Source organism: Rhamphochromis sp. 'chilingali' (assembly GCF_963969265.1).
Source record: "Rhamphochromis sp. 'chilingali' genome assembly, chromosome: 12".
In the NCBI taxonomy this organism is placed as follows: domain Eukaryota; kingdom Metazoa; phylum Chordata; class Actinopteri; order Cichliformes; family Cichlidae; genus Rhamphochromis; species Rhamphochromis sp. 'chilingali'.
In genome coordinates, this window is record NC_137939.1 from 37,719,479 (window position 1) to 37,863,657 (window position 144,179).

At 44.4% G+C, this 144,179-nt stretch overlaps 2 protein-coding genes across 10 annotated transcripts; one reads left to right on the top strand and one right to left on the bottom strand.

The window, feature by feature from the left end:
* The first annotated feature begins 47,557 nt into the window (after positions 1 to 47,557).
* On the top strand, positions 47,558 to 93,584 carry rgs19 (regulator of G protein signaling 19). 7 transcript variants are annotated; one of them, XM_080898080.1, is made up of 6 exons: positions 47,558 to 48,479; positions 67,805 to 67,915; positions 85,823 to 86,018; positions 86,117 to 86,212; positions 86,638 to 86,872; positions 91,462 to 93,584. In XM_080898080.1, the coding sequence occupies exons 2-6, from the start codon at positions 67,834 to 67,836 to the stop codon at positions 91,654 to 91,656; spliced, it is 804 nt and encodes a 267-aa protein (XP_080754206.1). In that variant the 5' UTR covers positions 47,558 to 48,479; positions 67,805 to 67,833; the 3' UTR covers positions 91,657 to 93,584. The 7 variants fall into 7 exon arrangements, with proteins under 7 accessions (XP_080754206.1, XP_080754207.1, XP_080754205.1 ...); XM_080898081.1 differs by having other exon boundaries at positions 67,808 to 67,915; XM_080898083.1 differs by having other exon boundaries at positions 47,596 to 48,479; positions 85,823 to 85,995; positions 91,462 to 93,578.
* tcea2 (transcription elongation factor A (SII), 2) lies at positions 86,909 to 107,652 on the bottom strand. Of its 3 annotated transcripts, none has more exons than XM_080898076.1 (10): positions 107,464 to 107,652; positions 105,893 to 105,955; positions 105,539 to 105,644; positions 105,292 to 105,373; positions 105,041 to 105,192; positions 104,780 to 104,837; positions 104,401 to 104,554; positions 99,029 to 99,175; positions 98,886 to 98,957; positions 86,909 to 87,443 (listed from the first exon to the last, which is right to left on the bottom strand). In XM_080898076.1, the coding sequence occupies exons 1-10, from the start codon at positions 107,530 to 107,532 to the stop codon at positions 87,303 to 87,305; spliced, it is 1,044 nt and encodes a 347-aa protein (XP_080754202.1). In that variant the 5' UTR covers positions 107,533 to 107,652; the 3' UTR covers positions 86,909 to 87,302. The 3 variants fall into 3 exon arrangements, with proteins under 3 accessions (XP_080754202.1, XP_080754203.1, XP_080754204.1); XM_080898077.1 differs by having other exon boundaries at positions 86,913 to 87,443; positions 105,041 to 105,189; positions 107,464 to 107,651; XM_080898078.1 differs by lacking the exon at positions 86,909 to 87,443 and adding an exon at positions 97,793 to 98,069 and having other exon boundaries at positions 107,464 to 107,651.
* Positions 107,653 to 144,179: the final 36,527 nt, after the last annotated feature.

Consider the following 144,179-nt stretch of genomic DNA (forward strand, 5'->3'; position numbering starts at 1 on the left):
ATTTATGAAGGTGTGGATTTGAATGTGATTTTGTACTTATCATCTTTAAACCCTTGCCCTATCTTTCACTCCTCAGTTTTACTCCTTGGTCCTCCACAAACTGAGTTTTGGATCTTTTTTTGCTATAAAACAAGCCTATTCAAATGGCGGCCCGCGGGCCAAATGTGGCCCAGAAGCAACCTGCGAGTGGCCCTGCCTGTGGTCCTGGCAGAAACACAGAGAAAACCCCAAAAATGAATTAATTAATTTTAAAAAAATCAAAAAATGAAAAATTCCTACAGCGTAGTGTAGACTGTGAACGCAACACTCCTAGTAGCCTAGCAATATTTAACCCACAATGCACCGTGATGTAAACAAATTAAACAATCATCGTAATATATGATACGACAACAGCATGTCTCTCTCACTCCAAAAGCGCAAAATTGACAATGAAAACTGTCGGTTTAACCCTGCCTGGACTGACAAATACTTATTCATTTTACCGAGTTTAATAATCTTACAACCGGAGTTGTACTACCATGGTGAGGGTCCTGTACAGCCCAAGAGAGAGCTGCAGCATCTTCCCTTCGTGTTTGCTTCTTGGCGAAGAAGAAAAGGCCTTTCACAGATTCTGAAACAATGAAATACTGCATGCTGGCCGTGGTGGATGCGGTGAAAAGTGATGAATAAATTAAAGTAAGTGTGACATCTGCTATTAAAAACGTACCCCTGTAGGACAGTTCAAATATTCGTAGAGTTGAAGTTCTGGCGTCAGACGAGTTTGAAATGCTGTTAGATGACCTGAAGAAAACTGATGTAATGTCTATAGCAGGAGATCACAGACAGAACTGATAATGCACAGTTGTGCGTATATGTCCGTTTTTTGGATGGGAAATTGCTCGGTTTACTACCGTTAGAGGGACACACAGCTGGCGAAATAATGTTTGAGAAGATTTCAGCTCTTTTTGAGGAAAATGGTCTGGATATGAAGCGTGTCTGTATACTTGTGACGGATGGTGCTCCATCCATGGCAGGAAAAATGAGTGGTCAGCGAAATATTTATTTTAATTTGAAAGGGAATTATCAAAATGTTTTTTTGTTATTATTATTATTATTTCAAATGTGCAAAAATAGTTTAGTTATAGCTCCCTTTTTTTTAAATGGACCTTTTGGTGTGCATTTGTGATTTACAGGGGAAAAGGAATAAAAAAAATTACTTGTTTTTCAATACAGTTGTGTGGGTTTGAAATTGATCATGATCTGCTGCTTACTGTCTTCAAAAAAAATATCTGGCCCAGATAAATTCCTCGGTTTGAAAATCTGGCCCAACTAATTTCGTAGTTGAATAGCCATGCTATAAAAGAAAACTGAACACACATAGTTTAGGAGGAATGAATATAACTTTATTAGTTACTTATTTTTAATAACTCACTGTGTTGAATTGATGACTAAAGAAAAAAGAGGCTTAAAATTTCTTTATTAGGGGCGTGGCCTCTCTGACAGGCAGGTGGATGGTGACACAGGTGGCTATAGCTGCCAGCTGTATGGGAGGCTCAGCTAAGTGGACCTCTGGTATTTCCTCACATAGATACCATATCACATGAGAACATTAACATCACATTAAGTGCAGACATGCGGGCCAGTGCAAAGATCGTTTCCTGTGTTTGATTCTGTGATTTCTGAGCAGGAGAACAGGAAGCTGCCACAAACTAGTTTAAGTGCCTTGTTTTTCCGCTGTGGAAATCAAATGAACAATGAAAATAGCTTTTAGGTCTGTGTGTGTTTGACCTTGTTATGATGCCAGAGGAGATGTGTTTTTATTACTGCAGCACAAAAACAAGCCAGTTGTTTCATTCTGTTTTTAGTTTGAATTCACAAAAACCAGAAGAGTTCATGTGTGTCGCTCACACAGATAGTTTTCCAGCGGTGTGGTTCGCCCTCTTGGTAAAAGTGGAAGTACACATGTTCAGTTTGTTTCAATTCAGGGTTCTTTAAACTCTGATATCTGCTGCGCTGTTGGTGCACTTTGATTAACATTCAGTTAAATGAAATTCAGTTTTATTAGCAACAGATCACAACAACAGCCACCTCAAACCGCTTTATATTGTAAGATAGACCCTACAACAGTCAGACAACCCCCTACTGTATGAACAAGCTCTTTGACGACAGTGGGAAGAAAAACCTCCCTTTTATCTCAAAGAAACATCTAGCATAATAACAGTAAACCCGTACATTACTGAATGATTCAATAACCTGGTAGTAACTGAAAAAACACCATGATTAGATCATTTAGGATCTGCTCGGTGGTTTGTGCCTGGCTGTTATAGGTGTCCTCTGGTGCCTGTAGGAAATATCATGATGGATTCTGGTAAACCTAAACAAACACTACCCTGGACTCCAGGGGGTGTAACTACAAAACAATGAAGGCTCATCGTAACCAGTTTTATAACAAGTACAACAGTAAAGCTGCTCATTATGGCTCTAAAACTTTAAGCATTGTCATCATGTCCAGTTTGTGCTGCCTCCAGCTCACCTCTCGGACCTTCACTCATGATGTCATTCTCGTAGTTCACTGAGTAAAACAATCACTCCAACAAGCCGTGAACACTCATTTTTATATCACTTTGTAAATTCTCATTAAATTAATTTATTTATCACTTTTATTCAACAGGAAGTCCCACTGAGATGTCATTTAAACACTTCAACATAAAGTTTCATAAAACCGGTAATTAAATTAATTTTTACCGGTAATTCTTTTTCTCACATCAAGGCATTAAACCTGAATGCCTGGGTTTCTACTGATGAGACCTTTCTCCCATCCGTCCGGCTGATCAGTATTACTGTGGAGTCTCCTATCGGCAGCAGCAGAGATGGAGATGACATGTGCAAAGGTCCTGGGAAACTGAAATTTTCTGGACGGAGAAACATAGCAATGGAGGCACAATGAGGCTGGCAGAGTGTAATACAGAACTGTGTGGAGAATATGGGGGTCTCTGAGCTGCTATCTGACGGATGGGACCTCCTGAAAATCTCTAAATTACTCCAGAAATAGGACTCCAGAAATAATACATAGCGAATTATTTTCTATCCAATCAGCACAGCAAGTTTGATTTGACACAGCGTTCAGCAGCTATATGTTTCTGATCGCTGACTGCATTAACAGCCGCATGCTGTTCGCAGATGCAGAGCATGCAGCGCTGACTCAAACAGGGAGTAGCCAACCAAACGTCTCAGGACAGCGGCATTAAAAATGTGGCCCCTCCCTGCTGCTCAAACACACACACACACACACACACACACACGCACACGCACACACACACACAACATAGTATATTTATGTATCCCCCCTCTGTTTGGTGTTTTAGGTGCTGAGTATCACAAGTGTGCTTTGTAACAGAAGCAGCCGTTGGAGGTCCGTTTACGTCACCCTCAACACCCCACCCACCCCCTCCCATTATCTCCTTTCTTCTTATGTTTCGTCAGCCTTTACCCCTAATCTAATATCCAATAGTCAGTAGTATGAATAAAAAAATTAAGTAACTAAAACACAAACATTAATCAGAGGAGGGCTACAAAGCATTCAGACCATAATTCAGGTCAGGACATCAGGACAGGATACAAAAACTAATGGAGCACAAAACCAGCTTGTCAGAGTATTTACCTGTCACCATGGTGAATCTTGGCTCTACTGATAAAGGAAAAAGTAAATAAAGATATGATGAAGGAAGTGATAGCAGAGCTGTACATTTAAATTTGTTCAGAAATCTCTCAGTCAGAACATGCTATATCATGTTTAGGTAACTAGCGAAACTAGCGAGCTAACTTCCGCTAACTTCCTGCTAGCTTCTAACTCCGTTAAGTGTAATAAATTCTGCTTCAATCAATCAATCAATCAATCAAGGCTTTATTCGCCATGTGCAGGTTGCCCTGCAGTGAAATAGGACACCCCCCGACCTTACACACACAACACAGACATCACATGGGGATACAGGTCGGAGATCGGTAGCGCTACAGAAAAAAACACTGAAATATACACTACAATGGGAAAGTACAAGAGGAAAAAAGAGACCTCTACTCTCGCTGAGCTCCTGCGAGGACAGCATGAGAACAGGAAACAAAAAAACTCCTCTGCACAAAAAAGCACATAAATGTCCACAGCACAACATTATGGAGCACGTGACAAGCCATAATCCGAGTAATCCGAAGCAAACACAGCAGCCATCCTGTGTTTCCCCATTTTCATGGATGCCTGGATGTTAAACTTAACTGTTACACCTGGTAAAGCAGCAACGCTGATCATTTTATTAAAGATGAAAGAATTTAGACAGTTTTTAACTCTCAGTGATGCCGCAGTGTTCATTTGACTTTAGGACCTGAAGCATACAGAGTTTAGGACCTAGATTACTCCCAGATTTACGAGCACCTTAGTCCGACAAATACGGCAATAACGACGGCCGCTTGCATGTTCTACAAAAATGTGCTTTGGTGGGTATCTGACGGACAAACACCAAACCAGTTCCACATCACTGAAGTTCCAAAAACCAGTTCTGGTTCATCTGTTTCATTCAATGATCCACTTTCCCCTTTCTTATTCTCCGTTGCCGCCATGCTTTTTCGGCCATGTGCATGCGCGTTTTACCCATATTCTATCGCGATATTTTATTTTCTTATCGTTGCCCAACATTATACCGGTATTACCATGAATGGTATAATATGGCCCAGCCTTACTTGTGTCTTTTATTTCTCAGTTTGTTTTTGCCACCAAATAAAAGCTGCTGCTTTAAGTTCGCCATCTCAGAGTCCAGCCCCTCCTGCCACAAACATTACATAAGCTTTCAGTTTATTTTAAATGATGCTCACATTTATACTCACACTAAAAGCATCTCAGTAACCACGGTGTCTCTAAATTCAGTTCACCAGCAGTGGTCTCTGAGAGTGTGGTGAGAAAACCTAAAGAAGTCCGGACACTTTACTTTCCATGCTCCGTAGACTACGGTGGCCTGGATGACTGAGAACCTTCACAGACATTAAGTTTGCATTATTTGATTGATGTGGAGATAATCTGATAAATAAGCAGAAGACTGACTATCTGAGCATCGAATGTCATTGAGCACAGAAATATTGCTGCTCCTCTGTGATGGAGGTGAACCTTGTTAGGTATCTCCTCCTCCTCGCAGCCAGCTGAAGGTGAGACCAGAGTCATTAATCAGCCTGTTAGTGCATCCAGGCCACGGTACAGCCTGCTGCTGTCTGCAAAAAGATAAATAACAGGGATGAGCTTCTTTGCCTCATTTTGCCTCAGGAAGACCAGCACAATATTTAACCTCTTTAGAAGCGCCACCTCCATCAGTGAACAACACTTCCTCTTATTTCTCGTTTGCTGCCACCTTGTTGATTGAAGTAATTGGCAAAATTGTGAGCACCCTCGCTGCAGCACTCTTTGCTGCTCTCACTTAGCAGGCAGCGCTTCCAATTTGGCTTCAGGAAACAATTAGAGAGCACTCCCTGTGGAGGGTTTGGCTCAAACTAAAGGAGAAGCTTATTTCATACAGCAGTGATATTCATCATATACCAGGGACAGGAACTTTAAATATGTCTCAATGCTGACGAACTGTCGAAACTGCAAACAAACGACCTCATGAGATGTGCCGTACGCCCCCATGGCCGAGGTTCGGTTCACTGTGAATGGCTTCCTGTTGTGGTTAGGGCGATTGTGCATTTTCCGGCCATCTGTTTCTGTAAACTACTGAAAACCAGTCATGTGCAATCCTCATCAGCTGAAATCATACACTTCTGTTCATTTCCTCAGCTGCGATTGGCTCTTTGACTCCAGTGACCACGTTCCCTGCTCAAGAGTTAGAACTTGAGCTGTTCTTTCTCTAATTTGGCAGGTTTGTGTGATTTTATGTGATGTGTTTGAACCGAGGTGGGATCTAATATAACCTCTAGCACTCATTGTATCACCAGCAACAAATCAAGAGTTAGCTCTGGTGCTTCTGTTCAAAGATTTTCCATTCACATTTCAAAGTATAAAAACTACAACAAATACTATAAAAATGGAACTTAAGAGGGTATTATTGTTATTATTATTATTATTGGGTCCTTATATTATGTTATATTATTAAGCCCTGTGAGAGTGTCCCCCAAGAGGGTCATGGACCTCCTATTGATCCTCTACCTAATCACACGAGCCAAGGTGTGAAAACAGGTGTAGGTCAAAATCAGCAGAAGTTTCAGTTGAACCTGCTGTGAAACCAAGCCCCGCCCTATCATGTGACTCACTGAGGACAGCTGGCCCAGGGTGTGAGTGGGCGTTAAGGCATCTGGGAAGGATCTCAAAACTGGATTATAGATGGCAGACAGTTGGTGTCGTAAGCCCCGTCGTTCACAGTGGACATAAATGGCTTCTTTCACTCCTCTTTCAAACCATCTGTCTTTGTCCAACATGTGAACATTGGCATCCTCAAAGAGTGACCTTTGACCTTTAGACGCAGATGTACAGCTGAGCCTGGTCCCGTGGAGGTGGCTCTCCTATGTTGTGGCTGTTTGCTGTCTCCAGGTCTGAGCTCTGCACAGCTACGTGGTTGAGTTTGTGTTTGTGATGAACCAGTTTGTGTCTGAGTGTGTTGCTGGGTTGAAGTACTGCTTGGAGAAGACTGAGCATCTCTGATAAACCTGCTACATGAGGGATGGCCCTGTGATTCTTCCTCGTTGGTGTCTGACCTTCTTCTCTGAGCATCTTTGATGGAAACCCATGTTTTAAGAGCTTCCTTTACATGTGTGTGTTCCTTTTCTTTCCCTTCTGGCTCAAAGGGAACATTTTATTGTTGTAAAAGGTGTTATTTTAATTCAAACCAAACAAGGGTTGAAGTGTTCCTGGAAAATCTCCTTTGACTAGGTCTTCACTGCTTCTTTGTCGTTTTACATATTAAATCTAATTTTCATTGTTCTTGTTTTACATTGTCTGTCATCGTCCAGTTGCCTGCACCTTCAGACCAGTTCTCTGTTTTTGTTGTTTCTGTTTTTTTCTATCAAAGTAAAATAACAATAATAATAGTGTGTGTAATAACTGCTGTGAGTGTGTTTGACTGACTGTGATATAAGATAAGATAAGATAAGATAAGATCAAACTTTATTAATCCCTCGGGTGGGTTCCTCTGGGAAATTCGGTTTCCAATAGCACAGCACCGACAGAAGTTACAGAACGTGAGCAGAATATTATATATATACACATATATAAACACAGAGACATATATGAATAAAATATACAAAAGGGATAAATAGAATAAATAGGAATAAGAATACAAGGGAATTGCACATTTCAAGTATTGAGCTCTATTGCACCATTGACTATTAACAAAAGTATTGCACAAAAGGTATTGCACAGTGAGGTGAAGAGGCACTACAGCTTAGTTGTTCCCCCCTCCTTTGTCCTCCTGTCTCCCCTCCCTCTCCCCTCCAGAGAGGAGTTAAACAGTCTGATGGCGTGTGGGACAAAGGAGTTTTTAAGTCTGTTAGTTCTTGTCTTTGGGAGAAGCAACCTGTCACTGAACAGACTCTTCTGGTTGTTAATGGCCGTGTGCAGAGGATGCCTGGCATTGTTCATAATGTCCAGCAGTTTCTTTAGTGTCCTTTTCTCTGCCACTGTCACCAGAGTGTCCAGCTTCATGCCGACCACAGAGCTAGCCTTCCTGATCAGTTTCTCCAGCCTGCATGAGTCCTTCTTTGCTGTGCTGCTCCCCCAGCACACCACAGCATAGTGTGTTGACTGAGTACTCCAGCAACCACCGACTGGTGGCAGGAGCTTCCTGCAGATGTTAAAAGACCTCATCCTCCTGAGGAAGTACAGTCGGCTTTGGGCTTTTTTATACAGGTGCTCTGTGTTGCATGACCAGTCCAGTTTATTGTCCACCCACAGCCCGAGGTACTTGTACTTGTTGACCACCTCCACCTCCTCCCCCTCTATCTGAACCGGCAGTGGACCTTCTCTGGACCTCCGGAAGTCCACAACCAGTTCCTTAGTCTTTGAGGTGTTGAGCTGCAGGTGGTTTGTGTGACTCCATGCGACAAAGTTCCTCACCAGACTTCTGTACTCCTCTTCCTGATCATCCCAGATACACCCCATGATGGCTGTGTCATCTGCAAACTTCTGAATGTGGCATAATTCAGAGTTATAGCAGAAGTCAGAGGTGTACAGGGTGAAGAGAAGAGGGGACAGCACAGTTCCCTGTGGTGCTCCTGTGCTGCTGACCACAGTGTCAGACGTGATGTCCTTCAGCCTGACGTACTGTGGTCTGTCGGTGAGGTAGTCGGAGATCCAAGCGACCAGGCAGGGGTCCACCTCCATCCTGTTCAGTTTTTCCTGAAGCATACAGGGCCGGCTGGACATACTCTCAAGATGGCTGCTAGGGTGCAGACACACAGCTTGGCAGGTCCTGTGCGTTTGCCAAAAAACCCACCTAAAAACCATCTAAAAACCCCTGGATCTTGACATCAACTTGTCTTTTTGTTTTTATACATTTTTATCTTCTGTGGAGTTTGACATGTCCAAGAAAGCTGAATAATTATACCACTTTCCCAGCCAAATGGAGTCAACATCTTTTGTTCACAAGATTCTTGGATTTTGGTCATGCTAGACCACCCCCAGGTAAACATGAACAATCAAATATACCACAACTATCGCTGGAGATTCTGAAACTTGTTCTGATGCTACTTTTGGCTGGTGATTTAGAACTAAATCCTGGACCTAATTCAAACATCAGTGATTTGGACTGGCTACAACTAATTAGCCTAGTTAGCCTAGGCCTGCCTGGGCCTCCACCTCAGCTGCCTGGGCCTCCATTTCAGCTGCCTGGGTTTCCACCTCAGCTGCCTGGGCATCCACTTCGGCTGCCTGGGCATCCACCTCAGCTGCCTGGGCATACACCTCGGCTGCCTGGGCATCCACCTCAGCTGCCTGGGCCTACATTTCAGCTAGCTGGGCTTTCACCTCAGCTGCTCGGGCCTCCACCTCGGCTGCCTGGGTTTCAATCTTGGCTGCCTGGGCATACACCTCAGCTGCCTGGGCCTCCACCTCAGCTGCCTGGGTCTCCACCTCAGCTGCGTGGGTCTCCACCTCAGCTGCCTGGAACTCCACCTCAGCTGCCTGGGTTTCAATCTTGGCTGCCTGGGCCTACACCTCAGCTGCCTGGGCCTACACCTCAGCTGCTCGGACCTCCACCTAGGCTGTCTGGGTCTCCACCTCGGCTGTCTGGGCCTCCACCTCGGCTGCCTTGGCCTCCAACGCGGCTGCCTGGGCCTCCATTTCGGCTGCCTGGGCCCCCACCTGCTGTACCCAAACTACAGTCTCCGGTAAAGGGTTTCTCATCATTAAATGCTCATAGCATTGTCAACAAAAGGACAAGAAATCCTGCTATTAAAATTTACAGAGGAACAAAGATCTGCAAGACATTTAATCAGGCTAAAGTAATCTGGGACACTAAAAATAAACCAAAGGGGCTTCTATGTGGACACATTAACATTCGCAGTATGTTACCAAAGCATGAGCAACTGGAACATATTCTAAGCAATTCCAATATTTCTATTTTTGGTATCTCTGAATCTTGGCTCACAAGTTCTTCTCCTGAGTCTGCGGTTGTCTTTCCAGAGTGCACAGTATTCAGAAGGGATAGAATTGGAACAAGAGGAGGAGGAATACAATACTTGTGTATGTAAAAAAACACCTAGATTGCTCTTTACTTAGTTCACCAATAGATGTTGAAATAGAACATATTTCTGTTAAAATCACTCTTTCCCCAGAAATAAGATAAGATAAGATAAGATAAGATAACCTTTATTAGTCCCACACGTGGGAAATTTGTTTTGTCACAGCAGGACGTGGACAGTGCAAAAGTTATGAGGCAAAAATTAGAATACAATAAGAATAAATACAGTACACAACTGTACAGAATAGAATAAAATAAAATACTATATACAGTAGAATAAAATAAAATAAATATACAATAAGATAAAAATAGAATACAAATACTATATACAACTGAGTAAAAATACAACGATGACAGAAAGGATTATTGCATTTTTGATTATTGATTATTGCATCAACGTAAATGTCATTTACGTTGATCTGTTTATATCGCCCTCCTTCCGCAAAGAATATTTTTTATGAACAACTACAGATATTACTTAAATATCATGCTATAAATAATAAGTCTAATGAAATAATTGTAATGGGAGATTTTAATGTCAACTGGGACTGTGAAAAGGACAGAAAAACACTCAAGGGCATAATGGAGACTTTGAACTTTACTCAACACATTGAACAACCCACAAGAATAACAAGACACTCTAAAACTAAAATAGATCTGGTTTTCAGTAATAAGCCCAAGCGAATTATTAAATCTTATAATTTTATCACTGGTATTTCAGACCACAATTTTATATTATTTTCTAGAAAACTTTTAAAATCACGGGTTAAGAATGACTTTCAAAGTTCATCTAATAGGAGATCCTTTTATGAATCCATACCAAGAAGTCAGCGACAAAATGTAGCAGAACCATTAGCATCAGTTAACTGGGAGCCTTTATTGTGTAGTGATGATCCACAATTCTGCAGCAGTCACTTCACTGACAGTGTTAAGGATGTTATATCAACATACTCAATTAGAAGTCGACAAAAAATAAAGACAACATCTAATTTGCCCTGGTTAAACAAAGAGTGCAAGAATTTAATGAAAACAAGAGATCAATTACTAAAGCAGTTCCTGAAAACAGGTCTAACTCTGGACAGACAGAGATTTACTTCAATGCGGAACAAAGTAACAAGAAGTTTGAGACAGGCCAAAGCAAAAATTTTTATAAATATAATTGAAAGAGCCAAAGGTAATGGTAAAGATCTGGCAACACTTAAATAAATTACTAGGCCGTCATTCAAACAAAAGTAAAAATACAATTGAACTTTATGTAAATAACTCTATTGTTAGAGAGCCTCTATCTATTGCCAGTAACTTAAACACTTTCTTTATTTCATCTGTTAAGGAGATCAGTCTGAGCTTTGACTCAGTCGTATGCTCTGATAATGTAAATGATGCTGGTCAAAATTTGTTCACCATCACTCATATTTCAGACACTGAAGTTGCTAAACTAATTACAGGTTTAAAACAATCAAAAGCACTTGATGTATATGGTATTAACACAAATTTCCTAAAGGAACATATGGATCTGCTCGTACGTCCAACAACTCGTGTTTTGAATATGTCTTTCAAACACTCCATTGTTCCAACAGATTGGAAAATTGCTGCAGTTACACCAATTTTCAAAGCAGGTGTGAAGACTGACATGGCTAATTATCGCCCCATAAGCATACTCCCGGTCGTATCTAAAATAGCTGAGAAGTCGGTGGTTAAACTCCTCACTGCTCACCTAGAAAACACCCAACCCTCATTACATCCATTGCAGTTTGGCTTTCGGGCACATCACTCCACAGATACTGCCCTGTGTATGTTAGTGGAGAACTTGAAGAGCTTGCTGGACAAGAGTCCCTGTGTTGGAGCTGTATTTTTAGATCTGAAGAAGGCTTTCAACTCTGTAAACCATCAGATATTGTTGTCCAGATTGACTCAGTTTAATATCTCCAGTCAGGCTCTTCAGTGGTTTGCCTCATATCTCTCACACAGGAAACAGTGTGTGGTGTTGGATGGAGTTAAATCTCCATATTTAGACTGTGATACAGGGGTTCCTCAAGGATCTGTTCTTGGGCCCTTATTGTTCTCTCTTTTTATCAATAACTTACCTGAAGTCTGTCCAAATATATTTGCTCAAATGTATGCGGATGATGCAGTTATATATACGCAAGCAAATAGTGTCCAGCAGGTGGCAAAAGATCTTACAGCTGCTTTAGCATTAATGCATAGCTGGCTGGAGGACTCATGCCTAATGTTGAACACCTCAAAAACTGTCTGCATGTATTTTTCAAAACGCCCCTGAAACTTGAAGCAGTCAAACATATTCCTGGATGGAGTAGAGCTTGAATTAGCTCCAGAATTTAAATATCTTGGGGTCATTCTAGACCCAACATTATCCTTTAAGAGTCACATAAATAAAGTGTCGCAGGTACTTAAATTTAATAATCGAAATTTTAATCATATACGTAATAATTTAAATATGAATGTTGCAAAAACTTATTTTTACTCAATGATCATCTCTCATACGGTCTATTGTTTGACGTCCTGGTCACTTGCTTGTCCAACAACACTTAAAACTATTGAAAACATTTATAAAAGAAGTTTAAAACTACTTGACAAAAAACCGACCTCCCACCACCACTGTCATGTGTTAAAAAAACATAAATTACTGAACTTCAATAACTTAGTGAAACTTAAAAGAGTGAGTTTAATATATAAAGTCTTACACTCCCTTGCTCCACCACCACTAAAGCAGTTCATTAGGCATAAAGAAAGCTCAGACAGGTCCACTCGAGCTTTAATCTGAGGAGACGTGTTTATACCCCACAGACGGACAGCATTTGGGCAGAACGTCCTCTCTGTCCAGGGTGGCCATCTGTGGAACAGTCTTCCTCAACCCATTAGAGAATGCTCTACACTCAGTTTGTTTAAGGCAAAGGTTAAAAACTGGTTATGGACAAATCAAGTGTGTGATCATGTATGAGTTGTATAGTTTTAATGTTTTATTTGGGAACAGAATGGTGTGTATGTGTAAGTTTGGTGATGGAGTTTTTATTATGAATGAATGATGAATTTTTATGAATTATTATGTCTATTTTTTAATGTTTAAGGACAACAGATGGAAATTAGCCTTTGGCTATAATCTGGCATGTTTACATTCATGTAATTTTTTTTTTTACATTTATGTTCATTAACATGCACTGTCCTAAATAAATTAATTAATTAATTAAAGGCACTGGAAAAGTCAAGAAACAGGATCCTGACCGTGCCTTTTCCCCCATCCAGGTGTGAGTGGGCTCTATGCAGGAGGTACAGGATGGCATCCTCCACTCCGACACCCGCCTTGTATGCAAACTGTAGTGGGTCCTGGGCATGTTGTACCTGTGGTCGGAGGAGGTTGAGGAAGAGCCGCTCTAGAGTCTTCAGAAGATGTGACGTCAGTGCCACCGGTCGGAAGTCATTCAGCTCATTGGGCCGGTTCCTTTTGGGGACCCGGACGATGCAGGATGTCTTCCATAGGGCGGGCACTCTCCCCAGTTGCAGACTGAGGTTGAAGACTCGTTGTAGCGGCTCCCCAAGTTCAGCAGCACACGCCTTAAGCATCCTAGGACACACCTTGTCTGGACCTGCTGCCTTTCTGGGGCGAAGCTTCCTCAGTTGTCTCCTGACCTGATCCACTGTAACACTGGGAGATGATTGGAAGGAGGGAGGGGAAAATGTTCTGCTGTTGACAGAGGGGTTGGAGGAGGGGGGTGTCATAGTGTCAGGAAGGGGGGGGAAGCGAGGGAGGTAGGAGAGTGGGGAGAGGGCTCTGTAGTAAAGGTGAGGGTGGGGGGGTTGTGGGCTGGTCAAACCTGTTGAAGAAGTTGTTGAGTTCGTTTGCCTTCTCCACAGTCCCCCCCACTGTGCTTTTCTTGGTGTTGTGGCCTGTGATGGTTTTCACACCATTCCACACCTCCCTCATATTGTTCCTCTCCAACTTCTGCTCCACCTTCCTCCTGTAGGTGTCCTTTGCTTCCCTCAGGCAGCGTTTCACCTCCTGCTGTGCTGCTTTCATCTCCTCCTTCACTTTGCTCCTGAAAGCCTTCTTCTTCATGTTGAGGACAGCTTTGACTTCCTGTGTTACCCACGGTTTGTTTTTAGGATAACACCGTACCGTCTTAGCAGGGGCGACTGTGTCCACACAAAAGTTGAGGTAGTCTGTAAGACAGTGTGTCGCCCCCTCTATGTCCTCACCATGTGGGCTCAGAAGCACATCCCAGTCTGTGGTGTCATAGCAGTCTCTCAGAGCAGCCTCCTTTTCTGGAGTCCATCTCCTGATGGAGCGTGTTGTGACAGGCTGCCTATGGACGAGGGGTGTAAAAATGGTAAATGGCCTGTATTTATATAGCGCTTTACTAGTCCCTAAGGACCCCAAAGCGCTTTACATATCCAGTCATCCACCCATTCACACACACATTCACACACTGGTGATGGCAGCTACATTGTAGCCACAGCCACCCTGGGGCGCACTGACAGAGGCGAGGCTGCCGGACACTGGCGCCACCGGTCCCTCTGACCACCACCAGTAGGTAACGGGTGAAGTGTCTCGCCCAAGGACACAACGACCGAGACTGTCCAAGCCGGGGCTCGAACCGGCGACCTTCCAATTACAAGGCGAACGCCCAACTCTTGAGCCACGATCGACCCCATTGTGGCTTGTGGCTGTATGTAAACCAGGTTGTGGTCTGACTTCCCTAGTGGGGGGAGGGGGTGACTCTGTATGCATCTCTCTCATTAGCATACAGTAGGTCAACTGTCCTGTTGCTCCTTGTGGGACAGTTCACAAACTGGTGAAAAGCAGCCAGAGTAGAATCCAGTGTGGCATGGTTAAAGTCTCCTGATATAATAATGAAAGCCTTGGGGTGTTGTGTCTGAAGTCTTGCTGTAACTGTGTGTATTTGCTCACAGGCAGCTGCTGCGTCGGCCCTCGTCTAGGGCCTCTATCGTTCTCTATAGTCTAGGATGTAGCTTTTAGCTGCCTCTCTCTCCTGGAATGAAGATGCTTCAGACACATGTGATGATCACATCCTGCTGAGGAAGTGTCACCACGGTAGCAATGATAGGAAGAGCAGCTCATCATGGCTCATTATACTTGCTGTACTGACCCTCACAAACAGGAGGCCTAAATTCATTTCCCCTAGGGTACGCTACACATTGGTGTTGCAACAATTTAAATAGTTTTGACTTTTTCTGCTCTTCTGTCAGTGCTGACATCGTAGTTTTGTCCGAGTGGCGACGCCTGTCATTCAGGAGAATACTGCGGCGAAGACTCACTCACTGAGCTGCGGTAACGTCCCTGTTTGGGGACACACACATTTCTCAGCACGTGGTTCAAACTTTTCTAGCTCCTGAAGTTTTTTCGTTTTATGCAGTTAAAATCATGATTACATACAAAAGGCGGTTTGTAAAACTCCCCCAAAACTATCCAGAGCTTAAACAGCATAAATATGAGTCCAGCCATCAATTAATATGTAAAAAATACAGAAATCAGTTACACCCTGCATCCTAATGATATAAATAATGATAAAATTACCCACTCCAGAAGACGATCAAAGCAGCCAAACGTGAGTACAGGGACAGGGTGGAGCAACAGTTTGACAACCCTCGGAGTATGTGGCAGGGACTAAACACGATCGCAGACTTTAGAGGGAAACCCAGCACACCGCAGACCACGGCCTCTCTGTGTGAGGATCTAAACGTATTCTACGCTAGATTCGACACAGCGAACACCATGAGACCGGACAGTGTGCGCACCGCGGATGACGTCAGTGCGCACACTGTGTCTGAGGAGGATGTGCGGAAGTGCTTCAGGAAGGTGAACGCACGCAAAGCTACTGGTCCGGACGGGATTCCCGGCCGCGTCCTCAAGTCATGCGCGGCTCAGCTGGCTGGAGTGTTCACGCACATCTTCAACCTTTCCCTCTCTCTGTCTGTAGTCCCAGCCTGCTTCAAAATGGCCACCATCGTCCCTGTACCCAAATCCTCCACCACCTCCTCATTGAACGACTGGCGACCTGTAGCCCTGACCCCCATCGTAAGCAAATGTTTCGAGAAGCTGGTCAGGGACTTCATCTGCTCTGCACTACCCGACTCACTGGACCCTCTACAGTTCGCATACCGCCACAACAGGTCCACTGATGATGCCATAGCCCTGACACTACACACTGCCCTGTCACACCTGGAGAAGAGAGACACGTATGTGAGGATGCTGTTTGTAGATTACAGCTCAGCATTCAATACCATCGTTCCCTCGAAGCTGGACAGGAAACTGCAGGATCTAGGACTGAGCAGCTCCCTCTGCAGCTGGATCCTTAGCTTCCTGTCTGACAGACGCCAAGTGGTCAGACTGGGCAGCATCACCTCATCCCCCATCACACTGAACACTGGTGCTCCACAGGGGTGTGTACTGAGCCCTCTCCTATACTCACTCTACACCTACGACTGCACAGCCACTAACAACTCCAACATCATTGTGAAGTTTGTGGACGACGAGTGGTGGGTCTTATCACCAACGGTGATGAGATGGCTTACAGGGAGGAGGTCAGGGCCCTGACCCACGGGTGTCAAGACAACCATCCCACCCTCAACGTCGCAAAGACAAAGGAGTTGATAGTGGACTTCCGGAGGTGCAGAGAAGTACACACCCCCATCACCATCAACGGCGCTGCTGTGGAGAGAGTGAGCAGCTTCCGGTTCCTTGGTGTACATCTGGCTGAGGATCTTACGTGGTCAGTACACACAAACAAAACAGTGAAGAAGGCGCAGCAGCGCCTCTTCTTTCTCAGGAGACTGAAAAGATTTGGCATGAACCCCCGCATCCTCAGGACCAGCGAGTAGTGCGGTGCTCTGAACGGATAATTGGAGGTGAGCTTCCCTCCCTCCAAGACATCTACAGGAAGCGGTGCCTGAGGAAAGCGGGGAGGATCATCAAGGACTCCAGTCACCCCAGCCATAAACTGTTCAGACTACTTCCATCAGGAAGGAGGTTCTGCAGCATCCGGTCCCGTACCAGCAGACTGAGAGACAGCTTCTTCCACCAGGCCATCAGACTGCTGAACACGTCATAGACACCTCACCTTCACTACTGGAACTTTAACATTATGCACTCCCTACTGTACAGTAACGCCACAACTCTGTATATTTTTAGATATTTTATTTATTGTTTATTTAATTTGTAAAATATGTGTACACACACACACACACACACACACACACGTAGAAAAACATTTAGTATACACATCCAAAAAAAAATTTTTTTTGCATATACTATTATATATTGTACATACAGTGTTGGGAAGGTTACTTTTAAAATGTATTCCATTACAGAATACAGAATACATGCCCCAAAATGTATTCTGTAACATATTCCGTTACGTTACTCAATGAGAGTAACGTATTCTGAATACTTTGGATTACTTAATATATTATCATGCTTTTTACAACTACATGAATGTACTATTGCTGTGATTTATTACTGTTACTGAAGGTCCGCGGCTCCGAACCCGTAGTAAAGGGACCTCTGACTAATACGTCGGTTCCGTGTCAGGCTCGTAGCCGAAAAATAGCTTTACTTTGTTGTGTGGGTCAACTCTGCTTGCGAGAGACAGAGAGAGGCGTTGAAAGGCTGCTCCAACAGAACTCATTGTTTCGGAGGAAAACACGAACACAGCGTACAGTCGAGTCTTAATAGCTTACTTACAACTGGGCTCGTCAGGCACTCTTCTTGGCTGCAGTGGTTATTATTATATTTACATGCTTCCAGCTCCCGTTTTTCCTCGATGACAACTCGTACCTTTCCACTCCCCTTTTTCTCCCTCCTCGCGCTCACAGACCCATAACGTGTATGGCAGTCCATTCTCCCTGCAACACGGACTACACTGCCCATGATGCTACATTCTTTAGAGCTATGCTTGTAGTATTCTGCCTGTTAGCTTAGCACAACAACAACAACAACAACGAAAAGGCGCTCTCTCACCCAGGAAACACACAGTCGCAGAGAGAGAGAGCGCGTCGCCCTGTAACTATGGCAACCGTAACGCTGCCGCCTGGAACAACAGAACGTAGCTGTCAAACAAAACCCAAACAGTCCTGACCCGCGACAAAATGAAACAGGAAAGTACCGCAGTGTAATCCATTTATTTCAACAAAGTAACTGTATTCTGAATACCACCTTTTTAAACTGTAACGGAATACAGTTACTCGTATTTTGTATTTTAAATACGTAACGGCGGTACATGTATTCCGTTACTCCCCAACACTGTGTACATATATTTATTAGTTTCAGATGTAGCCATTCTTATATTTTGCTTGTTTATATTATTGTATTTTGCACAACTCTGTTGCTTGTGAAGCTCGCACACAAGAATTTCACTCACATGTGCTGTACCAATGTACCTGCACATGTGATGTGACAATAAAAGTGATTTGATTTGATTTGATTTGATTTAAAAACCTCCTGATAACTCTGCTCTGCCTCTGAATCCAGCTGCTCATCCTTCAGGTGTCTTTTCCTCCTCATTGCTTGATGGCGTCCATCTGTGTTTTGGTTCTGCGTGAAAAACATGTCTGTGACTACCCAGAATGCACTGCGATTCCCAAGCTCTGCTAAGGAGCTAACATGAACGGGACACTGATAGGGCACATGATATGGAGCACGCGTGTCTGCTGTCAGCGTGCTCTACCTCACTGTGCTTTGACACAAGCTTGTGAATTTTCAGCCTCACAAACTTCTCAGGCCTTGAAGCCACGCTGTGTGGCGAGGGGTGAATGATCCGGTTAGATGTGAAGCGGCACTCCCTCCTGCATGGAAGAAATCAGCAAAATTAATTCAGTTTGTTTAATTAGAGACCTGAGAGCAACCTGCCATAAAAATAATTCAATCACTCGTAGCACTGGAACACAGTTGCGGTTTGTCATGTTGGAACGCAGTAACAGTCCGTACAGACTCGTTAAAGCATGACTGCAGGAGAAGAGTGTCCTCTGCTCTTTATCACATTTACATACTGATGCATGCCTGACTGAAAATGTAGCTCATGTTAATTTCATATTTGGTCTGAGATGGAGAATAAGATGATTAAAGTTTAATAAAGTGGAAATGTAAAACATCCATGGCATGTCCTCATGTAATTTGTTATTTAGTAACTGATTTGAAAGTATTTGAGGTGATTTCTTATTTTGAGTTTGCTGTTAACAAAAGTAAAGAAGATAAAAATCAGTTTGCCTAAAATAAAATATCTATTTTTTGTCACTTTTAGCTAATTTATTTTGACTGTCAGTAAATTCTGCCTGGACATCAAAATCAGTCTTTTTTTTTTACATTTGTTTCTTCAGCACTGAAGCCAGTCTTCATCTTCATCTCCCACCATCACTCTGCTCATCTCTCTCTGCTGCCTGGAGCATCCTTCTAACCCAACATTGTCCATTTTATGAAAAACCATCCATCACACTCGCATCGCCTCTTTGGACATCCATTTTTATTGTTTTTTTATTGTTGTCACCCTCAAGCTTCATCTCTGTGATATCTCACTGATCTCTGTGGTCTTCATTCCGTTCTCCTTCCTAAGAATTTGCATCTAATTTCAGCATCATCATGAGAAATAAAGCTCAGCGGCTGCAACACCAAGCTGCAAAGGAAAAACAGCTGACTCTGCTGGGCTTGACAATATCTGACAGTCATAGTTTAGAGTCTTCGTCACACTGTCAAGTGATGCAAAGCGTAGTGAACAACTTTCTGTTTGTATTTATCAGACAAACTCAGGGCGCTCAGCAGGCCCTAAATGGGGGCCTGTGATGCCAACAGCTGTAATCCCACTCATACAGCAGCTTATCATGGCTCCCATTTATCTGTACCTTAAACAGAGGACCTGGGCCTTTGCTCTGCTTGCACACTGCACAATCAACCTGTTATTTTAAATAATTTATTTGGAAAATTTCTAGATCCTCTTACTTCATAAGAATAATCCAAGAGTACTATTTGATACCATCAACTGTATTGTTTCTCCTCAAGCTGTTACTTCCTGATGAAGATTGTAATACTTTTCTCAATCACTTTGTGAATAAGGTGATGGACTTGAGATCCAAATTCTCTTCAAGTGCCTCCTCTTATGAAGATGGTCGTTAGTCTCCTGGGTCATTTACTACTACAGTTACACTTGACTTAACTGGGTGAAAAGAAATCCTCATCATGCTCTTTAGATATATTACCTCCTTCTGTCCTGTCAGAGACTCTTACCAGCATCTGTCCCACATTGCTATCCAACATCAACAGTTCACTGAGGTAAGGTCGTGTTTCATTGTGTCTGTGGCTACAATGTAGCTGCCATCACCAGTGTGTGAATGTGTGTGTGAATGGGTGGATGACTGGATGTGTAAAACGCTTTGGGGTCCTTAGGGACTAGTAAAGCGCTATACAAATACAGGCCATCTACCATTTTTTTCATCCTATTTTAAACTTGAATACTGAAGAAACAGAGTCTTGATGCCAACGATGGGCTCATTTCAAAGTTGCTATTTAAAACAAATTATTTGACATAATTGTATGTCTGTGAAGGTTCTCAGTCATCCAGGTCATAAGGAGCTTGGAAAGAAAAGCATCTGGACTTCTTTAGGTTTAAAGATCACTACTCTGCTCAGTAACAACAATACCTACCTACGAAGCCTTAAAGCGAGACCCCACAAGCAGCTACAAAAAGCTACATCAGCAAAACTAGAGAGATGATAGTGGACTCCCGAAACGACCAGTCAGAGAACACCAGCCCATCCACATCAACGGTGTCAAGGTCGAAAGGGTCAGCAGCTTCAAATTCCTTGGAGTCAACATCACTGAGGACTTCTCCTGGACCCTTCACACAGACACTGCTATCAGGAAAGCTCGCCAGCGGCTTTACTTCCTGAGGAGGCTGAGGAAGTTTGGCATGAACGCCAACATTGCCTCACATTTCTACAGGTGTGCAATTGAGAGCTTGCTGATGAGCTGCATCACAGTTTGGTACGGAAGCTTCTCTGCCAGCAGCCGTAAATCACTACAGAGGGTGGTGAAGGCAGCAGAGCACATCACTGGCACGAGGCTTCCTGCCATTCAGGACATTTATCTCCAGCGATGCCTCCGTAAAGCACACAGCATCATCAAGGACCACAGCCACCCAGCACATCAGCTGTTCTCCTTGTTACCATTTGGCAGATGTTACAGGAGCCTGTCTGCTCGGACTACAAGACTTAAAAACAGTTTTTACCACCAAGCCATACGACACCTCAACCACAACACTTAAACACACACAACACAGCACTCAGAAGCTACCCTGCAGCTTCACAAGTACTCTGTTTAATCTGCACTGGTCACTCCACTTTATTGTTATTGATATTTATGTGCAATACTGTAATTTTCTGCTGCTCATTCCTGTGCAATATCCAGTGTTGGGACTAACACGTTATTAAGTAACGCGTTACAGTAACTACGTTATTATTGTGGTAACGAGCACGGTAACTAGTTATTATGCCAAAACCAGGAACGCGTTACTCATTACTTGAATTTAGATAGGGTCGTTACTCGTTACTTCGTGTGGTGGCATCGCGGAGCTTCCACAGATTCAGTAACATTAGCAAGTGGTGGAGGCCAGCAGGTGGAGGAGGGAAAGGGGACGCAGAAGGAAAAGAGACCCGAGGCGGTCGCTGGTCCAAGTGTGAACTGAACTTCAGGTAAGAAGTTATGACCTGCAGTCTCTCTGGGTCAGATACCAAGCTTAGGTGGAGTTTATTTTCGTTGTGCTGACTTTTTCCGTACTGCGTGCTAGCTAGCATGACGGAGTTTCTATACAGCTGGGTGGTGCTGTGTTACTGATGTTGAACTTTATTTTGTTCATAAGTTATTAGAGTTGCCAACTGTCCCGTCTGGTATTCAGAGAAAATATTACGTGTTTCTTATTGAGGTGAAAAGAAACACAGTTTGTCCCGGACTTCAGCTGCAATGAAAAAGACACAAAGCTGGAGTTATTCTGTGTCTTTGCTGCACAGCTGCCTCTTCTTCTCTCATCCTCTCCCCTCCCTCTCCTGTTTCTACTTCAGTCATGAAACTGATCAATGATCAGCTGATCGGCTCTCTTGTTTGTTTATCGCTCACTTTGTGCCAGAAAGAGGAAACCAGCGGATGTTGCGCTAAACAACAGCAGCACGTTTAAGCTTGATCAGCTGTTGTTAGAATTTATTTAATATTAATTTCTACTATCAGCTGATGTTTGCTGGAGCCACAGCTGTAAAGCTGCTGGTCATGATGTCGGTTTGGATATGTGGTGAGAGGGAAACATGAAGATGAAACCAGGAGATGTCCTTACTGAATCATCAGAGCTGTGATGGAGAAACAGGTTTACCTTTTAGGTGACATGAAGGAGTTGAAGTTATGAACTGTTTCTGAGAGACAAATAACACCAGGATCCTTTTTTAGGTAGCTGACAGCTGGTAACTGTGCAGGGGCGGGTCTAGCAAAGTGTGGCCAGGGGGGCATGTAGGGCATTAACAGGGAGAGGGGGGCACAAAGAAAGACTTTTCTTTCTTATTCTCATTTAAAATGTCTAGCTTTTAAAAAATAATTATCTGAATCTTACAACAAACAATTGATAGATTGATACATATATACCATCAGAACAGTGCACATCACTGTCACAACAGTGTTTGTTTTCATTTAAAGGCTTTATGATTTTTCCTATAATGGTGGGCCGGTCTCTAGTAAAAATGCCCGGGCCGATTTTCTGTCCCAGTCCAGCCCTGTATGCAGCTCAGCTGCAGTCTGCTGTTACCTACATCTTCCTATTCAGAAGGCAGAATTTCCGAGTTCTGAGTACAATCAAAGCACCACGACTGCAGTTTTTGTGTTGGATGTAAAAAGCACACATGACGCTGTGACGCAGGCTAGAATCATGGCAGCAGTCCAGGCGTGGGATTTCTCTCGTGGAAATGTGCACATTATCTTTTCCTTTCTATTGGTAGGTGGCACAGTGCACTGTGGCAAGTAAGCAAGCTAGAAGACTGCAAAGTTATGGAAGCAACACATTAACAAGAGAAGTCTGAGTAAAGCCAAAGTTACTTTCCCTAGTAACTAGTTACTTTGAAAGTAACGAGTAACTTGAAGTACCTGAGTTATTTTTGAGAGAAGTAACTAGTAATGTAACTAAGTTACTATTTTAAAGTAACTTACCCAACACTGGCAATATCCCACCTGCCCTCCCATCATATTTCTTTTCAAGATTTTCTTATTTAATCACTAGTGTACATATATTTATATTTATAGATACATATATACACTCAACAAAAATATAAACGCAGCACCTTTGTTACTGCTCCCATTCCCCATGGGATGGACGTAGAGACCTAAAATTCATTCCAGATACACAATATAACCATCCCTCCCAAACAGTGGTCACAAATCAGTCCAAATGTGTGGTAGTGGGCACATCTGCCATATTGAGATAATCCATCCCACCTCACAGGTGTGCCACATCAGGATGCTGATCTGACATCATGAGTAGTGCACAGGTGTACCTCAGTCTGCCCACAACAAAAGGCCACCCTGGAATGTGCAGTTTTTTGCACTATTGGGGGTCTGGGGACCCAGAACCGGTCAGTATCTGGTGTGACCACCATTTGCCTCATGCAGTGCAACACATCGTCGCATGGAGTCTATCAGATTGTCAATTGTGGCCTGTGGAATGTTGGTCCACTCCACTTCAATGGCTGTGCGAGGTTGTTGGATATTCGTGGGAACTGGTACACGCTGTCGTATACGCCGGTCAAGCACATCCCGAACATGCTCAATGGGTGACATGTCCGGTGAGTATGCTGGCCATGCAAGAACTGGGACATTCTCAGCTGCCATCTGCCCTGAACAATGTGAACCATGATTCATCCGTGAAGCGCACACCTCTCCAACGTGCCAGACGCCATCGAATGTGAGCATTTGCCCACACAAGTCTGTTACGGCGACGAGCTGGAGTCAGGTCAAGACCCCGATGAGGACGACGGGCATGCAGTTGAGCGTCCCTGAGACGGTTTCTGACAGTTTGTGCAGAAATTGTTTGGTTGTGCAAACCAATTGTTCCAGCAGCTGTCTGGGTGGCTGGACTCAGACGATCTTGGAGGTGAACCTGTTGGATGTGGAGGTCCTGGGCTGGTGTGGTTACACGAGGTCTGCGGTTGTGAGGCCGGTTGGATGTGCTGCCATATTCTCTGAAACGCCTGTGGAGACGGCTTATGGTTGAGAAATGAACATTCAATGCACGGGCGACAGATCTGGTTGACATTCCTGCTGTCAGCATGCCAATTGCACGCTCCCTCATTGCTTGTGGCATCTGTGGCATTTTGCTGTGAGACAAAACTGCACATTCCAGGGTGGCCTTTTGTTGTGGGCAGTCTGAGGTACACCTGTGCACTACTCATGATGTCAGATCAGCATCCTGATGTGGCACACCTGTGAGGTGGGATGGATTATCTCAATATAGCAGATGTGCCCACTACCACACATTTGGACTGATTTGTGACCACTGTTTGGGAGGGATGGTTATATTGTGTATCTGGAATGAATTTTAGGTCTCTACGTCCATCCCATGGGGAATGGGAGCAGTAACAAAGGTGTTGCGTTTATATTTTTGTTGAGTGTATTTAGTAGGGGTGCAACGATATTCGTATCGATATTGAACCGTTCGATACAGTGCTTTCGGTTCGGTACGCATATGTATCGAACAATACAAAATTTTTAATTTATTTTATCAACTTTCCTTCTGACGATGCTGTCTGTGTTGAGCGCTCAGTGAATCTGCGTTCGACTACTCCGCCTAGGCTCGACAGTGCAGCCTAGGTGGAGTAGTCGAGTCATGCACTAAAGTAAAACAGTATGTTGGATGTGCCATGCAATGCTCAATTACATGGGTGGGAACTAGTGTGTTAGCGCAGTTAGCTCGTTAACGTGTTGGCCGTCTAGCCCCATGCACAGGGCGATCGGCGGTAGCTCGTTAACGGAGATTTGCTGTGTTGTGGCGTTAAGGTCATTTCAACGAGATTAACCTGAAAGCACTAGTGGGAACACAACGAATATGACTGCACATTTACGCCGACATCATCCTAGTGCAAAGACAAAAACAACAAGCATGCTACTAACTTTATTTTTTTTTTTTTTTTTTTTTTTTTTTAAATGACATCAGAAACAGCAGTATGCGACATTACGTGATGGCAGAGCTTCAGTTCATCCTTTGTCATTTTTTTTTTTTTTTTTTTTTTTTAATAAATAGGACAGGGGGAATGAATGAGAGAAAGAGGGGGAGAGAAAGAAAGAAAACCAAAGGGGAGAAGAGACGGTGAGAAGGGGGGGGAAGAGAGAGAAAAAAAAAAAAAAGAACTCCTGGGTCACCTATATGGAGAAAAAAAACAAACAAACAAAAAAAACAAACAGAGGAGACAGCAAACAACAAAGAGTAACATAATAATAGAGAAAACAAAGCACCATCACAATAAACTAGCTAGTCATAGATATCAATATTTACTAAATAATAAACGATATTGTGCAGCACGCAAGATAGACAGCGCACAGTGTGCTTTGAGGCAGCAGCCAAGAAAGCTTTAGTCTGCACATTTACGCCGACATCATCCTAGTGCAAAGACAAAAACAACAAGCATGCTACTAACTTTAGCCGAGTCATTTAGACAGCTGTTAGCACATGATTCTCCTTATGCTGCTGAGAATATAGCCCAGAAGAAGCGGATAGTATAGCTTTTATTTTGGAAAGAGCCATTTCTCTGTAATAAACTCTCTTTTCCAAAGATGAGTGATTCCTCAATCAGATACAGGGCTCGCAATATCGCTAGCCCGACGTCCTGGAGCTAGCGATTTTTTCAGTCGGGCTACCAAAATCTATCTCTGCCCTGCCCGTCGGGCTATCGTAGGAAGGAAAAATATATGTCAATGCTTTTGCATTCTTTCAGAAATGTAGCTGGGTAATTATGTCATTGGCATCGGTGAGCCACTGTCAATATGTGACATATTGAAATCGCGTTTGAATTTGCGCTTGTTTTTTTGCTTTCACTTTGCAATGACAGCACTGATCTGTGAGTGATGATAATTTGTGCACCAATTCCTCTGACATCGTCTTATTAATTGGTAGCTTACTATGCAAACATGACAAGTGAAATCTCCCGCAGCAAGCTTAAACATGTGAGAGGTTGATCGCGCAGAGAATCGCTGAGCTTATGTGAGTGCGTGTGTAAAAGCAGCAGGATATATATTTTAGTTCTGCTGAGCCAAATAAGACAGGTCAGGGTGAAGAAGTGACAGCCAAAGAAAAGCTTACCACAAAACGGAGAAGTTATGACAAATCAGACTATAAGGCAAAAAGAAAGTGCAGCTTTATGGTTTCATGGACAGAAGAATTTCTGTGGCTGCAATATGACGAGCTAAATAACCAGGGCTGCACATAAGTGGTCCGCAGGTGCGCATTCGCTGTCAAAATAAAAAACACGCACAAGGGTTAGGGTTAAATTTAAAAACTGTACTTTTGAGTTAAAATATATATTTATAATTTTAATAAATGACAAATTAAAAAGGCATGAACATTTTTTTTGTATCGAAAAAATATCGAACCGTGACACCAAAGTATCGAACCGAACCGAACCGTGAATTTTGTGTATCGTTGCACCCCTAATATTTAGTCATCTTTTCTCTTTTACCATGTCTCTGTAATATTTTGCTCCTTACAATGAGCTCACCCGAAACCCTGGCTGATTGTGACCCACACCCATTTTCACACCTTGGCTCATGTGATTAGGTAGAGGATCATCAGGGGGTCCTGTTGTACCTCTTTGTGGGGAAACTCCCACGGGATTTAAATCTGGGACTCTCCGCCATTTGACCCTAGAACTGAAGAAGCTTCTCGGATGAGAGGTGAAACGTCGTCAAGTAACTTAAAGAAGTCCAGACGCTTTTCTTTCCAAGCTCCTTAGAGATAATTGTAGAAAATCAGATTACATTTTTGACAAGGTGCCAAAATATTTTGTGTACAGTGCTTTGTGACCGCCTGTGTGAAATGTGCCTGTTCAACTCTACTCTAGGAGTTAAATGAGGCAATTCGCCTCTGTATTGATTTTGAAGAATTTGACTGAAACATTGTAAATCATTGAAGACATTCACACATTAACAGCAGGAGCTGACTGGGCTGAGGTCCTCATTAAACTGATTGCTGATTACCTGACAGGAAAACCACAATATGTGCGTCAACATTGTGTGTCTGACAAGGTAATCCGCAACACAAGGGCACCACAAGGGACCATACTCTCTCCCTTCCTCTTCACCCTCTACACCACAGACTTCTGCCACTGCACAGAGACCTGCCATCTCCAAAAGGTTTCTAATGACTCTGCGGTGGTTGGATGCATCAGCAGGGGTGATGAGTCAGAGTACCGGGCTGTGGTCGACTCCTTTGTCACGTGGCGCGAGCAGAATCACCTATAGCTCAGTGTGGCGAAGACCAAAGAACTGATTGTGGACTTTAGGAGGACCAGGAAACCTGTGACCCCTGTTTCAATCCAGGGGGTCGATGTGGACATTGTGGAGGACTATAAATACCTTGGAGTACACATAGACAATAAACTGGACTGGGTTAAAAACACTACTGCACTTTACAGGAAGGGCCAGAGTCGACTCTGAGGTCCGTCAACATCTGTCGGACAATGCTCAGGATTTTCTATGAGTCTGTTGTGGCCAGTACTATCCTCTACACTGTTGCATGCTGGGGCAGCAGGCTGAGGGTCACAGATGCCAACAGACTCAATAAACTGATCTGCAAGGCCAGTAATGTTGTGGGGATGGAGGTGGACTCCCTTAGGGTGGTGTCTGAGAGGTGGATGTTGTCCAAGATAAAGACAATGTTGGATAACACCTCCCACCCACTCCATGACGTGCTGGCTAGTCACAGGAGCATACTCAGTTAGAGACTGAGATTACCCATAATGCACCAGTGAATGAATCTCCCTGTACAACTCCTCCATCTAATGCACAGAACACACTGCAATAGTTACACATCCATGCCATCTGCACATCCTCTCAGAGGATGGTTGTTATGGTGCATATATATCTATAATCTCTGTGATATTCAATTTTCAGGATGAAAACCTCCTTGTTGTTTCACCTTAACAAAGGCGTGTCAACTAAGACAGTCCTACAACATTCAGAGTCTACAGGAGCTCAGGGTGGTTCTTGTCTACTATAGGGACCATAGGGACCATGACTACCTCAGGGACCTATCAGATGTCTCCGTTGTCCCACAGGCTAGGACCCAACAGGACTCCTTCTTCAGCTTAATGGTTCCCTTCGCCTCTGGTGTCCACCATCTGCTTTGGGAATTACCACCATGGCAGACACCAGCCACCTTGCAGCCACAACTCCTTGCAGTAGCCTCAGCTATTGAGGTGTGGAACATCCTCTACTCACACTCCCTCAGATTTTTGCCAAAGTTCTGCAGGAAGTGGGAGATGAAGATCTCCCAGACCAGGAACTCAGTGCCAGGGGATTCCCAGTTCCACTGTATCCCTTAAAACACGTTAGGTTTGCCCAGGATCCTCCCCCAGCAGCTGATCCAACCCACCACCAGGTGGTGATAGGTTGACAGCTCAGCTCCTCTCGTCATCCGAGTGTCCTTAACATATGGCTGCAGACCTGATGGCATTATTACAAAAGGTGCAGGGAAGAGTGACTTTTATTCATCAGTGAAACTCCAATGTACTGGCAGCAAGCAGATGGTACACAAGAATACCTAACCCTGCACGCTGCCTCTCACCGAGGACAATATCAGATTGGAGAAGAGTCCAGTACCTAAGGTGTCTCCTGTGGGTGGTCGGCCTACAGGAGTTCGGGACCATGTCTACTCTTCGGGCCCCCTGGTGACAGGTTGGGGCCATGGTAAGTTTATACCAGGTAAGGTAAACTGAACGCTTGATTGATGAACATTTCTGGTGAAAATAACTAAATATTTTTAAACAATGAAAACTGAATCTGAAAGTGAACTAACAATGGCAGCCCAATATTGTAAACAAAGCATGACGCTAGCATCGATTGTCCTGAAGTCAGGTTGTCTTTGCACACAAAACAGCAGACAGCTGAAATCAATAGGTGCTGGCTCGGTGTGCATGTTCTGTTCGGCGTGGCATGTTTTCTGTCTCTCTGCTGTTGTTTAAACCCAACAAGAAAAAACTGAACAGAGGGAGTACAGATGGAGCATGGTCATCAGTCTGATGCTGCTTTATGTTTACATACAGGTGTCGACGCTCACACTTCCATTATCATCCTGTTTGACCCTCCTCCTCTTTGTCCTTGTTGTCCTCATCAGTCACAACGCTCTGTTTAGTATTCCCGCCACAATGTTCAGCTCGCACTCCATCACACAATCAGATACAGGCTGGAGGAGATAGGACGGATGATTTATCTTTTCTAATAGGCAAAACAGACAAGTCTCTCTCTCTCTCTCACACACACTGCATCCACAACTGTAGTTTCATGTGCACACGTTGTGGTCATGCCATCCAATGTCAAGAGTAAGGGGAAGTCCCATTAGGATGAGTGTTTTCTTCATCGCCTTCCCGGTATGATAAACACTGGGGTGAGTGAGGGGTGGACCTGACTGACAAACTCCACCTCATTGTTACTCCATTTTAAAAATCTCTGCCATGTTTCAAAGAGCCCAAAAGTAAATAAGCGGCAGACAGAAATGAGGCAGGTCGAATTGTCTTGCGTTTCATGCATGCGCACGACTGGAACGTAAGCGTTTTCGGCCATTTCAGTGTGGACGCACAACTCTGTGAAAACAGATGAAAACGATAGTGTGGACGCGGAGAGTTTTCAGATGAAAACGCAGTTTTCAAATCTATCCGGGCCAGTGTGGAAGTAGCCTGAAGGAAACCATCACACCCATACAGCAGCAACTAGTCAGTGTGTGTGCTGACCCACCTTAAATCCTTCCTGCTTTCTCTAATGGTACCCTAATTGCAAAAATGAACATTCAGTTCAATTCAAATTTTATTTATGTAGCACCAAATCACAACACCAGTCATCTCAGGGCACGCTATATTTTAAGTTAAAGACGGGAGAATAAAACAGACACAAGACCAACAATCAGATGAATCGAGATGAGCAAGCACTTGGCAACAGTGGGAAGGAAAAACTCTGTTTTAACAGGAGGAAACCTCTGGTAGAACCAGACTGAGGGAGAGGCAGTCATATTTTACTCAACTTGAAAATAGAGACATATAACATAAAGTAAAGTATCAACTGAGCTCAGACATCAAGAAGCTCATTTTAACTCTGACAAACTTGGAAAAAAACACTGAAGCGGGTGCCGTAATCAGCACATTCCAGAGGAAGACTGATCCAACATACTGTGCATGTTCAATGGTAGTTAGATAGCACTCCAAAACCACAAAAATCAAATCCAACTGGGAGAAGAGACAACAGCCAATGACAAACACTAAGATTGGGGCTTAAATACTGGGAGAAAATAAAACTTAAAACAGGAAGTAACACATCGCAGAAATGCTGAACAAAAGCTCAACATAGAGAAACTTGGAAAAGGAACGCTAGGGAAGGCTGGGAAAGTAACCAAAGCAACCAAACACAGAAAAACAAATTCCATTAATACTCAGACTTGATGTTAATAAAAGGCTCAAAAGTCAAACTGCATAAGTCAAAACCGAAAACTCAGCGCGCAGACTAAACAGTATACAAAAGGACAAGACACCAAATCCTTCACCACCCAAAAACCAAGGACAATGGTGGTAGTAATAAGAATAAAATCAAAGGGTTGATGATGAGAAAAGTAGTTTTAAGTAGTGTTTGTGAATATGACATCAGTAGCTGTGAAGGTGCGAAGGCTGTTTGTCCACCCTTTGAATCCCCGGTGCTGAGTAGGGGTGGGTTTTTATAATCGATTTATCGATTAAAATTGATTCTGGCTTGGATAACGTGATATCGATTCATTAAAATCCTGAATCGATTTTTTAATATTAATTTATTTTGCCTGAAACGCCAGAATCTCAGGTTAAACCTCACAAAATTTCAACAACCACCAAACAGCTAAGACAGTAAATAAGAGCAGGAACACGGGTCCTGCCCAAAGACGTAAACACAAAGCGCCTTTCTCATCCGACTGCACGGACACGGTCGGGGCTGAAAGCCGACAGCTCGCTGATTCTGATGTTTCGGCGGGTCGAGCTTTGTGTTTACGCCCTTTTTGCGCCAATTCTGAAGCTGCAGGTTTAATTTCTCTCCAAACAATATTGACCGAACCAGCAGCAAAAGAAGATCCAAACTATGCTTCACATAAACATCGTCATGATTTCACTCTGAATTTTGCTGTTTTGCTTCCACCACACTTCATGCACAGCTCCCTCTCTCTCTCTGTACTTCAAGAACAGTTTCCCGTCTAAAAATCTGTTTTCTGCATTATTCGCTTGCTTGTTACGCACAAGTCTACTGTTGTTTACAGGCTGTCAGCCGCTGTTTTTTTTCCTTTTACTTACTTCCAAACAGAAAGCCTCATTTCTTACGTTCAACAGGTTTCTGAACAAATGTAAACTTTTGGAAATTATGCAAAACGCTCAGCCGTGTCTCTAATAAAACCGCTGTAACTTCAGAGGTGATGTTCATATGTTGATTAATGGTTTTCTTTCATTTTTGATGTACTGCAGAATATTTTTATAAAATCCAGGCCAGGAAAATCACCTTCATGTTTTTCTGTGTTTTATCTTCAGCTACTTTGACACAAAGGCATCTGCTGTGATGCTCACACCTTTGATAAAGTCTTGCGAGTGTCAGCTTCCTTTTTATAGATACAAAAATATGTAAATGTACAGATCTGAATTATAATATTTCTGACTGTCTGAAGCAAAATTTCCCAGATTTAAATCGAATTGAATCGAATCGATTCGGGACCTTGTGGATCGGAATCGAATCGATTCTAGAAATCAGTGACGATACCCAGCCCTAGTGCTGAAGAGAGACGAAAGCTTTAAGCTGTTTAGATGTTCCCTTTAGGCCAGGGTCTAACATAAATAACCATTCAATGAAATACATTAACTTGAGTTCTTAACACGACCGCAGCTGTTTCCAGCTGAGAAATAACTGTGGCTGTGAACCCGGAGAAACTACTAACCTACTAAGTTAACTGAGCAAAGGTGGAGAAATACGACTGATTTGTTCCTGTTGGTGTCACGGACCCGGTTCCGGGGACTCGGGGTTCGTGAACAGTGTGGACCGTAATTGTTATTGTTATTGTTGTTATTATTATTGTTATTAGTGTATTGGATGTATGTTTGCTGCACTGTGCTCTTGTGTTCCATGCTGGTGTGTGTGTGTGTGTGTGTGTGTGTGTGTGTGTGTGTGTGTGTGTGTGTGTGTGTGTGTGTGTCTGCGGGTGTGACTGAAGGATGAAGGACAGCCACCTGCAGGCCTGATGGGCGTGGCCCTGCCGGCTGCCGGTCACGCCTAGGTTCTCACACACCTGTTTCTGATCGGGCTCGTCGGGGGAGCTACTTTACAGAGCGATGGAGCTTCCTCCGGCGCAGGATCGTTGAGTTAGACTCCATGTCAGTGTAAAGTGCTGTTCAGTGTATGCCTGCTGGAGTTGGTGCCATAACGGCTGTGTCTGTTGTTTTTCCTCAGGAGGACAGCGGAACACAGGACTGCAAGACACACGGGGTGTGCGAAGGCACAGGGGCAGAGAGCACGAAATACCAGCACTTAGGAGAAGACACGTCACGGGAGTCGAAGGAGCACTTTTGGAGATTTAATGTGTGGTGTACATTTACCTCACTGTAAATAAACCCACTGCTCATTCCACTAAGTCCAGCGTTTGGGTCCTTTCTCCAACATCCCCCACGGTCTGCCACCCAGACCGTGACAGTTGGTCTCTTTTACATAAAGATGCATCCTTATTCTTGGATTCAGCATAGCACTGCAGGGGAAGAATAAAGGAGGTTAGAGATGAGGAATAGTGATGTGTCGGTTGTGAACGAAACGGCTCTTAGAGCCGGATCTTTGAAGTGAACGACGCAAGCCGGCTCCTTATTGGGAGCCCTGGTTTGTTTTCTTTCTCTCGCCCTTTTTTCCCGCTTCACTCTGCACGCGAGCCTTGTGCTTGACCTGAGCAGAGGGGGGAGGGGCGGTAGTTACACTCGCAGTAGCACAGGAACAGAGCGGGAGGGACAAACTCCGAAACACGTAGAAACTCCACAACACGTACAAAACACAACAGAAGTGCTCCAGGATGCTAGGGCGCAGTGTTGAGCTTTTGTTACCGAGTGGCTACACAAGCCAGCAAGTACCACTGACCGGATTTGGTGTGTGGCAGTAACAGGTAAATGAACATTTTTTTTTAACTATTTGAATATATATGAGAGCTTTTGTATAAATAAACAAACCATACACATATGCTTTCAATTGTGTAATTTAAGTGATGTAGTAGCTCTGTTTTGAAGTTCAGTTAATGCTAGAAATGTGTTTTGGAGTTTGTACGCGCTTTGTCTCTAGGGACCACCGCATATATTTATATATAAACATATATAAATAAAACCATGTTTTTTTTTACATTAGTAATTCTTTTTGTGCATAATTTTATATTGTTTGTTACGATCCAATGTTGTCAGTGTTTTGTGTTAGGCGTGACTGTTATGTGAGCATAGGGACCATTAGGGAGTTTTGTTTGTTATTTTTGGCACTGCTCACTGCTGAAGCAAATAAATGGCTGCTTAGCATTTTTAAAAGAGATTGTTGTTTGTGTTCTTGCTTGGGTGGAGTGTGGTGGGCCAATGTTTTGTTGCGTTCAGGACACGCCTAGACCTAGAACGTAACATAAATGGGGGCTCGTCCGTTGATAATACATTAATTAAAGCAACAAAACAACCTGAAGATCCAGTTGGGAGCCGAAAGAGCTGGCTCTCTAAAAAGAGCCGGAAATCCCATCAGTAATGAGGAAGAAGAGGAAGGTGTCGAGTTTAACATATGAGTATGAAGACACAGTAGAAACACATCGATGAGGAGAAGTCACACAGAAATGCAAATATTTAAATCTAATTGGAGAAAAACAGCCAAAGTGAGTCAGAAACAAAGGACAGACTGATAAGTGACTACAGCCAGCACTGCCATTTTAGGAGACTTACTCACTCGTCTTCTTTTCCTCTTTCCAATCATGATCTTTATAGCTCAGTCGCTGCCTTTGTCTTTAGATCTGCTGCCACATGATAACAACATGCAACACAGACACTTTAAATCGAACCACAAAAAGAGGATTTGGCATCAGGTCTCAGATCGGTGTGAATCACAGAGAAGCTCCCGCTAAATGTGAGATGATGGCAGGCAGATGAAGAACATGTTCTGACACAACCTTTTACCAACACTTGTGTTAACAAGAAGAGACCTCAAACAGAACCAGGATCAGACAGGGACAAATGTAGCTGCTAAAACTGGTGGATCTAAATCTTCACCACAAAGTCCATTCACATACAAGAAGAAGGGGACTGAGTGGGTCAGCGCTCAGGGCACAGAGACTAAATCAGCCTTAAACACACCATTTATTTCCATGGAAAAAGGCAAAACCAGAATTACAAATACAATTTCAAAATACCCTATACAATAAAAAGAACGTTCTCAATGCACTACAAACCCTGCCGGCAGAAATAAATATACACTATGCAAAAAAATGCTACAATGTTTCCCATACACTAAAATTTCCCCCACAGTCCCGTAATCCCACAGTCCAACCACACTCGGGTAAATCTGAAAAAAAAAGAAAAAAAACCCAGGAGAGGAATTCCTCTTCCGGGATGGAAATCACGCCAAAAAACCAAGGAGGAGGCTCCTGTCGCAGACCTGTCTCCTCCTGACAGCGCGTCACTGCACAGTCCAGCCACACACCTGAACACGGCCTCCCTCATAGCACCGCCAGATGCAGGCAGAGACACACCCCTGCCCTGCTGTGGATTTCACGTGTCACCTCCCACTGTCGCTATTCCTGCCGTCGGGACGCCGTGTTCCGCTGGCCGGTCCGTCGCCGAATGACTTGTGGCACCCCACAGTGCGAGAGCGAAGTGCTCTAATCCGGTTGTTCAGTGATGACGCGACGAATCCTACTTCCAAGCCTAAAGTAGTCTGTGTTTAATGTGCCTTTTGTGTTGTTAACATGTTTAATGTTTTGTATTTTCTTATATTTGATCTCAAAAAGCTCCTAAAACAGTCGGTGATCACTGTTGACCTCCCTCGGCTTTTATTACCGCTAATCATTTATTTAAGCTCAGTTTTTAAAACCTTAGGGTGTAGCCACAGCCCAGCCCATGCAGCAGTATATGAATGACTAACCTCGTATTGTGGATGGATTATCTCAGTTGTTCTCCTGGCTGAAGTTTGGTCCTTTTACAGCATCCTGCCATGCGATTACATTTGTTCCTGACCACCGAGAACACTCACGTTAACTTTTATCGAGTGGAAAAAAAGTTAGCTTGTTTATATTATGCTAACATAGCTGTGTCGCTAGCGGTCACGTAGCACATCATTATATACCAGCTAGCCCAACTTCAGTAACCCTACAAACGTCACTGCTGTTTAGTTTTCTGTCTTCATTTATGCTGGAAGTGATAACAGAGCTGTATGTTTTCATTTGTTTCCAATACCCCGCAGTCAGGACATGCTACATTGTATTTAGATAGAAGCTAGCGAGCTAACTTCCTGCTAACTTCTAACTCCGTTAAATGTCATAAATTCCGTTTTCATGGGTGCCTGGATGTTAAACTCAATTGTTACACCTGGTAGAGCAGAACGCTGATCATTTTATTAAAGATGAAAGACTTTAGACAGTTTTTCAACTCTCAGTAATGCCACAGTGATCGTTTGATATATGGACCTGCAGCAGAGTTTAGGTCCAGACACGGCTAGTGACGTCAGACTGAACAACCGGATAGGGTGATATGGTACTACAAGGTCATTAAGATAAGATGGGGCCTGATTATTTAAGACCTTGTATATGAGGAGCAGGATTTTGAATTCTGGATTTAACATGAAGCCAAAACAGGAGAAATCTGCTCTCTTTCTAGTCCCTGTCAGGACTCTTGCTGCAGCATTTTGGATTAACTGAAGGCTTTTCAGGGAGATTTTAGGACTTCCTGATAATAATGAATTTAGAGCAATAATGAGAATCATCAGTAAAAAGGAGCAGAGCTTCTCTGTTATGGTGCCATCCTGTGCTGTAATGCCCTTTTCTCTGCCTCTCTCATTTTCTCCATGAGTCTGTGTGTGTGTTTGTTCATGTGTGAAAGCATGACCCCTCCTTACTTTACAGTGGCCTCCGGGATCCCCGCCTTCCTGCCACACACACCTAGGATAATCACCCCCTGCTAATCATCTGGTAATCAACAGGCTCCTTTAAAATCTGGGGAAGCTCCTTCAGTCTTTGCCTGAGCGTTGAACCTGTTGTGGTAGTTAGTCACCCACATGCTCTAAGTCTGTTTACCTGTTGTCATGCTTGCCTTCTTTTTACTCCTCATCCCTTCTGCAGAGGTTTTTGTGTGAAAGCTGGAGTGGAAAATCAGTATGGTGGACTTTGGCATGTGGCGAACAGAGGACTTGATTACCTGACCAACCTCCTTCCTGCAGCTATGTGCTTGAGAGACGGTGGATTTGTCCCTTCTAAAAGAAATAAACTCAATGAACTTCATTTCTGAGACCCATTTTTGAGTGCCTTTAACTATGAGCTGTCTGGATACATCTTTAGCTGCTGAACCTGGCTGAATCTTTACAAAACTGGACCTACCAAACGCATACCATCCAGTGCGCATCAAAGATGGAGATCACACTGATCTCCATCAGTGGAAGACATCATTTAATGCTAAACTGGGACACTTTGAATACCTGCTCATGGGCTTTGGACTCACAAACTTAAAAGGCTTGTCTTTGTATATCTAGATGACATACCTATCTTTTCACGAGTCCCACATCCATCTGGTCCTGCAGCGCCTCCTGGAGAATACTTTTTTTGTAAGCGGAGAAAAGTGTGAGTTACACCCACTCTGTCTCTTTATTGGGCAGATCAGGGCAGTAAATGACTGGCCCACACCAACCAGAAGCAGCGCCGATGCGTCCTCACTCAAGGAACTGTTTGCAGAGGATTCTCTTCTCTTTACATTGAAGATCATTTCACTTTGAGTCATTACACGTTAGGTCTATGCCACGTGTGGCTTCTGGGTAACAGTGTTGATCTGTGGTACAGGTTACTTTATACCACATTTACTACTCACAGCTGAGACTTTTCTGATGTGGAAATCTTAGTATTTTATCTCTTATTTAATCAGATTCCTCCTGAATTGGACCTGTGGGAGCTGATCTGACCTCCACACATGTTGCACTGCAACTTTGTCTAGACACCCATTAAGTACTTCGACTGACTGTCAATCCAAGTCAGGTCTATTTCCGTAACCAACTCTCCTCTCTGTTTCTCTTTTCTATCAAACGTCTTCCTGTCTCACCCACGCTCTCACCACCTTCTCTCTCTCCGGAGGCAGAAACTGGAGGAGATAATGGAGGATCACAAATTAAAGCTGAGACCTAATGAACACACACACATATTAATTTGGTCCGAGTGAGTCACACTCAAAGCACTTAGCTTAGTTCAATCTAATCTGAGTTTAAGTGTGACGGACAGGAGAACGTTCTCCTCTATCCTTCCATGCTACATGTCGTCCATTTAAATAAATTAGATCTGAATCGTTAACATTTCTATCAGACAAGCTCACTGGTTTAAAAGAAATATAAAATTGTGTGTAGACCAAAGATTTCCTTACTTTCATGTTAAAGAATGAACCGAACCAATCGAAGTAGAAAAGTCTCCTTTGGTCATATCCATAATGCATGGTTATTTATTTGACATCTGAGCTGAATAGCAGACAGACTTTAAAGAACCGAGGAGTTCTTCATGGCAAACAGTAGTTTTATTAGGTATCAGTGGACTAGATTAAAGTATTCATCATATATAAATTATTAATGTGTACTTTATGGATTTTGTCAGCACAGGCTGCCTCATCCAAAAATGACCTTTTCATTTTCTCTGTGCTCTAGTTTCATAAAGCTCTGCATTGTCAGAATGAGATAAACTTAACACCTGCCAATGAAAATAATCTCATATCTGCTGACACTCTGTGCTTTCCTGAGGATTTTTGGATACATCAGCTCCTCACTGATAAATGGTCAGTCTGTGGGTCATCTCGAAGACGTGATATCAGTGATCCAGTGTGTCATTCTGTGCTGCACTGTGAGCTGCATTCAGACAGGATTAGTGTGTGTGTGGAGGTCAGATCATTTTATGTCTGCAGTGAAGATGATAATCCTGTCCACATCAGCCCTGGCTGTGTTTTATATCTATAACCCTCAAGATGTTTCCCACACCTGTGCAGACAGGGGTGTGTGTGTGTTAATGCATTACTTTAAAATATGTGGAGACTGCTTCAGTCATATCTGACTTTGCTGGATGGGGGAAGGCAGAAAAAGACACTAAAGTATTTGGGATGACTTGTCTTAGGAAAAGGCACTAAAACATACAACATAAAACATCGTTCCACACAATAGGTACGTGCTGTGCCCGTAAAGACTTGTTATAAATATAATGAAATACAGGAATTAGTTGCTGAGCACAACATTTGAGCAAACAACGACAAATATTATCAGGTCCATGAGACAATTTAATTTGGAATTCAACTTTATTTATACAGCGCCAAATCACAACAACAGTAGCCTCAGGGCTCTTTATATTGTAAGGTAGAACCTACAATAATACATACAGAGAAAACCCCAACAATCATATGACCCCCTATGAGCAAGCACTTTGGCGACAGTGGGAAGGAAAAACTCCCTTTTAACAGGAAGAAACCTCCGGTTCAGGGAGGGGCGGGGCCATCTGCTGTGATTGGTTGGGGAGAGAGAAGGAAGACAGGATAAAGACATGCTGTGGAAGAGAGACAGAGATTAATAACAGATATGATTCAGTGCAGAGAGGTCTGTTAACACATAGTGAGTGAAGAAGAAACACCCAGTGCATCATGGGAGTCCCCCGGCAGCCTACGTCTATTGCAGCATAACTAAGGGAGGATTCAGGGTCACCTGGTCCAGCCCTAACTATATGCTTTAGCAAAAAGGAAAGTTTGAAGCCTAATCTTGAAAGTAGAGATAGTGTCTGTCTCCTGAATCCAAACTGGAAGCTGGTTCCACAGAAGAGGGGCCTGAAAACTGAAGGCTCTGCCTCCCATTCTACTTTTAAATACTCTAGGAACAACAAGTAGGCCTGCAGAGCGAGAGCGAAGGGCTCTAATAGGGTGATATGGTACTACAAGGTCATTAAGATAAGATGGGGCCTGATTATTTAAGACCTTGTATGTGAAGTGCAGGATTTTGAATTCTGGATTTAACAGGAAGCCAATGAAGGGAAGCCAAAACAGGAGAAATCTGCTCTCTCTTTCTAGTCCCTGTCAGTGGGGACAAAGAATAACATCCCCGAACCCCCACCCAGAATCATTGATGGGGATCCTGCCATCACTGGTCAACGGATTCTGGAGTCACGCTGTCAGGGCTGGAGGTTTCAGCATTTGGTGGAGTGGGCTAGTTCTGACCCTGAGGAACATTTCTGTGTGCCATCCCATTTCATCTTGGACCACTTACCATTTAGGAGTCAGTTGAGGAGACTGTCTTGAGACTTCCATCACTGTTGTCCCATACCATTAGTCATGGAGAGTGGGGTCAGGTCAGGTAGTAGCCAGGACACAACACCGGCATATCAATTTAGTAATCCAGGCATTTTGCTTCATTACTGACATAGGGCTGGATCAGGTGGACCCTAAGTCCTCCTTTAGTTATGCTGCAATTGGTCTAGGCTGCTGGGAGGATTCTCATGATGTTTGTGCGTTTGTTTTTCAGTTGGTGTTTATACACCACTCTGCATTTAATCATTAGTTATTATTCATCCCTGGCTCTCTTCTATAGTCTTTGTCCTGTCTTCCTCCCCTCACCCCAGCTGGACCATTGGGGTGAGGGGAGGAGCCTGAATCTGCTGGAGCCACCCCATATGGAAAAGATATATATAAATCTTATAAAGTTTTTATCTGTCTTGTATGAAACTTGTATGAAAAGCATACAAGAGTGAAAACACATATAAGATCCCTTGAAAAATTATATAATGAAATTTGTATGTTTTGTATACTTACTAAAAATATATATGAAAGTAATGAGAAAGTGGCCACTTTCATGAGTAAATCATATATGTTTTTACTATTTCATTTCCATATGGGACATGCTCATAGGGGTTGTATGAGCGTTCTTTTTTTTGTCCTGTTCTCTTTCTATTATTATAGGGCCTTTACCTTTCAATATAAGGCACACTAAGGCAAGTTAAAAAGTAGAATGGGAGGCAGAGCCTTCAGTTTTCAGGCCCCTCTTCTGTGGAACCAGCTTCCAGTTTGGATTCAGGAGACAGACACAACTGTTGTTGTCGTTTGGTACTATACATATAACATTGAATTGAGTAGAATTGAAGATTATATGACATGAAAGAGTCCTTTGAACTGTCTTGAACATATTACAGGCTAGATTATTAAAATCTTTATCCAATTAAACAAAACTGAGGTCATCATCTTTGGGTCTTCTACATCTAGGTCAGTTCGCCCCATATTTAAAAACTCATGCAAAAGACCTAGTTTTGTTTTGCTTTGACAAAAAAATTTGTTTTGTTGTCACAAATAGTTGATCTTTTTATGTTATTCATGATCTCGAGAAAGTCATCCATGCCTTTATTACTTCACATCTGGATAACTGTAACTCCATCTACCTCCATCTCCTTGCAGATGGTGCAGATTGAGCCGACTGCTGTCTGCTGCACATCACTCCAGTGCTGTGCTCTCTGCACTGTCTTCTTGTCCATTTTAGAATTCATTTTAAAATTTTACTGATGGTTTTTCGAGGCTCGTCATAGGCCTGCCTGTAGATTGTGTTACAAATCGTATTCATTCACATTCGGGTCTCTCACATCCACTGGCAAATATCTCTTACATCTTTCAAGGTCACGCCTCAAATAAAAACCTGCTGCGCTGCGAGTCTGGAATCAGTTACCACTTGATGTAAAAAGAGTGCCCTCCTTCTTTGCCCTTACATGTGGGATCAAACCCACCTTTACTCTTTGGGCTTTCAGCCCACCAACCTCTCGTGTTGTTATAGCTATAACTCTGTTTGTCTCCTGATGTGTTTTTGTGTTTATGTATCTGCTTATTGTTGAAGGCCTCTTAATTCTGTGTTGTGTGTCCCCTTCTGATTTTTTTAATGTAATTACATGTTTGTGTATATATACACTGTAGGTATAGCTACTTTGTACAGTGAAAGCTGGGTTTTAAATCTGCTTTAGAATTGCATTTTATTAGTGCAGATTAGTGTGTACACACTTCATTTGACTTTACAGATGATAATGTGAAATCACAATAATTGATTACACAGCGGTGGAGAGTAGACTTTATCACAGTAGATGTCTTTCTGAAAGCGCTGTAACTAAGTTTAAGAATATAATCCACCCACTGTTATCATCTTCAATGTCCTGTACCAACACAGAGCAGAGCAGCTATCTGAACGCTACTCCAACAGAAGTCAATTATCTTGTTAATAATTTCACCTCCTCACTACGTACGACTCTGGATACTGTAGCTCCTGTGAAAACTAAGGTCTCTAATCAGAAGTACCTGACTCCGTGGTATAATTCTCAAGCACGTACCCTAAAGCAGATGACTCGTAATCTGGAGAGGAAATGGCGTGTCACAAATTTAGAGGATCATCATTTAGCCTGGAGAAATAGTTTGCTGCTTTATAAGAAAGCCCTCCGCAAAACCAGAACATCTTACTACTCATCACTGATTGAAGAAAATAAGAACCCCAGGTTTCTCTTCAGCTCTGTAGCCAGGCTGACAAAAAGTCAGAGCTCTGTTGAGCCAACCATCCCTTTAACGTTAACTAGTAATGACTTCATGAACTTCTTCACAAATAAAATTTTTATCATTAGAGAAAAAATTACCAGTAATCATCCCACAGATGTAATATTATCTACAGCTACTCTTAGTACCATTGATGTTAAGTTAGACTCTTTTTCTCCAATTGATCTTTCTGAGTTAACTTCAATAATTACTTCCTCCAAGCCATCAACGTGTCTTTTAGACCCCATTCCTACAAAACTGCTCAAAGAAGTCCTGCCATTAATTAATTCTTCGATCTTAAATATGATCAGCCTATCTCTAATAATCGGCTATGTACCACAGGCCTTCAAGCTGGCTGTAGTTAAACCTTTACTCAAAAAGCCATCTCTAGACCCAGCAGTCTTAGCTAATTATAGGCCAATCTCCAACCTTCCTTTCATATCAAACATCCTTGAAAGAGTAGTTGTCAAACAGCTAACAGATCATCTGCAGAGGCATGGTTTATTTGAAGAGTTTCAGTCAGGTTTCAGAGCTCATCACAGCACAGAAACAGCTTTAGTGAAGGTTACAAATGATCTTCTTATGGCCTCTGACAGTGGACTCATCTCTGTGCTTGTCCTGCTAGACCTCAGTGCAGCGTTCGATACTGTCGACCATAATATCCTATTAGAGCGATTAGAACATGCTGTAGGTATTACAGGTACTGCACTCCAGTGTTTTGTATCATATCTATCTAATAGACTCCAGTTTGTGCATGTAAATGGAGAGTCCTCTTCACACACTGAGGTTAATTATGGAGTTCCACAGGGTTCAGTGCTAGGACCAATTCTGTTTACATTATACATGCTTCCCTTAGGCAGCATCATTAGAAGACATAGCATACATTTACACTGCTATGCAGATGACACCCAGCTCTATCTGTCCATGAAGCCAGATAACACACACCAATGAGTTAAACTGCAGGAATGTCTTAAAGACATAAAGACCTGGATGGCCGCTAACTTTCTGCTTCTTAATTCAGATCAAACTGAGGTTATTGTACTCGGCCCTGAAAAGCTTAGAAATATGGTATCTAACCAGATTCTTACTCACGATGGCATTACCTTGGCCTCCAGTAACACTGTGAGGAACCTTGGAGTCATTTTTGACCAGGACATGTCCTTCAATGCACATATTAAACAAATATGTAAGACTGCGTTCTTCCATTTGCGCAACATCTCTAAAATTAGAAATATCCTGTCTCAGTGTGACGCTGAAAAACTAGTTCATGCATTTATTACTTCCAGGCTGGACGACTGTAATTCATTATTATCAGGAAGTCCTAAAAACTCCCTGAAAAGCCTTCAGCTAATCCAAAATGCTGCAGCAAGAGTCCTGACAGGGACTAGAAAGAGAGAGCATATTTCTCCGGTTTTGGCTTCCCTTCATTGGCTTCCTGTTAAATCCAGAATTGAATTCAAAATCCTGCTCCTCACATACAAGGTCTTAAATAATCAGGCCCCATCTTATCTTAATGACCTTGTAGTACCATATCACCCTATTAGAGCACTTCGCTCTCGCTCTGCAGGCCTACTTGTTGTTCCTAGAGTATTTAAAAGTAGAATGGGAGGCAGAGCCTTCAGTTTTCAGGCCCCTCTTCTGTGGAACCAGCTTCCAGTTTGGATTCAGGAGACAGACACTATCTCTACTTTCAAGATTAGGCTTAAAACTTTCCTTTTTGCTAAAGCATATAGTTAGGGCTGGACCAGGTGACCCAGAATCCTCCCTTAGTTATGCTGCAATAGACATAGGCTGCCGGGGGATTCCCATGATGCATTGAGTTTTTCCTTTCCAGTCACCTTCTTCACTCACTATGTATTAACAGACCTCTCTGCATTGAATCATATCTGTTATTAACCTCTGTCTCTCTTCCACAGCATGTCTTTTATCCTGTCTTCCTTCTCTCACCCCAACCGGTCACAGCAGATGGCCGCCCCTCCCTGAGCCTGGTTCTGCCGGAGGTTTCTTCCTGTTAAAAGGGAGTTTTTCCTTCCCACTGTTGCCAAAGTGCTGCTCATAGGGGGTCATATGATTGTTGGGTTTTTTTCTCTGTATCTATGAAGCGCCTTGAGGCGACTTATGTTGTGATTTGGCGCTATATAAATAAAATTGAATTTAAATTGAATTGAATTAATGTGCATACATAGTACATGTATGCATCCAGTTAACACACGTGGAGTTTTCACTTCAGTAATCATGATGCAAACATCTGCATTATAATTAGGTCAACGTTTGACCACTAGAGGGCGTCATAACTCCAAAACAATGTGATATAGCTCAGTGGTTCTCAAACTTTTCACAGCAACGACACCTCATAAAATAAATGGCTCTTGAAGTACCATCCTAATGACCGACATTAAAGTGCAGTAGTATAGGCCTGTTTAACACCACATACAGTTTACACAAGACACTTTTATTTCTTATATCAATGTTATTTATTGTAAATGTCATAAACAGGATGTGACACGTGATAATAATAACAACTGTACTGCATTAAAACATTGACAGCAGGTGGGATAGCCAATCTTTAAGTGCTGATGTATGAACCCTGGATGACTCCAAACTACTCTGCATTTATTAAGGCTGTTGTGTTTTTAACATGTTTTAGTGTTTTGTTTCTTGTTCTATTTAATCTGAACAAGCCCCTAAAAACAGTCAGTGATCACTGTCGGCCTCTCGGTTTTTATCACCACTGTTAATTTTAAAGCTCAGTGTTTAAACCCTTAGGCTGTAACTCCAGCCCAGCCCATGCAGCAGTAGAATCTTATATTGCAGTTGTTCTCCTGACTTGGTCCGTTTACAGCATCCTGCCATGCGATTGCATTTGTCTCTAACCATCAGGATCCTTCAAGTTAACTTTTATGAGTGGAAAAAAGTTAGCGTTCATCCTCCAGCTTCACTGTTTATGTTATGCTAACATAGCTGTGTCACTAGCGATCACGTAGCACATCGTTATATACCAGCTAGCCCAACTTCAGTAACCCTACAAACGTCACTGCTGTTTAGTTTTCTGTCTTCATTTATGTTGGAAGTGACAGCAGAGCTGTATGTTTGAAATTTTGCTGTTGCGGCTAAGCTGCAGGAATGTTGGCTTCACGACCCTCCTTCGTAGTTCGTGTACGTCAAAGCTCCGTTTGCTCTTCGTGGCGTTTCAGCCGACAACACCAAATGTGGGGGCCTTGCTGGATCCACTGTCCACCCACCATGTGATGACCCTCTTCTGGGATCCCCCCAGCCAAGGGAAATACACAGCTCTCAATACACCGCTGCTGCGGCGCTACTCCCTCTTTTACATAGAGCGGGCCATGAAACTCCTCTCTCTCTCTCGGGCGTGGGTGATGGTGCCGCTCTCAAGCTCATGGAGAGCACGCTGTCCTTGCTAGGAACGGATGACGGCGGATTCCTCTTCACTCACGTCTTTCTCCGACAGTGGCTTGGTATGACTTGACCTCGCCAACTCCCCGCTGCTGGCTGCAAAGGATTACCCCCCTCTCGCTGAAGAAGCTGATCGCATTCAACTGGCTACCAGGAGCTTCGGCATCCGGGCGATAGTTCCCGACTCACCGACAGCATCTCCTGCGCCCACACCGATTCTCCTGGGAGCCTCCAACTCATCAATTGTGGCTGGCATCGTGGCATGGTGGAAAAGGGCAGTGTCTTTACCATCTGCGTGACAGCGCTGTGGTGCCTTTGCAGTTTTAAGTCCCAGGGAAACAAGCCCACCAGCGTTCTGTAGCAGCCGTGGCTGCTGGCCATAAGGAAAGGCTGCTCTTCATAGAGGACTCGCGCTCGAGGAGCTCTTAAGCTAAAAATAAGCTTCCTAAAATAAGCTTTAAATTATTTTAGGAACAAAATCTGTCTGAACCTTTGGAGGAAATATGAAATATTAAGTCCAGTTTCCACCAGGATCACCTACAGTAACATCAGGATGATCACAGCAAATTGGTCATCAGCTGGCAAAGCTAACAAGGGTTTAACCTGCAGTTCACATGAAAGAGGCTGGGCTGGCAGCATCTGACCAAACATTATTGAGGAGTGGCATAGCTGTAATAATAGAAAGATGTGAAGATGTTACACAGACTACAGACTGAAGGCAGGACAGCAGTGTCTGGTTCAGAGTGATTAAAATTGAGCTCTTTATAGCCTTCAGTCGTTCAGACTGTAAAAGAGCTGGTTTATGAAGAAGTTTAGCATATTTGTAAGAAACCTGGTAAAAATGAGGACTGTGAGTGAACAGACTGGTCAATGTCACAGCTCGATCAAAGGGATTTTTAGTTTTTATTCTCTCAGCTGGAGTTTAACACTCTGAAACAATAAAAACTGTAATCAAACTCAAGATCAGACTAAACCTGATCTGAGGCCAGCAGGTGCAACCAGCTGATGTTCTCAGATCAGATATTAATGTTTATAGTTCAATAAAACTAAAGCAAGTGTAACAGTGTATATTAAACACTGATGTCCATCATCAAACACAAAGACTTTGGAACACTGAGGGATCTTCATGACACTATTTTTCAGAGATCTGATTGGTCAGCAGACTGTGATTGCTTACCTTCTATCTCTAATGTGGAACCACATCTCAGAACTTTGATAGAAAATACAGATTATTGAGCAAAGGAGGCTCTGCCCAGACACAGGAGCTGCAGGAGACAATGTTAGCTCACTGAGACTTCTCCCACTGGGATGTCTGACAGTTTACTGCTGCAGAGTCACAATCAACACAACAGAGTAGTGCTGTGCGTGTGTGTTTGTGTGTGTGTGTGTGTGTGTGTTTGTGTCCAGGTTTCACTTCCACCTTGGCCTGTGCAGCTTTGTAGATAAAAAAATAGAAGAGTTGGTTGGACTCTGGTTCTGTGAATGTGGCAGATGAGTTAAAGTTGCAGTATGTGTGTGTGTGTGTGTGTGTGTGTGTGTGTGTGTGTGTTTTGTTTCTGGATGTTTCTCTGCTTTCACTGTTGAGTCAATCTGACCCAAACAGGATGTTCATGCAGAGACTTGATTTTTCTGCTTTTCCAAACCTTTAATTTGTCCCCATAATTTCCAAAAACAGATATTTGCATATGAATAAACATGTGTCTGGCTGTGCAGGAAACTCTGGTTTATGGTAAAACAAACCATACAAACAATGCATGCCTCGAGCTCTGAAAACCACACACACTGGAAGCGAAACAGAGCTGAAACATGGACATGCCTTCACTTAGTGCAAAGTCAGGGGAGAACCAGTGTAGGCGGAGCTAACATGTTTAGTTTTTATTGGCTGTCAGATATGTCAAGTTCTGTGATGATGACAGGAGACATTTGCACCTGAGCAATAATCAGCCCTGTTCTGAGCTGATGCTCTCAGGTGAGTTACATTCATAAACTGACCCAGGATCAGCTGTTTGAGCTGATGTTTGCTGCAGAAACAAACCTGCATTAAACACTGCGAGCGTGTCAGAAACTCAGTGTGCATTGTCAGTGCCCTCATGTGGTGACAGGGTAAACTGCACAGTGTGCTGGTGGCAGCTCACCTGTGAGTCGGTGTGTGTCAAACAGGCTGAGAACACCTGAGAAAGACCGCCTGCTGAGTCAGTGAGCAGCAGAGCAGCTGCAGGTGGTGGAAACAAATTTGATATCAGAAACACAATGCAGGCTGGGTTCAAAGGTCACCCTAATATCAGTCAGTGAAGGCTGCTGCCAAAACACAGCCAGAGGCAGGAAAGGGTTTCCTGTTTCCTGCAGCTGTGGTTTACAAATGTGTGGTGTGTGCACTCATTCAGTGTTACACAGGTGAGTCAGTAACTCCACCTCATCTGTGCAGCAGTTAAAGGCAATGATCAGTGAATGGAAACCAGGAAGGAAATCAATTCATAAAAACTTCCCATCTTCCAGCTCGCTCTTTGCCCTCTCCTTGGTGGATGGCGCCCCCTGCTGTTCACCGTGTGTGTCTGTTTGCAGAAGCCACAGGAAGCTGTCCAGCTGGTTCTTTGACGGAAAAGTTATTCAAGCCCGCAGCATCTCCATTGAAACAGAAAACTCAGGACTAAACATGACTTTCTGACCCCCCTCCCACTTTAAGCTGTAGGGACATTTGTAACAATATCAGCATCGAAACTGAACAATGATTTAAAGACAAGGTAAAACAACAATAACAACAAAAACAGGTGTGTAGGCAGTGACATCACCGAGGCTATTAGTTATCTCCGTTATCTGATTGAAATAAACTGCTCTCTGATATTAATGCCAAGGATCAGCGCTGGCCAGAGTTTAAACACCGGATCAGATACAAATATTTCCTGTTTTACTCAAACGTCGTGCTGATACAGCTGCAGGAGTGTGTGTGTATTACTGGACAGGTAGGTGTGGTTTGCTGTCTGGTGTGTAATAACTAACCGCGTGCTTCAATAACGTGAGTAAACAGTTGATAAAGTTTTTTTTCAACTCCAGCTCTCCTGCCTGCATGGACGTTATGTATATGCGCATGCGCCGTGGCGCCCGTGTCCGTCAGGGCGGTGATCTCTCTCCTGTTCTGCGTGTCTCTCTCTCTCTCTCTCTCTCTCTCTGTGGGAAAAACCCAAGTAGGAGGAGGACTCCTTCCTCTTCTCCGTCTTGTTCTGCTCCGGCGGCGGTGAGCTCTGATTGGAGTAAATGATAAAAAGCTCCCGGTGCGCGGCGGTGAAGGCAGACAGACGCACGCGGATGTGTCTCCGGAAGCGCAGCGGAAGCCGCCCCGCGGACCTCCTTCAAGCCCAGATTGTGAGTATGAGCTGCAGAGGAGGGGGCGGGGAGCGCGCTTTCACTTCAACCCCCGTGCGGGCTCCCGTCCGCGGCCACGCTGCTCCTCCCTCCCCCCCTGCTAACGAGCGGCCAGTGTGCGGGGGTGGGGGGAGAGGAGGACCCGTGTCTCCTTTCCTGCTTCCTCTCTCAGTGACATTGGACCGACAGCTCTGGGGGAGGAGTGAGGAGAGGAAGGCAGCTCTTTAGTCCTCTTTCCTTCACTCCGTGCTTGTTTCCTTCAGCTCTCATGTGTGCCAAAGACCTGCGGAGGCTCAGTGAGGAAGGCCCGGTGCAGACCAGCAGGGACAAACTTTAATGGGTTAGAGCGGACTTCTGTTCTCCTGCTGTGACAGATGTTCTGGTGTTGTTAGCCATGTTTTGGCGTTCTGACAGAGGTTCTGCTTTCATGAAAAGACGTTCTGGTGTTCTAGCGGAGGCTACGATGTTCTGACAGATGTCCGGACAGATGTTCTGACAGATGTTCTGACAGACGTTCTGGTCTTCTAGCAAAGGCTAAGATGTTCTGACAGATGTCCGGACAGATGTTCTGACAGATGTTCTGACAGACGTTCTGGTGTTCTACTGTGAACGGTATGATATGGCCAAAACAATCCATAAATCCAAAATACTCCCCAAAAAAGGGCACACACAGCTTGGCCCAGACTGCAAGGTCCTCATGGTGATGTGATCTGCCTGACACATCATGTCTGTTAGAAATATTGGGGTAGCTCTCTGGGGTGGCTGTGGCTCAGGTGGTAGAGCAGATCAGCTACTGACTGGAAGGTTGGTGGTTCGATCCTTGGCTTCCCAGGTCTGCATGCCAAGTATCCTTGGGCAAGAACCTAAAACTAACCCCAAGTTGCTCTCCGATGCATCGGAGTGTGAATGTGTGTGAATGCTTAGAGTACAGAAGGAAGTGCTTGTATGAGTGGGTGAATGAGGTCTGTTGTATAGATTGTATAGAGCGCTTTGAGTACTCCGGAAGAGTAGAAAAGCGCTATATAAGAATCAGTGCATTTACTAGAGCAGGGCGATATGACCAAAAATATTTATCACCATATACATTTGAAAATTTGCGATAACGATATAACTGACGATATAATTGACACTAGACAAAATACTTTACAACTCCTCAACTTTATTAGTGCAAAAAAAAAAAAATCAATGTATTTTCACTTAAACAAGCAGCTGTTTATGTGCATTAAAGTTATATAAAAATGTAACAGTGCAAATTCCTCGCTGACAGTTTCACCAAAAGGCGTTTCCAGTGGAAACTGGCCGACATATCCTCAGCATAACCATGTATAATATCCACAAAACTGGTTCTGGTGTTCTAGCAAAGGCTAAGATGTTCTGACAGATGTACGGACAAATGTTCTGACAGATGTTCTGACAGACGTTCTGGTGTTCTAGCAAAGGCTAAGATGTTCTGACAGATGTCTGGACAGATATTCTGACAGATGTTCTGACAGACGTTCTGGTGTTCTAGCAAAGGCTACGATGTTCTGACAGATGTCCGGACAGATGTTCTGACAGACGTTCTGGTGTTCTAGCGGAGGCTACGATGTTCTGACAGATGTACGGACAAATGTTCTGACAGACGTTCTGGTCTTCTAGCAAAGGCTAAGATGTTCTGACAGATGTTCTGACAGATGTTCTGACAGACGTTCTGTTGTTCTAGTGGAGGCTACGATGTTCTGAGAGATGTACGGACAGATGTTGTGACAGATGTTCTGACAGACGTTCTGTTGTTCTAGCAGAGGCTACGATGTTCTGACAGATGTCCGGAGAGATGTTCTGACAGACGTTCTGGTCTTCTAGCAAAGGCTAAGATGTTCTGACAGATGTCCGGACAGATGTTCTGACAGATGTTCTGGTCTTCTAGCAAAGGCTAAGATGTTCTGACAGACGTTCTGGTGTTCTAGCAAAGGCTAAGATGTTCTGACAGATTTCCGGACAGATGTTCTGACAGATGTTCTGACAGACGTTCTGGTGTTCTAGCAAAGGCTAAGATGTTCTGACAGATGTCCGGACAGATGTTCTGACAGACGTTCTGGTGTTCTAGCGGAGGCTACGATGTTCTCACAGATGTCCGGACAGATGTTCTGACAGATGTTCTGGTGTTCTAGCAAAGGCTAAGATGTTCTGACAGACGTTCTGGTGTTCTAGCAAAGGCTAAGATGTTCTGACAGATTTCTGGACAGATATTCTGAAAGATGTTCTGACAGACGTTCTGGTGTTCTAGCGGAGGCTACGATGTTCTGACAGATGTACGGACAGATGTTCTGACAGACGTTCTGACAGACGTTCTGGTGTTCTAGCAGAGGCTAAGATGTTCTGACAGATGTTCTGACAGACGTTCTGGTGTTCTAGCAAAGGCTAAGATGTTCTGACAGATGTACGGACAGATGTTCTGACAGACGTTCTGGTGTTTTAGCAAAGGCTAAGATGTTCTGACAGAAGTATGGACAAATGTTCTGACAGATGTTCTGACAGACGTTCTGGTGTTCTAGTAAAGGCTAAAATGTTCTGACAGATGTTCTGACAGATGTTCTTACAGGCGTACTGGTGTTCTAGCGGAGGCTACAATGTTCTGACAGATGTACGGACAGATGTTCTGACAGACGTTCTGGTGTTCTAGCAAAGGCTAAGATGTTCTGACAGATGTCCGGACAGATGTTCTGATAGATGTTCTGACAGACGTTCTGGTGTTCTAGCGGAGGCTACGATGTTCTGACAGATGTACGGACAGATGTTCTGACAGATGTTCTGACAGACGTTCTGCTGTTCTAGCGGAGGCTAAGATGTTCTGACAGTTGTTCTGACAGACGTTCTAGTGTTCTAGCAAAGGCTAAGATGTTCTGACAGATGTCCGGACAGATGTTCTGACAGATGTTCTGACAGACGTTCTGGTGCATTAACAAGAGTTCTGTTGTCATGAAAGACATTCTCATTAGGGGTGGGTTTTTATAATCGATTCATCGATTAAAATCGATTCTGGCTTGGATAACGTAAAATCGATTCATTAAAATCCTGAATCGATTTTTTAATATAAATTTATTTTGTCCGAAATGCCAGAATCTCTGGTGACATCTCACAAAATTTCAAGAACCACCAAACAGTAAATGAGAGCAGGTACAGGGATTCTGCACATAGACTTAAACACACAGCGCGACCCGCGGATCAGAATCAGTTAGATGTCGCCTTTCTCACAGTCGGGGCTGAAAGCCGACAGCTCGCTGATCCGGGTCCGCGCTTTGTGTTCACGCCCTTTATGCGCTGATTCTAAAGCTGTTAGTTTGATCTCTCTCCAAACAATATTGACCGAACCAGCAGCAAAAGAAGATCCAAACGCTTCACATAAACATCGTTCACTCTTTTACTGTTTTGCTTCCATTGCGATGCGCAGCTCTCTCTCTCTCCCTCTCTCCCTCCCCCTCTCTCCCTCCCCCCCCCCCCCCCCTCTCTCGAACAGTTTCGCTTTCTTCATTATTCGCTTGCTTGTTACGCACAAGTCTACTGTTGTTTACAGCGCTGTCGGCCGCTGTTTTTTTCCCTTTTACATTCTTCCGAAAAGAAAACCTCATTTCTGCTGTTCAATACTGAACAAATTTAAACTTTTTAATATTATTCAAAATGCAAAATGCTTAGCCGTGTGTCTAATAAAACCGCTGTAACGTCAGAGGTAATGTTCATTAATTAATGGTTTTCTTTCGTTTTTGATGTACTGCAGAATATTTTTATAAAATCCCAGGCCAGGAAAATCACCTTCATGTTTTTCTGTGTTTTATCTTCAGCTACTTTGACACAAAGGCATCTGCTGTGATGCTCACACCTTGGATAAAGTCTTGCGAGTGTCAGCTTCCTTTTTATAGATACAAAAATATGTAAATGTTCTGATCTGAATTATACTTCTGACTGTCAAAATTTCCCAGATTTAAATCGAATCGAATCGAATTAAATCGAATCGTGGATCGAATCGATTTGGGACCTTGTGAATCGGAATTGAATCGATTCTAGAAATCAGTGACGATACCCAGCCCTAATTCTCATGTTCTGAAAGATTTTGACCTTGTAAGAGAGGCTCTGAAGATCTGACGTAGGTTCTGGTGTTCTGACAGACGTTCTGGTGTTCTAGCAAAGGCTACGATGTTCTGACAGATGTTCTGACAGACGTTCTGTTGTTCTAGCGGAGGCTACGATGTTCTGACAGATGTCCGGACAGATGTTCTGACAGACGTTCTGGTCTTCTAGCAAAGGCTAAGATGTTCTGACAGACGTTCTCGTACTCTGACAGAGGTGTTGATGCCGCTGATGCTTTAGTGTTCTGACACAGGTTCTGTTATCAGGAAATATGTTCTGGTATTCTGACAGAGGCTCTCATGGATAGATACAGGAGCCTGATAAAGAGTCCAGTCTACAATACACAACAAGACACGACACACTTAAAGGTGCCATCTTATACTATAAGATTTAATATATTTACAACAGTGTTTTTTTTTTTGTTTTTGTTTTTTTGTTTTTTGCCTGTCCCGTTTGGCTCTTTTGCATCAGAATTGTTGTCTAAAGGCAAAGAAAGATGCCCAACGGATTTACTTTACCAAATTGACCATCCCAGCCTTGCCGTAATGGTCCATTTGATTCACCTTTTATTGTTTATTTTATTTTCACTTACTGAATACGGGACAGACTTGACTGGGGGAAAGAAGGGGAGAAAGAAAGAGGGAAAGAGAAACAGCTGAGAAGAGGGACGGGGGAGAAGGGCAAAAAACAAAAACCAACAGAATGAGCAGAAAAAGAAAAAAAGAAATAAAAAATGCATCTATCAATCACCTGGATCACCTGCTGAGAAAGAAAAAAGAAAACAAGCAGAAGAGAACAAGAGTAATAGAATAAACAACATCACAATGATCTATGGGAATATGACAGTAAATACTAAATATTCAACATTATTGTGCAGCACATAAGATCAACAGAACACAGTGTGCTTTGAGGTAGGAGCCAAAAAGGGTGTAGTTTGTGGGTGTGATCACCCATGTGTACACCTGTGAGCATGGACGCGCTTGTTTTTTTTTAAAAGGTTCCTTCATGTAATGATCTGCTAGAGGGTGTGGGGGGGCCACAGCCCCGTCCTCCAGGGCATGAAGCAGGTATGGAGGAGATCAAAACTCCAGACATCCAGAGGCCCCCAGAACACAAGAGACCAAGGAAGACCAACAGAGGGGCAGCCGCGCCACTGTCCCAGAAAGAGCTGAGGAGAGTCCCAGATGAGGGCTCACTCAGCAGCCGCGGAGCAGAAGCCAGGGGGAGTTGCAGTGACGCGCCCGTGAGCTCCGCCGGCAGCCAGCCGTGCCTGAGTGACCGAGCCCCAGGCCGAGAGGCCGGGGGCACCCCACCTCCGAAGTGGCCCGAGCGAGCCCCAGGCTCCAGGCCCCGATAAGCGGCCGCCAAGGAGTGAGCCGGTGTGTACCTGGACGCCCATCCCCGGACACAAAGAACCACCAACGCACCGATGTCTGAGGGAGTCCGCCACTGGCAGGGGAAGTGGTGGTAGGGGGAGATAGGCCTCCAAACCTTGGAGGGCCTGAGATGTCCCCAGAGAGGTGGCGCCTGACACCCAACCTGACATATAGACACAGACATACAGGCACACACAGACACAAACATCCATTCCCACCCTCATGCTCTCATATGCACTTACTCCACACTCAACCAACGTGGAGACAGACATAAAGAGACGCTGTACACACGATCACACTCCCCAAGCGTACTCTACAAACCGGGTCTAGGTACCCTTGCCCCTGGAGGGGGAACTGCACCCAGACCCAGGTGGTATTACCTTTTTCCCTGCGGTGGGGGGAGGCAGACCGCCCCGACTCCGCAGCAGCAGGAAGGCCCCACACTCCAGACCGCAGTCGGACGGCCAACTCCTCCTCCTAGCCCCCCCGCTCCAGCAGGTCGCAGAGAATGGGGGTGAGAGAAGACTCCAAACCTCCCTCCACCCGCTCATTGTAGTGTTGATGCATGTGTGTTCTAAGGTGCATTTAAAACCCAGGAGGGCATGGAGCTACCTGCCAGAGAGCAGCAGGTAAGCGCATGGTCCCTCCTGCTAGCCCTCAATGTCTACGTGTATTTAACCTTGAGAGGTGGGCAACGACGCCAGGGGTGGGGTGTACACCCTGATGGTACTTTGGATTCCGTGTATCGTGCCCACCCCCAAGATCCTATATGTATGTGTAATGAGAGTGTGAGTAATGTGAATGTCTAAGTTGTGGGATAAAATTGAGGCAGAGGCAGCCAGAAGGGGACAGGGGGGGGTAGCCTCCTCTGCACCCTGGTGACATACCCCTACTCCAAGGTCCTGCATGTGTTAAAAAAGTCCAAATAAAGTTAGTTAAACATGGTAAAATTAAAACTGACATTTTATAACAGAAGTGCAAACAGCATTCAAAAACTTTTTGTGCACTACCAGTTAGGGCTGCTCAATTAATCGAATTTTAATCACGATTACGATCTGGGCTTTCAACGATCATTTTTTTTTTTTTTTTGAGAATTATAGGCGCTTTCAACGATCATTAAAAATGACTGAGCCGATTATTAGCCCCTCCCTCATTTATCTGCGACACCTTAAAGGCTGGTCTGTGAAAATATTGTCGGGCATAAACCGGTCCGTGGCGCAAAAAAGGTTGGAGACCGCTGATTAAGAGGACCCGAGGGAAGCTCGGAAAGCTAAGCAGGAGTTATTTGGAGAGGAGAGAGTGACTGCCGTTGGTTGAAAAGAGAGGTAAAAAAAAAACTTCAGTGGTGTTGCACACTATTTTATATTATTTTTTAAAGTCATTATTCAATACATTGTTATTGTTAACCCTTTAAAGCCGGTCAGAGCAGCACGCTCCGTGTTGTGTAACTATTTTTAAATCCCTGTAGAACCTGAACCGCGTAAGCTAGCACAATAATTTGCATAAAAAGCGCTTGCAGGAACAAAAACATAATATTCCAGAAACACGCTTTGCCGATCCGATCAGCTGTTCGTAACACTTCCCACAGTGAAACAGACGTCAGCGCGAACTATCGCATGTCCGCCATTTCCTGCCCGAAACCGGAAGTGACGTCATTTTCGTGGAAAATTTAGTTTTTTTTTACTTGTAGGCCTTAAAAGCCTATACTGGTCATGTTTGACTTTTCTAAATAGTTTCTGGGATGCTTAGAACTCGAATTGCACTGCTGGAAATAGTTTATTTTGATGCACCTGCTGTTTTCTTTGCAAATTTGCATCATAGGATTGTTTTTTGTTTTTCCTGCAGTGTATAAAAATTGCTGTATCTCCAAAATAAAACTATGAAGACACTCAAAATAAATTTCCTGTTGTTGTAAACTATTTTTTGCAACTTTTTTGTATTTAAAGTTTTGAGGGATAAGCCTCTTAAATTTCTCCAAGTAGAAATATATGTAAAAAAAACAAAAACGATTTTCAATTTTTTTGTAGTTTATTGCACTTTTTTGCCATTAATGTAGTTACTATGGACTTAATGCATACATATTATTAAAATATGGGCTATAACAGTGGTATAGCAACTTGAAATGCTCCCACAAATGGCACTACAACATGTAAAAAAATAATATAAGCTCTGGCGGACTTGGTTCTATAGTAGGTCTTAAAGGGTTAAATAAATATCGTCAAATAATCGAGATCTCAATTTCAGTGAAAATAATCGTGATTATCATTTTTGCCATAATCGAGCAGCCCTACTACCAGTCGAACGTTTGGACACACCTTCTCATTGAATGGTTCTTCTTTATACAAAAAAGGGTGAAATAACTCAGAACCGTGTTTTAGATTCTTGGTAACATCCAGCCTTTACTTTGATTCCTGCTTTGCTCACTCTTCTCATTCTCTCCATGAGCTTCATGGGGTCGTCTCCTGAAATGGTTTTCCAACAGTCCTGAAGAAGTTCCCAGAGATGCTGAGCACTTGTTGGCCTTTTGCCTTTACTCTGCGCTCCATCCCAATCCATCTCCACTGGGTTTAGGTCAGGTGACTGTGGAGGCCTCACATCACTCTCCTTCTTGGTCAAACAGCCCTCACACAGCCTGGAGGTGTGTTTGGGCTCATTGTGCTGTCCTGGCATGTGTCTGCAGGATGCTGTGGTAGCCATGCTGGTTCAGTTATTATGGTTCTTGCCATAATATGAATTCTAACAGTTGTCAAATAGGGCTGTGTTTGACAACTGTGAACCCTGACAGGCACACCTGTGAGGTGAAACCATGTCAGGTGACGACATCATGTAGCTCACTGAGAGAAGGCCGAGGGTTTGCAATCAGCAAAGCAAAGGATGGCTACTTTCAGAATTTAAAATATAAAACACATTTAGTGTTTTTATCAATCTTTCTTTGCTACATAATTCTATAAAGCTCGATGCATATATTTGACGTTTGTATCTACAATGTGTAAAGTAGTAAAAATGCAGAAAAACCATTCAATGAGAAGCTGTGTCCAAACGTTCGACTGGTAGTGTAAATGTAAGAAAAACACCTGTGTGAAGCTGAAGTTTATTTATTTAACACATTACCAACAGTCCATGCTGCACAAAGTGCAATGTAAAATACCACTAAAATAAGATGCACAACAGTGATGCAGGTAAAACATCGACGAGAGGAAAAAAAATAAAACAAGTAAATAAAAACAACAACTAAGGCTGTTAAAACCAAAATGTTTAGGTCAACGTGTGTTAAAAGCCAGACCATAAAAATGTGTCTTTAGTGATGATTTAAAATGTTAGTGTTTGTGCAGGTCTAATATTAAGACGAAGACTATTGCAGAGTCTGGTTCCTGCCACAGAGAAGCCTCTGTCACCACCACACTTTAGTCCAGGAGTAGTTAAGGTTAGTTCTGACCTGGACCACACGGTCCAACAACAAGAATGCAGAGTTAAGAGAATATCATTAACAACCCTTCAAAGTGCCGTCTCTGTGTTGTGTACTGATTTAAAACAAGATTGAAACTTTTCATCGATCTCATTAAGACCGAGGTAAGCCTGCAACTGTAAACTGTAAATAGACCAGTTTCTCCAGAACTTTTGAAAGAAAGGGAAGCTTTGAGATTGGTCTGTAATTGGACAGAACAGTTGGGTCCAGATTGTGATTTTTAAGACGAGGCTGAACTATAGCTTGTTTAAAACATGATGGGACACAGCCTGTAGCAAGGCAAGTGTTGATTAATCTGTGGATAAAAGCCCAACAGTATTAAAAGTATTTTTAAGCAGATTTGGAGGAAGCCGATCTGATGTGCAGTGTGATGATCTTCGGTGATGAACTACCACAGACAGTTCACTCAAACTGAGACAGCTGAGCACACAGGAGGAACACTGAGGTCTGAGGCAGGGGGCGACCAGACATAAGAAACTTTATCAGTAAAAATGCTGAAAAGTCATCAACTATACATCTGACATCACCACATGGACAAAAAATCAGATTAAAACATTATAAAGTACCTGAGGCTGTTTGTGGACACCAGGTTTGAGACAAGCTGAGTGTTTGCAGTCTGTGCAGCCTCTTGGTAAGCAGAGACACAAACATGAAGCCTATCGTTTTTCCATCTCCTTTCAGCGTGTCTGCAGTCACGTCTAAGGCTGTGCGTATGTTCATTCAGCCATGGCTCTGATAATGGCTCAGCACGCACAGTCCTGAGTGGAGCGATTCAGTCCAAGATTTAAGTGCAGGTTGAATTAAAGATGTCAGAACGTCCTCAGCGCTTTCACAGCTGGAGTTCATTTTTCCACAAACCATAAATGCAATAGAAAACTTAGGCGCTATCAAAGTATTAAGGGCTCGTCCTTTGTGGGCTACAGTGCACGGCTTATCCACAAACAGCCCAAAGTTAAAGTGAACAACTCAGGAAAATGATCAGAGACGTGCACGTAGAGCAGGGCGATATGACCAAAAATATTTATCACGATATATATTTGAAAATTTATTTATGTATATTTATATATTTGAAAATTGATGATAATGAAAATTGTGATAACAATATAACTGATGCAAGACAAAATACTTCACAACTCCACAACTTTATTAGTGCAAAAAACCCCATTAATATATTTTCACTTAAACAAGCAGCTGTTTTTTTATGTGAATTAAAGCTGTATAACAATGTAACAGTGCAAATTCAAATTCCTCGCAGACAGTTTAACCAAAAGGCATTTCCAATGGAAATGGGCTGACATATGCTGAGCATAACCATGTATAATATCCACACAAGTTAAAAACTGGCGCTTCGCAACATGGAACTGCAGTGTGCCAAATAAACAAGTCAAATAGGTATTTTTCAGACCATAAGGTGAACGGGATTATAAGAAAACCAAACAGTCAAACTTGACTCATTCTTCTCGCTTCCTCCACGTCTGTACCATTGATTCATTAATGTTGAATTCTCTCACAGCTGCTCTAGTCCCATGTTCTACTAGTCCCTACTAGTTCTACTCTAGTCCCAAGTTTGAAATCCACTTCATAAGCAGTCTCTTAACAGGAGCCATTTGTGGTCCTTATACACACACACTACTGTAATATTATGTTGAAGCACAGTACGTATCACTCCGCGAGGCTCCTGCCTACAATAGCCGTAATGCTCCAACAATCCATCAGCTGGTGCGCCTTCGTCGCTTACCAAAGGCGTACTAAAACATTTTTGACAGATTTCTGCATGTACCACATAAAATCGGTTAGAGGTCAGTAAGCACAACCAGAATTCATACATAAGGCGCACTGTTGATTTTTGAGAAAATTAAAGGTGTTTAAGAGCACCTTATAGTACGGCAATAACGACGGCACGCTTGCATGTTCTACCAAAAACTGTGCTTTGTTGTGTATCTGACGGATGAAAGCTAAACCAGTTCCACACTAGAGGTGGGAATCACCATACATCCCACGATACGATATTATCACAATACTTAACTCACGATACGATATTATTGCAATTTTTAAAAATATTTTGTGATATTCAGATTCTGTACATAAAGGTAAACTTTATCAATATTCATTTTATCTAATATCAAAGTCTCGCACTCAGTCTTTCTCTCATTTCAGTTTTATTGTTGACAAACTGAACAGTTTGTATTACAGTCTAGTCCAACTTAACTGAATGCAACCATCTGGTGCAATTACAGCTATTCTGAACTATGAAATTTATTCTTGCTCAGAAAAAGGATCAACATGCTCTGAAGTCAGAGCCAAGATGGCGCCGCGGATGGTCGCCTTGGTGCTTCAGTGCGTTACTTTTGTTTTGTTTTTGTGCATTTCTTCTGTGTCTGGGCACTCCTCTGGATACTCGTACACCAGAGAAGAGCTCCTTAACTACAGGACTACAACGCCTGTGGATTTATTTCCAATATTTGTCGCATCTGCGGCAGATTTACTGCTGACTCTGACCAGGAAAGCGAGACGCCGAAAGAGAGGGAAGCGAGCCGGCGCACTCGTGCGTTTGAGGAGACGCGGACTGCGAACTGCTCTTCCTGGGATCTTCCTTTCTAATGTACGCTCACTCGGGAATAAGATTGACGAACTGGCCCTGATGAGAAGCATGAACAGAGACTTTGCCTCCTCCTGTGTCGTGGCTCAGTGAGAACATCCCAGACTGCGCGCTCAAGCTGGAGGGCTTCCATCTGCTGCGCGCGGACCGGCAGGCCGCTCTCTCCGGTAAGTCCAAAGGTGGAGGTCTCTGCTTCTACATCAATAGTGGCTGGTGCACAGATGTGACAGTGATTGCTCAGCACTGCTCTTCCTCTCTGGAATATCTTTTTATCCACTGCAAACCGTTTTATTCTCCGCGGGAGTTTGCTTCATTCATCCTGGCCGCTGTTTACATCCCGCCAGACGCAGATGCGCAGGCAGCTCAGTGCGCACTCGCGGAGCAGATTCTCCACACGGAGTGGACATTCCCGGACTCTCTCATCATTGCTCTTGGGGACTTTAACAAAGCCAATCTGAGCCATGAGCTTCCAAAATATAAGCAGTATATTAAATGCCCGACCAGAGAGGAGAGGACATTAGACCGCTGTTACAGCACGATCAGCGGGGCCTATCGCGCGGTGCCCCGCGCTTCACTCGGACTTTCTGACCACGTCATGATCCACCTAATCCCCGCGTACAGACAGAGGCTGAAGCTCTCCAAACCTGTCGTGAGGACTAAAAAACTGTGGAGCAACGAGGCTGTGGAGGAGCTTCGCACGTGTTTGGAGACCACAGACTGGGACACATTGAAGGCTGCTTCTAACAGCTTGGACGAGTTTACGGACACTGTCACCTCCTATATCCACTTCTGTGAGGACAGCATTGTGCCATCACGCACCAGGGTGAGTTATAACAATGACAAACCCTGGTTTACTCCTAAACTCAAAAAGCTGTGGCTGGAAAAGAGAAAGGCGTTCAGAAGCGGAGACAGGGACTGCTACAGAGAGGCCAAGTACAGGTTCACTAAAGAAGTGGACATTGCTAAACATCAGCACTCTGAGAAGATGCAGCAGCAGATCTCAGAGAATGACTCGGCCTCTGTGTGGAAAGGTTTTAGGAATATCACCAACTACAAGCCTAAAACCCCCCACTCCACTGACGACTTGCTCTTGGCCAACACCCTTAACGACTTCTACTGCCGTTTTGACAAGCCATCAGGCAGCCTTCACACCTCCAACGGCCCCAACAATAGAGGCACTTTGGACACTAATTCCCCCACCTCTCCCCCCTCCATAGAGCCATCACCACCTTCAAACCGTTCACCTACAACACCCCCCTCCTCACCCCACACAAAAGAGGATTTCACACCACCTCCTCCCACCACAACTCTTCATATTCATGAAGCAGATGTGAGGAAGCAGTTTAAGAGTCTGAATGCTCGAAAAGCTCCCGGCCCAGACGGTGTGTCTCCTGCCACCCTCAGACACTGTGCAAACGAGCTGGCCCCAGTGTTTTCTGGCATTTTCAACTCCTCACTGCAGGCATGTCATGTGCCTGCCTGCTTCAAGTCCTCCACCATAATCCCTGTCCCCAAGAAACCTAGGATCACTGGACTAAATGACTACAGACCCGTGGCTCTGACATCTGTGGTCATGAAGTCTTTTGAGCGCCTAGTTCTCTCCCATCTCAGGACCCTCACGGCCCCCCTCCTGGACCCCCTGCAGTTTGCATATAGAGCCAACAGGTCTGTAGACGACGCCATCAACATGGCCCTACACTTCATCCTGCAGCATCTGGACTCCCCAGGAACCTACGCCAGGATCCTGTTTGTGGACTTCAGCTCTGCCTTCAACACCATCCTTCCAGACCATCTCCGAGACAAGCTTTCCCAGATGAATGTGCCTGATCCCATCTGCCGGTGGATCACTGACTTCCTGACGGACAGGAAGCAGCATGTGAGGCTGGGAAAGAATGTCTCGGACTCCCGGACCATCAGCACCGGCTCCCCTCAGGGCTGTGTTCTTTCTCCTCTGCTCTTCTCCCTGTACACCAACTGCTGCACCTCCACCCACCAGTCTGTCAAGCTAATCAAGTTTGCAGATGACACCACCGTTATTGGACTCATCTCGGACGGGGACGAGTCTGCCTACAGGAGGGAGGTTGAACGTCTGGTGTCCTGGTGCAGCCACAACAACCTGGTGCTGAATGCCCAGAAGACAGTGGAGATTATTGTGGACTTCAGGAAGCACACAGCTCCACTCCCCCCCATCATCCTGACTGACACCCCCATCACCTCTGTGGACTCATTCCGCTTCCTGGGTACCACCATCACCCAGGACCTGAAGTGGGAGCCCACCATCACCTCCGTCATCAAGAAAGCCCAGCAGAGGATGTACTTCCTGAGGCAGCTGAAGAAATTCAACCTGCCAACACGGACGATGATGCAGTTCTACACTGCAATCATCGAGTCCATCCTCACCTCCTCCATCACCGTGTGGTACGCTGGAGCCACTATCAGGGACAAACAGAGACTGCAGCGTGTTGTGCACTCTGCTGAGAAGGTGATTGGCTGCAGACTCCCATCTTTGCAGGACCTGTACACCTCCAGGACATTGCGGCGTGCAGCTCGGATCTCAGCTGACCCTTCTCACCCTGGACACAGTCTGTTTGACCTGCTCCCCTCAGGCAGGAGGCTCCGGTCCATTCGCACCAGAACCTCTCGCCATAAGAACAGTTTCTTCCCCTCTGCTGTTGGACACATGAACAATAACCATATGACTGTTCCCACCACTAACACATGACCCTACGCTGTGTTCACTGCATCATTCCATGTTTGGCACTGATCACCACCTGCACTCATGTATATATCTTTCAACGTAGCACTCTTAATTCTTATTCTCATGTATATATCTCATGTATATCTCATGCACATATCTTCCCACGTAGCACTTTTAATTCTTATCCCTACTTTTATTTTTTTCCATGTCTATTTAAGTGCTATTTATGACACTATGTTTGCACTGAAGCACCGCAGCAATTTCCTAATGTTGTAAACCTGCTCAACATTTGGCAATAAACCCCATTCTGATTCTGATTCTGATTCTGAAAAACTTTTTTGTAACAAAATATCGATTCCTGCTGTCCCTGTATCGATACATTATTAGCAAACAAAATATCCCGATACTACACAGTATCGATTTTTCCCCCACCCGTATTCCACACCACTGAAGTTTCAGCATTTTTACAAACCAGTTCTGGTTCATCGTTTCATTCAACGATCCACTTTCGCCCTTCTCATTCTCCGTCGCCGCCATGTTCATATGAAAACAAAGGCACTGCGCATGCGCGTTTTACCCATATTCTATCACGATATTTTATTTTCTCATCGTTGCCCAACATTATACTGGTGTTACTGTGAACAGTATGATATGGCCAAAAAAATCCATAAATCCAAAATACTCCCCAAAAAAGGGCACACACAGCTTGGCCCAGATGTGGCTCACATCTGCAAGTTTTACAAAGACTGCAAGGTCCTCATGGTGATGTGATCTGCCTGACACATCATGTCTGTTAGAAATATTGGGGTAGCTCTCTGGGGTGGCTGTGGCTCAGGTGGTAGAGCAGATCAGCTACTGACTGGAAGGTTGGTGGTTCGATCCTTGGCTTCCCAGGTCTGCATGCCAAGTATCCTTGGGCAAGAACCTAAAACTAACCCCAAGTTGCTCTCCGATGCATCGGAGTGTGAATGTGTGTGAATGCTTAGAGTACAGAAGGAAGTGCTTGTATGAGTGGGTGAATGAGGTCTGTTGTATAGATTGTATAGAGCGCTTTGAGTACTCCGGAAGAGTAGAAAAGCGCTATATAAGAATCAGTGCATTTACTAGAGCAGGGTGATATGACCAAAAATATTTATCACCATATACATTTGAAAATTTGCGATAACGATATAACTGACGATATAATTGACACTAGACAAAATACTTTACAACTCCTCAACTTTATTAGTGCAAAAAAAAAAAAAAATCAATGTATTTTCACTTAAACAAGCAGCTGTTTTTTATCTGCATTAAAGTTATATAAAAATGTAACAGTGCAAATTCCTCGCTGACAGTTTCACCAAAAGGCGTTTCCAGTGGAAACTGGCCGACATATCCTCAGCATAACCATGTATAATATCCACAAAACTTAAAAAGAGGTTAAACACACACAATACGGTAATATTATGTTGAAGCACAGTACGTATCACTCCGCGAGGCTCCGCCTACGACAGCCGTAATGCTCCGACAATCCATCAAGCGGTGCGGCTTCGTAGCTCAGCAAAGTCGTACTGAAACATTTGACAGATTTTCGAGCGCCGTGCACATAAAATCGTTTCGAGGTCAGTAAACACAACCAGAGTTCATACATAAGGCACACGGGATTATAAGGGGCGCTATCGACTTTCAGGAAAATCAAAGGATTGATTTTAAGTGTGCCGTATTTTCCAAACAACACGGTAATAACGACGGCCCGCTAGCATGCGCTACCAAAAATAGTGCTTTGTTGTGTATCTGACGGACGAAAGCTAAACCAGTTCCACACCACTGAAGCTGCAGCATTTTTACAAACCAGTTCTGGTTCATCTGTTTCATTCAACGATCCGCTTTCGCTCTTCTCATTCTGCATCGCCACCATGTGCGTATGTAAACAAAGGCACTGCGCATGCGCGTTTTACCCATATTCTATCGCGATATTTCATTTTCCTATCGTTGCCCAACATTACACCGGTATTACCGTGAACGGTATGATATAGCCCCGCCCTAGCATTTACCATTTACTCTCATAATGACTATGAGGTTTATTGAATTTCTCAGGTTAACCCTGATCATGTGTTGCTAACCTGGAATTCAAACGTGAGGCCAAGCAGTGTTGCTGCCTTGCTCATGTGAGAGAATTGAACCGTGTTCCTTAAATTTAGAGCTGCATTTGGAACAAACAGACACAAAGTGTTCCTCCGTGCTTCCTTCCTTTCTTGGTGTGTCGATGACTCGTATAGCTTACGTCAGGATAAGCTGCAGTATGGGGATTTATGGGAATGTTGTCATTATGACCATATAGGGTGCTGGGTCTGGTTTCAGGAGGAAGAGACACTGAAAAGCAGAAATAACGTGTTTCTGCATTGAAGGAATCGTATTTCGAGCAGTAGTTTTTACATCCAAGTCCCTCAGAGTGGAACAAACACCTGTCTGTAATCATTACTGATCACCTGCGGGTGCTTCGCCTCGACTCCGTTTCCCTTCTTTCTGAACACCCAGCCCTCCCTTCATGTCACTCTTGGTTTTACATATTAGGCTTAAAAGCATGTTGGAGGTGAGGGTTGTGGGTCATTGCAATAATGTGTCTTAATGTGAAAGTCTTTGGAAGCCTCTGGAAAGAAAGCTGTGCTGGTTTGTTTGAAGTCTCTTGTCAACTTTGAATAAAGCCACCTCTCAGATAGCCGCCGGAGGACGAGGAGCAGGACGGCTTTTTCTGTCTTCCTGTTGCCAGTTGGTACACACTTCCTCTTCCTGCGTCTTTCTTCATTATGTCTGTTGCTTACTTCCTCTTTTTCAGACTGCTCATCTTCTTCCCTTCTGTCTGTTTCTCCTTTTGTCTTGTGTTTCTAGCACTCCAGCCATCTTTGCTTCATCGATGCGTACGTCTGTGGGCTTTTATCAGACGATGCTGCTTCATCAGCCTGTTAAAGGTCATATTCACTCAGAGAACCGCAGCAGTGATTCAAGATACAAGAACTTTATTGTCAGTACAACAGTATACACAGTATGCAGCGTACCGAAATACCCCCCCCCCCCCCCCCCCATGGTGCATTATTAAGAATATAAAAGATAAATCTCCAAGAGATATAAATCTAGGAATTACAAAAAATAGTAACTTATAAAATAAAAAGGTACTATTACTAACTATACAATACTAACTGTACAATAAACAAAGGACAGAGGCAATACGAAGTGGATTGTGCAGCAGGTATTGAACACTTCCAAAAAAAAAAAAAAAAAAAAGAACACAATAACTGGAAGATGATGATGGAGACAGATTGGACAGTACATGAAGCAGATGTGGGACTGACAGAGAAACTTGTGATAAGCCGACATTACCCAAGATGACGATCAAAGTGACTCTGTGTTACCCAACATGTAAGCGAGGAAACTGCTAAAGAAAAAACAAGTGGCTTTAAAGAGTTCCATCTCCTCTCCGTTCATAAATAGACACACAAACATCGTGTAGTTCTTCACATGATAAAATACACATGGAGTCAGCCTGTGACTCATCGTGGTGCCTCCTTAATGTGAGGTCAGAGGTTTGATCCCTGTTCCTTCGTCCTGGATGCTGTCCTTGGACAAACCCCTGAACACAGAGGTTTCCTGTGTGCTGGTGTGTCAGGGTGTGAATATAGAAACGCTAACAGCAGTGAGGGTCCGTTTACAGCCTTTATCTCCCCTAGCCTTAACCCTAATCTCCCCCATTGTCAGCTTTTCCTATTGAAAGTGATAAAGAGTGGTGGCATGATGGCTGACCACTGATTCTAACTTCTTCCTTCCAGAGTTGGAGAAAAAGCATTTTCAGAACCAGAAATTTCAGTTACTCGTTTTTTTCTGTCCATGTGTTACAGTGGAAACATCCTCAGCTCCACCTCTGATGGTGGGTGAAGTTCTCGTCTTTACGGAGACTTTGCATGAAATCACGGTGCACAAAAACTTAACTGTGTTTGCCTGAATGGTTCGTTAACTGGAATCTGATGAACTGGATTAAAATGTGACTGTTTAGTACAGGTGTCATTGCTCCCTCTGCTGCTTTCTTGGTCATATGGTTTTACACTCGCCACACTCACGTCCTCCAAATGTTTACAACTAATTGAATGCATCAGGAGCTCGTTCATCTCTGCTGTTCGATGTTCGAGGTTTAACCCTTTATTGACGATGGGCCCGCTGACAGGCCCATTTTACAAGCGCTCTTTAAACGACGGTAACTCCGTCATCGTTTATGCTAGAGAGAAAATGTGGACGCTTACTGAAAGACGAGAAAACTTTATGGTGCATCTTTAGAAAGCACGAGCAACCGATGGTCCAATCACATGTAAGAATTGATGATGCATGGGTGTGAAGAAGTGGCAACGCCCCAAAAAAGGCCTGCAGATTTAAAAAAACTGAGTGGCTTAGGCTCAAAAACTTCATTGTACATATTTAGTATAGTTCATTTTTAGAGTTGATGTGTTACATTTTGTTTCTGTGGAATATCAGTTTCCACTTAACTATAAATCTGAAAACACAGAGTCTGTTTTTTATTTTCGTCCACTGTAAACTGTTGTTGCGTTGTCACAACAATACAGTGATGTAAAATGACTGACAGATATTTAAAGCTGGGGTTATTCTGAAAAAAGGGGCAAAAGCATGCACTTATAGTGTGATTTCTGCCCCTATTACAGCCAAAATGACCAAATACGTCCAGGCGGCCTAATGATGCTTGGTCAGTAAGAGCAGCAGATTAGAGGTGATGATGTCATCTGGTCCTCACAGCGCCCAGAAAACACGGCAACGTGTCAGAATCGTTTAAATATAAAGTTCATTAAGAATCTTTCAGTGTCCTTTTCACACTTTTGCACACACACACTCACTGTGGTTTTTTTCTCTCCTTCGTGTGTGTGTGTGTGTGTGTGTGTGTGTGTGTGTGTGTGTGTGTGTGTGTGTGTGTGGACACCTTGTGAATAAATCTGCCTCTTGGTGGATTTGTTGGTGCTGTTTGATGTTGCATTTGTGAACATCTCCATGTGTTTGGACTGTATGTGCTTTTGTGCATTTTGCTGTGTGTGTGTGTGTGTAAAGCAGAGGTCCGAGGCTGAAGAGAGGATGACATGCGTGTGCCCGGCCTGCTAACACCGCTGACGACGCACGCTCTAACCGACCGGCCGCTCTCTCGACATGGCGGATGTTCTGGTAAAGCCCTCTGACTGTGTGTCCTCTCTGTGTCCGTCTGTCCGTGTGCCACACAAACACGTCCTCTTCTAGCAGTAATGAAGTCACATCACCATCAGCAGTGTGAGAGTTGTCCTCGCGCACCACACAATCATTTCTTTATGGACTCTGCAGCAGCAGACCAGGGAAGGTGCTGTCATGTTGTAACATGCACGAGAGCTGAAACTGGATGTAATGTGACGCTCATCTCGGACCAGAAGCACGTAAAGGGTTTTGTCTGTAATGTGTTGAGAAGAACAAGGGCACAGGCCAAGCGAGCAGCTGGGCTGTGACAGCTGGGCTGATGTTGTGATGAGCTGTGGGGATTTAGCCTCAGGGATGTGGTCAGGTTGGTTTTCCTGTGAAAGAGAGAAACTTTGACAAGTCGAGACTGGACTGATTCCAGAGATGAACAAGTTCAAGAATGTAAACACTGCTTTTAGCAGCTTTTTCCTCCTTTTCCTGCCTCGGTGGTGTGAAGAGGTCCGTGCAGTCCTCGTGGCAGGGTTAGTTGTGTGTGTGTGTGGACGCCAGGTCTGATTCATCAAGTTTCAGAGAGAAACCAAGAACCCCTGTGTGTCACAATACCTCTGATTCTGCTTCCTGCCCCCCACCCTTCGTCTCTTCCTCCTTTACGGGAGTGAAGGCGTGCTGATTGATGGAGGCGTCGTGGCTGTTAGCGAGCGGCTGAAAGGAAGGAGAAAGAAGGACTAGTTTGTCGATCGTTCGCCGCTGAATCGTCCCGTCTCTGGTGAGCTGTGTGGCTGAATGCTTTCTGTGTGCTTTAGCGTGCTGCCGTGGGCACTCCTGTCACCTTAAAGACGATGGATGCAGGTACGGCGTGAGTCACGCCATGCTGTCGATACTGTTGATTATTGACCGAACTGAAGGTTCATATCTAAGATTTGAAAAATGATTTCTGATCTGTGGGTGTTCGAGGAAAGGCAAAGGTCTTTAGTGGAAAATGCATCATGGTCAACTGTATTTCTCAGTTCCTGAAAAGCTGAACAGTCTGGGAAATGCTGATTTTCATGTGTTGGCTTGTAAACAACAATGAAAGGGCCCAGCAGACTTTCAAGTTGAATATTTGAAAGCTGCAGAGGCGGCAGACATTCTGTATTTAAATAAGAAGTACAGATAGTAGTTTTGAAAATACTCCAGTAAATGTCGAAGTACTAAATAAACTCTTTGAAGAAGTACAGAGTAAGAAATGAAAGAGTAGCTCCCTGGAGGACGTCTGACAGCTGCGCACACATAACTCAACCTTGTGGTATAAAAATGAGAATATAAACCTACTTGAGATGAATTTTCATTGCAATAAATGCAGTCAGCCTGAATCACTGAAGCAGAACATGAGCAGCTGCCTACATGTTGGCGCCGGGAGCGGGCCAACAATAACCTGAACTATGCTCAATACAAATCTGCCCCAACTGTAAAGAGCAGTAAATTATCTCATTTTGATTATAAAGCATGTTCTGCTAGAATAAAGATGTAAAATTGTGGAGTAAGTCATAAACAGGGAAATGTTTAACACATAACTAAGAAATGCTTAATAGTTGTTTTTCAAATGTAAGCAAAGGCAGTAAGGGCTTGTGTGTGTACACGGCAGCATGAACTCGGTTGGATTTACCTGCACGTGTAAAATGTTGTCCTGTTGCTGCGCTTACAGAAACGCTGTCTCTGACTTGAAAAACTTTACTTTATGCTCCTCCCACTCCCTGCTTCTCAGCTTGATGCTGACATCTCCCCTCGGTGAGGGGTTAGGTCCGAAACAAACCACATTAACCCCTGACTTCAGTTGTGCCTCTTTCATCTCTTTTTATGCGATGTACCCCGGTGATTTATACACGAGTAGGATTGCCTCATGTGTTACAGTTTACGCTCATGTCGGTTAAAAAATAACTACTCAATTAAAGTACAGCTCCTAAAAGTTGTACATAAGTATAGTAATAAGGTATTTATACTTTATTTTTCCCACCTGTGCCGGGCTGTGGAGATTTCCATCTTAAATGTTTCCCTTCAGGTTGGTTTTATATTCTGAGTGGGGGTAATACAGGCAGGTCTTCCCTCAGAGTGTGTTTGCTCCTGAGCCTGAATGTGGTCTTTGGACCGTTAATAACACCTTAATACTATTAGTGGTACCCGTCTGAGGACCCTGAGGAAGAGCACTGAAGCCGCTGCTTTTGTTGGGCTCCCATTTAGTTCTGTATATGATTTTTTAAATCTCTAATATATATATGAGTAATAATCCATGTTAAAATCAGTCACTACAATAGAATTGAATGGCCCTTTATTGTCATTGTACATGTACAACAGTATGGTGGCTACTCCATGCTGACTGAGCAGCAGTAAAAATCATAGAAATAGTAAATAAATCAGGAGTAAACAGGAAAGTAGTGTTAACAGTCCGAATGGCCCGGGGAAGAAGCTGTTAGTGAGTCTGGAGGAATAGTGACCCTCTGTGCAGCCTGTCTGACCCCTGAGTACCAAACACCAGGCAGGAGGAGAGCCTGAAGGCCAGCAGCAGCTCCTGCTCCAGGTTATTCTAAGTGCAGCCGCTGCTGGGCCTTCTTTACCAGGTGGTGGTGTTGTGGGTCCGGGTGAGCTTAGCGGGGTGGCCTCAAACAGAGCAAAAAAGACGTTGAGCTCCTCTGCGAGTTTGAGGCTGCTGTCAGGGGTTGGGGGACTCTGGCCTTTGTAGTTGATGAGGGTTTGCACACCTCTCCGCACCTGATGGGGGTTGCTGTCGGTGAGCAAGCCCCCTGTCTTCCTCCTGTACCTCCTCCCCAGGTTGGCTCTGGCAGTCGTGTATAAAGAACTGTCTCTCAGCCTTCGGCTGAGTTACGAGTTGTGATCAGAGCCTGGACTTCACTCGTCATGGGTTAGGAAAAACCTGGATGGTTTGGTGACTGTCACATTCTCTACAAGGCACTTACTGTAGAAAAGGACAGACTGAGTGAAGGTTTCCAGGTCCTGCAGTTCGAAGACGGATCAGTCTGTCAGATCAAGAGAACAACATCTGGCCTTGTTTTAATGACCCCGGTGCTTAGAGGAGTTTGTTTCCTGAGAGGGGGTGTATGCAGAGATAAGGAGCAGCGAGAGGGGGTCAGATTGTCCCATGTGGGGAGGAGCGTGGCTCTATTCCTGTACACATGGTCCAGTGTCCTGTCCCCGCTGCTAGGACAGTTAACATGCTGGTGGAATTTGCAGGGTAATGATTTCAAAAATGCCTTATTAAAGTCCCAGCAACAGCATGGATGTGCTCTGGGGTCTCTGCTTTCTGTTGATAGAAGTTGGAGGTGGATGAGACTTGAGCTAGCGTTGTAAACAATGGTAACTGTGGCTACCGTTAGCCCGTGAGGTAGATAAAAGCACCTGCACTGAATGGACTGAATGGAATCTCAGTGTGCAGTGACTGTCTGTTATTCCACTGTTGTTGTCCTGAAGCACATGAGCACAGAGCCCACCACCCCTTCCCTTACCAGAGTCTTTGTTGTGGTCCCGGAAACTCCTCTGAGGAATCAGGGATGTTTGGATGCATCCAGCATGCAGCTACAGTGAGTAGACAGCACTCAGGACAAAGCAGTTGTAGTAAATCTCTGATTGTAGCTCCTTTGTTGGCTACAGCCAACAAAGGAGCCACCCCTACCCATGAAGCCAGATAACACACACCAATGAGTTAAACTGCAGGAATGTCTTAAAGACATAAAGACCTGGATGGCCGCTAACTTTCTGCTTCTTAATTCAGATTAAACTGAGGTTATTGTACTCGGCCCTGAAAAGCTTAGAAATATGGTATCTAACCAGATTCTTACTCTGGATGGCATTACCTTGGCCTCCAGTAACACTGTGAGGAACCTTGGAGTCATTTTTGACCAGGACATGTCCTTCAACGCACATATTAAACAAATATGTAAGACTGCTTTCTTCCATTTGTGCATTTGTGTATTTATTACTTGTAAGCTTGACTACTGTCATTCATTATTATCGGAATGTCCTAAATATTGGCTTTTCTTCATTGGCTCTATAAAGCACCTTGAGGTGACTATTGTTGTGATTTGCTGCTAAAAAACTAAAACTGAATTGTAAAGATTAGAGCTGCTGCTCCTACTGAGAGAGTGTGCCGAAGTCTCCTGTGTGTTTCAAGTCCAGCTGGGAGGAGATCCCAGTGTGTCCAGGTAAAAACATGCATACAGACTGTCTTTTACTTCTTTCTGTAGCTGCTGCAGAAAGTGTTTGTTTCTTAAACTCTAAGTGTTTTATAGGATTCTGTCTGTTTGTTTCTTGGCCTGAAGCCCTTTCAGTCAATGCTAACATCCTTGTAGCCTTAAAATGGGCGTGTGGCAGCCTGCTTGGTTACGCTGTGTGTGTGCGCGCTCTGAGTGCACGTGCACGAGCATAAACGTGTGTATATTTCAAAAGACTTCTCCTAATAAGGACAGGGGCTGAATCTTGAGTCTGATGCAGTTTGTTGAAGCTGAAAAACCTCACATGTGTCACCTCAGAACGGTTCGGCTGATTTAGACACCGCTGACTGCGTTCGAGTGTGAGTGCTCGAAAAGGAAACTAAGCCTGTGTGTCCAACATGTCGGTACAGCTCCTTTCCTTTCTGCCCCAGGCTCAAGTCCACCGGTGCTGTCAGCCTGGTGTCATGATGAAATATAGAACTGTTCACACTCTACAGTCACCATGACTCAAACATTTATTCCCCTTTTCTGCATTTATGTCTTTCATTGTATCACACTCCATGTCTTCATGTCCTTATAGCTCCATGTGTCCTTTGTCCACATGTCTGCTGTTTAAAAAACACAGTTTGAAAACAGAACAACACTAATCTGTTTTTGTCATTAGGACCTCTCCCTAACACACACATGCAGAGTGCTGCTGCTGATCAGATGGTGAAATTATGAAGCGCTAATCTCTCAGATTAATATTTGAAATTTACTTAATTATGTAAACACAGCTCTGTGCGTGTGTGTGTGCGTGTGTTTGTGTACATGTGTGCGTGTGTGTGTGTTTTTGTGCATGTGTGTGTGTGTGCGTGCGTCTGTGTTTGTGTGCGTGTTTGGAGCTGCTCAGTGCTGTCAGTCTCCTGCATGGTCTAGGAGATGTTGTCCAACAGGGATGACAGCTTAGCCACCATTCTCCTGTCACTCTCCACCTTCACTGGGTCCAGACTACAGCAGGGCAATATGGCCAAAAATATTTATCACAATATATATTTGAAAATTTGCGATAACGATATTACTGACGATATAATTGATGCGAGACAAAATACAATTCCACAACTTTACTAGCGCAAAAACCCATCCATTTATTTTCACTTAATCAAGCAGCTGTTTTTATGTGCATTAAAGCTATATAAAAATTGAACAGTGCAAATGGTAAATGGTAAATGGCCTGTATTTATATAGTGCTTTTCTAGTCCCTAAGGACCCCAAAGCGCTTTACATATCCAGTCATCCACCCATTCACACACACATTCACACACTGGTGATGGCAAGCTACATTGTAGCCACAGCCACCCTGGGGCGCACTGACAGAGGCGAGGCTGCCGGACACTGGCGCCACCGGGCCCTCTGACCAAATGCAAATTCCTTGCTGAAGGTTTAACCAAAAGGCATTTCCAGTAGAAATGGGCTGACATATCCTGAGCATAACCATGTATAATATCCACCGAAGTTAAAAAGAGGTGCTTTGTGGAAGGGCCGATGGCGCGTCCACAAAGCAGCTCTTTCGATATGGCAACCTCGCTTCTGTCAGTCTGCCCCAGGGCAGCTGTGGCTACACCTGTAGCTGCCTCCACCAGTGTGTGAATGTGAGAGTGAATGAATAGTGGAATTGTAAAGTGCTTTGGGTGCCTAGAAAAGCGCTATATAAATGCAATCCATTATTATTATTATTATTATTATTATTAAACTGCAGTGTGCAAGAAGAAGAGCTGTACGTTTGAATTTTTTCAGAAATCTCTCAGTCAGAACATGCAATATCATGTTTAGGTAACTAGCAAAACTAGCGAGCTAACCACTAACTTCCTGCTAACTTCTAACTCCGTTAAATGTAATAAATCCTGTTTTCATGGATGCCTGGATGTTAAACTTAACTGTTACACCTGGTAAAGCAGCAACGCTGATCATTTTATTACAGATGAAAGAATTTAGACAGTTTTTAACTCTCAGTGATGCCGCAGTGTTCATTTGACTTTGGGACCTGAAGCATACAGAGTTTAGGACCCAGATTGCTTCCAGATTTAAGAGCACCTTAGTCCGACAAATACGGCAATAACGACGGCCGCTTGCATGTTCTACAAAAAAATTTGCTTTGGTGTGTATCTGACGGACAAACACCAAACCAGTTCCACATCACTGAAGTTGCACCATTTTTACAAACCAGTTCTGGTTCATCTGTTTCATTAAATGATCCACTTTCCCCTTTCTCATTCTCCATTGCCACCATGCTTTTTCGGCCATGTGCGTATGAAAACAAAGGCACTGCGCATGCGTGTTTTACGCATATTCTATCGCGATATTTTATTTTGTTATCGTTGCCCAACATTATACTGGTATTACCGGGAACGGTATGATATGGCCCAGCCCTAGTCCAGAGGGCATCCTAGAACAGAGCTGGACCTCCGGATCAGCCTGTTCAGTTCTCTTCCCCAGCACAGATGCTGCTGCCCTAGCAGACCGCACCTTAAAAGATGGCTGAGGCCACCACAGAGTCATAGAAGGTCTTCAGGAGTGGGCCCTTCACTCCAAACGACCTGAGTCTCCGCAGCAGGTACAGCCTGCTCTGCCCTTCCTGTAGAGGGCGTCTGAATTATGAGTCCAGTCCAGTTTATTGTTCAGATGAACACCAAGCTACCTGTAGCTGTCCACAGCCTTGATGTCCATACCTTGGATGTTCAGTGGTTGCAGTGGAGGATGTTTGTGCCTGCAGAAGTCTACCACCAGCTCCTTGGTTTTATTAGTGTTGATCTGGAGGCAGTTCAGCTTGCACCAGTCCACAAAGTCTTGGGTCAGTTCTCTGTACTCCCTGTCGTCCTCATCAGTGATGAGGCCGACTATTGCAGAGTCATCAGAGAACTTGTGCAGGAAGCACTGGGTGGAGTTGTGGGAGACGTCTGCAGTGTAGAAGAGGAACGGAGCCAGAACCGTTCCCTGTGGGGCCTGTACTGCAGACGACCCTCTCCGACACACAGCCCTGAGTTCTCACATACTGTGGTCGGTCAGTGAGGTAGCCCAAAATCCAGGTAGTGAGGTGATGCTCCACTCCTGAGTTCTCCAGGTTGTCCTTCAGGACTGTGGGAAGAATGGTGTTAAAGGCACTGGAGAAATCAAAGAACATGATTCTCAGAGTGCTCCCAGCGGTCTCCAGGTGAGAGAGGGAAGGATGCACGAGGTGAATGACGGCATCGTCCGCTCCAATGCCTGGTAGGCAGACTGAAGTGGGTCCAGTATTGGAGAAATCCGATCGTTCAGACCCACAGAAATGATTTAAATCATCATGTCAGTAAACTGTCATGAATGTTACTGCAGCTGTGATTCTCCTCCAGATTATCTCAGATGCGAATTTCCATTCCATCCATCTCCAGACGCTCATCCAAACGGGAGCCTCCAGCCCCCCCCCCCCGCGAGGGGTGAGGCGGGGGCAGGTGGCTTTTCTGTCTAACACAGAGAGACAGATAATCATTCACACTAACACCTCGAGCTGAATCACAGAGTAACCCTAACATGCATGTTGAACCGTGGGAGCCCAAAGTGGCACAGAAAAAACCCACAGTCACTTTTAACTTTTATTTTGGGGGAAGAAAAACTCTAAAGCAGAGATATTCTTCAACTGTGAGAAATAAAAACATGACTCACACACACACAAGTGTGTGTCACATGTTGGGTCTCTTTCACTTCCTCTTGCTCTTCCTCTCTTCTATTCACGCCCTTTATTTTGTAAAACCCTGGTTTCTGTTTCCTCTTTTGTTTTTGTCTCTCCTCCTTTTTGATGTTACTTTGACTCTTTCCTGCTTTTTTCTCTCTTTCTCCCAAACAGTGAGTGTATTTCTCTTCCTCTAATCAGCGTGTATTTTTCCCGTCTCTCATATTGTGGTTCTGATTTTTGATTTTTACTTGTTCAGTGTTGTTTCAGCTGCCTGCAGCCTTCAGTCACTGAAGGCTGCAGGCACCAACTTTTTATTGTTGGTGTCGGACTCACAGTAATAATGAATGACCAGTCGTGCATCTGTTTCGGTGCATGCAGTGAATACACATTTGTTTACTGCATAATAGATTTATGAAGTAGGAAACATCCTCGATCTTTCCCGATCATCCCACTCAAATATTTCAGATTTAGGACTGGCTGTGCAAAACAGCCAGAACGATTTAACCTGAGCAGAGCTGGGAGGATGCTTCATAAGGCCAAACAACCAGTGTAGTTCACTTCCTGTCAGCTCTGTGAGGATCTTCAGGAACAGTTTTCCAGGCTCCTTGAAGGACATTCAAAGCTCTTCTTTGGATGTTTTGTTCCCTGTCAGGATGATCCCACGCTGCTTCAGTCATGCTGAGGTCTGGCTCTGTTCCCCCGTGTGTTTCTATCCAGCTGTGCCTTCACTGTGGTTGGATCATTGTCATGCTGAAACATGAAGCTGATGTTTCCAGATGCTGCTGCACGGTGGATCACACTCATCAGTTTATCAAAGATCCATCTCTCCATCAGACCTGTTCCTCTGATTTCTGAGTTCTTGTGCAATTTCCATACCTCAGCCTTTCCTTGTGTTTCCCTTCATTATGGCTTCCTGATGCTGCCCTTCCACTCAGACCATTTCTGATGAGGTTTCAGTGGAAAGTAGATGATCATCGCTCAGTGTCCTGTGTCAGGTCTTTGCTGGACTTGTTCTTCTTTCTTCAGTTTTCACCTTCCCTGCTGTTTGGGAGTCACCTTTGGTGCAAAAACACTATTTTATTTCAGACTTTGTCATCGTTGGTATTTTTCACAGATTCGACTAAAGAAACCAGCTGCTGGTAACAAAAAGTCAAAGTCTTTGCTAAGGTGTCTGCTGTGTACATCCTTGAGTTAGAAGACTTTTTATGCTTTAGTGCTTCATACGTCAGAGTTCAGGGGTTAAAAACACTCCCGTGAAAAGGGTCAGGTACAGGGACTGAACAAAAACAAAAAAAGCAGCCGATGTCCAAAGAAGAAGAGCTTCAGAAAGCTGGAGAACTGTTGCTCAAAAGCACTTTTTTTTTTTTTTTTTTTTTTTTTTTGTCTGTCCCGTTTGGCTCTTTTGCCATCAGAATTGTTGTCTAAAGGCAAAGAAAGATGCCCAACGGATTTACTTTACCAAATTGACCATCCCAGCCTTGCCGTAATGGTCCATTTGATTCACCTTTTATTGTTTATTTTATTTTCACTTACTGAATACGGGACAGACTTGACTGGGGGAAAGAAGGGGAGAAAGAAAGAGGGAAAGAGAAACAGCTGAGAAGAGGGACGGGGGAGAAGGGCAAAAAACAAAAACCAACAGAACGGGCAGAGAAAAAAAAATGCATATATCAATCACCTGGGTCACCTGCTGAGAAAGAAAGAAGAAAACAAGCAGAAGAGAACAAGAGTAATAGAATAAACAACATCACAATGATATATGGGAATATGACAGTAAATACTAAATATTAAACATTATTGTGCAGCACATAAGATCAACAGAACACAGTGTGCTTTGAGGTAGGAGCCAAAAAGGGTGTAGTTTGTGGGTGTGATCACCCGTGTGTACACCTGTGAGCATGGACGCGCTTGTTTTTTGTTTTTTAAAAGGTTCCTTCATGTAATGATCTGCTAGAGGGTGTGGGGGGGCCACAGCCCCGTCCTCCAGGGCATGAAGCAGGTATGGAGGAGATCAAAACTCCAGACATCCAGAGGCCCCCAGAACACAAGAGACCAAGGAAGACCAACAGCGGGGCAGCCGCGCCACTGTCCCAGAAAGAGCTGAGGAGAGTCCCAGATGAGGACTCACTCAGCAGCCGCGGAGCAGAAGCCAGGGGGGGTTGCAGTGACGCGCCCGTGAGCTCCGCCGGCAGCCACCCGTGCCTGAGTGACCGAGCCCCAGGCCGAGAGGCCGGGGGCACCCCACCTCCGAAGTGGCCCGAGCGAGCCCCAGGCTCCAGGCCCCGATAAGCGGCCGCCAAGGAGTGAGCCGGTGTGTACCTGGACGCCCATCCCCAGACACAAAGAACCACCAACGCACCGATGTCTGCACCCTGGTGACATACCCCTACTCCAAGGTCCTGCATGTGTGGGTGGTTGTGGTGGAGCGGGAAGAGGGAGGCAGCTGGAGATGGGGAGGGAAGGAAGGGAGGGGCAAGTGACCCCTCCCTGGGGCCAGCTCCCCCGCTGACCCCAGTAGGCACCCCCATACTCCGCGACCCGCCAGGGAAAGGGGGCCCAGGCCCATCCAGACCGGGGCCCAGTGCAGCAGCGCCTCCCGGCCCCACAGAGCCCGGGACAGTCCACCCAACCCCACCACAGAGAAAACTGCACCCACCCCACCATCCACTCATCTTCCAGACTACATAAGACAATAAACACCCAGGCTGAGATCTTCCTCCACCTCTCCTGTATCTCCCCCTCCTGCAGAGGGAGCTCCTGAGGAGAGGAAAGCTCCTGCAAGATGTGACAATCTCCCCCACCAGTTGAAGAGCCCTCCAGGTGGCTCGATGCACCGGCGGCACCCTGCTCCAGGTGCTCAAAAGCACTTTAAAGATTAAAAGAAAGTAATAAAACCAAAGAGGGGTGGCTGAAAATTCAATTTTATTTATACAGCGCCAAATGACAACAACAGTCCCCACAAGGCGCTTTATATTGTAAGGCAGACCCTACAGTAACACATACTGAGAAAAAAACAACAATCATATGACCCCCTATGAGCAAGCACTTTGGTGACAGTGGGAAGGAAAAACTCTGCCTCCCATTCCAATTTTAAATACTCTAGGAACAACAAGTAGGCCTGCAGAGCGAGAGCGAAGTGCTCTAATAGGGTGATATGGTACTACAAGGTCATTAAGATAAGATGGGGCCTGATTATTTAAGACCTTGTATGTGAGGAGCAGGATTTTGAATTCAATTCTGGATTTAACATGAAGCCAATGAAGGGAAGCCAAAACAGGAGAAATATGCTCTCTCTTTCTAGTCCCTGTCAGGACCAGTGTTGCCAACTTAGCGACTTTGTCACTATATTTAGCGAGTTTTCAGACCCCTTAGCGACCTTTTTTCTAAAAAAAAGTCGCTAAAAAAAGACGTGAAAGCCCATATTGCTTTTACTCTCAACAAGCAGCGGGTGCTGTAACGCAGTCAGTTCTTCTTTTACTCTTTTACTCTTATGCTGTTTTGTGGATCACAAGGTTTAAAACTACTTATAAACACACACACACAAAGTAACTCCACCAGAGTGCCTATTTCGGGTCACTTTTGCCAGTCCAAGCCCGGGTAAAGGAGCAGGATTGGAAATGTGACATTAAACAAAACAATAATTGCTAAAAGAAATTTAATTTGTAGTTCTAAATAAACTCTAAATGCATTTAGGACGTTTTTTACTCACTTTATGTCTCTTCCACGATGTTATTTGTCTCTCCAACAACATAGGGTACAATTAGATTAGTATGATCAATTATGCAAATTAGGCGATGACATCATTTAGCGACTTCTAGCAACTTTTAGGACAACCAATAGCGATTTTCCTTACTGAGGAGTTGGCAACACTGGTCAGGACTCTTGCTGCAGCATTTTGGATTAGCTGAAGGCTTTTCAGGGAGTTTTTAGGACTTCCTGATAATAATGAATTACAGTCGTCCAGCCTGGAAGTAATAAATGCATGAACTAGTTTTTCAGCGTCACACTGAGACAGGATATTTCTAATTTTAGAGATGTTGCGCAAATGGAAGAACGCAGTCTTACATATTTGTTTAATATGTGCGTTGAAGGACATGTCCTGGTCAAAAATGACTCCAAGGTTCCTCACAGTGTTACTGGAGGCCAAGGTAATGCCATCCAGAGTAAGAATCTGGTTAGATACCATATTTCTAAGATTTTCACGGTCGAGTACAATAACCTCAGTTTGATCTGAATTAAGAAGCAGAAAGTTAGCGGCCATCCAGGTCTTTATGTCTTTAAGACACTCCTGCAGTTTAACTAATTGGTGTGTGTTATCTGGCTTCATGGACAGATAGAGCTGGGTGTCATCTGCATAGCAGTGTAAATGTATGCTATGTCTTCTAATGATGCTGCCTAAGGGAAGCATGTATAATGTAAACAGAATTGGTCCTAGCACTGAACCCTGTGGAACTCCATAATTAACCTCAGTGTGTGAAGAGGACTCTCCATTTACATGCACAAACTGGAGTCTATTAGATAGATATGATACAAACCACTGCAGTGCAGTACCTGTAATACCTACAGCATGTTCTAATCGCTCTAATAGGATATTATGGTCAACAGTATCGAACGCTGCACTGAGGTCTAGCAGGACAAGCACAGAGATGAGTCCACTGTCAGAGGCCATAAGAAGATCATTTGTAACCTTCACTAAAGCTGTTTCTGTGCTGTGATGAGCTCTGAAACCTGACTGAAACTCTTCAAATGAACCATTCCTCTGCAGATGATCTGTTAACAGTTTGACAACTACTCTTTCAAGGATGTTTGATATGAAAGGAAGGTTGGAGATTGGCCTATAATTAGCTAAGACTGCTGGGTCTAGAGATGCTTTTTGAGTAAAGGTTTAACTACAGCCAGCTTGAAGGCCTGTAGTACATAGCTGATTATTAGAGATAGGCTGATCATATTTAAGATCGAAGAATTAATTAATGGCAGGACTTCTTTGAGCAGTTTTGTAGGAATGGGGTCTAAAAGACACGTTGATGGTTTGGAGGAAGTAATTATTGAAGTTAACTCAGAAAGATCAATTGGAGAAAAAGAGTCTAGCTTAACATCAATGGTACTAAGAGTAGCTGTAGATAATATTACATCTGTGGGATGATTATTGGTAATTTTTTCCTCTAATGATTACAATTTTATTTGTGAAGAAGTTCATGAAGTTTCTATGCCATATGTTAAAACAAGATCTAGAGTGTGATTAAAGTGGTGGGTGGGTTCTTTTACATATTTAGCATCTACATGGATGTTAAAATCACCCACAATAATTATTTTATCTGAGCTCAGAACTAAATCAGATAAAAAGTCTGAGAAATCAGACAGAAACTCTGTGTAAGGCCCAGGTGGACAATAGATGATAACAAGTAAGACTGGTTTCTGACTTTCACAGCTGGGGTGGACAATGTTAAGCATCAGGCTTTCAAATGAATTACAGTTTTTTCTGATTGCTTAAGCACATTTTTTGTAACTATTGGCTAATTTTGCAAAACTCTTCACACAAATAAGAAAACCTGTCACCCAATCATCAAAACATTGTAGTTCTCTTGCAAAAGCAAACACAGCTAGATTAACTCTTCACACCTTCGTAAAAATGGTGTTTCCGTATCAAACAGTACACACAAGCCATCATCTACTAAGCACACAATGCGCCAACTGCACACTGATGGTATGAATACAAAACACATCTGGCTTTTGCTTTCTCTGTGCACAAGGTAGGCTATGTCAGTTTGAGCTCATACTTCTGTCATAGATCCATAAGCATAGAGGGATCCAAACTTCAAGTACTGGTGTTTATTCAAACACATCAAAACAAACACAAGTGTTTATTTCCAAGTATAGGATTATTTGCAATCGCCATAATGACTATATGGGTTACTTGGTCTGCAGTGAACATGCTTCCTCTGCCCCAGCATCTGGTCATCTAGCAATTCTGTAAAGTAACAATTTCAGTATTTTCACATCAATGGTATTGGTGTGTTTCTCATTGGCATATGGCAGTGCTACAAATCTTTGTGCGAAGTGACTGTACTAACCGATTCTCATTTCAAGATGTCCTTATGATGCTTGCTACAGTGTAGCGGCTCGAGTTAGGCTGGACCCGTTGGCCAGCTTCCCTCAGGGTCATTCCACGGTTGATTACATGGTCCACTACTGTAGCTCTGATGTCATCAGCAATTCTATTTCTTACTCTTCCTACCCTTCCTCTCCCCCCTCCTCATCTTCCTCTCCCCCCTCCTCGTCTTCCTCTTGCTCCTCCTTGTCCTTGTCGTCCTCTTCATCCTACTTCTTCACCTCCACGTCCTCTTCTTCGGCCTCCTCTACTTCTCACTCTTTCTGCTCCCTCCATTGTACTCCGCACACACAGCTTACCTGTATTATAGTGCTTGGGCTGATTGCAAAGTGAACTAATTATCTAAAAAAGTTTTCACATGTGAAAGTGTGCCAGACAGTTGGCAAATTAGTGTTAATGATAGCCATACATGTGTATACTTTTGCTAGGAGTGTGTTGGAAATTTGGTAATTGAGTGTTGTGCAGTGAATTGTGCCTGCAGTTTTGCAAAGTGTGTGTTACAAAATTGCAAACTGAGTGCAAAGCAGTTTTTGTGCTTTTAGTTTTGCAAACTCAGTGAGTGGTTTTGCTATAAGTCTGAATAGTTTTAGAGATTGTGCTACAGGAATCACAGTTAGGGTTTAAGCATTCAGAAAAAACTGTAAAAGTCTGTCTGGGTCTTTGGTTGATTAATAGGCTGGTGTGAAAAATTGCTGCCACACCTCTCCCTCGGCCTGTGCTTCGAGGTTTCTGGTAGTTAGAATGACTCGGGGGTGTTGATTCATTTAAACTAACATAATCATCCTGCTGCAACCAGGTTTCTGTAAGGCAGAGTAAATCGATTTGTTGATCAATTATTAAGTCATGTACTAACAGAGACTTGGAGGAGAGAGACCTAATATTTAATAATCCACATTTCACTGTTTTACTCTTTGGTTCAGATGTGGATACTTTATTGTTCTTTCTTTGTAATTGTTTATGTTTAAGTTGTTTGTTGCTGGTTTTTAGTTTGTTTTTTGTCTGTTTGGGAGCTGACACAGTCTCTATGGAGATGGGTTTTTTTTGGGGGGGGGGGGGTAGCAGGAGGAGAGAAGCTGCAGAGAGGCGTGTAAGACTGCAACTCTGCTTCCTGGTCCCAACTCTGGATAGTCATATTTTGGGAGGTTTAATGAATTTGTCCATATTTCTAGAAATGAGAGCTGCTCCATCCAAAGTGGGATGGATGCCGTCTCTCCTAACAAGACCAGGTTTCCTCCAGAAGGTTTGCCAATTATCTATGAAGCCCACATTGTTTCTGGGACACCACTCAGACAGCCAGCAATTTAAGGAGAACATGCGGCTAAACATGTCACTCCTGATCTGATTGGGGAGGGGACCAGAGAAAACTACAGAGTCCGACATTGTTTTGGCAAAGTTGCACACCGATTCAATATTGATTTTAGTGACCTCCGATTGGCGTAACCGGGTGTCATTACTGCCAACGTGAATTATGATTTTACTGTATTTACGTTTACCCTTAGCCAGCAGTTTTAAATTTCCCTCAATGTCGTCTCTGGTTGCCGGTGTCACATGTCTGAGAACAGAATCACCAATTACCAGAGTTTGACCCCCGGCGTGTGTGTCGCCGAGTGGGGAAAAACGGTTAGACACATGAACGGGTTGGTGGTGTACCTGGGGCTTCTGTTTAGGACTATGCTTCCTCCTCACCGTGACCCAGCCGCCCTCTTTCCCCAGCTGCTTGGGATCTGCTGGGGAACAGCTAGCGGGGCCTACGCTATCTTCGGCTGCACCAGCTACAGGGGCCTGGCTAGCTACGGGTGAATGAAGGGTGCGAAGCTGAGTCTCCAATTCAGTAATCCTGGCCTCCAGAGCTGCAAATATGCTACATTTGTTACAGATTTCATTACTGCTAAAGGAGGCTGAGGAGTAACCAAACATCTGACACAATGAGCAGGAAAGTGAAGGGGGGACAGGTGAAGTAGCCATGGTGCTAACGAGTCGGCTGCGAGCTAAGCTAAGCTATTGATCTTCACTGCCCTATGCATAGCCAAGAAAACAGTCCTCATGAACTGGAAAAATAAAAATAATCTTAATTCTAACCAATATAGAAATTATCTATTAGATTACATTAGTCTTGACACAGCCTCTGCCACCACATTAGATCAATTGCTCTGGGCCCCTTTTATCAGCTCCATCACCTAGTGGGGGTGGGGGGTCATAGTTTGGTCCCGCCTTCACTGTTGTGATTGGTGAGGGGGTAGGGACAGGCTTAGGGCGTCGGGGGGTTCCCCGGAGGCATCTTCCTTGGGGAGCTCAACCCGGGGTAGCGGTCACGTCCGGTTGGGGGCTCTGTTGGCTCTCAGGTGACTGTTTCCTCGCAGCTGCGTGCAGCGGGGCTAGGGGAGGGTCTGTGCTGACGGACGTGGGTTACTGACCTGGCAACCTGGCTGCCCCTGGGTGGGTCCGGGATGGGCGTGAGGTTCTGGGGGCGCTCCGTCTCTGGGCTGGGGCCCGGGCCGGGCCTCGGGGGCTTGGGTCCTGGTTGGTGTGTTGCCGGGGTTGTGGGCGGGTGGGTGCATGGGGGCCCGGCCCTGGAGCAGGGTGCCGCCGGTGCGTCGAGCCGCCTGGGGGGCTCTTCAACTGGTGGGGGGGATGGTCACATCTTGCAGGAGCTTTCTTCTCTTCAGGAACTCTCTGCAGGAGGGGGAGATACAGGAGAGGTGGAGGAAGATCTCAGCCTGGGCGTTTACCGTCTTATGTAGTCTGGAAGATGTGTGGATGGTGGGGTGGGTGCAGTTTTCTCTGTGGTGGGGTTGGGTGGACTGTCCAGGGCTCTTTGGAGCCGGGGGGCGCTACTGCACTGGGCCCCGGTCTGATGGGCCTGGGCCCCCCTTCCCTGGCGGGTCGCGGAGGGTGGGAGTGCCTACTGGGGTCAGCGGGGGAGCTGGCCCCAGGGAGGGGTTACCTGCCCCTCCCTTCCTTCCCTCCCCATCTCCAGCTGCCTCCCTCTTCCCGCTCCTCCACAACCACCCACACATGCAGGGCCTTGGAGTGGGGGTATGTCACCAGGGTGCAGAGGAGGCTGCAGCCAAGAAAATGGTAAAATGGTAAATGGCCTGTATTTATATAGCGCCTTACTAGTCCCTAAGGACCCCAAAGCGCTTTACATATCCAGTCATCCACCCATTCACACACACATTCACACACTGGTGATGGCAAGCTACATTGTAACCACAGCCACCCTGGGGCGCACTGACAGAGGCGAGGCTGCCGGACACTGGCGCCACCGGGCCCTCTGACCACCACCAGTAGGCAACAGGTGAAGTGTCTTGCCCAAGGACACAGAAGAGAGTCTGATGAGCCCAGCTGTAAGTAAGCTGTTAAGACTCAACTGTACGCTGTGTTCGTGTTTTCCTCTGAAACAATAAGCTCCGTTGGAGCAGCCTTTCAACGCCTCTCTCTGTCTCTCGCTAGCAAAGTTGACCCAGACAACAAAGTAAAGCTATTTTTCGGCTAGGAGCCCGACACGAACCTGACGTATTAGCCAGAGGTCCCTTTACTACGGTTCGGAGCCGCGGACCTGTTTTATATACGCGCCAAATAGTTTTCTACACGAGATCGCTGCAAAAAGTGTAGCCTTACCTAATGTCCACCTACTATTACTCATTTATATTAAGATTTTTACATCTAGTTGGTATTGGTATGGCGAGTAACCTTCAGTAATAAATCACCCAGCAATACATTCATGTAGTTGGAAAAAGCATGATAATATATTAAGTAATCCAAAGTATTCAGAATAGTTACTCTCATTGAGTCGCATAACGGAATACGTTACAAAATACATTTTGGGGCATGTAATCTGTAATGGAATACATTTTAAAAGTAACCTTCCCAACACTGATCACCCTGAGTATGTATCTGTACAGTACACAGGTCCGATTCCGGCCGAGCGAGGGGCGGAGCTCACCATGGGCGGAGGTCGCAGCGAGACCTCTGCACTGACCGGGACGGGAGGGGGGCGGGGCACGGCCACTACCCAAAATTCCCAGCGGCCCAACGCCTGCTGCTTCTGCTGGTGCTGCTGCTGCAGCTGTTCATGGTGAGACACACCTGCCTTACCTGGTCAGTGCTGCCCTTAACCTCATTGTGTGTGGCTGTGCTGTTTGTGCGAGTTTGTGTGTGTGCGCGTTTCCTGTCTGAAGGCTGTTTTATCATGTCAGTCTCACTGTCAGGAATGAAGAGGAGAGGCAGAGGTGGAGGAGGAGGAAGAAGATACCGGACACAAAGATGGAAACCATTCCAAACTGTGAAGCTTGGTGAGTCACTGCAGTCGATCGTTCTCTGCTCGACCTCAAAAACATGAAAAACACAACTTTTTCCGCACTGCAGAAAAATGCCACCAGGGGGCAGTATGACCTCAGCTGAGCTCAGCGAGCCGTGAAACATGTTGATGGGAGTAGTACGCAGTTTGGGAATAAGCTGAGCCTGAGTGTGAGTTTTATTTACCTGCAAAGGAAACGTGTTCAAACACAGATGTGGTCTGACTGTGCCTACATCAGTTTATCCTGCATTAACGGCTCTAGGATCTTTACAGACTCTCAGTGTTTAGCCTCACAACTGCAATTAAGTCAGAAATATCCAAATATTCGTACGTTCAATTTTATATCAGCTAACTGCAGACCAGGAACATACACAAATGAACAGATGAAGATGAACAAAGCTTTCCCCGCTTCTTCCTCAGCACCAAACCATCGTTAGAAGAGATCCGGCTGTGGTCTCAGTCCTTCGACAAGCTGATGAGGAATCCGGCAGGTCGAAATGTTTTCCGGGAGTTCCTGCGGACAGAGTACAGCGAGGAGAACATGTTGTTTTGGCTCGCCTGCGAGGACCTCAAACAGGAGATGAACAAGAGCGCCATTGAGGAGAAAGCTCGTTCCATCTATGAAGACTACATTTCTATTCTGTCACCAAAAGAGGTATGACTGTTTTTCAGCTGGGGTTATACCAGTGCTCACTGTTTAGAGGACCAGTGTGTGAACTATACAACAGGTGCACAGAGCTGTAAGATGTAAGGTGTGTCTAAGCCAGAGCTGTGAGCGCTCTGTTACAAAAACACTGGATACAGGTTCTGACACCAGGATTTACTTCCTGTTTACGCATTCTCATTGCTATCCTCGAAGAAACCAACTCCAGACTTTTTTGGAAAAAAATTCTTCATTTAATCCCAAACGCTACAGAAAGAGTGCGTATTTCTCCCACATTAGCTTCTAAAATCCAGGTGTTTACAGGTGCACCTTACAGCCGTACGTCTTGGATTTTCAGCACTGGCACTCTCAGTGTTCGGGTTTTCTTTCTTTAAGGAGGTAAAGAAAATGTTTAATTGATTTCAGCAGTTGAAATGACAAGTTACAGCACGCTGGACAGCACCACCAAAGCTGAGGCCATGCTTCTGGAGACTTCTCTCCAACCTCTGGCTGTGGAGGAGCGTCTGCTCCGTGGGTTCTGAGTCAGCTGATCTGTCGGTCGAGCCACACCAGTGGATGTAAGCTGTGGGGAGCAGAAATGTGTCTTCAGTTATCATTTTTGCTTCTGACAGTTCAAAATGAGTCAAACTGTATTTCCATAGAATCTTTCCAGATAGCATCAGAGAGAAAAACAGAAAAGTTCCCAAAAGCAGGTTTAAAAGGTTTTTAGCTGCTTTGAGAAGGAACCCAATGAGATGTCAGACTCAGGGGGAGACAGCGCCACAGTTTGGCCACTGATGGAAAAGCTCCGACTCCTTTAGATCTTGTTTGCTGCACAGCCAGCAGATGGCCTCGGGGACCTGCTGGGGCTGCATGGATGTACCCTGGTGCTCATCCATCCAATTCAATTCAATTCAATTTTATTTATATAGCGCCAAATCACAACATAAGTCGCCTCAAGGTGCTTCATAGATACAGAGAAAAATCCAACAATCATATGACCCCCTATGAGCAAGCACTTTGGCAACAGTGGGAAGGAAAAACTCCCTTTTAACAGGAAGAAACCTCCGGCAGAGCCAGGCTCAGGGAGGGGCGGGGCCATCTGCTGCGACCGGTTGGGGTGAGAGAAGGAAGACAGGATAAAAGACATGCTGTGGAAGAGAGACAGAGGTTAATAACAGATATGATTCAATGCAGAGAGGTCTGTTAACACATAGTGAGTGAGAAAGGTGACTGGAAAGGAAAAACTCAGTGCATCATGGGAATTCCCGGCAGCCTACGTCTATTGCAGCATAACTAAGGGAGGATTCAGGGTCACCTGGTCCAGCCCTAACTATATGCTTTAGCAAAAAGGAAAGTTTGAAGCCTAATCTTGAAAGTAGAGATAGTGTCTGTCTCCTGAATCCAAACTGGAAGCTGGTTCCACAGAAGAGGGGCCTGAAAACTGAAGGCTCTGCCTCCCATTCTACTTTTAAATACTCTAGGAACAACAAGTAGGCCTGCAGAGCGAGAGCGAAGTGCTCTAATAGGGTGATATGGTACTACAAGGTCATTAAGATAAGATGGGGCCTGATTATTTAAGACCTTGTATGTGAGGAGCAGGATTTTGAATTCAATTCTGGATTTAACATGAAGCCAATGAAGGGAAGCCAAAACAGGAGAAATATGCTCTCTTTCTAGTCCCTGTCAGGACTCTTGCTGCAGCATTTTGGATTAGCTGAAGGCTTTTCAGGGAGTTTTTAGGACTTCCTGATAATAATGAATTACAGTCGTCCAGCCTGGAAGTAATAAATGCATGAACTAGTTTTTCAGCGTCACTCTGAGACAGGATATTTCTAACTTTAGAGATGTTGCACAAATGGAAGAACGCAGTCTTACATATTTGTTTAATATGTGAGTTGAAGGACATGTCCTGGTCAAAAATGACTCCAAGGTTCCTCACAGTGTTACTGGAGGCCAAGGTAATGCCATCCAGAGTAAGAATCTGGTTAGATACCATATTTCTAAGCTTTTCAGGGCCGAGTACAATAATCTCAGTTTGATCTGAATTAAGAAGCAGAAAGTTAGCGGCCATCCAGGTCTTTATGTCTTTAAGACATTCCTGCAGTTTAACTCATTGGTGTGTGTTATCTGGCTTCATGGACAGATAGAGCTGGGTGTCATCTGCATAGCAATGTAAATGTATGCTATGTCTTCTAATGATACTGCCTAAGGGAAGCATGTATAATGTAAACAGAAGTAGTACCGTGGTCTATGAAGGGGACGAGGAGTGTAACGGTCCTAATGCTCCTGCGTTGGTCCCAACATAGCCTGTTAGTCTTTAATGCAACGAGCAGACGCGCACACACAGCGATTGTGTTAAAGCTGCAAACGACACAAATCTAAATAGCCAGTCCTCTTCACCAGCCTCAAACATCACTCAGCCAGGGGAAGCTGGTTATACTAGACACCTGCTCAGCCAGGTAAAGGCCCGTGATTGGCCCAAAACACAGATCCCAGAGAATCCCGGGCCCAGAGCGAGACCAGTGTAAAGTTAGCAGATTTTTCAATAACAAAATTCACTTCCTGTATCATGTAGGTGGGAATGCACACATAAGCATTTTGGTGCAGTCCATTGTTGTACTCGCGGCTGTCAGAAACTTGCGATTCTTTTAATTGAACAAATTGGTAAGCAGTTATGGGAGTTACAGTTCCCGTACCATAATTCCTTTATGTAGCACTTAGAACACATAGCTGGCCCAAGTGCTGTACAGCAGAAGAACAAAAAGTACAATAAATAACTAACAATAGAATAACAGTGTCAGTTACCCACTGAGTCAAAGGCCAGTGTATAAAAATGAGTTTTTAAAAACCACGTCTGAAGTCGACCGCCTACTAGAGGAAGAGCTTCAGGGTCTCCTCTAAGTTTCAGCTGCTCAGCTGACCGGAGTGAACCGTATAAGGCAAATATACCATTTAAGGATTTAAAAACCAGTAAAAGGATTTAAAATAGATCCCAAATTCAAATGGAAGCCAGCGTAAGGAGGTCAGAACTGGAGTAATATGATTTTTAAAACCATTTGAAAACACCTGTCTGGTGCCAGCGACAGGTCCTGGTTTACAGGGTTAAACTCGTCCATTTGGGCCAGTAACTGGTCTCTGTGGGCTCTCCACCATCATCCATAAAAATAATAAACAGAATTGTTGACAAAGGGAATAAACGAAGACAAAGAACCAGTCTGACTTTCTGCAGGCAAAGACGAGGCTCTGACTGTAGTTATACACTCAGAGAACAGATAGCTCCATACAAAGGGACGATACTCGATACCTTTGAAGGGACAGAGGGGGCGACGTGTTTGTTTTTTTTATTTCCGTGCACTCTTCTCGATCCTGACTGAGCGCCTCTGGTCAACCATAAATCTGCTTCCCCCCAGAGTTGCCTGATCATTTGCCAGAATTTCTTTAAGACTGAACAAAAGTCTTGCTCAAGGCTTCCCCTAACTCTCACAGCAGAGGTTTGGTTCATTCAACCATGACCAGAGATGCGTTCTGCCCATTGTTACCGCTCTGCAGCCTCCAGAGTCCACAAGTAAACCAAGCTCCATAGGCCTCTTCTTAGGCCTGTCTGCTTCAGGGATCACCACCACAACACCCACCGACCACTCCACAGGCACAACTCTGGATCGTGATCCATTCAGATCCTCGCCTGCAGTTCTGTAGAAAGTCTTCTGCCTGTGACAGACTCTCACAGGTCACTCTCACTATACTTTTGGGTACGCAGCTCCTGAAGACAACATCCAACATTTTTCCCAAAAGGCTGATTCTGTTCATCTGGACGTTTTCAGTGGGAGAAACGTTTCACGATCGTCTAAGTGACTCCTTCAGTCTCAGCTGACTGCAGGTTTCAACCTTATAAAGAGCACATTTGCACAATGACTGAATCCAGCCCACTGAATGAACAATGGGCTGTGAGGTCGGTTCCTTGAGTGATGAAACGTTTCTCCCACCGAAAACGTCCAGATGAACAGAATCAGCCTTTTGGGATTTACTTACCTGGATGACTGAGCATCAAGACATCCAACATTTTTATTGGAGATTATGTATCGGGATTTCAGGAGCAGGACCACGCCTCCAAACGCTCCTTCCGGCTGTCATCTACAGAGGTTCCCCCAGTTCTGCAAGCCGATCATTCTCGTTTACGTGCCTCACCCTCCCTCTCTCTTTCTTCTCCATTCTTCAACTTCTTCACTTCTATTTAGTGCATTGGGATCTGCCAGGCCCGGGAGCCATCGCCAGTCTCCTTCGAGGTCTTCCCCAAACCGCAGCTCAATTCATGCCAAAGCATCACTTTTACCTACTAAAATGCTGTCAAACCTAAAATGAGGACGTGGGCTCAGTTAGTGAAATGTTATTTCCATGTTAAAGACATGTGGAGACGACACAGTAGCCTGAGTTGGGTTTAGCAGCAGCTGTTCAATGCAGTGTGCCTGGTTAAGAGTCTCTGGTGAGCTCCTATCAGTCACGTCTCCAGCTCCAGGTTGGCTGGCTCATTAGTCACACTGTTTCTTTATGTAGTGAAACCTGAACTGCTTTGTTGCATCAAAGTGTGTTTTTCCCTCCAGGTGAGTCTGGATGCTCGGGTTCGAGAGGTGATCAACAGGAAGATGCAGGATCCGACGCCACACACCTTTGAAGACGCCCAGCTGCAGATCTACACGCTGATGCACAGGGACTCCTACCCACGATTCCTTGCCTCCAACATCTACAAGGCGCTGGTTCATGGCGGCTCCCGTACGCCCTCCGAGTCCTACTCCTAAACATCTTCATCCAACCTGCGCTCTGCCTCCATCCAAATCTTTCAAGCAGTCATCACTCCATCCTCAGCTCTTCCCACGTACTCATCTTCATCGTCTCTCCACTTCATGTTTTCTTCCTTTTAGTCACACTCCTGCTCACTTCTTTCTTCTTTTGTAGTCACCTTCTCTTAATATGGAGATAATCATTTTGAAAACAAGAAAAAAAACCCTGGAAACAGATTTACAATGTTTATAAAAATATATATATTTTTCTCGAATTTGAAATCTTAATCAGGCCTTTGACGTCAGTTAGACCTTGTTATGTGCAGGGTTAGTGCAGTGCAGTGATTAAAAACTAGCAGTTAAATATTAAGACAAACTCCTGGCCAACAGTTTCAGCTCAAACAGATGAATTTTAATAGCAGTGAACTTATTGATTTTAGGTGATTTATGAGTTTTACGTCACTGAAATCAGACTAAGCTGATCCCTGATCCATCCCTGCCTTCCTCCTCCTCACGGTTCACCTCTGCTTTGGTTCATGTTTCCCACCTGCTCCTGAGGGCACCAGCGAATGACACTGAAGTTTTACTGGGGTGATTGTTTTTTCAGTGGGAAAAATATTCACATGTGCCATCAGCTCTTTGTGGATTTTTACCAGCCTTGCTCCTTAGCATCTCCTTTCACAGAGCCAGCTGACTCCACCTCGCACTTCAGGAATGATGCGGTTCAAAGAAAAAGATGAATGCTGCGTCGTTCCCTTTCTCTGTTTTTGAACTGGAAACATGACGCTTCCTGAGACGCTTCATCTTTGGTAGTTCGCTGGATCGATGACTTTACTCCTGACCACAGGGGGGCGCCGCTTCCTCCAACTACTGATTAACAAACGACTACGTGAATATTTTATATCACAGAACTGAACGTGGAACATTTCACCTACTTTTGTTTGCCGTGGTCTCTCCTCGTCCTGGTTTTTCCAGAAGAGGATGACCCAATGAGACTGATTACACCCGACACACACACACAGAGCAATAAAAACACTGGAGTTTAGAAAACACACACAGAATCAGTGCTACTTTACTTACACGGACCGTTCAATAATCAATACTTTCCTTCCATTAATGGTCAGAAAGACACAGATTTGAGTTTCGGAGTAAACGAAGCTGCTGTGACCGCTGTGTCTTTAAAATGAATGGCTAATCAGTAATAATGATTATTGTTCATAACTAGTCTGCAACCAAAAACTACTATCACTGAGAGATGAAATGTAAAGAGTGCAAAGCTGCAGGCGGACGTTTGTGTTGTAATAAATGAACATTGTGTCTGCCTCGTGTCGCAGAGACCATAAGAAGAAGGACCTGTTAAAAGTGACACAGAGGTGGTTTTGTTTGTGCGGGTGGAGAACGCTTCACTGTTTACGACCAAGAATAACGCGCAGGTGAAGTTGGAATTTTATCTTCTTTAAGTCAGACGTACGCTGCCATTACGTGAATGTTTATGGTCGCCACATCTGTTTTCTTACAAATTTATAACAGGCCCTGTAAGTATAGTATCACACACACACACACAGACACACACCGGGGCTGCCTACCTGGGCGCTGCTGCTGCTGACCTCTGCGACCTCTCACTTTTGACCTCATCACTGTCTGTGGCTCCTGATTAGCTGCAGGAGGCCACCGGGCTCATCTGTGGTTGGTCCATTCAGGAAGGGGGGCGGGAGGAAATCCCAGGTGCAAAAAAGCAGCCCATGTTGTGAGTCGGACGCTTCCTGCACTGCTTCATGGGAACGCTGGTAGATGGAGGCGGAGGCCACAGGTTCCAAACAGGAGATGCCTCCCTCTTCAGCAGACCAGTCACACGATGCATTTCTCTTCGTATTGTTGATGTTATTTATTTTCTATTTTGTTAAAACTGTGATTTTAATTGTACAAATATAAAGACAAAACTGAAGATCCAACGAGAGGCTGCTTGTTTTGTGACAGAAATGACCTGAGAGGTCAGACAGTGTTCACACCTGTGTTAACACCAAGGACTGAATCAATAAAATCTCCCAGGCTAAAACGCTGTTATTATGATAACTGACCAGCACCGACACACTCTTTTTTTTGTGTGTCCCGTTTGGCTCTTTAGCCATCAGAATTGTTGTCTTAAGGCCAAGAAAGATGCCAAGCGAATTTATTTTACCAAGTGGATCATCATGGCCTTGCCATATTGGTCCATTTGATTGACCTTTATAATTATGAATTTATTTTATTTTCATTTTTTAAAGTCGGGACAGACATGACTGCGGGATAGGACAGGGAGAAAGAATGAAAGAAAGAGAGGGAGAGAAAGAAAAATAGAGGAGAGAAGAGACTGTGAGAAAGGGGGAAGAAAGAAAGAAAAACAAACAAAACACCTGGGTCACCTGTATGGAGAAAAAAAAACAAGAAAGCAAACAACAAAGAGCAACATAATAAAAACAGCACCATCACAATAAACTAGCTAACAATAGATATCAGTAGATACTAAATATTAAACGATATTATGCAGCACGCAAGATAGACAGCGCACAATGTGCTTTGAGGCAGCAGCCAAGAAAGCTGTAGTCCGCGTCTGTGAATACCCGTGTGTACACCTGTGTGCACACCTGTGTGGATCAGCATGCTTGCATTCCAAAGGTTTCTCCATGTAACGATCTGCTAGGGAGTGTGGGGAGCCACAGCCCCGTCCACCAGGGTATGAAGCAGGTATGGAGGAGATCCAGGCCCCAGACATCCAGAGGCCCCAGAGTACGAGGACCCGAGGAGGACCACTAAAGGGGGGGGAACCGTGCCACCCTCCTGGGAAGAGCTGAGTAGAGCCCCAAACGAGAGGTCACCCAGCAGCTACGGAGCAGAGGCCAGAGGGGGTTGCAGTGGCTTGCACACACAGATTTCATTAACCATGTCAGGGTGCTAGCTCGCTGGTTTCCCGTGTTCTGATGGTAGGATTTCTTTCTAACCTTCGGCCTCGATGAAGAGGAAAACCTAACTGTGTTTGCAGGGTTGGTGAAGTCGGTCCAGCTGATGTGATGATGAACTTGAGGGTCTACGCTCGCCACAGATCACCAACACGTATATCTGACTTTGTGGTAAAGTCACAGACTTCGCTTTGATCTGTGACAAATCAGGCTGTGTGACAGGAAGCTTTGATGTTTCCATGGATACAGTCTAAAGTCTCACAGCTTAAAAACAAACAGCACTGAGCGCGTTCAGACACAAAATAATTCAAATCTTTAGATGAACCAGTTTCTGCTGCTGTCAGATTATTTTAATTTATTTATCTAAAAAGGGACAGTGCAGTTTAACATAGTCCAAGTACAAAACATGAAACTGATGTAACGCACATAAGTTTATAGCTATTGCTAATTTTCAACAATTTTCCCTTGTTGGGCTTACAATCAAAATAAATACATTTTACAACAACTACAATTAATAGACAATAAATTAAAAAATAAAAATCTGTTAAAAAATAAATATTTTACTTTTAGATTTTGTCTTTTTCAGAGGTGTTGTATTTTTATTTATCCTCATCTGATAAAGCATCTGAGCAGGGGGTGCTCACAGGGATCATTTGATAAGAAACAAGACTGACGTGACGTGTCAAATACCTTTTTTATGTGAGCCTGAAGCAAAGAGCCCGGCTTAACAGAGAAGGCTGGTAATCACGATACCCGTTATCGCTGACTGGAGTTTCAGATTTTAGTCCAGGAAGTCAGGATATATAGAACTTTAGTTCACGGTTAGCTACAGAGCTAATATAAAATCATCAGCACAGGAAGCAGGAGGGTAAGGGTTAAACTGTTCCCAGTAACGATCACGCTGGGTGAAGGATGGAGACAAACACCATTGTAGGACAGGAAGAAGCTTAAAATGACACAAACGTGTCCGTCCACAGCTCGAGGTCAGTCACTAATCTGCTGCTGCCTGGTTTGAATGACTGTGACAAAATCCTGATCCTCAGTGTCGTGTCCAGAACGAGGGGAATTCTTTGGAGTCCAGGACACAACTTCTCTGCTGCTGGGTTAAGGTCAGACACTTTCTAATAAACAGTTCTTAGAGCACAACAGGAGCCAAGAGTACAACTCAATAAAGTTTCCACGAACACAGAAAATAATGAACCAGCTCCCTGAAATCTATAATCTCAGACGGTTTCCACTGAGCACCAATTATGTTCTCTTGACAAAAATAGACTTGTGAAAAGATTCATTTGTACATATGTTATATCTGTTTTCTCTGTCTCTCTTCATGCTCATGTATGGGAAGAGCTCACCGGTGTTTCCACAACAAACACAACAGAATCCTTCTCAGCTCTGTTTCCCCACCACTCTTCATCCTACCCGTCAACACACTTCCAAACACCAGCAGCATTTAGAAAAACAGCACGAGGCCTCTGCTCTTTGTTTAAGTAGTCTGTCTTTTGCTGGATGCTTCGTGGTACAGTGTTAACGTCCACATTTATTCAGACGAATACTGTTTAACTTCTCAAAAGTAAGAGCATGTTGGTCTGTCCAGGCCAGGTTAGATATGCATCCGACTGCCACCATCACAGATCTGTTTAATCTGCCTATCAGCCAACCAGCCTCGTCCGTTTAGACTTGTCCTTGACATTTTGGGGCATGAAGCTCCTTTCGGTTATAGCCTGAAAAATATTTGTTGAGTCTTGGTGGAAAAACCTTTCCCGAGTCTGTGTGAACATTTGTGTTGAATTTGAGGCGTTGAACACCTTCAGGGGTGATATAACCAGGATTAGCAATCATCAGGGTTCACTGGTACTGTAACCAGTCAAGTAGAGGAAGAAGGTTTGTTGTCACTCGTTGGCTGTTTTGCACAAACTAACAATGGGAATTATAATCCATTAAATAGAGGATTAGAGTAACTCTGCAAATAGTCTGAGGGTAAATTAATCTCATTTTCACTGACCGACAGTGAAGATGAACTGTGAAGGAGTGGAGAGACAATGCTGGTACCTCAACGCTGCACGAGGTCATCGTTCATTCGTCTCGATGAGCTAAAAGTCACACTCAGCTAAACAACCATCAAGATTTTTTTTCCCTACAGGTGGCATGTAAACCAGCCGAATTCTTCTCAGTTCGTATTAATCAACATTTTTCAGATTGGAAGCCAGTCCAACCTACAGAATGACTGAAAACACAACATCATTTATTATAATCAAACCCAAGTGCCGATGACATCGTACCACCACTGACTCAGTCTAACAAGTCTTTGGGGAAATTACAGTGAAAGAAATCATTATGTGATGAAAGTTTTCCCACAAAGAAAGAAATGGTTTCTGGTTCATTTCAAAGGAGACAAACTATTCTGCATTAACTCGAAGCTTCAACTCTCACCACAGACTTTTCATCGACCTGAGGACAGGAGACTGGTGAGGACGGTGCATAATACCTCATTCTGGATCTTCGTCTTTAGCCGGTCCTTTGTTCTCTTAGTGCTATGTTTAAGGTCTTCCTGGAAAACCCACCCACAACCAATCTTCAGCATTCAGGCTGAGGGGACGAGGTTCTGCTCCAAGATTTTAATGGTACATGGCCCTGTACTTTGAAGACACAGGGCCTGTACACTCAGAAAAACGACTTCAAGCAAGTTTCCACTTCCATGCCCAACGGTGGGGATGCTGTTCTTTGGGTCATACGGCGGGTAGAGCTCAGTTCCATTTTGGTTTCATCTGACCACAGCACTTGCTCACCCGGCTTTCCTGAATCATTTAGATGTTCACTGCAAACGTCAGATGGGCCTGCTTGAACATTTCAGTCCAATTTCTGAATACTCAAACTCAATGCCTCACCAAGTTCATGGTGGTCGTCTTTTACTTCATTCCAGCCATGGGCAGGTCTACGGTGGGAACCGGAATTCTAGCTGGGTTGTAAAGGCTCAAATACTCATTTCAGCCAATAACATGACATTAGTTTTGTCTAATGTGTTTCTCTAGATTTTTGGTTGATATTCTGCGTCTCTCCATTCAAATGAAATTCTAAAAGAAAGCCTGCCGATTTCTTTGTGAGTAAACTTCAAGGTTCACCAGGGGGCAGGGATGGTTTCCCTTTTTATTGATGATGGTGATTTCTGAAGCCAAAACAATAAAAACAGCGATTCGATGGTCTTCATCCAAGAGCAGATTTAATATGTTCAGCACATCATGGCAAAGAAAGACACACTATGAGCTGTGATTTGAATCTGGCTCAAGCGTCTTCAGAAAGGAAGTCTCAGTCATCAATACAAAACCAATTCAACCAATGGACAACATCAGCTGGCTTTTGTCTCTCCAAATACATTGCAGCATTTAGTTTGATATATAAAAAGAAATTACACCAAAAAAATAAAAAATAAAATAAACTTCAATAACTTCAATTTGCTTCTTGACAGAAGAATAAACGGCCGAGTTTTCTTCAACAGAACTGAAAGACAAATACAAAGAGACACCTCAATCAGACCCAATGCAGAGAAACCTGAAACAGTCAGAAACAGATCCGACTGTCACCTGGCCCTAAACAGACACTATGAATCTCAGCACCTCAGAAATCAGAGGCAGAAGCTCAGTGGAAAAAGATCAAAGTGCACACCTGCAGTGGAAAAACACACCACAGAGCTAACAAACAAATGCAGATCTGGTAACTCAAATCTTTTCGCTTTGAGCAGCTTGAGGCAGCTGCTGTTGTGATTTGGCATTTTATAAATGAAAATGAATTGAACTGAAGCTTTGCTCTTCTCATAAATCACCTGCTTCTCCATTTAGTTGCTTCACTTTGACCTGAGTCAGCAGCTAAATCAGCTAGGTCGGGGTGAGAGGGTATGGTAAGATCAGAAGGTCAGGTAAAGAAGGTTAGCATGCAGATAGAGCTGAGAGGAAGAGGGGGAAGCTGTAATTCAGCCTCTGCTGCCACCATCTGGAGGCAGAAGCTGCAAACCTGAGCTCAAACATTCAAAGCAACAGACAGTGCACAAGACAAGTGAACAAAAGCTCCACAAAAGAGGAAGACTTCAGAGAGGATTCATGGATGTACTGAAGGAAGGAGGGTGGGTGTGACTACTGTGTAGACCTCTAAGAAGGGTGATGAGAAAGAGGGTAGGTCGATTAGCTATTTATCAAATATTTGCAGAAGAGAAACTTTTATATGGCCCTAAATATTTCCAAGACAGCGCCGTCTGTAACACTGATCAGTGTCAACGCCAGTCCACATGTCCTGTGTATTTCTCAGAGTCAGGGGCCTTACCTTCCATCGGTTGCCGCAGTCGTTACACAAAACAAAAGTGGTCATGGGCTCATCAGCGCTGCGGGTCTGCACCTGAACACGAGAATGAGGTGGTGAAAACTGGTCAGAGAACAGCGACCATCAGCCTGAAGATGTGCTCATACCTGTGTGTACGTGCAGCTCTTTCCATGACACTTGCTGCAGATAAACATGTCCGTCTCAGTTCCTCCGACCTTGGAAAGCTGATGCTGTCTGATCGACTCTTTTGTCAGAGCCTCTCTCATCTGCTTCAGCTCTGCACTCGCCATTTCCTGCGCGCACACACACACACACACACACACACACACACACACACCTTCATTCGACCCACTGACTCCACTCCTTTTTGTAGTTATCCAGTTTACATTCATACAAACCACCGCTGCACAAATGGGGATTCTTACCGTTTCACTCTATAAGCTCAGTGGGCTCTTGACCTCATCTCACTAACGTGAAACTAAAACAAATTACTTCCCATTTAGACTTTCAGAATAAAACAATATTAGGCCTATAAATATTTTGCCAGAGACAACTTTTTTCTAATTTAGGCTCTGTAAATCACCACAATCAATTTAAAATGAAACAACTGAGATGCAGGTGAAGTGCAGACTTTCAGTTTAATTCAATGGTTTGAACAAAAAGATTGCATAAATGTGAGGAACTAAAGCATTTTAATGCAATCAAACACAAAACAGAAAAGTAATCGGACCAATTACATATAATAAAATGTTCATTTCTTATACTTGGTTGAAGACCCTCTGCCTGAAGTCTTGGACATCACCAGATGCTGCTTTTTAACGCTCTGCAGGCCTTTACTGCAGCAACTTTCACTTCCTGTTTGTGGGCCTTTCTGTCTGACTCCAACCAGTGAAACGCTCAGTTGGGCTAAGATCAGCTGACTGACTTGGCCCTTGAAGAATTTTCCAATAAACTCCTGGCTGTGTGTTTCGGGTCATCTGTATTATGAAACACACTGACTCTGACTGCACGTAGACAGTCTGTCTCTGAACACCTCAGGAGTTCGTTCTGCTGCTTCGGTCACATCATCATAAACACTCATGTCTAGGGATGGGTATTGATAAGATTTTCACGATTCCGATTCCATTTTCGATTCTGTTTAACGATTCGATTCTTTATCGATTCTTTTTAAAAAGGAGGACACTAAGGTCGACTAGCTTAGAACTTTGTTTTATATCTTCTCTTTGAACAAGATAGAAATTTAGGAGTAACATGGCCTTACAAACCCAACAGTGAGATCTTAAGAGATCCAGCCTGCGGCTCTTCAATGGGGTGTCACAGGGTCCCCAGGAAAAAACATTGTAAATGTAAAATAATAAAATAAATATTCTTCTGTAGCAATAACAAAGTATAACATAAATTATTCTGTAGCAATTACACAAGAATATCCAGTAATGTCCCTGCCTACAATTACACACATTCACTTACTGAAAATCATCTGCTGTGGCAAACGGGTGCAAGCCTTTGACCACAAACTGAGTCACTGCTCGGTGACATTCGTCTATCCTGCCTGAAAGGAGACGCTACCGGCAGACTGCAGCGAGAACTGCCAGCATCTGAGCCAGACTGTCTGTCTCATCATGGTCACTAAATGCACAGTAATGGCAGGTTTGTAATAAGGCAGATCGCGCTAACATAATATGCACTGTTAGTTGATTATTTACCTGCCGCATTAACGGGAGAGGATGTGCAAACGTTACCGCTGCTGCTGGGTTGAGATTCACGAGTCCAGAATTAAAAACACGACATTCATTTAAGGTCATCGCGTGTTTTGTGAGCAAATGCTTTTGCATATTCGTAGTGTTTCCTCCCTTAAATGAAATATTTACTTTGCAAGTATTGCAAGTTGCCCTGTCGTCATCCGTTCTCGTAAAGTGTAACCAAACTTTTGAGCGTTTGAGCCGCCGTGTTTCCTGCCAGGTAAATGACGCTCCACAACGTGGTGACGTCATTCGGGGCGACTGGAATCGATAAGGGAATCGTTTGCAAAAATGGCAAACTATTCCAAGGAATTGAAACAGTGGGAACCGGTTCTCAACAAGAACCGGGTTTCGATACCCATCCCTACTCGTATCCCAGTGCCACTGGCAGCCATGCACGTCCAAACCATCACACTACCTCCACCGTGTGTTACAGATGATGCTGTATGCTTTGGATCACGAGCTGTTCCACGCCTTCTCCATACTTTTCTCTTGATCTTGGCCTCATCTGTCCAAAGAATGTTTTCCCAGAGCTGTGCCGGCGTTTTTAGACATTTGTAGCCGATCGAGCCTTTCTATTCTCGGGGCTTATGAATGGTTGCACCCTGCAGTGAACCCTCTGTGCTTTCTGTCATACAGTCTGCTCTTTTTTTTTTTTTTCCTAAATGACATCAGAAACAGCAGTATGCGACATTACGTGATGGCAGAGCTTCAGTTCATCCTTTGTCATTTTTTTTTTTTTTAATAAATAGGACAGGGGGAATGAATGAGAGAAAGAGGGGGAGAGAAAGAAAGAAAACCAAAGGGGAGAAGAGACGGTGAGAAGGGGGGGGAAGAGAGAGAAAAAAAAAAAAAAAAAAGAACTCCTGGGTCACCTGTATGGAGAAAAAAAAAAAAAAAACAAACAGAAGAGACAGCAAACAACAAAGAGCAACATAATAATAGAGAAAACAAAGCACCATCACAATAAACTAGCTAGTCATAGATATCAATATTTACTAAATAATAAACGATATTGTGCAGCACGCAAGATAGACAGCGCACAGTGTGCTTTGAGGCAGCAGCCAAGAAAGCTTTAGTCCGCGTCTGTGAATACCCATGTGTGCATACCTGTGTGGATCAGCATGCTTGCATTCCAAAGGTTTCTCCATGTAATGATCTGCTAGGGAGTGTGGGGGGGCCACAGCCCCGTCCTCCAGGGTGTGAAGCGGGTATGGAGGAGATCAAAACTCCAGACATCCAGAGGCCCCCAGAACACAAGAGACCAAGGAAGACCAACAGAGGGGCAGCCGCGCCACTGTTCCAGTAAGAGCTGAGGAGAGTCCCAGATGAGGGCTCGCCCAGCAGCCGCGGAGCAGAAGTCAGGGGGAGTTGCAGTGACGCGCCCGTGAGCTCCGCCGGCCCCCAGCTGTGCCTGAGTGACCGAGCCCCAGGCCGAGAGGCCGGGGGCACCCCACCTCCAAAGGGGCCCGAGCGAGCCCCAGGCCCCAGGCCCCGACAAGCGGCCGCCAAGGAGTGAGCCGGTGTGTACCCGGACGCCCACCCCCAGACACAAAGAACCACCAACACACCGACACCTGAGGGAGTCCGCCACCGGCAGGGGAAGTGGTGGTGGGTGGAGATAGGCCTCCAAACCTTGGAGGGCCTGAGGCGTCCCCAGAGAGTCTGCTCTTTATGCTGCACTTGGGTATCGACACGCCTTCCTCCTGGAGAGTGTTGTTCCCTTGGCTGACGTTGTGAAGAGGTTTCTCTGCACCGTGATTCTGCGAGCATCTACCACCGTTGTCTTCCATGGACGTCCAGGTCTTTTTGCCTTGCTGAGTTCACCAGTGCTCGCTTTCTTTCTCAGGATGATTTTGTCACTCCTAATATTGCAGCAATTTCTCAGACGGTTTGTCTTTGTTTGTTTCAGAGCTGCATTGACTGCATGATGTCTGTTCACAGCAAAATCTTCCAAATGCAAGAACCAAACATCAAGTCAAATCTTTAATCTTCTTCACTGATGATGACATGACGAAGGAATTGCCCACACCAGGGGTCAGTAACCTTTAACACCCAAAGAGCCATTTGGACCCAGTTTCCACGCAAAAGAAAACACTGGGAGCCGCAAATACTTTTTGACATCTAAAATGAAAATAACACTGCATATATTGGTTTTTTTTTTTACCTTTATGCTTCAACTAAGGTGTGTTGCTTATGAATCCATCAAGTGGTATGGAGAAAATTACATTATGTAATTAACACATTTTGAACTCTTAAAGAAATATAACAAAAGGAAACACCCAGCTGAACTAAAGTGATCCAGCAAACAAAAACTGTGAGCCGCCACCCTCATATCGCCTTTGGGCTTTTGGAGCCTTGACCTGACTTTGGAAAAAAGCACTATGCTGCTAAAAAAAAACGAAAAATAGATATTTGCAAAATTCTGCCTACATATGTATTTTACCAGGTTAATGGGTGTGGCAGGGCGTGGTCTGCAGTGCCGCTGCAGAGGAGGCGGACGCACCTGAGAGTCACCCGCAATCACGCCTCGCCGCCTTAACCTCTGTGCTATCTGGCTCAAGCGATGGGAGTTCGCCTTGTAATCGGAAGGTTGCCGGTTCGAGCCCCGGCTTGGACAGTCTCGGCCGTTGTGTCCTTGGGCGAGACACTTCACCCGTTGCCTACTGGTGGTGGTCAGAGGGCCCGGTGGCGCCAGTGTCCGGCAGCCTCGCCTCTGTCAGTGCGCCCCAGGGTGGCTGTGGCTACAATGTAACTGCCATCACCAGTGTGTGAATGTGTGGATGACTGGATATGTAAAGCGCTTTGGGGTCCTTAGGGACTAGTAAAGCGCTATATAAATACAGGCCATCTACCATCTATCTGTGCTGCTGTGTTGGTATGTGTTGGGCTGTGAGCTTTAACACCGACTGTATGCGTACAGCAACCGTGTGTGAAAAGTGGTCAATAAAGAGATGCTGAAAAGCGTGTTCATGCAAACATTGTCGGATCTGCCGTGATATGTTTACAATGGGACTTCTGCTCCTGAACCTCTGCACACAGCGTCTGCAAATCGTGGCTTCCATCTTTACGCAGGACTGTAAGCTGTCATCTGTGAGGCATGAGCGGTGTTTGTTTTTAACATAGTTCACGGTGGAGAACAGCTGCTGACATAATGTGGATCCGAAGATCCATAACTGGCCTACCTGGGGTTGAAAGTCTCGATGCACGACATTTCTGCGGGTACACCGGCTTCCGCGAGTGTGACGCTTATTTTGAGCGATGAAAAATAATAAAATATAATTTTATTTTTATATTTCAAAATCACAATAATCTTCCAATTTAGAACTACAAGTTAAAAAAAAGAACTAAATACAAGTAAAACACACTTCAGCTAAATACTTCTAATTTATTTTACCCAAACCACGCGGAGTCGCAGTACAAGGACTAAAGAGCCGCAGGTTGCCGACCCCTGGCCCACAACATCCATCGGCCTTTCAGACGATTGTCCGATTACTTTTGGTCCCTTTAAATAGAGGGTGGCACATGTTAAAGAGCTGAAACTCTTAAATCCTTCATCCAGTTTCAATGTGGATACCCTCGAATGAAAGCTGAGAGTCTGCACATTATGTCCTTTATACAATAAAAAACAGGTTAAAAAAAAAACAAAAAAAACCTTGTGTCAGTGTCCAAATATATATGGATGTAACTGTAGAAGTAATAAAGGGTTATACAGTTACACTGCACTGTATCGTGAAACTCCGCCCCTGACCCCTATTTAAAGAGGAAGACGCACTGACCTCAGCAGTCATACAGGCGATGCGATGTGGCGAGATGTTTCCACACAGTACGTTGCGGCGCAGTTCTGGGTTCTTCTGGTCTTTCAGGTTGGAGATTCGACTTCGTAGACGGGTTTTATATTTCATGTCTGTCAACTTAAACTCCTGGAAGATCTGTGCACATGGCGAGCCGTCAAGGATCAAGAGTGTGTGCGAAATGTGTTGGAACTGGAAAAACGTGCAGAACATTTATTGTAGTGCTGCTGGTGTTCATTAATACTGAAGCTTTTATGTAATCATGAATGAAATCTGCTCCAGTAAAGTGAGATCCTTCCTGTGAGGATGCTCCCGCCGACACTGTTCAGTGGTCAGGTTTCAGCAATAGCAACACGAAAGGATATGTTCTTCGATTTGAGCCGCCAGGTGCTCGCAGTCCACTCTGATGGCCTTGTGGTCATCTAAAACACAAACATTGGTTAGCTTCATGCTTGTAAACAGCACCACAAACACCTGACTATCAACTCTGACAGATTCCAGGTCTTTGTGTAAACAGGAGATTACTGAAACACAGATTCCTCATTTAGACAGTGATACGATCAGATTAATCTGATCAAGGCAGGGTTCAGAGTCTGAAAAGATCCAGACTTCATTATCTTCTCACCGTCCGTCTGCAGCGCCGCTACCAGCAGCTCTCGACTCTTGCTTCTCACGCAGCCCATGGTTACGGGAGCAGGGGGGAAGGAGGTGACCTGAGAGAGGGTGGTGGTAGTTGGGGAAGTGGGGGTGGACGGGGGCCCCTCAGAAGATTTACTGCTGAGGAGGAGGAGAGAGGAAGAGTTCTTATTTGACTGAAACTTTCTCCTGATCGCAAACATGTAAACAAGCTGACGCCGCCGCCAGTGTGCAACAGACCCTTTTTCACTGCTGCCATAATCCTTGGAGGTGGATGAAGACCTCACCGGAGAGCCGTCCTTTTTCTTCTCCTCTGAACCCTCTGTCAGATAAAAACTAACAAATGACTGCAGCCATAATTCTACTTCCTGTTTGTACACTCGGGATTACGGTTTCTAACACTTGATGATGCAACTTAAATCATGCGAACTGACAAGTGTCACCTGGAGACACATTATATGTCACGTTTCGGTTTTTCTTTACCCACCCAGCAGTTTCTTCCAGGACTTGATGAGAGTTTTGGCTAAAGTCTGAACTTCTTCGTCTGAACTTTGTTTCCTCACAGCGTTCACCGACATACCCACTCTGGTAGACTACACACACACACACACACACACACACACGTTTCTGCAGCGCTTTAAATGAAAACATTCACAGCAATGATAAATGGATTTGGTCTAGTGTATTCATAAACCTCGTGGACTTTAATCTCACCGGTGTGTTACTGCACACTGAAAGTCATAAACACCGAGTCCTGTGTTACCTTCAGTTCAGTTAAATCAGACACGCAAGTGAATTTCAGGCTTTTTCGTATCACCATATTGTTTGTGGAGTTGCTCACCTGCAGTGTCTCCAGAGACATGTTGATGTTCTTCAGTTCTCTCAGCAGGTCCAGAGCATTGTCCTGTAAACAGAACCACCATTTTATTGTACCTAGTCGTTTACTAAATAAACGTGTTGTGAAAAACTGTAAGAAGGTTTCTGTCTGAATGTTAAAAAACTATTAAAGTTTTTCAGTAAAGCTTCACATTTGAATCTCGAGTCCTCACTAAGACCAAAAAAAGTGGACCACACCAGTCCAGCTCCGAGGTCTTTACACTGGCTGCCTGTCCGTCAGAGGATAGACTTTAAAGTCCTGATGCTGGTCTATAAAGCTCTGAATGGTTTAGGACCAAAATACATCAATGACCTCCTGACCCAGTATGAACCTTCCAGATCCCTCAGGTCATCTGGATCCGGTCTTTTATCAGTTCCCAGAGTCAGAACCAGACACGGTGAAGCTGCATTCAGCTTTTATGCTCCTTATATCTGGAACAAACTCCCAGAAAGCCTCAGATCAGCTGAAACACTCAGTTTATTTAAATCCAGGTTGAAGACTCACCTGTTCTCAGCTGCATTTGAATAAAGCACCAAATCCACACTTTTAAGCTTAAATTTCAAAACTTACATTTAACTACTGATTTTATCTATTGTTCTGATTTTATATACTGTTTTGTTTGTTTGTTTATTAGTTTGTTTGTTTGCATGTTTTAATCAATTTTAAATCATGCTTTTTATTGTTTGTGTTTCTAATGTCTCTGTAAAGCGCTTTGAATCACCTTGTTGTTGAATTGTGCTATACAAATAAACTCGCCTTGCCTTTGTGCAATACTATTTTTCTTTGGTCAGCACACCTTTACATTCAGGTGGAATAAAAACACAGCTAATATTTCTTTTATCTTTTACCTCTTTGATAACAAACAAAGTTTCACCAAGAACTCAAGGAGCTGCATGACAAGACGACAGACAAACAGAAGAAAGTTCAGTACAGTCAAAGAGCGCAAGTTAAGCAAAAGAGAGTAACAGCAGAAAGCAGGACAAGACTGCTCAAAGAAGTCCTGCCATTAATTAATGCTTCGATCTTAAATATGATCAACCTATCTCTAATAATCAGCTATGTACCACCGGCCTTCAAGCTGGCTGTAGTTAAACCTTTACTCAAAAAGCATCTCTAGACCCAGCAGTCTTAGCTAATTATAGGCCAATCTCCAACCTTCCTTTCATATCAAACATCCTTGAAAGAGTAGTTGTCAAACAGCTAACAGATCATCTGCAGAGCAATGGTTTATTTGAAGAGTTTCAGTCAGGTTTCAGAGCTCATCACAGCACAGAAACAGTATCAAGCCTACAGCCTCTCCGTCAGTCCAGCCTCAGAGGTCTGTCTGCATCATGCTGCACACGTTGGTCACATTTGGAGTTCAGGAAACTACAGTTTGAATATTTTGTGCCATGTAATGACATCACTAATCACCTGACTGCAGGTGATGAGCTCTGAGCTGATTCCAGGTGTGTCCGTTTGAAATCTGAACTGTGTCATGATTTCAAAGTGTTACCTTCCTCGCTCACCATCACCCGTCGGCCGCTTTCACTCACCGTGCTCTTCTTCTGCACCATTTTATCCAACTTTCTGGCGATGCGCTCCACTTCCTGATCCTTCACCATGTCTGCGGCTGCCTCTGCGTCACTGCCCTGCAGAGGAAAGCTCCATGGATGGAGCGCAAACTCTTCTCCGTCCTCTTCTCTCCTCTCACGGCCGGTCGTTGTGTGCGAGGCATTGTGGGAGATGGAGTCTTCTTGTCTCTCCAGGTTAACGTTCTTCTTCTTTTTCTTACTTTGGTTGGCAAAAAACAAAACGGCGCATTACCGCCTCCAACTGGTGTGGAGTGTGAACTGGACCGTCGCTCAAAAAAACCCCAAACAAACAAATTCTCCCGAGCGATTTACCCTCTTTTACAAACTGGAATAAGGCCTGATAACTTTCACTTCATGGGTCCTTTTGCAGTAAATCAATAAGATCCAGTTTCATTTACATATCACTGAGGTTTCCTTCATTTCTTGCCTTACCATACTCGTTATCTCTGTCTGACAGAGGCTAATACCCAGGTCCACTACCCCATGCTTTGTGGCTTCCTTTGCAGCTCTGTCTGCCATTTCATCTGCTCTGACTCCACAGTGAGCTGGAATCCATAAACACATGTGTGTATATTCTGTGAAGTGTTGCTGAACCTCTGTTAGGACATCTGCTCTGCTTTCTGAGCGGCTACTCTGTAAACTGACCAATGACGAGCCAGAGTCGTAACAAATTACTGCTTTAAACGGCCTCATGTCTTCTACCCAGTGAACAGCTAACCGTATTGCGAGCATTTCTGTATACTGACAGTCCGTCACTGATCCTTTCTCTATTTTGACTTTAAACTCCGGAACAACCAATGCTACACCGGTTTGACCGGCTGTGTTCTTTGATGCATTTGTATGTATTTGTACATAATTATAATACTTGTCGATATAAGCCTGTCCTGTATGTGCGTTTAAATTAACTACCCTGTCCCTGTTCTTCTTTTCCAATAATGGATACTTCCTGTGGCATCAGGTAGTATCCATGGAGGTATTGCTGATAACGGCACTCTTTGACTGATGTTGAACTGATGCTCTCCTAGTCACAGTCCATCCGAAGCTCTTTGTTTCCTGCAAGGTTTTAAGATAAGATAAGATAAGATAAGATAACCTTTATTAGTCCCACACGTGGGAAATTTGTTTTGTCACAGCAGGAAGTGGACAGTGCAAAAGTTATGACGCAAAAATTAGAATACAATAAGAATAAATACAGTACACAGCTGTACAGAATAGAATAAAATAATATACTATATACAGTAGAATAAAATAGAATAAAAATATACAATAAGATAAAAATAGAATACGAATGCTATATACAACTGAGTAAAAATACAACGATGCCAGAAAAGATTATTGCACTTAGTGTTATTGCACATGTGTGGATGTGTGTGTTTGTTCAGTTTTAGTACCTCTTCTGTTGGGTGATCCTGTCCATGGCCGTCCAGATTTGCCATTAAGTGTTAACTGCTCTCTTCTCATTCCTAGTGGCATCTCACCCATCTCCATCTGTAAAGCTGCTGTTGGGCTTGTTTTAAACACACCTGTGCAGAGTCTCAGTGCCTGATACTGAATATGGTCTAACTTTGAAAGGTTTGTGTCTGCCACTGAATTATATGCTACACATAATCTAACACTGATTTGACTAACCCAGGGTATATGGCCCTCAAAGACTTCCTATCTGCTCCCCAGCCCATCCCAAGTAAACCGCTCATTATATTTATTATCCATTATTCCCTGAATGTGTTCAGCCCGTGTTACCCTTTCATCCAACCACAATCCAAGAAACTTAAATTTACTCTCTCTTTCTAACTCCTGACCGTATAACTTAAGCTTGACTTCCTCTCCAACTCTTTTTCTCGTAAAATCATTGCCTTGGTCTTATAAACCGAAAATTTAAAACCCTGTTTATACGACCACTCTTCAACTTTTCCAGTTGCCCCCTGTAGTTTCTTTACAATAAACATTTTTATTGTAAAGAATAAAAATGTTTTCCCTCTCTTCCCCATCGCTCCATCAAAGTGAAACCCCCATCCCACCCTGTATGTCATTAAACACATGATTTATCATTAAAGGAAATAACAAAGGCCTCACTCTGCTCCCTTGATGTGTACTGTTTTCTACGGGAAACCTCTCCGAGTGAATCTTCCCAATTCTCACTTGTATTTGTCTTCCCCTTAATAAATCCTTTATCATCTGAACATCCACTGATACCCGGTTTCCTGACTTTGAGGCCTTTGAGGCCTTCTCTCCACATCGTGTCGAAGGCTTTTTCCATGTCAGCAAACACCTCAACTACACTCTCTTTGTTTATTTGTGCTTTCCTGACTTCATGTTCCAAACACAATATGGATCCTCTTCTGAAAGCACTTTGATGTTTACAGGGAGTGCAGAATTATTAGGCAAGTTGTATTTTTGAGGAATAATTTTATTATTGAACAACAACCATGTTCTCAATGAACCCCAAAAACTCATTAATATCAAAGCTGAATGTTTTTGGAAGTAGTTTTTAGTTTGTTTTTAGTTTTAGCTATTTTAGGGGGATATCTGTGTGTGCAGGTGACTATTACTGTGCATAATTATTAGGCAACTTAACAAAAAACAAATATATACCCATTTCAATTATTTATTTTTACCAGTGAAACCAATATAACATCTCCACATTCACAAATATAAATTTCTGACATTCAAAAACAAAACAAAAACAAATCAGCGACCAATATAGCCACCTTTCTTTGCAAGGACACTCAAAAGCCTGCCATCCATGGATTCTGTCAGTGTTTTGATCTGTTCACCATCAACACTGCGTGCAGCAGCAACCACAGCCTCCCAGACACTGTTCAGAGAGGTGTACTGTTTTCCCTCCTTGTAAATCTCACATTTGATGATGGACCACAGGTTCTCAATGGGGTTCAGATCAGGTGAACAAGGAGGCCATGTCATTAGTTTTTCTTCTTTTATACCCTTTCTTGCCAGCCACGCTGTGGAGTACTTGGACGCGTGTGATGGAGCATTGTCCTGCATGGAAATCATGTTTTTCTTGAAGGATGCAGACTTCTTCCTGTACCACTGCTTGAAGAAGGTGTCTTCCAGAAACTGGCAGTAGGACTGGGAGTTGAGCTTGACTCCATCCTCAACCCGAAAAGGCCCCACAAGCTCATCTTTGATGATACCAGCCCAAACCAGTACTCCACCTCCACCTTGCTGGCGTCTGAGTGGGACTGGAGCTCTCTGCCCTTTACCAATCCAGCCACGGGCCCATCCATCTGGCCCATCAAGACTCACTCTCATTTCATCAGTCCATAAAACCTTAGAAAAACCAGTCTTGAGATATTTCTTGGCCCAGTCTTGACGTTTCAGCTTGCGTGTCTTGTTCAGTGGTGGTCGTCTTTCAGCCTTTCTTACCTTGGCCATGTCTCTGAGTATTGCACACCTTGTGCTTTTGGGCACTCCAGTGATGTTGCAGCTCTGAAATATGGCCAAACTGGTGGCAAGTGGCATCTTGGCAGCTGCACGCTTGACTTTTCTCAGTTCATGGGCAGTTATTTTGCGCCTTGGTTTTTCCACACGCTTCTTGCGACCCTGTTGACTATTTTGAATGAAACGCTTGATTGGTCGATGATCACGCTTCAGAAGCTTTGCAATTTTGAGACTGCTGCATCCCTCTGCAAGATATCTCACTATTTTTGACTTTTCTGAGCCTGTCAAGTCCTTCTTTTGACCCATTTTGCCAAAGGAAAGGACGTTGCCTAATAATTATGCACACCTGATATAGGGTGTTGATGTCATTAGACCACACCCCTTCTCATTACAGAGATGCACATCACCTAATATGCTTAATTGGTAGTAGGCTTTCGAGCCTATACAGCTTGGAGTAAGACGACATGCATGAAGAGGATGATGTGGACAAAATACTCATTTGCCTAATAATTCTGCACTCCCTGTAGATATGTATCCCTTATTTTCTATATGGTACGTGAATCTTTCACGTATCATTCGCTCCATTATTATACAGATATTAGATGGTAAGGCTATTTGTATCATCCTTTCCTGGTTTACATATGGGCACCACCCCCAACTAAATCTTTCACAGACGGCGTTGATGAACGTGCAGACTTGATGATGTCATTGAAACACTTTCTACGCTTTTTATTTGTTTCTGCAGGTAAATTCTGTTTTTTTCTCCAGAGCTCACACATGACCTGAAACTCTCGCTGAGCACATTATTAGGAAAACCTGTAGAAACCCACACTCTAAGAATTGAAATACTGCTGTTGTTTACAGGATACATGTTTTTTACGGTGACTTTACGCTACATAATTAGTTTTTTTACTCTCAAAATAAGATAAGCAGGCTTAGTATTAAAGTAATACCGTGAGATGTTAAGGCTACAAAATCTTTGCTATTCAAATTACTGTCTCAGTTCAGAAGGACTGGCCCTTGAACTGCACAGTCTCGCACATGCGCAGTACTAGGGCGATCGTGGCTCTGGGGGTTGGGAATCGCATCTGTAACCGGAAGGTCGCCGGTTCGATCCCTGGCCTCTCTGTCCTGGTCGTTGTGTCCTTGGGCAAGACACTTTACCCTACTTGCCTACTGGTGTTGGCCAGAGGGGCCGATGGCGCCATATGGCAGCCTCGCTTCTGTCAGTCTGCCCCAGGGCAGCTGTGGCTACAACTGTAGCTGCCTCCACCAGTGTATGAATGTGAGAGTGAATGAATAGTGGTATTGTAAAGCACTTTGGGTGCCTTGAAAAGCGCTATATAAATCCAATCCATTATTATTATTACTATACAACTGGCGGGGTCTTTCTATCTCTTGAATTCGGGCAAAAGCAATAACTAGCTGACGTTAACAGGGGGCTTCTTTGATTTGGTTTGCTTGCCTGTGCGTCCCTTGATACACTGCTTTAGCTTAAGATCTGCCAACAATCATAATGTCAACACATGTTAGATGCTTCAGCTTTGTCTCATCCGATAGATGCAAAGGGTCAAGAAGGTAAGACTTCTTGACCTCTTAGATGTTACAGTATTTGCTCCACATCTATTGCTCTCTTGCTTGAATGCTGTCTCTCTCTTTCAGTTAAAAGGGAAGATAAATATGGGCCATTCAGTGCCTTTAAAAAGTCTTGTTGAAAAACTGTCTCCCACAGAGTCCATGTGTTGGTTTAGCCTCAATACAGCATTTAAGCTGACTGTAATGACTGTAATGAATAATTGATTGCCTACAATGCAGGTGGGTCTGAGGGTCACATTTCTTTCCAAATACTTGTGTAAAATATATCCTGTAACAAAGGAGAGTGGACCAGTGATGCTTACCCGGCAGAGTAAACTGAAGATTTCCAGGGAAAAACCCCAAATCTAATCTAAAGACAAATATTTGGTTGATCTGTAATGATCATGTTCTGTCCATCTCACCTGTGAACAGAAATTTTTTTTTAAAATAGGATGTGTAACAATGTGTTTAATATTTACTTTTTCTAATCGAATATTTTGTTTAACTTGTGCTTCTGTAACCAGGCTTTAGAGATGTTCCCTTGTTAATGCCAACTGTCTTCATGCTAGACTCTTTTCACATTACTGTAAATCAGCACAGAGAGTCACGTCAGTTGGCTCTACTTTGCATTTTCGATAAGTTGTCGCGAAATATAAATATTTAAGTGTATTTTATAGGAAGGATTTTAATGAGATAACAATGAGAAAGCATAAAGTGACGCAAGTGTTACAGAAGACTATAGCTGTGTTTAAAGTGGCAGAATGAGAGTAAACAACTTAAACCTTCGGAGTTAGCTATAGTTAAGAGAGCAGTGGGCTAGTTTGAACTCATTCAGGTGTAAAACCTATAAAAATAATAAAACTTGATTATCAGATCATCAAGTGAGACATTCACTGATAAGGAACTTTCAGTTTTATGCATCTTTATTTTCTTCACATGGGGTATACTTAGGTACATATGCAGTTTTTGTAACTGTATACTTTTTTTCTCAGTACACATAGCATGCGTTAACTACCGATACATGTTGTGTGCATGTTTTTCTTTTCTGTTAGATGCCTTGTTAGACAATGTTCTAAATCAGAGTTTAATAAAGTCAGGTTTAGATAGAGCTTTATTAATCACTTGGGTATGTTCCTCTGGGAAATTCAGTTTCCAGTAGCAGAACACCGACAGAAATTTGCATAGTAGTAAAAAATTAGAATAAAAATTAAAGGGGGAAAACAGGAATATAAGCTTAAATACAGCATATATAAATAAGCTACGTAGCAGCCAGAATGTGTATTGCACAGTGATTGGTTCTTATTTAGTTTTGTTTTTTCAGTTGTCCCCGCCCTCCTTTGCCCTCCTTTGTCCTCCTGTTCCCCCTCCCCTCCAGCGAGGAGTTAAACAGTGCGATGGCGTGCGGGACAAAGGAGTTTGGTCTGTTGGACCAACAGACTTAAACTTGTCTGTTGACTTGTCGCTTTACTAAAGCAACTTGAGTATATTTGACCTGAAAACTTAAACGGCGCAGCTATGCTGTACAATGAACAAAAGCTTCTAATATTAATACTCATCATTTGTATTTAGTGAGCTAAACTTAATCATTAATCAAGTTAATTGAACCTGTTGTCAGTAGATCCAAGAAGATGATTTTAGCTAATGTAATTGAACTATATTCTCTTTAGTATTTAATTAACACAGCTTAGTTACATTTACTTAAAATATATGATTACAATTAAATGTAATTACTGTTCCCATGTAAACAGCGAGTTTTGTGGGACTGGTTGGTATAACTTGATTAAGTAAATACAACATTTTATTTCTTACCTGAACCTTTGTTCCGAGTTACAGCAGAACAATGGCGGAGCGGGGGGGAGGCTTAAGCCCGGGTTGTTTTTTCAGAAGCACGGGGTCTTTTGGAGTGTAATCTTTTCATAGTTAGATGCCTGGCTGACAACTGTATAAAACAAAACTACACACAATATTCGAAGCACATAATGCACACTGTGGGAATTAACGACTGTGCGTAAATCTCCCCTAATATTGGTATGATCCGAGCTCAGACACTAATCAACTGAGTGAGGGGGCGGGGCAGCTGCTGCCTGCAAGTGCGCTGTTGGAGAAGCGCAGCCAGGCAGACAGAGGAGAGCTTAAGTTTGAGCAGTGTTAAGGTTCTAATAATGAGGAAGGAGAGTACAAACAACCAGGTCCAGAACTTGGTCAAACAATTGATTTTAATGAATACACGCGTGGGAAGACCAGCACCTGTTCGCAGACAGGGCTGATCTCCGACTTAATCAAAGCATACACAGATTTTTATACCATCAGGGTTTGAATTAATGACGCCCCTTCATATGTCACCAGACAGAATATATGGATACGTCAAATCAAAACCACAATGACTTTTAACACAGTTTAAAAAGAACATTGTCTTCTATCTTCATGGCCGGTATTTCCTGTCAACCTTTTGACTTCCAGTTCTCGTCTGGAAACTGTTCCTCTTTTTGCAGAGACAACAAGAAATTGTTCCTCTTTCACAGTTGCGAGCAAACATAACTAACCTCTCACCTATAAATGATTCTCTCTAACTGTGTGTGTTTGTGTGTATATGTCGTCCTCAAATGCTCTTTCATCTCACCCGTTGCACTTCTGACCTTTCACCAGAACAGAGGCTCATCCTCACATGTAATCCTCAAAATAACCTGCACTTAGACTACTTTCGGTTTCAGTTCTGCAAAAGGCACACGCTGCAAACCTGCAATTTCCTGTCAGCCTGTGGCTTTAGTCTTTCTGAAAGACACACACTGTTTAAACATCTGAATGCAATATCAATACTGTAAATTATATTATTAATGCAATGGTCATGATGATTATTAACAATAGCAGTAAAATAATTTCCCTGCTCTCCACAGCAGGTACTAAAGCAAATCATTCGTACTGTACAAATAATGTAAATATGACGGTGTATCACAAAAGATTGATATCAAACTGATCACTTGACCAATATTACGTTACTTGCTCTTAAAGTGAATCAAGAAATGGCGAAATGAAAAGCTGAACAACAACAAAGCTGTTTCTTTAGAGAGTCTCAGCTTACATGTGTGTTTATTTCATATTTTCAGTTGTTTCCCTCCACGGCTAAACAAACCGGTTTCAGTAATGTACTGATATACAAGAATGGACATAAGGAGCTTCTTTCAAAGAAAAAACTCTGGTAGATGTTATTTTATTTATTATGCTTTGTATGTTGTTCAGTATATTTCTATGCAAAACAACAGGAACTTCAATACACAGCAGTATATTCACAGTTTAAACCAGATATTTACACTTTATGGAGAAAACATAAAAACATTATTTTACTGTTAAACATCAATTTAGAGTACACTTGTTTTGTTTTGGATAAATAAATATTTAAAATCTTTTGAATTAGTTAAATGTCAGAATAAAGACAGATATAGCTTCTATTTTAATCACTTTCATCAAATTTAGGAGTACATATGCACTAAGTTTATTGTTAATTAATAAGAAAACTCCAGACGATTCCATTCTGAGCTGAAGAAGCTTCTGATAGGTTAGTAGAGTCCATGTGAGTAAATTGGTGGCACAGCTGTGGATGCATATAAGGCAAAACACAGGGCCTGTTTCTGTGACATGGGAACATCCAGAGATGTCAACCAAAACACCAGGAACAGGGTTGTGGATCCTCATAAGTGTTGCTCAATTTGAATACAATTTGGTGCCATTTACAATTAAGAATTATTAGTATTATTATGAGTATTTTGTCCACATCATCCTCTTCATGCATGTTGTCTTACTCCAAGCTGTATAGGCTCGAAAGCCTACTACCAATTAAGCATATTAGGTGATGTGCATCTCTGTAATGAGAAGGGGTGTGGTCTAATGACATCAACACCCTATATCAGGTGTGCATAATTATTAGGCAACGTCCTTTCCTTTGGCAAAATGGGTCAAAAGAAGGACTTGACAGGCTCAGAAAAGTCAAAAATAGTGAGATATCTTGCAGAGGGATGCAGCAGTCTCAAAATTGCAAAGCTTCTGAAGCGTGATCATCGAACAATCAAGCGTTTCATTCAAAATAGTCAACAGGGTCGCAAGAAGCGTGTGGAAAAACCAAGGCGCAAAATAACTGCCCATGAACTGAGAAAAGTCAAGCGTGCAGCTGCCAAGATGCCACTTGCCACCAGTTTAGCCATATTTCAGAGCTGCAACATCACTGGAGTGCCCAAAAGCACAAGGTGTGCAATACTCAGAGACATGGCCAAGGTAAGAAAGGCTGAAAGACGACCACCACTGAACAAGACACACAAGCTGAAACGTCAAGACTGGGCCAAGAAATATCTCAAGACTGGTTTTTCTAAGGTTTTATGGACTGATGAAATGAGAGTGAGTCTTGATGGGCCAGATGGATGGGCCCGTGGCTGGATTGGTAAAGGGCAGAGAGCTCCAGTCCCACTCAGACGCCAGCAAGGTGGAGGTGGAGTACTGGTTTGGGCTGGTATCATCAAAGATGAGCTTGTGGGGCCTTTTCGGGTTGAGGATGGAGTCAAGCTCAACTCCCAGTCCTACTGCCAGTTTCTGGAAGACACCTTCTTCAAGCAGTGGTACAGGAAGAAGTCTGCATCCTTCAAGAAAAACATGATTTTCATGCAGGACAATGCTCCATCACACGCGTCCAAGTACTCCACAGCGTGGCTGGCAAGAAAGGGTATAAAAGAAGAAAAACTAATGACATGGCCACCTTGTTCACCTGATCTGAACCCCATTGAGAACCTGTGGTCCATCATCAAATGTGAGATTTACAAGGAGGGAAAACAGTACACCTCTCTGAACAGTGTCTGGGAGGCTGTGGTTGCTGCTGCACGCAATGTTGATGGTGAACAGATCAAAACACTGACAGAATCCATGGATGGCAGGCTTTTGAGTGTCCTTGCAAAGAAAGGTGGCTATATTGGTCGCTGATTTGTTTTTGTTTTGTTTTTGAATGTCAGAAATGTATATTTGTGAATGTGGAGATGTTATATTGGTTTCACTGGTAAAAATAAATAATTGAAATGGGTATATATTTGTTTTTTGTTAAGTTGCCTAATAATTATGCACAGTAATAGTCACCTGCAGACACAGATATCCCCCTAAAATAGCTAAAACTAAAAACAAACTAAAAACTACTTCCAAAAACATTCAGTTTTGATATTAATGAGTTTTTGGGTTCATTGAGAACATGGTTGTTGTTCAATAATAAAATTATTCCTCAGAAATACAGCTTGCCTAATAATTCTGCACTCCCTGTAAAGTTAACAAATATGTTTTTATATTTATCTAAAAAAATAAACAGTTAGTCTGATTTGATGTTACAATTAAAAAAGTGTTTTTATCTGAAGAGTTTGTAAATATCTGGTTTCAAATGTATATTTGAGGATTGTCATATTGTCAGAGAGAGAGGAAGGAACAGAGAGAGAGAGAGAGGAACAGAGAGAGAGAGGGAGGAACAGAGAGAGAGGGAGGAACAGAGAGAGAGAGAGAGAGGAACAGAGAGAGAGAGAGGAACAGAGAGAGAGAGGGAGGAACAGAGAGAGAGAGAGAGGAACAGAGAGAGAGAGGGAGGAACAGAGAGAGAGAGAGGAACAGAGAGAGAGAGGGAGGAACAGAGAGATAGAGGGAGGAACAGAGAGAGAGAGGGGAACAGAGAGAGAGAGAGGGAGGAACAGAGAGATAGAGGGAGGAACAGAGAGAGAGAGAGAGGAACAGAGAGAGAGGGGGGGAGGAACAGAGAGATGAACAGAGAGAGAGAGAGAGGAATAGAGAGAAAGAGAGAGAGAGAGGAACAGAGAGAGAGGAAGGGAGGAACAGAGAGAGAGAGGGGGGGAGGAACAAAGAGAGGAATAGAGAGAGAGAGGAACAGAGAGAGGAACAGAGAGAGAGAGGAACAGAGAGAGGAACAAGGAGAGAGAGGAACAGAGAGAGAGGAACAGAGAGAGAGAGGGAGGAACAGAGAGAGAGAGAGGAACAGAGAGAGAGAGGGAGGAACAGAGAGATAGAGGGAGGAACAGAGAGAGAGAGGGGAACAGAGAGAGAGAGAGGGAGGAACAGAGAGATAGAGGGAGGAACAGAGAGAGAGAGAGAGGAACAGAGAGAGAGGGGGGAGGAACAGAGAGATGAACAGAGAGAGAGAGAGAGGAATAGAGAGAAAGAGAGAGAGAGAGGAACAGAGAGAGAGGAAGGGAGGAACAGAGAGAGAGAGGGGGGGAGGAACAAAGAGAGGAATAGAGAGAGAGAGGAACAGAGAGAGGAACAGAGAGAGAGAGGAACAGAGAGAGGAACAAGGAGAGAGAGGAACAGAGAGAGAGGAACAGAGAGAGAGAGGGAGGAACAGAGAGAGGAACAGGGAGAGAGGGAGGAACAGAGAGAGAGGGAGGAACAGAGAGAGAGAGAGAGGAACAGAGAGGGGGGGGGAACAGAGAGAGAGAGGGGGGGAACAGAGAGAGGAATAGAGAGAGAGAGAGAGAGAGAGAGAGAGAGGAACAGAGAGAGGAACAGAGAGAGAGAGGGAGGAACAGAGAAAGCAACAGAGAGTGAGGGAGGGAGGAACAGAGAGAGGAACAGAGAGAGAGAGAGGGAGGAACAGAGAGATAGAGGGAGGAACAGAGAGAGAGAGAGAGAGGAACAGAGAGAGGGGGGGGAACAGAGAGAGAGAGGGGGGGAACAGAGAGAGGAATAGAGAGAGAGAGAGAGAGAGAGAGAGAGGAACAGAGAGAGGAACAGAGAGAGAGAGGGAGGAACAGAGAAAGCAACAGAGAGTGAGGGAGGGAGGAACAGAGAGAGGAACAGAGAGAGAGAGGAACAGAGAGGGAGGAACAGAGAGAGAGAGAGGAACAGAGAGAGAGAGAGGGAGGAACAGAGAGAGAGAGAGGAACAGAGAGAGAGAGAGGGAGGAACAGAGAGAGAGAGGGAGGAACAGAGAGAGAGAGGGGAACAGAGAGAGAGAGAGGGAGGAACAGAGAGATAGAGGGAGGAACAGAGAGAGAGAGAGAGGAACAGAGAGAGAGGGGGGGAGGAACAGAGAGATGAACAGAGAGAGAGAGAGAGGAATAGAGAGAAAGAGAGAGAGAGGAACAGAGAGAGAGGAAGGGAGGAACAGAGAGAGAGAGGGGGGGAGGAACAAAGAGAGGAATAGAGTGAGAGAGAGAGAGGAACAGAGAGAGAGGAACAGAGAGAGAGAGGGAGGAACAGAGAGAGGAACAGGGAGAGGAACAGAGAGAGAGGAACAGAGAGAGAGGGAGGAACAGAGAGAGAGGGAGGAACAGAGAGAGAGAGAGGAACAGAGAGAGAGAGAGGGAGGAACAGAGAGAGAGAGAGAGGAACAGAGAGAGGGGGGGAACAGAGAGAGAGAGGGGGGGGGAACAGAGAGATAGAGGGAGGAACAGAGAGAGAGAGAGAGGAACAGAGAGAGGGGGGGAACAGAGAGAGAGAGGGGGGGAACAGAGAGAGGAATAGAGAGAGAGAGAGAGAGAGAGAGAGAGAGAGAGGAACAGAGAGAGGAACAGAGAGAGAGAGGGAGGAACAGAGAAAGCAACAGAGAGTGAGGGAGGGAGGAACAGAGAGGGAGGAACAGAGAGAGGAACAGAGAGAGAGAGAGGGAGGAACAGAGAGATAGAGGGAGGAACAGAGAGAGAGAGAGAGGAACAGAGAGAGGGGGGGGAACAGAGAGAGAGAGGGGGGGGGAACAGAGAGAGGAATAGAGAGAGAGAGAGAGAAAGAGAGAGAGAGAGAGAGAGAGAGAGAGAGAGAGAGGAACAGAGAGAGGAACAGAGAGAGAGAGGGAGGAACAGAGAAAGCAACAGAGAGTGAGGGAGGGAGGAACAGAGAGAGGAACAGAGAGAGAGAGGAACAGAGAGGGAGGAACAGAGAGAGAGAGGGAGGAACAGAGAGAGAGAGAGGGAGGAACAGAGAGAGAGAGGGAGGAACAGAGAGAGAGAGAGGAACAGAGAGAGAGAGAGGGGGAGGAACAGAGAGAGAGAGAGGAACAGAGAGAGAGAGAGGGAGGAACAGAGAGAGAGAGGGAGGAACAGAGAGAGAGAGAGAGGGAGGAACAGAGAGAGAGAGAGGAACAGAGAGAGCAACAGAGAGAGAGAGGAACAGAGAGAGAGAGGGAGGAACAAAGAGAGGAACAGAGAGCGAGGAACAGAGAGAGGAACAGGGAGAGGAACAGAGAGAGGGAGGAACAGAGAGAGAGAGAGGAACAGAGAGAGAGAGAGGAACAGAGAGAGAGAGAGGGAGGAACAGAGAGAGAGAGAGGAACAGAGAGAGAGAGAGGGAGGAACAGAGAGAGAGAGAGGAACAGAGAGAGAGGGGGGAGGAACAGAGAGAGAGAGAGGAACAGAGAGAGAGAGAGGGAGGAACAGAGAGAGAGAGAGGAACAGAGAGAGAGAGAGGGAGGAACAGAGAGAGAGAGAGGAACAGAGAGAGAGAGGGGGGAGGAACAGAGAGATGAACAGAGAGAGAGAGAGAGAGAGAGAGAGAGAGAGAGGAATAGAGAGAGAGAGAGAGGAACAGAGAGAGAGGGAGGGAGGAACAGAGAGAGGAACAGAGAGAGAGAGGGAGGAACAGAGAGAGCAACAGAGAGAGAGGGAGGGAGGAACAGAGAGAGGAACAGAGAGAGAGAGGAACAGAGAGAGAGAGGGAGGAACAGACAGAGGAACAGAGAGAGAGAGGGAGGAACAGAGAGAGGAACAGAGAGAGAGAGGGAGGAACAGAGAGAGAGGAACAGAGAGAGGGGGAGGAACAGAGAGAGAGAGAGGAACAGAGAGAGAGAGAGAGAGGGAGGAACAGAGAGAGAGAGGGAGGAACAGAGAGAGAGAGAGGAACAGAGAGAGAGAGGGGGAGGAACAGAGAGAGGAACAGAGAGAGAGGGAGGGAGGAACAGAGAGAGGAACAGAGAGAGAGAGAGGGAGTAACAGAGAGAGAGAGGGAGGAACAGAGAGAGAGAGGGAGGAACAGAGAGAGAGGAACAGAGAGAGAGAGAGGGAGGAACAGAGAGAGGAACAGAGAGAGAGAGGGAGGAACAGAGAGGGAGGAACAGAGAGAGAGAGAGAGGAACAGAGAGAGAGAGGGAGGAACAGAGAGAGAAAGGGAGGAACAGAGAGAGAGAGAGGAACAGAGAGAGAGAGAGGGAGGAACAGAGAGAGAGAGAGAGGAACAGAGAGAGAAAGGGAGGAACAGAGAGAGAGAGAGGAACAGAGAGAGAGAGGAACAGAGAGAGAGAGAGGGAGGAACAGAGAGAGAAAGGGAGGAACAGAGAGAGAGAGAGGAACAGAGAGAGAGAGAGGGAGGAACAGAGAGAGAGAGAGAGGAACAGAGAGAGAGAGGGAGGAACAGAGAGAGAGAGAGAGGAACAGAGAGAGAGAGAGAGGAACAGAGAGAAAGAGGAACAGAGAGAGAGAGAGGGAGGAACAGAGAGAGAAAGGGAGGAACAGAGAGAGAGAGAGGAACAGAGAGAGAGAGAGGGAGGAACAGAGAGAGAGAGAGAGGAACAGAGAGAGAGAGAGGGAGGAACAGAGAGAGAAAGGGAGGAACAGAGAGAGAGAGGGAGGAACAGAGAGAGAGAGAGGGAGGAACAGAGAGAGAGAGAGAGGAACAGAGAGAGAGAGAGGAACAGAGAGAGAAAGGGAGGAACAGAGAGAGAGAGAGGAACAGAGAGAGAGAGAGGGGAACAGAGAGAGAGAGAGGGAGGAACAGAGAGAGAGAGAGGGAGGAACAGAGAGAGAAAGGGAGGAACAGAGAGAGAGAGAGGAACAGAGAGAGAGAGAGGGAGGAACAGAGAGAGAGAGAGAGGAACAGAGAGAGAGAGAGGGAGGAACAGAGAGAGGAACAGAGAGAGAGAGAGGGAGGAACAGAGAGAGAGAGAGGAACAGAGAGAGAGAGAGGGAGGAACAGAGAGAGGAACAGAGTTCTTACACACACTGGACATTCTGGACATTGTTTCACTTCATTACTTAAATCACGCTGCTGTTATTGTGTATATATTTATTTATATTTCTTCATACATTCTTATATAGTTCTATATTGTGTATTTTGTTGTACAGTTATTTTATTTTCAACTTTAATTTATATATTTTATCTTATTCTCCCAGTTAAATTTACCCTTCGTTCTAATTTGTGTTGTACAGTTATTTCATTTTTAACCTTAATTTATATTTTATTCCTTCCTAGTTAAATTTACCCATTTTAATTTTTCATATTTATTTCCTATCTTATTCATAGCCTTTTCCTTTTTTGTTTTCTTTAGGTCACGAGCAGTTGTCCAAGCATTTCACTACATATCGTACTGTGTATGACTGTGTACGTGACAAATAAAATTTGAATTTGAATTTGAATTTGAGAGAGAGGAACAGAGAGAGAGAGAGAGGAACAGAGAGAGAGAGAGGAACAGAGAGAGAGAGAGGGAGGAACAGAGAGAGAGAGAGAGGAACAGAGAGAGAGAGAGGGAGGAACAGAGAGAGAGAGAGGAACAGAGAGAGAGAGAGGGAGGAACAGAGAGAGAGAGAGAGGAACAGAGAGAGAGAGAGGGAGGAACAGAGAGAGAGAGAGAGGAACAGAGAGAGAGAGAGGGAGGAACAGAGAGAAAGAGAGAGGAACAGAGAGAGAGAGAGAGGAACAGAGAGAGAGAGAGGGAGGAACAGAGAGAGAGAGAGAGGAACAGAGAGAGAGAGAGGGAGGAACAGAGAGAAAGAGAGAGGAACAGAGAGAGAGAGAGAGGAACAGAGAGAGAGAGAGGGAGGAACAGAGAGAGAGAGAGGAACAGAGAGAGAGAGAGGGAGGAACAGAGAGAGAGAGAGAGGAACAGAGAGAGAGAGAGAGGGAGGAACAGAGAGAGAGAGAGGAACAGAGAGAGAGAGAGGGAGGAACAGAGAGAGAGAGAGAGGAACAGAGAGAGAGAGAGGGAGGAACAGAGAGAAAGAGAGAGGAACAGAGAGAGAGAGGGAGGAACAGAGAGAGAGAGAGAGAGGAACAGAGAGAGAGAGAGGGAGGAATAGAGAGAGAGAGGGAGGAACAGAGAGAGGAACAGAGAGAGGAACAGAGAGAGAGAGAGGGAGGAACAGAGAGAGAGAGGGAGGAACAGAGAGAGAGAGAGGGAGGAACAGAGAGAGAGAGGGAGGAACAGAGAGAGAGAGAGGAACAGAGAGAGAGAGGGAGGAACAGAGAGAGAGAGAGAGGAACAGAGAGAGAGAGAGGGAGGAACAGAGAGAGAGAGAGAGGAACAGAGAGAGAGAGAGGGAGGAACAGAGAGAGAGAGAGGAACAGAGAGAGAGAGAGGGAGGAACAGAGAGAAAGAGAGAGGAACAGAGAGAGAGAGGGAGGAACAGAGAGAGAGAGAGAGAGGAACAGAGAGAGAGAGAGGGAGGAATAGAGAGAGAGAGGGAGGAACAGAGAGAGGAACAGAGAGAGGAACAGAGAGAGAGAGAGGGAGGAACAGAGAGAGAGAGGGAGGAACAGAGAGAGAGAGAGAGGGAGGAACAGAGAGAGAGAGAGGAACAGAGAGAGAGAGGGAGGAACAGAGAGAGAGAGAGAGGAACAGAGAGAGAGAGAGGGAGGAACAGAGAGAGAGAGAGGAACAGAGAGAGAGAGAGGGAGGAACAGAGAGAGAGAGAGGAACAGAGAGAGAGAGAGGGAGGAACAGAGAGAGAGAGAGAGGAACAGAGAGAGAGAGAGGAACAGAGAGAGAGAGAGAGGGAGGAACAGAGAGAAAGAGAGAGGAACAGAGAGAGAGAGGGAGGAACAGAGAGAGAGAGAGAGAGGAACAGAGAGAGAGAGAGGGAGGAATAGAGAGAGAGAGGGAGGAACAGAGAGAGGAACAGAGAGAGGAACAGAGAGAGAGAGGGAGGAACAGAGAGAGAGAGGGAGGAACAGAGAGAGAGAGAGAGGGAGGAACAGAGAGAGAGAGGGAGGAACAGAGAGAGAGAGAGAGAGGAACAGAGAGAGAGAGGGAGGAACAGAGAGAGAGAGAGGAACAGAGAGAGAGAGAGGGAGGAATAGAGAGAGAGAGAGGAACAGAGAGAGAGAGAGAGGAACAGAGAGAGAGAGAGGGAGGAATAGAGAGAGAGAGGGAGGAACACAGAGAGAGGAACAGAGAGAGAGAGAGGAACAGAGAGAGAGAGAGGGAGGAACAGAGATGAACAAGAGCAGGTGAGACACACATGTTAGTCAAATGGTTGTTTACCAGAAGTATCACCGTATCATAGGTACTCATGTATCTCGTACCTAGTGTTTCTTTTTAGGTTTGTTATTTTTCAAATTCTATATTTATTAAGTTATGCAGCTTGTTTGCACAACAAGGCTAAATAATTATATAAACTTTTCTCAATCTAAATATTGGACTTTGGTAGAATTAAAAAATTATTGTAGTGCAGGTCTATGATGATTTTTAGTGCTACTATCATCTAGTTCTGATTCTGGTTCTGTCTTGGTTACGTCCTAAGTAGTCCTGATTTTAAACTGTTGTAGTCCTGTTTTAATTCCGGATCAGTTCTGGGTCTGGTTGAATTTGGGTTTAGTCCTCGTGTCTTGATACAGCCCGACTTGCTGCTTAATTAAAAAACTAATTTAAGGTGTCCTGCATAAGTGATATATATTTTTCCCTATATGAAGTCATTCTTTTTTGAACAAAACTCAAAACAGAGGCTATTAATCTTTCAGCCACAATCCCACATGCATACTATCCTTTAGGGCCAAGCCCTGGGTGTATCAAATGTCTGCCTCCGCCTCTGCTGCATCAGTTTACAGATGCAGGTGTATTTAAAGGTGTTTGCATTATTTTGGCCACTCATTAAAATACACCAGGACGTTAAAGTTTGTTTTTATATACCTGCCGAGCACAGCTGTCCCTAATAAACTAACTAAACTGACACTTTAACTGAAGTGTTTTCAGGTTTTTCATTTAATGTTCATGTTTATAGTAATGGTGTGTTCTGCACTTCTACAGGTGACCTCACCTTCAGCTTTGACCAGCTCAAAGACAAACAAAGAGGATTGAATGATTGTTTTTTGTTTTGTTTAAATTGTGGGTGTGAAGAGGTTTCTCCAGGGGGCGCTGTCTTCCTACACATAAAGCCTGTGTGCAGACACTCTATCCCAGGGGTGCCCAATCCCGGTCCTCGAGAGCTACCGTCCTGCAGCTTTTAGATGCATCCTTGTTCCCACACACCCGAATCAAATGAATGGCTTGTTATCAGGCCTTTGCCAAACATGATGGCATGCTGAAGAGGTAATCAAACCATTTGATTCAGCTGTGTTGGAGTAGGGCTGCATCTCAAAGCTGCAGGATAGTAGCTCTCGAGGACTGGGATTGGGAAGCCCTGCTCTATCCCCTTCAGAGGAGCAGCGCTATGTTAGTCAGCTGAAACAACATGTTGTGTCTCCTTCAGTCTCAGCTGACTGCAGGTTCCAACCTTATAAACAGCACATTTGCACGATGACTGAAACCAGTGCACTGAAGGAACAGGGAGCTGTGAGCTCACTTTATGATCATTAATATGCAAATTGTCTTGGCTATTGATCAGCAACCACTGATCATTGATTGATGGTCATGAGTCCCATTCACAGAGAGTTGGGGGAATGGCTGCAATCACAGCATTGTAAGATGGTGACAGATGTACCCTTAGACCCCCTCCTCGAATCAGAGATGGTCTTTCCCTTTTCACGTAAATGTGAAAAGGGAAAGACTCCGCGCTTAAACCAGCATTCCTCCCTGTCCAAGATGTGTACATCCTCATGAGACTAACAGGAAACGCTGAAGAAGAGAATCTTGTCCTGATTCTTCCTCACTCCTCCCTGTTGTCTCCAGAGTTTCTCTCTTTGATGCTTCTTTCTTTAATCGCTCTTCTTATTTATTTTTCTCTTGACTTTTCTTTTTTCTTTTCTTTCTTCACTGGTTTTTCTGCCTTTGTTCTTGTCTTCTTCTTCACTGATGTCTCTGAGGTTTTTCTCCAGTGAGTCGTATTCATCTGTTTGGTATTTACCTAGAAAGAGAGAGAGATCAAATGTCAGGCATACACATATTTTACGTATGTAAATATTTAGTTTTGTTGGGTTAGTTCTTAGTTGCACTGCAGTATGTCCTCCGGGCTTGTCACTACTTGTCGTTGGTGCAGCAGCAGCACCAACAGCCAACATGTTGTTAATTTGACACATTTCCTGATTTGCTTTTAGTTTCTTTTTTCTTTTGGTGTCTCAGCTTTTCAGCTGCACCGTTTTGCCACTCTTCCACTCCAAACTTTGTTCTGCACAGTGAAGGTCGGAGAGGGCCCAGTTACATTAGGAAATTTAATTTGGCAATCAACATTTTCTCATCCCAACGCGTCACATACCGACGGCATGTGACAATCCATCGGTATGTTACGCGTTCGGAGGAACGAGAGCCGTTTGGAATGAATCTATACATGTAAATGTGTTTTAGGTTCTGATCGTGAATCACTTTGGAAAACACTCTCTGACAGGGTTAGGGCTGGAATGGAGGACTGGAGCGTGTTCTGTTGGATTCAATTGACAATCTAGAGCGTCTCATAAGGACGGGTACCTTTCACCTTACTATGAGACGCCTCGGGACGTGACAAATCGTCGCTATGTTACGCGTTGGGAATGAGAATGCTCGGTTAGCAATACGCTGTCATGAAAATGAACCAACTGGCTGTTCTCGGTGCGTGTGGGGCTGGTGCACAGCGGCCCTTTAATTGACCCATCAGCCCGAAAGTATGTCGGTCCGTTGGTCAAAATGACTGGTGTGCCAGATTACCATCCCAGCCCTGTGTGTTACTCACATGTGATATCCTGAAAAAATCTCTTCTCTTTACTGATGCAGACCTGTTTCCCACCAGCAAGGATGAAGGAGCCAGCTCCACACAATACTTGGCAAGCTTTCTGAAGGAAATGAGAATGGCTCCATCCATCCAGCTGAGAGGACACTTCCTGTCTCAGGTCATTACCAGCAGTGACTCCATAGATTGATTTTAAGTAGAAATGTTACTTCCTGGTGCCGAAGGTCAAATGAAGGAAAGTGTTCACTTCCTGTTTCAGATGACACTGCATAGATCAGGTTGGAGCAGAGAAACAGTTCCTGGCGTCAGAGGTCATTTCGTATACATCAGGAGAAGAGGACACTTTCTGAATTCAGGTTTTCACTTAGACTGGCATATATGTTGAGCTCGTCTACCCATAGCTAACACTACAAGTCACATTTCATTCCATCTTTTCAGATTTCGAACATGAGAATGTGGACTAACGGAGGTGAGGATTGGACCACCAACTTTCTGATCAGCAGATAACCTGTCTGCCTCCCGAGTCCTGGCAGTGGAGGATTAATAGAATAGAATAGAATAGAATAGAATTCAACTTTATTGTCATTGCACATGCACAGGTACAGGGCAACGAAATGCAGTTTGCATCCATCCAGAAGTGCTTTAGTGATATAGATATATTACAATATATATTAGCAATAATATAGATATGTGAGTATATTACAGAAATGGGTCTATTATGGTATGTTATAATGTACACGGTATGAAGTATGTTGTGAATATTCTATAACTATAAGTATGTACAGGCTGTAGTGAGTACAAGCTATGTACAGGATATGAACAGGATATAAATATGAAAAACTATACAGAATATGAAATAAATAACTTTACAGAATCTGGGATATACAGCTATACAGAAATGGGAACTATGCAAGTTGTAAACAGTTGTAGGATTAAAGATTATCGAATGTACAGAATGATTATTTACACAGAGCTATACAGTAGTGCAGTTAAGATAAGTGAGGGTGTAGATAGTTTCTACAGAGGCTATATAAAGTGCTAGTGGTTGTGAGTGGTGGTTCAGTCCATGTTATTATTGTGTTTGAGGGTACAGTTGTCCATTGTGGGTGTGTGTATGTTCAGTCCATGAGTTTAACGTGGGTCAGATGTCAGGAGGCAGAGTTCAGGAGTCTGACAGCTGTGGGGAAGAAGCTGTTCCGGTACCTGGTGGTCTTAGTCCGGAGGCTCCTGTGGCGCCTCCCAGAGGGCAGGAGGGTGAAGAGTCCATGTGATGGGTGACTGGGGTCTTTGATGATTTTCCCAGCCCTTTTCAGACACTGCTTCCTGTAGATGTCTTTTATGGCAGGAAGTGGTGCTCCGGCGATGCGCTGGGCAGCTTTCACGACCCTCTGCAACGCCTTCCGGTCCGAGGCAGAGCAGTTCCCGTGCCAGACTGTTATACAGTTGGTCAGGATGCTCTCGATGGTGCAGCGATAGAAGTTCACCAGGATGTCTGAGGACAGGTGGTTCTTCCTCAGAGTCCTCAAGAAGAAGAGGCGCTGGTGAGCCTTCTTGACCAGCTTGGAGCAGTTGGTCGTCCAGGTGAGATCCTCGGAGATGTGGACTCCCAGGAACTTGAAGCTGCTCACACGCTCCACAGCCGTCCCCTTAATGTGGATGGGTGGATGTGGGTCAGCATTCCTCCTGTAGTCCACGATGAGCTCCTTGGTCTTCTCGGTGTTAAGCAGCAGGTTGTTTCTGTCGCACCACTCAGCCAGACGATCCACCTCCTCCCTGTAGGCGGCCTCATCGTTGTCACTGATGAGGCCAATCACCGTGGTGTCATCTGCAAACTTAATGATGGTGTTGGAACCATCAGCAGGTCTGCAGTCGTGGGTGAAGAAGGAGTAGAGGAAAGGGCTCATCACACAGCCTTGTGGTACACCGGTGTTCATTGTGATGGTAGATGAGCAGCGGTTATCCAGCCGGACATGTTGGGGGCGGTTGGTCAGGAAGTCCAGTAACCATTTGCAGATGAGGGAGCTGATACCCAGGTCTGTCAGTTTCCTGATGAGTTGTGAGGGGTGGATTGTATTGAATGCTGAACTGAAGTCTATAAACAGCATTCTGGCGTAGGTGTTGTTGTTGTCCAGGTGTGAGAGGACAGAGTGCAGTGCGATGGAGACTGCATCCTCTGTGCTCCTGTTCCGGCGGTATGCGAATTGGTGGGGGTCCAGAGTGGGGGGGAGAAAGGATTTGAAGTGTGCTAGGACCAGTCGCTCTAAGCACTTAGTGATGATGGGGGTGAGTGCTACTGGGCGGTAATCATTGAGGCAAGATGGGTTGGAGTTTTTGGGTATCGGGACGATGGAGGTGGATTTGAAGCAGGCCGGTACCACAGCGTGGGCCAAGGACAGATTGAATATGTCTGTGAGCACTCCTGCAAGCTCCCCAGAACACGCTCTGAGAACACGCCCAGGGATGCCATCAGGGCCTGCAGCCTTGTGGACATTGATCCTGCTCAGCACCGCTCCTACATCGGTGGGGGAGAGAGTCATAGGTTGGTGGTCTGGCGTCATGTCTGCTTTGGTTGTGGTTGTGGGGTTCCCTCGCTCAAAACGAGCATAAAAGTTGTTGAGCTCGTTGAGGAAGGAGACATCAGAGGATGCGGGGGAGGGTTTGGTGGTCCTGTAGTCTGTGATGGTCTGGAGTCCTTGCCACATGCGTCGGGGGTTGGAGTTGGAGAAGTGTTCTTCTACCTTCTTTTTGTAATGGTGTTTGGCTTTTTTGATGCCCTTCTTTAGATTAGCCCTGGCTGTACTGTAGGCGTGTGCATCTCCTGACCTAAAGGCAGTGTTGCGGGCCTTCAGGAGGAGACGAACATCCCGGTTCATCGAAGGCTTCTGGTTGGGGTACATGGTGATCCGTTTCTGGGTGGTGACACTGTCTGTGGTTTCGGAGATGTAATCCAGTACAGATGAGGCGTACTGGTCCAGGTCTGTGTGGGTGAACATATTCCAGTCTGTGTTTTTAAATCTGTCCTGGAGCACTGCCTCTGTCCCCTCTGGCCACACTTTAATTGTCCTCACAGCAGGTTTCACACGTTGGATGAGTGGTGAATACCTAGGTGTAAGGAACAGGGAGAGATGGTCCGATTGTCCAATGTGGGGGAGGGGTGTGGCTTTGTAGGCTCCAGCCAGGTTGGAATACACATGGTCTAAAGTCTTGTCTCCTCTGGTGTGGCAGGAGACATGTTGGTGGAATCTGGGGAGGACTGTCTTTAAGTTGGTGTGGTTGAAGTCGCCAGCAACAATAAAAGCAGCCTCGGGGTGTTTATTCTGGTGTTTGTTAATGGCTGCAGAAAGTTCTTTCATGGCCAACCTAGCATTAGCGTCGGGGGGTATATACACGGCAGTGAGTATGATCGAAGTGAATTCTCTGGGGAGATAATAAGGTCTGCATTTGACCATTAAAAACTCCGCATTAGGTGAGCAGTGACTCTCAGTAGTAGTGGAGTTAATAGGAAGAACCAACAAGTCCTGACATGTCTTCCTTTAAAGAGAGATGATCAGATTTTGAAAAACTGATCCTCAAATATGAAACGAGCTCATGTGTGTGAGCGCATTATTTTACTTTGCAGAGGTCAAATATGAAGTAAAGTCTCAGGAGTGTCATTTCATCTGCTGATCATGTGGAAGAAAAGCTGCTGCAGACATCAGATGGTCATCCAGTGGAAACCTGTCACTCCCAGGCAGGTTTGGCTTCACATAACTCTAATCTATGCTTTAATCCCTGTCTGCACTGAAGACGGTGGGCTGTCGTTAATGACGGTGAGAGCTTTCTTTTCCTAAATGCTGAATTCAGAATTAACACGAAGTCAAGTTTTAATGTAATTACTCTCAACCTAAAAACCCCAAGTTAAATCCAAAGAAAATTTGTGCTTAGTGACACAGAGAGAGGCAAAAGGATGTCCATGTGTTCTGAAAATTCTCTTCATGCTCTCCCACAAACTGTAGAGCTGAAACTGAAGCAACATTTTGCTAATTTCTGCCAAACAATAAAACCAAAAAAACACATTCAGATTCATCTTCAGTAAGAGGCTGCATTTACTCACAAGAACCATAACAAAAGTGTTTCGAGATCAGAGAGGCTAAGGACAATTACAGGAGGAAGCTGGAGTGGAAACTCCAGCAGAACAGCATGAGAGAGGTGTGGAGGGGCATGAAGACCATCACTGGATTCAGGCCAACCAACAGCAGGGGAGCTGAGGGAGGTGAGAATAGAGCCAACAAGTTGAATCTGTTTTTCAATAGATTCGACACCACAGTGTCTGCTCACACCCCCACAACCTCACCTGTAGTCAGCCTGGAATCCAGAGCCACACCACTGTGCCAGCCTCTCTTCACATGGTGCTGTTGCCTCCTGGGAGATTCCTGACACCCCTCCCCCACCCATCACCTTCACTCAATACCAGGTTGAGATGCAAATGAGGAGACTTCACTCAGGCAAGTCTGCTGGACCAGACGGAGTGAGTCCCCTCGTCCTCAAGACCTGTGCCCCCCAGCTGTGTGGAGTCTTTCATAAACTGTTTATGCTGAGTCTGAGTCTGCAGAGGGTCCCAGTGATGTGGAAGACATCATGCCTCGTCCCTGTACCAAAGACGCCACGTCCCAGTGGCCCCCAGGATTACAGGCCCGTGGCATTGACCTCCCACATCATGAAGACCCTGGAAAGGCTCATCCTGGACCAGCTGCGACCCATAGTAAGACCACATCTGGATCCCCTTCAATTTGCTTATCAGCCTCGTCTTGGAACTGAGGACGCCATCATCTACCTGCTCAATCGTGTCTACACCCATCTGGACCAGCCGGCGAGCACTGTGAGGGTCATGTTTTTTGACTTTTCCAGTGCTTTCAACACCATCAGGCCGACCCTCCTGGGTGATAAGTTAGCAGCGATGCAGGTGGATGCTTCTCTGGTGTCCTGGATTGTTGATTACCTGACAGGAAGACCACAATATGTACGTCTCCCACAGTGTGTGTCTGACAAGGTGATCAGCAACACAGGGGCACCACAGGGGACTGTCCTCTCCCCCTTCCTCTTCACCCTCTACACCACAGACTTCAGCCACTGCACAGAGACCTGCCATCTTCAGAAGTTTTCTGATGACTCTGCGGTGGTTGGATGCATCAGCAGGGATGATGAGACAGAGTACCGGGCTGTGGTTGACTCCTTTGTCACGTGGTGTGAGCAGAATCATCTGCAGCTCAACGTGGCAAAGACCAAGGAACTGATCGTGGACTTCAGGAAGACCAGGAAACACTTGACCCCTGTTTCAATTCAGGGGGTCAGTGTTGACATTGTGGAGGACTATAAATACCTTGGAGTACACATTGACAATAAACTGGACTGGGCTAAAAACACCACAGCACTTTACAAGAAGGGCCAGAGTCGTCTCTATTTTTCGAGGCGACTGAGGTCCTTCAACATCTGCCAGAAAATGCTGAGGATTTTCTATGAGTCTGTTGTGGCCAGTGCGATCCTCTATGCTGTTGCATGCTGGGGGAGCAGGCTGGTCAATAAACCGATTCGTAAGGCCAGTAATGTTGTGGGGATGGAGCTGGACTCCCTCAAGGTGGTGTCGGAGAGGCGGATGTTGTCCAAGATAAAGACAATGTTGGATAACACCTCCCACCCACTCCATGACATGCTGGTCAGTCACAGGAGCACGTTCAGTGAGAGACTGAGATTACCCAAAAGCACCACTGAACGACACAGGAAATCACTCCTGCCTGTGGCTCCCTGTACAACACATCCACTTAACACACTGTTTACTGCAACAGCTACACCCTTCTTGCACATGTTCTTTTTCAGCTATTTATTAATAAGTGACTTATATGTATATATATGCCTGTATATATTGTGCTATTCTTAGTTAGTGTATTGTCTATCTTTGTTAATGTTTGTTTACAATGGAGCACTGTAACAAAAAAAATTTCCCTTAGGGATCAATAAAGTATTCTGATTCTGATTCATTCAGTGTTTGAGCAGCTCTTCTATTGAAATGACTGCAGAAAGACAATAATGTCATTATAGCAGGGAAGTCCAGCTGCGATAGGTTTGAAACATCAAAGAAACAGAAACAGGAAGCAGACGCTGACCTGAGGCGTGAAGCCTGGTGCAGTGAAACACTGCAGATAAAGATTATTAATCTGAAGCTTTAATGTGGCTTTGTTTTCAGATTTTTTAGCTTGTCGACTTTAAACTGTGTGTGTGTCTGTGTGTGTGTGTCTCTGTGTGTGTGGGTCTGTGTGTGTGTGTATGTTTGTATGTACGCAGCCACATTAAAGACAGGACTTCACCTGCTCAGTGATTCAGGGTTAGTTTTAGTGTTCGTCTCAGTCAATGCTGAGATTCGTAAATATGACTCAGAGTCAGACAGGTGTTATTTTCAGGTGTGATCAATTCCATATTTATCCATCAAGAAATCTGTGTAGAAGAAGGAGCTTCTTGCCCTCTTATTAGACACACTGATGCACGGAGATCTCAGCTGATGTTAGTTAGCTGCGGGAAACAGTACCTACTGCCTGGTCAGACTGAAAGACAGATGGACAGGCAGAGTCACAGACAGGTTGGTGGACAGACAGGCAGGCTGATGAAAAGACTGAATGATGGACAGGCAGACCGATACACAGACAGACTAACACAGGGACGGACATCCCAATCGGACCAGGAGTGACTGTTTGTTGTTCTTATCTAACATCCACCTGGGCCTCACTGAGTTTTTATCTGACTTAGTGCTCAGCTGAAATAAAATAATGATTGTGTTTGAGTTTAACATCCGTGTAGGTACTAAAAATGACAGCCTCAACACTGGATTTAATCTATCATTAGATCGAGTTGGTTTCTTTTTCATTGTGAACACGTGTACGGTGTGCTTCCTTATTTCCACAACTTCTCCAACATGGGAGATTACCTTGAACCTGCTTATTTGTAATTTCTAGTGTAATGAAAGATGTGTCCACCCAAATTCTGCTGAGAATCTTGAGTTGGTTGTTGTGTTCTGGTTTTCACTGCCTGCTATGGAAAATGCAGGGCATCGGATCACAATATCCAACAACGGATAGTGAGAGCAGCTGAGAAGATCATTGGAGCCTTTCTTCCCTCCATCACAGACACTTATAGCACCTGCTCCATTTGCAAAGCCACCAGCATTGTGCACGACCCCACACACCCCTCACACACACTCTTCACCCTGCTGCCTTCTGGAAAGAGGTACTGGAGCATCTGGGCCCTCACTGCCAGACTGAGGAACAATTTCTTCCCCCAGGCTGTCAGACTCCTGAACACTCAGCGACTGGACTGACACACACGCACAACTTCATACACGTCACTACCAACCACTCGTCTGCAGTATCTCACAATCGCGCACGGACACACACACACACACACACACACACACACACACACACACACACACACACACACACACACACACACACACCAAGTTACTTTTGCACAGTACTCAGCATTTTGCACATTTCCATTGCACTGTCTTGTGTCTGTATCGTTGTGGCAGGGGTGGTGTGGTCTCTGGCCTGCTGCAGTGGAGAGGCGGTACAGTGAGCTCACAGAGCGGCGCCGAGGTGTGAGCGCTCAATGTAATGATCTTCTTCGTCTCTGTGAGTATACAGTGATGGTGGAGACGGAGGAGTGGGTGTGGAATAGAGCAGCTGTCCCTGAGTGACTGGTGCCGAGAACCGTCAAAACAGTTGCTAAAACAAATAAAAGTGACGTACATGTGCATGAAATCCTGTGTGTGTGTTGGGACCTTATCACAGTTGTCCTGTCCTGTCTTGTTTACTTTTGCAATTTTTTGCACATTTTTATGTTTGTCTGTCAGATGTAGCACCAGGGTCTCAGAGGAATGCTGTCTCACTCCACTCTGTACTGTACCACTGTACATGTACAATTTTAATAACTGTACCGTACTCTGTTTTTGGTAACTATTGTCCTTGATGTAAATATGTAAAAAAAATTGTGTATGTTTCTGTTCTGTGTCCTGTGTGCTGTTTGTTTGTATATGTGTTTTTCTTGCTGCTGTTACAACCATATTTCCCCTTGTGGGACAATTAAAGGATTATTCTATTCTATTCTATGGTTCGAATGACAATAAAAGCCACTTGACTTGGCTAGTTATTTATCAATGTTTTCTTTGCTACATAATTCCATAAATCTTGTTTCATATATGTCTCCAGTTTGTATCTATAATGTAGAAAGTAGTGAAAATAAAGAAAAAACATGACAAAGTGTGTCCAAACGTTCAGCTGGTAGTGTACTATAGTATGAGTTCCTGAGCCCAGATTTCCTCCTATGACAGATGTGTTTCCTGTATATTAAACTTCCTCTCTTTAAGTATCAGATTACTTCTCTTATTTGATTATTCATCCCATTGACATTCACTGACACCAGAGTTACATTCCTCACCTTTTTATTCAATTTTCAATTCAATTCAATTCAACTTTATTCATATAGCGCCAAATCACAACAGTCGCCTCAAGGCACTTTATACTGTATAATATAATACATACAGAGAAAAACCCAACAATCATATGACCCCCTTTGAGCAAGCACTTTGGCGACAGTGTGAAGGAAAAAGTTTTGTTCTGTTTTGGCTTATCACAATCATAGCAATCCACAATAACTCTAAGAACTTGGAAGAAGATGACAAGAAACTGAAAATATATATTTGTGACCTACAGTGTCCCTGTGGTTTGAGAGGTATGACCCTTTCCAAATAGGGGCGAGGGGTGAGATCCGGTCACCCGGCCATATACTTTCCAATCCATTATGACTTTGAAGAAACTATGGTAATGAACATCCAGTCTCTGATTTTCACTGTGCACTTCAGTTTCCATTGGGTTCAGCTGTTTGCCACCTCAATTATAAGTTCTTGGTGTTCCTTCGCTGTGGAGGTCCCTGCTTTGCTGCAGCGTCTCCAGCCAAATTCTACTCCTCCTTAGCTCCTCGGCTGCCGCCACGATCGTATGTCCTGGCGCCCCCCAAACTCTGCTTCAGGTCCCAAAGTCAAACGAACACTGTGGCATCACTTAGAGTTACAAACTGTCTAAATTCTTTCATGGTGTAACAATTGCACCTTGCAACAATTACAAGGAAAAGCACCTTCTGAGTAACAAAGTTTCACAGAGGAAGCATTGCTTTAGAAAATTAAATAAAGTCAATTTGAAAAATTCTGACAGGGCTTTCCCACTGATTCTTTCAGCTCCTCACACTCGTCTCCAGGCTTGAGCCAAAGCTGTGCCAGCCCCTGGATGATGACATATTCCTGTCTCCTGGCTGGGATGTTGGTGGATAAACACGGACTCGCACACACAGACACACTTACAGACACAGACACACATACACGGACACAGACACACTCACAGACACACACAGACACAGACACACATACACGGACACAGACACACTCACAGACACACGGACACAAAGACACACACACACACACAGACCAACACACGTACACAGGCACAGACCCACACACACACACACACACACACACACACACACACACACACACACACACACACACACGTCCTCCTGCTGCTCTCAGTTTCTCCCGACTGTGGCAACAGCACAATTCCCAGAAACTACCCTTCATGCCAAAGACAAGCCATAGATTCCTGTCAGCAGTGTGTCTATGTGAATACACCACATTTCAAACATGTGTTGGCTTGTGTTTACATTTTATATGAACTGAGTGCAGCAAGACAATATTGCGATGAATATGACACACACATGCTGAGGGTATGTGTGCGCGTGTATCCTGTTCATATGTGGCTATAACTCATGCAGGTGCAATAAACAGTGTTGATCAAAATGAACTTCTTTCAGCTTAAGGCAGTTTGGAGACTTTAAGAGAATCGTGCTTCTTTCCCCCGGACTTCTTTTTTTTCTTCTTTTTTTTTTTTGTTTCTTCTAAGTGAGAGGCTAACCATTTTACAGCAGAACCTTAAATACCAACTCATCTCTTCAAACGTTTTAATAGGATTGTGTGATCAACGGTGTCAAATGCTGCACTCCATACTTTTTCCAGAGTCAGCAGCTAAAAGCACATCATTGAGCACCTTCAGTAGAGCAGACTGTGAGCTGTGGAAAGCTCTGAAACCAAACTGACATTTATCCAGAATCCAGAAAAAAGAGGACAATTGGTGGAAGACGACTTTCTCCAGAACCTTAGACAAAAATGGCAGCTCAGAGATGGCGTAGGTTTTTTTTTTTTTTGCCTGTCCCGTTTGGCTCTTTTGCATCAGAATTGTTGTCTAAAGGCAAAGAAAGATGCCCAACGGATTTACTTTACCAAATTGACCATCCCAGCCTTGCCGTAATGGTCCATTTGATTCACCTTTTATTGTTTATTTTATTTTCACTTGCTGAATACGGGACAGACTTGACTGGGGGAAAGAAGGGGAGAAAGAAAGAGGGAAAGAGAAACAGCTGACTTCTGTAATCCTGGGAATAAACACGCCTTCCAGCTGAGTTCAACCACTAGAGCTGATCACACACACTCGGTATGATACTTGAGATCCGATCAGATGGGCTGCAATGTGTTTCAGAAATGACCCCGAAAATCTTGTAGGTGTATTTTTGACTCAAGCTGTGCAGGACGTCAGAGAGTGACCTACGCAGTACTCTGCACACATCTGCATGTTGTAGCTGTATACTGTCACCAGGGGGCAGTGTTTGTAATAAAGTGGACTTTGATTGTGCTGTTGTTTAGCTTTAGTTCCACCCATGCTAATGGCAGTCAGAATATATACTGCTCAAAAGAATTGAAGGAACATTTTTAAAATTTTTGAATGATTGATCTGGTTTGTTCAGTAGCAAATGGGGATTTCTTAATCAGTTTCAGATACGTTGGTATTAAGGAAATTAAGAACAGGTGCAACAGAGAGGCAACAATTAGACAATCCCCAAAACTGTAATTGTTTTACAGGTGGAGGCCACTGATTTTTTTTCCTTCTCATATTTTCTGTTTTTTTCACTAGTTTTCCGTTTGACTAGGGTCAGTGTCACTGCTTGTAACATGAGGCCATAGCTGGGCTTTACAGAGGTCACACAGGTAGTCCAAATCCTCCTGAAGGATACATCAATATGTGGAACTGCCAGAAGGTTGCTGGACAGGGCCGTAAAAAGCTGTGCTGTGGATCAGCACAGTCCCCTTCAGATGCTGCTTTCTATTTGTGCAGCACATTCCAAGTAAACAAGCGACATTTGTAACAAAAATATGGGCTGTATGCGATGCCAGGTCCATCTATGTACAGGTGTATGCTGCTAAACCTGCTGGTGCACAGTCAGAAAGACAAAATCAGGACATGCGAGTTGTCCTTAACCTTAACTACCTGTGGCAGCTTCTTTCCATCACATGCTGTTGTCCTGCAGATGCTAAAAAGAAAGCTGTACATGGTGGGAACAGTAAGAAGATGAGCATCTCCCTGCACTGGTGTCAAAAACAGACAGGACTTGGTTCTCATGAAAGTTTGCCTTCTCTGGTGTCCACAGAAAAGAGTAGAATTTCAGGTGAGGAGTTGGAATAAAGCTGACTAAAACACTGAAACACGGGGTTAGGTGATGATTTACAATTTAGGCTTTATAAACAGCCAAACCAGACGTGGTTGGTTTTGACCCTGGGAGGACAAACGGTCTGATTATTTCCTGCTGTTGAGAAAATTATTGCAGTTTAGAAACAGCAACCTAACTCAGCTTTGACATATACGCAAACAACTGCCTCTAATCATTAACTATAATCAGAATAATCAGCTGCAGCACTATCGGAAAGACCACTCGATGATAATGCTCCAGAATATCACAAACATTTCTTTAGTTAAGCACTATCAAAGTAATGTGTGCAATTTACATTTCTTTGATGTTATTATTTACCATCAAACCCTCACCTGGATCAAAAGTTGTGTATGTAGTAAAAATACCACACACAGACATGAAACTTTAACGTGTGAAACAAACAACAACAAACCAAAGATGATCCAGTGTCGTGCATGTCAGATCTGAACAACTGGTTTCGTTCTTAAGAAAGAATTTTTCTCACATGTTGTTTTACACACAGCAGTTAGTGAGCTTGTAGAGTTTCACAGTTAAACTAACATTTTAACCCAACACACACTGTCTGTATATGGATACATGCCACACACACACACACACACACACACACACACACACACACACACACACACACACAGATCCCCTCCCTCTGTCTTTAACATTTTCTGAATAGTTGCTACGACCACAAAATACTTTCCCAACTTCTGTGGCTGACTAAACTGGAGTCGCTGAGTTTGTTCAGCACTCCTACTCTTTCTCATCATTTCTTCTTCTTCTCCATCTTTCCTGCTGTGTACACATTTCTTGTTCTTCAGCTATCCTCAGCTGACGTGTTTCTTTTCCCTTTAATTACTCCTAAAAATCATTTTCTTCATGTCAACTTTTGTTCCTTTCAGGAATATGCCTATACTTCCAGATATCAAATTTCCATTCAGTTAGTGTAAAGTATTGGATGGTAAACTTAAGGATTTAGTTGAATAATTCTTCTGATCGTTATAAAAATCAGTCAAAAATACTGTCAGATTTGTATTGGACGCAGTTAAGGGTGGAGGCCCTGGTGGTCCAATCCCCAGCTGTTCAAACTAATTCTTGGTACATCACCTCTCTGCAGGGGAACAAGCCTGAGCTACTTCATGACATTCAGACATACTGGCTAGAAATAGTTAGACTGGCCTGAAACCATGGCTAGAGCTCTGGAACCAGTCCAAGGGAGGTGACCTCGGTGAGAGGTGGAAGGCAGAGATGGGTATAGCTGTGCTGTGGATGAGCACAGTCCCCTTCCTAATCCTGCTGAAGTAGGTCAAGATGGCGCCTGTGTTTGGCTGTGCCGCTGCCTTCATCCATGTGTTTGTTTATTTTATATGCTATGCAAGTGTTTTTATTACAGCTTTTTCTGGTGTCACCTCCCTTCGGATTTATGATCGTCATGCGTTGCTAGCGATCAAATCTGCAATGGATAGCTTTCAGAGTCAACGAAACGAGGCTGTTTTCCTACTGCCGTTAGAGCGCTACACAGCACCTGGTTTACCTCCACTCTTGCCGGTTAGCTCATTTTTGCTTCAGAGGCCTCGTCGGAGAAAGCGGGGGAAGCGAGCTGGCCTTCACGTCCTACTTCGTCGTCTTCGGAAAGAGATGGACCTTCGGGGGCTCTATTCCTGGGTTGCTACCCGTGAGATTCGCCTGAGACTTGTCGGAACTGGATTAATCCCCACAACCCACTATGTTTTTTTTTTGTTTTTGTTTTTTTGCCTGTCCCGTTTGGCTCTTTTGCCATCAGAATTGTTGTCTAAAGGCAAAGAAAGATGCCCAACGGATTTACTTTACCAAATTGACCATCCCAGCCTTGCCGTAATGGTCCATTTGATTCACCTTTTATTGTTTATTTTATTTTCAATTGCTGAATACGGGACAGACTTGACTGGGGGAAAGAAGGGGAGAAAGAAAGAGGGAAAGAGAAACAGCTGAGAAGAGGGACGGGGGAGAAGGGCAAAAGACAAAAACCAACAGAATGAGCAGAAAAAAAGAAAAGAAAAACAAATGCATATATCAATCACCTGGATCACCTGCTGAGAAAGAAAAAATAAAACAAGCAGAAGAGAGCAAGAGTAATAGAATAAACAACATCACAATGATATATGGGAATATGACAGTAAATACTAAATATTAAACATTATTGTGCAGCACATAAGATCAACAGAACACAGTGTGCTTTGAGGTAGGAGCCAAAAAGGGTGTAGTTTGTGGGTGTGATCACCCGTGTGTACACCTGTGAGCATGGACGCGTTTGTTTTTTTTTAAAAGGTTCCTTCATGTAATGATCTGCTAGAGGGTGTGGGGGGGGCCACAGCCCCGTCCTCCAGGGCATGAAGCAGGTATGGAGGAGATCAAAACTCCAGACATCCAGAGGCCCCCAGAACACAAGAGACCAAGGAAGACCAACAGAGGGGCAGCCGCGCTACTGTCCCAGAAAGAGCTGAGGAGAGTCCCAGACGAGGGCTCACTCAGCAGCCGCGGAGCAGAAGCCGGGGGGGGGGGGGGTTTGCAGTGACGCGCCCGTGAGCTCCGCCGGCAGCCAGCCGTGCCTGAGTGACCGAGCCCCAGGCCGAGAGGCCGGGGGCACCCCACCTCCGAAGTGGCCCGAGCGAGCCCCAGGCTCCAGGCCCCGATAAGCGGCCGCCAAGGAGTGAGCCGGTGTGTACCTGGACGCCCATCCCCGGACACAAAGAACCACCAACGCACCGATGTCTGAGGGAGTCCGCCACTGGCAGGGGAAGTGGTGGTGGGGGGAGATAGGCCTCCAAACCTTGGAGGGCCTGAGATGTCCCCAGAGAGGTGGCGCCTGACACCCAACCTGACATATAGACACAGAAATACAGGCACACACAGATACAAACATCCATTCCCACCCTCATGCTCTCATATACACTTACTCCACACTCAACCAACGTGGAGACAGACATAAAGAGACGCTGTACACACGATCACACTCCCCAAGCGTACTCTACAAACCGGGTCTAGGTACCCTTGCCCCTGGAGGGGGGAACTGCACCCAGATCCAGGTGGTGTTACCCTTTTCCCTGCGGTGGGGGGAGGTAGACCGCCCCGACTCCGCAGCAGCAGGGAGGCCCCACACTCCAGACTGCAGTCGGACGGCCAACTCCTCCTCCTAGCCCCCCCGCTCCAGCAGGCCGCAGAGAATGGGGGTGAGAGAAGACTCCAAACCTCCCTCCACCTGCTCATTGTAGTGTTGATCCATGTGTGTTCTAAGGTGCATTTAAAACCCAGGAGGGCATGGAGCTACCTGCCAGAGAGCAGCAGGTAAGCGCATAGCCCCTCCTGCTAGCCCTCAATGTCTACGTGTATTTAACATTGAGAGGTGGGCAACGACGCCAGGGGTGAGGTGTACACCCTGATGGTAATTTGGACTCCGTGTATCGTGCCCACCCCCAAGATCCTATATGTATGTGTAATGAGAGTGTGAGTAATGTGAATGTCTAAGTTGTGGGATAAAATTGAGGCAGAGGCAGCCAGAAGGGGACAGGGGGGGAGGGGGGGTAGCCTCCTCTGCACCCTGGTGACATACCCCTACTCCAAGGTCCTGCATGTGTGGGTGGTTGTGGTGGAGTGGGAAGAGGGAGGCAGCTGGAGATGGGGAGGGAAGGAAGGGTGGGGCAAGTGACCCCTCCCTGGGGCCAGCTCCCCCGCTGACCCCAGTAGGCACCCCCATACTCCGCGACCCGCCAGGGAAAGGGGGCCCAGCCCATCCACAACCCACTATGTTTACCACCCACGATGTCATCTGAAAGCATGTAAAGCCACGCCTCATCGCGGCAGGAACCCTGTTTTTCTGCGCGGCTTACCGCATAGCGCGGACTCTGTCCTTGGAAACTCTACCCCTGTCCCGGTGAGTCGCAGCCTTAAATGGATGTTAATTAATGCTCGCTCAATCGCCAATAAGTCTAAGTAATATTTTAAATGACTTGTTCTGCTCTGAGAAGCTTGACTTCATGTTTATCTCTGAGACGTGGCAACGGGAGAATGAAGTCTCACATCTTTTAGAGCTTTGTCCTACTGACTGTTCATTTGTCTGTGGACCTCGGATATCTGGACGAGGAGGTGGGACAGCTGTAATTTTTAAAAATACATTTTAATGCCAGATGATTTCTTCAAGCTGCTACAACTCTTTTGAGATGCTTATAATAAAAATTGGAAGAGAACAGCCCATATACCCCCCTCTGCTAACCCCACAGCTGCATGTGACACTATCCACTCTGCCATAGCTCGGCTACAGACTCAGCACCCGAGTGCCTTTATTGTGATCTCGGGTGACTTCAACCATGTATCACTGGACAATACACTACCAACATTCAAACAATATGTGGACTGTCCCACCAGGGGAGAGAAAACTTTAGACTTACTGTATGCTAACGTCAAGGATGCATACAGCTCCTCCTCCCTCCCCCCACTTGGTAGGTGAAGAGAAAATCTCCGTCCCGGTTTCCCTCCAAGGGGTGAGCACCGATAAGCAGAATTTTGTCCTTTCCTTATAAGATTCCTAATTATTCAAAGTAACGCTCAAGTATGCCGTTCAGCTGGGTTAGTTACAGCGCCGGGATTAGCTTGGGAGAACAAGGAAACACAGACTGCTTCAGGTTGCCTTCCCAAACCAACTCAAAGGTTTATTTAGTACAAAACAGCTTATATAGAGGAAAAAAAGGTTCGTGTGTCAGCAGGTTCTCAGTTCAAACCGGTACAGACCAAATAAGGAAACGTCTTCCTGCCTTCTGAGCAAAGAAGTATCCTTCGTGTAGTTTATCAGTTCAGCTACAATTTATGATCATCCCAGCAAAATACACTCCTAGACATAGAATACAGAGTTCTTTCATTAGTGAATTCTGAAACAAACCACCTGGCTTTTTAACAAGCTCTTTTCTAAAAGATAAGGAAGGGAGGATGGGAGTAAGGAAGTGGTCTCGTCTCTGTGGTATTTTCGACCTTGGGGTACCAGCCTGTGATTCTTACACATTAATTCTTGGGTCAGAGAGAAAGAGAAAAACAACTAGTAAATGGGCCTTATTGAGTAACTCTTTTCTGTATAATATCACTACAAAACAATATCCTGTAAATGCTACCATGGTATCAAAATATCACAACAGTAGGTCAGATCATAACCTGATTCACCTCACCCCCCGCTATGTGCCAATTGTGAGGAGGGAACCTGTGACCACCAGGACTGTCAGGAGGTGGTCAGAGGAGGCCTTAGCAGAACTACAGGGC

Bases quoted from the DNA above. Each gene is read 5' to 3' on its own strand.
- tcea2 (XM_080898076.1), bottom strand. From the start codon at position 107,532: ATGGTGAAGGATCAGGAAGTGGAGCGCATCGCCAGAAAGTTGGATAAA. The intron at 105,374-105,538 runs GTGGGTAAAGAA...TTTATCTGACAG, and splicing joins GTCCTGGAAGAAACTGCTGG to AGGGTTCAGAGGAGAAGAAA. The intron at 87,444-98,885 runs GTAAGGCCCCTG...TGCTCCCCACAG, and splicing joins ACTGCGGCAACCGATGGAAG to CTTACATCCACTGGTGTGGC.
- rgs19 (XM_080898079.1), top strand. From the start codon at position 48,372: ATGATAAAAAGCTCCCGGTGCGCGGCGGTGAAGGCAGACAGACGCACG. The intron at 85,996-86,116 runs GTGAGACACACC...TTATCATGTCAG, and splicing joins TGCTGCTGCAGCTGTTCATG to TCTCACTGTCAGGAATGAAG. The intron at 86,873-91,461 runs GTATGACTGTTT...TTTTCCCTCCAG, and splicing joins CTATTCTGTCACCAAAAGAG to GTGAGTCTGGATGCTCGGGT.